Below are 134,783 nucleotides of genomic sequence, written 5' to 3' on the forward strand. Positions count from 1 at the left end.
TTATGTTCTTCCACATCTTTGCCAGTGAATTTGGCACCAGGCACATCATTTTCGGACAGAATTGGTAGGTTTAGCTCTGTAAACATCTCCTTCGTATACGATTTCCATTCATTTCCTATTACGGACAAACGGTGGCTTGTCCCTACTTAGCAACAGTAGCTAATGTCATGAATATTAATGAGCGGAAGTGACGTGTTGCTTGCGGTACGCCATTGGGGGGGCGCAATTTAGCGGTTTTTCACTTATCACGGTGGGTTCTGGTCCCCATAAAGCGCGAAAAACGAGGGATCACTGTACTAATATCTGACGTCATTGTGTGTCACCTCAATTGCCGCTCTAAAATCCCACTGGTGTTCTAGGCGCCTTGCTACAATATAATTGGCTACAAGGCAGGCTACTGCTTCAGTATTATTTGCTGCTGCATCCGAATAAGACACGCCCTATTGAAAGGTACTGCGCAGCAGCCAATCATGTAGCAGCAAAGAGAGTCTCGCGTAGAATACGAGTGGGATTCGTAATAACGCTAGGCTAGCTAGTGTACCGTATTATTCCCTTGCAGTATTAGTTTTCTGTATTTTCTCTTGTGATAGTTTTGTTTGGATGGGGGCTCACGGCCTTTTAGGAAACGAGCCCGAGTCTATCGACTACACCGTTCACGAAGCTTGGAATGAGGCGACCAATGTTTACCTGCTGGTTATCCTGGTTAGCTTCGGCCTGCTTATGTACGCCAGGAAGTGAGTGGCACAGTATTTCTATATCTTTTTATTTATTTATTTTTTATTTTTTAAAGCTTTTTATTTTCTCAATTGTATGCAAAACTCGAAATGAAAACATGTAAGATAAAACGTCACACATTGCATTCATTGCCACTGTCTGCTGCCATGTAAATTACATTTTAGTTTTTTTTAAAAAAAAAAAATCAGTAATTTAGGGGTTGAAAAAGACAACCCAGATAGCAGAGCGACATTGAATAAACGTTGATTTTCCATCAAAATCATCAGTATGGTTTCGACGTCAAGTGACGTTGAAACAGCGTTGTTCTATGGTATGCCAGGCGATGGTTGGGTTAACATTGTTTCATAGTTGATGAACTAATGTTGACAAATAGTTTATGATTGACCGGGAAATATGATTGAAAAGTCATTTAATTATGGATAAGCCCGAAATGACGTTTAGGTTTTGTAAGGATTTCAACGCTGAAACAACATTGAGGGTGCAAAAGTGACGTTGATTCAAGGACAGTGGTGTTACCAGGATGCCAGATATGGGTGGGCATTAGTCTTACCTACAATGCTCAAGTAGGTAAAATCCAGCGTAGGGCAACTGCACCTTAAAAATGGTTTTGTTTTCTCCATGAGATAACTGTTGTTGTGATTTGGTCTAAACAAATAAAAGTTGATTTGATTTTATTTGACCTAGAACGCATCCATAATTGAACAGTATGGACATGCAGGTGACAATGTGTTTTTTAGGTAACCCATTGTGGTTCCTCGGTTTTATTATTATTAGTCATTCTTTGTTCCGCAGCCCCTTAGAACTCAATTTGAGCCCTAGAATGCTTCAAAATCCACCAAAATCGGCAAGCAGGTCCAGACAGGTCAATCTTTGATACCTTGTTAAAACAAATTCCAAATACACTATGTAGCGCCCCCTAGCAGTCATTCTTTGTCCCGCCGACGCTTTGAGCCCTACTTGAACCCCCTCAGAATGCGTCAAAACTCACCAAACTCAACAGCCAGGTAAACAATGGTGAAAACTTTTGGATTTTTTATTTTACATTTTATCAAAGTATGCATAAATGTGTGTAGCGCCCCCTAGGAACAAAACAAACAGTTCATTAAGGTGAAAGAGGAGGTATCAATGCAAAGGCATACATCAGTACTATATGAATGGGATACCATACGCGGTGCCCATACTGCCGTTAGTACTACATCCAGTTTTCTTTGGGTGGGCAGAGCGTGTCCGTGCCCCCCCCCCCGGGTAATGCCACTGTTCAATGATATAAGATCGACAGCAGAATGTTGATCCAACATGTTTTCAATGTCAGTCTGCTATCTGGGCAGTGTCATATGAAATAAAAACAGAGACAAAATATAAAGGACGGGCAGGACACGCATCTAGATGAACAACTTTTTGCACAACGTGTACCAGTCTGTACTTTATGGATGGACTAGCTAAATTTCACGGGGTTAGGGGGCAGAAAAATGTGTAGTTACTGACAGATTTTCCCTGTAAATGCAAATCTACTTATAAATGTACTTATATTGTGAAATAATTGATTCTAAATTACAATACTGAAGTGTGATGCCCTGTTAAACTGAGGATTTTCAGCTCTTAATGAAAAAAAAATGACAATTTTTTTCCAATGCTGCAACCAAATGTTGTTTTGTTATGTAGAAATAAGCGGAAGATCATGCGGATCTTCTCCCTGCCTCCTACCGTTGGGAGCAGCCCGGAGCCAAACTTCTACGACAGCCTGCAGAAAGTCCGCCTGAGACAACAGCTGGAAATGTACTCTCTAGGTTGGTAGGAGTTGAAATTTCAGGTAGAGGTTCCTCTTTATATTGCAACCTAAGTCCTGGTCCTGTTATGTTCTAGCTAGGAAATATGATCAGCAACAGCATCAGAGCCAAGCAGACAGTGTCCAGCTTTCCATGGAATGAGGGGTCTTCTCTGGACAGAACCCAACAGATGAATTCCTTTATAATGGCCAGCTTTTTTCTGCATGAAGATGATCCACCCTGATGGAGATGTTTAGGTGTAGAAGAAGCATCTAAAGATGAGTAACACGGACTTGAGAGGATATAGTTGTCTCTTCTCGGACTTTGTCATGCAGAGTACAAAATTGAAGAAATTTCCCGTCAACTTATTAAATGTGCTTTATGTTGTAGAATGAAATGTTTTCAATTGAAATAAACGTGTTTTATTTAGTAAAACATCCATTATAAATTTTTTTTTTTTTTTTTTTTTTACAAATCCAGGTCCCTTATTTTTTACATCTTAATGACTAGATTTGTTCTGCGATCACATTGTTTTGATCACTCAAGTGAGATGAGTCTTTTAGGACATGATGATATTTGGTTTCGAAACATCTTTGAACGATTGTTTGTCAAATGACCAACAGCAACAACAACTGAGCTCGTCAAAGTGGTCTGCGAGGGCAGGCCCGAACGTCAGCAGCCGAGAGCGAGCTCGAGTAATGGGACCTCCAATCTCGGAGGAAGAGTTCTTCTGCTTGGCTCTGCAGAGTCCGTTGGCCTGGTTTGACCTCAGAGTCGGTCTGGTTCACCACCAAACTCACTCCCGCGGTCTGGGTGAAGTAGTTCTCGGACCAGTTGGATGTGCCTATCCGCAGAAAAACATTTCATTAGTGTAATCCACAGGAATGGCTGTGTTAAAAGTAGGAGTAACACTGACCAATATAAAGAACTCTCTCTGTGACCATGTACTTGGCGTGGTTGACCCGCGCAAAGGGGATCTTCATCTGCTCCTCTGTTGAAGGCACTGTGAAAATTTTCTGCATATACAAAAAAAAAAACAGCTTCAACTTTGATTGCGATATTCAATGGACGTCTGCTTCTGGTAAAGAATCTGTGTTCAATTCCTACGAGACTACAGAATTAATTTCGATTACACACCACTTCAATGTCACATTTAATGGAAGGCCTGTTAAGAACCAGCAGCGATTGCAGGAAGGTGAACATGGCGGCAGGCGAGTTGTCCCAACAGCTAACCAGGAGACGGACTTTCACGCCTCGGGTGCAGGCTGCTGCACGCAGGGCATTGTCGATGGTGGGCCAGAACCTGAGAACGGGACACAGAATTTAAATGTGGGACACACTGGTGCACTAATTGTCTGGTATCGAAATCTTAAGGCGCAGTGGTGTCAAACTGGTTGTGGCGGGCCACATCTTCGTTTTGGTTTCCTTCAGCCAACTACGGCTGATGCGATGATTGAACTCATCAACTAATCGGTAATCAAATTAAACTATTCTGAAAGCTGCTGAATCTTTTAGAGAAATTGTTGACCTCACAATTGTCTAAATCCTCTTTTTTAAGCCTCTTAACCCTTCACAAGGCATGTGACTATTTGTAGTAATCTAAGAAAATACAGTTTACAACCCATTAAGTTCTCATACACATTTTGGGACAAAAACATTTGATCTACTAATGTGGCCAACATGACCCATGTGATGTCCACATATGTGGACGCCACGTCCTAGTTAAAATGTTACAACAACAAAAAAAAGACATGGCGGAAAACACAGACAAGGCTGAAAAAGCAGTTTCTGCTCCTGCACCCATCTTTTAAATTGCTGTATTTTAAGCCGAAAGAGCTGCTATGTATGATAGAACAATATGTCTATATGCTGCCATAGCAGTTTCTTGGCGAATTAAGCCCCTAAACTATTTTTAATTTGTCTGTTTTACCCTCGAGACCCCCCGTTTACAGACACAGTGCAACCGCTTTTGTTTCAACCCAGCCATAAAAAGAAGGTTGGGAATTATATTTATTAATCAAAATGTATCATTTTTTAGCTTAGAATCATTAATTGATGTCTAATATTTAGGTAAAAAAAAAAAAAAAAAAAACGACTCAAATTACGTCACAAACAAAATAGCATCAGTAAATAGGTCACAGATTTTTGTGACTGTCGCATTTTCCTCGATATTTTAGATAATAATCGATCCAAACAAAGAAAAATTGAAGAAAAAAAAAAAAAAAAGTTTAGAATGCTAAATATTTGGGGGAAAAAAAAAAAAAAATCGACCACTCTTTGATGTCTACGATTTTTGCATCGCGCCCCTTTTTATTTAAAAAAAAAAAAACAGCTGTGGCCATTCACAGCTGTGTCTTGACACTCTGTGATACATGCTACACGGAGTTTTTGGATCAAATAAGGTAGTACACGATAATAATTCGTTAAAATCATGGTGTCTTTAATAATGCTCTCTCATGTTCTCACCTCGAGTTAGGTTTTAGGGGTTGAAAAAAATTTTTTTTCTTTAAATGTCCTCCTGTTCCAAAGTTTTATTCCCCCAGAAAATGGAGATTTTAAACTTTCCAATGATGTACCACACATGCATATAGGACAATTTTGAAATTTGGCCAAATTGAGTGTCTCAGAGTGGAACTGTACATCACCTGAGTGTTTTCCGCCACATATACACAGTGATCCCTCATTTTTCACGGTTAATGGGGACCAGAACCAGAATAAATGAAAAACCGCTAAGTTGCCCCCCCATTTTTTTGTGTGTGTGTGTGTGTTCAATGTATTCTGATTTTGCATTGGAAAGAGATACATATAAGACATGCTTTGTTCCCACCTTTTTCCCCGCAAAAAAAAAAAAAAAAAAAAAATTATGTATAAATATTTGACGGAAAACACTCAGGTGACTTGAAGTTCCTCTCTGAGACCCCCAATTTAGCCAAATTTCAAAATTGTCCGATATGCATGTGTGATACATCATTGGAAAGCTTAAAATCTCAATTTTCTGGGGGGAAAAAAAAGTTTGAACAGGACGGCATTTAAAAAAAAAAAAAAAAACGGTTTTGCTGTTTAAAAAACATCTGGAAGTGAGAGCATCGACATCAAAGAGTGGTCGAGATTTTCTTTTTCATATATTTACCCTTTTAAACGTTTTTTCTTTCTTTCAATTTTTCTTTGTTTGGATCAATTTATTGTCTAACATATCGGAGAAAATGCAACAGTAACAAAAAAAAAAAAGAACAATTAAGCGATAATTATGAGGTAGATATCTGTGACTTTTTTTACAGACCCCATTTTTTTTCCATTTGTGACGTATTTTGTTAAAAAGTTTAAAATATGTGAGTGAATAATTTTTTAGTTATTTTTTTAAACGAAATATTAGACATCAATGATTCTAAGCTAACAATGACAGACATTTTGAATAAAATATAAATAATTACCTTCATTTTATGGCAACTTTGAAACAAAAGCGGTTGCGCGACATCTGTAAACGGGGGTTTCCAAAGTAACACGGACAAATTTAAAGTAGTTCGGGGGCTTCATGCGCCATGAATCTGCTATGGCAGCATATAGACATATTGTTCTATCAAACACAACAGTTGTTTTGGCTTAAAATACAGAAGTTTCTTTTAAAGAGTGCAAGAGCAGTAACTGCTTTTTCAGTCTTGTCTGTGTTTTCCGCCTTATATTTTTAAATAGTTTTTAAGCAATTCAAATATAACAATAGGTTTAAAATATGTTACTCTCCCACCAAATTATACTTAAACAAGAATAACGTAGAGAAATGCTTGTCTTTATTAAATGCTTAATTGAGTGAGTTAAATCTGCTCACAACATAATGAGTTGCCACAGCAAGTGTTTAGCAAGCTAAACGATGATTGACACATGCGGCGCTTTGAAGTTTGGGCTTCCAAACTTCTTTTGCAAGATCAAATCTTAACATCTGACAATCATTGTTAACTTTACCAAGCAACTCCAGTACACTGCCTGAGAATGTAGAAGAAAAGCACCAGGAGGGAGAGTGAGATTACGTGATCGGATCAGGACAGCTCATCTGTATTTATTTTTTTTTAATTGAAAAGCCGCAAAGTTTGAAGCGCGAAGTAGCGAGGGATCACTGTATATACATTTTTTTCTTAAATTTCACAGCATTGAACTCATCACCAGTCATTGACAGTGATAATCGTCATATTAATTCGAACTGGTAGGACTAGCTGTGATTGCAGTCAATGAAATGAATGAGTGCCCTATATATAGGTTTAATAGCAAATATTTTCTGATAGATTTCTTTTTAATGTCATTCATATTTTTTCAATTAAAATGGAGAAAACTTTTTTTCCCATATAAATTATTTTAAAAAAGTTTTTTTTTGTATTGACAAAACATGAGGAAAATTATGCTTATTTTTTAGAGGAACAGTATGTTTTTATTATTTACAATAAAAATAAATAAATACAAAGGGAAAAAAAACATCAGAAATTCTGTAGTCCTCAATCTTTTATTGGGGACTACAAGAATTGTATTTCAATTTTATTTTAGCTTGAAACACGAAGTCATATCACATGATTTACTTTCGCGTGAGACATCAAATGATATGGCCCTATATGCCCAGTAGGCCTCAAGTTTGACACCTGTGTCATAGGGTAACCTGAGTGGTTCGGTGAACTCTGACAGCGGAAGGTAGTCCATGACGGAGATGAAAACAAAGTCTCGAGCGTCGTCGATGACGGACAATATGGTGGCCAGATCGTCCGAGCGCCCGCGGGCCGAGATCTGCGGAGGGGCACTCTACACAAGACACAACCCGAGAATAGAAGGATCTCTCAGGATATGTCGCTCCAATTGTTTTAAAGTTATGTTTCAACTCACGGAGAAATAAACTTTGGCGGCGACTCCATTGAAGTTGACCAGCAGAGGCTTCTGGGAGCTAGATAAGGCAGTGAAACGGGCAGGCCAATACAGTGGCAGGGACCCATTGAGGCTCCAGTACACCTCAAAAATACGAGCAGCGTCTTGAGCCAGGCAGCTGCAGTCCTCAACGACGAGACCCACCTCCTTGACCTGGGAACAAAAAACCACAAACATTATTACATGTGAGCCTAGTATTAGAGGAAAACCCATGCATAATTCATCCATCAACCATCAATTTAAAGTCTTCCTCCTCTTGTCCGTTTTACCTGAGTCAAAGAGCGCCAGTCCATGTTGGCACTACCTAGGTAGAAATGCTTCTGATCAATAACCAACAGCTTGGTGTGCAGGATGCCTCCCGTTAAAGTCGTCATATCCACCTCCCTGATTTTAGCGCCTGAAAAATTCAGACTATGATGTGGGTGAACAGCGAACACACATAGCGGCAACAACCAAATTCTGAAATAATCAGACACTAAGAAAAGCAATACAAAACCAAATTATAAACTCATTCACTGCCATTGACAGTGATTTGACAAACCACAGTTCCTTTGAAAATGAACTGTATTTATTAGGGCTGTCAAATTTATCGCGTTCACGGGCGGTTATTAATTTTTTTGATTAAACACGTTAAAATATTTGACGCAATTAACCTATGCACGGAATGACCCGTTAATTTGTTGCCTCATAGTTTACAATGACGCCGTTTTAGCACATTGAGAGCGAAAAGGCAGAGAAATGCGAGTGGGCACAGGCGTTCATTGGACCGTGCCTTTTATTAGCTTAAGCTTTGGCAGCCTCTACTAACAGTCATGGTTGCCAAACTTCCCATCATGCATTTGGGCCGAGCAAGAGACAATCTTTTTCTTAACACGCCTAATTGAACACAACGGAGAACATACTGTATACCATTTGCAGCCACCACTGACAGTCATGGTTGCCCAACTTCCCATCATGCATTTGGGCAGTGCAGGAGATGTTATTTTTCTTAACACGCCTAATTGAACACAACACAGGACATACTGTATACCATTTGCAGCCATCACTGACAGTTATGGTTGCCCAACTTCCCATCATGTATTGGGGCGGAACAGTTAAGGGTTAGGGTTAGGCACAATGTGCAGGAGATGTTATTTTTCTTAACAAGCCTAATTGAACACAACACAGGACATATTCTATACCATTTGCAGCCACCACTGACAGTTATGGTTGCCCAACTTCCCATCATGCATTGGGGCGGAACAGTTAAGGGTTAGGCACAACAAAATAATATTCCTATCTCTCAAAAAAAATGTTCACAAAAAGAAAAGCGACGTGGCTGAAAACGAAAATATTATGAGGGGTTTTAATATAAAATTACTATAACTTGTACTCAAATTATCTTTTAAGAACTCCAAGTCTTTCTATCCGTGGATCCCTTTAACAGAAAGAATGTTAATAATGTTAATGCCATCTTGTGGATTTATTGTTATAATAAACAAATACAGTACTTATGTACAGTATGTTGAATGTTTATGTCCGTCTTGTGTCTTATCTTTCCATTCCAACAATTTACAGAAAATTATGGCATATTTTAGAGATGGTTTGAATTGCGATTAATTATGATTAATTAATTTTTAAGCTGTGATTAACTCGATTAAAATTTTAATCGTTTGACAGCCCTCGTATTAATATTGACCATAAAGTAACTTTGGATCATTACTACTTACAACCCTCAAACTAAATTAACAAAACACATCAACAATCTCCCAACTGTGCCAATGACTTTAATTATTATGATCGTTATGCACAAGCACTCCTGGTTGTGGCTTACAGGAAATATACGCAGCGCCAAAGGCTCACGTGTCAATCATCGTTAAACCTGCGCAAAAGTTGCAACTTGTACAAGTGAGAGGGTGTTCTCAGCGGCGTGAGCGTCAAAGCTTGAGTGGATTTGAGTGGACCCACTCAATGACGTATTTAAGAAAGACAAGCATTTTTCTACGTTATTCTCGTTTGAAAATAATTCACATTATGAAGGCAGCACATAGGAACAATAACATGTAAAAGTCACTTCTGTGATCCACCACACAGTGGTGCCTCTTTATGTTGTATATTGAATTTGTTCTTCATTTGCTACCTACTTTTTGGGGAGTCAAGTGTGATCATGTGTGCGTGGTCCGTTGTACTCCCAAGTGGCGAGTGGTTGAGCTGGATTTATTTATTTTTGTCTATTAAAAGTGAATAAGTGGATGTCTGCTCCCTTTTTTACCTGTTATGCATTCATCCTGCCCTGCCGCGCGTTACACATGTTTGGAACATTTTTTTCCCTCTTTTTTAAACAAAAAACTTTTTTTTTGGTATCGGATCGGAACTCAGATTATCAAAATCAGGTGACTCGGGCTCAGGTGCAAAAATATGTGATCGGGACATCCCTCGTTGCGAGTATGATTGGAAAAACAATCTCTCTATATATACCTGCCAAAGCCAATTCGCTTGTGTCTTGAATCCTATTTTGAGGTCCGTTCACGGCAATCTTGAGTTTGACATTTTTGGACGGGAGCTGCTTCAGTTGCTCAAAGACCTTCCTGCCCTAAAAACATTCATAAAAGTAGAGATGTAGACCGGGCTGACTGTCATGTCAAGCCGAACCACTCTTCTTACCTGAGCGTCGTCAGTTTCGGCGAACTCCGAAAGGTTGCTCCGCAGCGACATGTAGAAAGCAGCGATGCTGACCGAGCTGTTGGCCTTGTCCAGCAGCTGGAGCCAGCTGACCGCTGTACTCTGCTGCGGTGAAGGGCTGGACGGGTAGAGACCCTGGGGGATACTCTCCACCAGATGAACTCTAAACACAGAAAAGTAAATCATTGGTTATGTTATGATTTTTAACTCATTCACTGCCCAGGCATAAGTGTTGTATTCACAGAGTATGTGTTATGGTAGTTAGTAAAAGAAAAAAAAATGTTATGTGAAAAACTCAATTTGACGGCAACAGGTGTCCAGTCCATTTTGACTGGGAGGACTGTCGCCAACTACGGTAGCCAATTAGTTAAACGTCACTAACAACCTTCTCAGTTCGAATGGATTGGACGTCAATCGCCCCCAATGTCAGTCAATGAGTTAAGATAATAAGCATCCTGTTCCTGTTTTTCATCATTTTGACAAGATAAAAATACAAATTCCTTACCTACAATCTTTGCTACATTTCTCTGTAATGGGGCCCATGCCCTCCAGCCAGTGCAGCTCCATATGAGCAGCGAGCTGGCTGACCGACATGGGAATGCCAAAGCGCCATGCGTGCATCGCAACAAGCAACAAAGTCGCCGGCAGCAAGAGGCGGAGGATGAGGCTGCCACATCCGGATCGCTGCCAACAGAGAACATTTTTCAACCTGAAGTGAAGGGTGCGGTGAAAATCGACAACAGCTTGACTATAAGAATGAAAAACATGTTGGGAATGTTTTAGCCTTCCAAAGCTATTTTTGAGGGGGTGTAGGAAAACTCTTAAACGACTATAGGGCAATGGCACCACTATGGGGTGGCCAGGGGTGGCCACGGTCCCCCGTGAAAAATTAACTAGCCACCCCCCTGGCTACATTCTGTAGACCTTTTCAAATTAGTAACAATAAATACAACTAGGGCTGTCAAATTTATCGCGTTTATGCGCGGTAATTAATTTTTTAAATTAATCACGTTAAAATATTTGATGCAATTAACTAGGGCTGCAGCTATCGAATATTTTAGTAATTGAGTAATCGACTGAAAATTCTATCGATCAATCGAGTAATCGGATAAAACAATTTTTTTAGGTAGAGAGCAATTATAAATATAGATGAGAAAACAAAAGACATTTCATCTAATATTGAACCATTTTCAGTCAATCAATGTCTTTATTTTCGATGTACATTGTTGAAAACGGCCAACAATTGCATCTCAAATGTGACCTAAAAAAAAAAAAAACTTTTAGATCTTATAAAAAATATATACAGTGCCTTGCAAAAGTATTCGGCCCCCTTGAATCTTGCAACCTTTCGCCACATTTCAGGCTTCAAACATAAAGATATGAAATTTAATTTTTTTGTCAAGAATCAACAACAAGTGGGACACAATCGTGAAGTGGAACAACATTTATTGGATCATTTAAACTTTTTTTAACAAATAAAAAACTGAAAAGTGGGGCGTGCAATATTATTCGGCCCCTTTACTTTCAGTGCAGCAAACTCACTCCAGAAGTTCAGTGAGGATCTCTGAATGATCCAATGTTGTCCTAAATGACCGATGATGATAAACAGAATCCACCTCTGTGTAATCAAGTCGCCGTATAAATGCACCTGCTCTGTGATAGTCTCAGGGTTCTGTTTAAAGTGCAGAGAGCATTATGAAAACCAAGGAACACACGAGGCAGGTCCGAGATACTGTTGTGGAGAAGTTTAAAGCCGGATTTGGATACAAAAAGATTTCCCAAGCTTTAAACATCTCAAGGAGCACTGTGCAAGCCATCATATTGAAATGGAAGGAGCATCAGACCACTGCAAATCTACCAAGACCCGGCTGTCCATCCAAACTTTCTTCTCAAACAAGGAGAAAACTGATCAGAGATGCAGCCAAGAGGCCCATGCTCACTCTGGATGAACTGCAGAGATCTACAGCTGAGGTGGGAGAGTCTGTGCATAGGACAACAATCAGTCGTACACTGCACAAATCTGGCCGTTATGGAAGAGTGGCAAGAAGAAAGCCATTTTTCAAAGATATCCATAAAAAGTCTCGTTTAAAGTTTGCCACAAGCCACCTGGGAGACACACCAAACATGTGGAAGAAGGTGCTCTGGTCAGATGAAACCAAAATTGAACTTTTTGGCCACAATGCAAAACGATATGTTTGGTGTAAAAGCAACACAGCTCATCACCCTGAACACACCATCCCCACTGTCAAACATGGTGATGGCAGCATCATGGTTTGGGCCTGGTTTTCTTCAGCAGGGACGGGGAAGATGGTTAAAATTGACAGGAAGATGGATGCAGCCAAATACAGGAACATTCTGGAAGAAAACCTGTTGGTATGTGCACAAGACCTGAGACTGGGACGGAGATTTATCTTCCAACAGGACAATGATCCAAAACATAAAGCCAAATCTACAATGGAATGGTTCAAAAATAAACGTATCCAGGTGTTAGAATGGCCAAGTCAAAGTCCAGACCTGAATCCAATCGAGAATCTGTGGAAAGAGCTGAAGACTGCTGTTCACAAACACTCTCCATCCAACCTCGCTGAGCTCGAGCTGTTTTGCAAGGAAGAATGGGCAAGAATGTCAGTCTCTCGATGTGCAAAACTGATAGATACATACCCCAAGTGACTTGCAGCTGTAATTGGAGCAAAAGGTGGCGCTACAAAGTATTAACGCAAGGGGGCCGAATAATATTGCACGCCCCACTTTTCAGTTTTTTATTTGTTAAAAAAGTTTAAATTATCCAATGAATTTTGTTCCACTTCACGATTGTGTCCCACTTGTTGTTGATTCTTGACAAAAAATTAAAATTTTATATCTTTATGTTTGAAGCCTGAAATGTGGCGAAAGGTTGCAAGGTTCAAGGGGGCCGAATACTTTTGCAAGGCACTGTATATTTCTTACCTAAAAATGTCATTACGCTTGATAACACACATCACTTAAAAGTCAGGTGTTTTTCCCACGTGTTTCAATTGAATTTCCACTTGTGTCAAGCTATAAGTTCTAGTTAAGTTTTAAGTTAGTCTAAACTGTAAGTCCTGATAGGATTTTGAGTTTTTGCAGTGTTCAAAATAAATGTTGTGCTGTATTGGAGCACATTAGGCACCAGTGCAACATGGTGTTTTATCTAGCAATGACTACTGAGCTAAAATTGACAGTTAGCATTATTAAGTTTTTATTTTACACCCTAATCACTCTACAGCACCGTTTTCACAGATTTAATAAAGCCTGTATGTAAGAGTTAGTTATGCATCTACAGTGGTCATAATGAATAGAAACCTAGCCCTCCGCAGGGATAACGTTACATGAGAGAGTGACAGTAACGTTAATCTTATTTATGAGCGCTGAGAAGTGTACTGCTTTAAGATGGCGGCTGTTTTATCTACGCTGCCGAGTCGATAATTTCGCATCTAGTTCTACGGACATGTGATATCTATGACACGCATCAGACGCTACCTGCTACCACCGTAGCAATATGCGGGCGTAGTTTTTAGCAACGTCGACGCAGGTTTTTCAGTTTTTAAACTCGAGTTACTCGAGTATTCGTTTCAGCTCTACAATTAACGCATGCACGGAATGACCCGTTCATGCGTTGCCTCAAACAGTTCAGAATGACGCCGTTTTAGCACATTGAGAGCGAAAAGGCAGAGAAATGCGGGTGGACACACTTTTTCTTGACACGCTTAATTGAACACAACGCAGAACATACTGTATAGCATTTGCAGCCACTACTAACAGTCATGGTTGCCCAACTTCCCATCATGCATTTGGGCAGAGCAGGAGACTTTTTTTTTTTTAACACGCTTATTTGAACACACCGCAGAAGATATTGTACACTATTTGTAGCCACCACTGACAGTCGTGGTTGCCCAACTTCCTATCATGCATTTCGGCAGATCAGTTGAGTCGCTACAGTATTATTTAGTGAAAGCACAACAAAAATAATATTCCTGTCGCTCAAAAAAAAAAAAAAAAAAAAAAAAAGATGTTCACAAAAAGAAAAGCGCTCAATGCACAGAGAACTGGCATTCCCAATCAAAATAGCTATGTGAAATACACATAAAACTTGACTCGACTTTGCCTTGGCAAGATCTCCAATTTAAAACTCGCCATTGACACCTTGTGGTGTATTTCAATCACTACCTTACGTAGTTAAAGACACTGTGGAAGAACGGCAGGGAGCCCATGTGCCAATGGCGAGCTACTAGTTTTTTTTTTTTTGATAGAAAATTTTACAAATTTTATTAAAACGAAACCGTTAAGAGGGGGTTTAATATACAATTGCTATACTTGTACTCAATTTTATCTTTTAAGAACTACAAGTCTTTCTATCCGTGGATCCCTATAACAGAAAGAATGTAAATAATGTTAATGCCATCTTGTGGATTTATTGTTAGAATGAACAAATACAGTTCAGTCTTGTGTCTTATCTTTCCATTCCAACGATAATTTACACAAAAATGTGGCATATTTTAGAGATGGTTTGAATTGTGATTAATTACGATTAATTAATTTTTAAGCAGTGATTAACTCGATTAAAAATTTTAATCGTTTGACAGCCCTAAATATAACACAATAAAGCAAAGTATATCGGGAGGAATTTTTAAAGTATGCAACTCACAAATTCCTTGGACCGGAAATAATTGAAAAAAAAATGTTTAAAACTAAAAAAATAACTGCTTACAAACGCCACCATTCCGTGACATCCATTTAGTGCTACAACGATTAATCGATAAACTCGAGTAATCAATTAGCAAAAAAGATTCGAATTAAACTTTGCTGCATCGAGTATTCGTTTCATTAAAGTGGCGTTGTAGTAGTGGTTTATTTTCAAAGTGTTTGCATTTAGTTTTATTGATTTGGGTGGATACACTGCCCTCTTGTCTGCCTTATTTCACATGGGTGAATCCAGCTGCTCCCTGTTAAGACCAACATTAGCTTTTGTTTGAGCTAACGTTTTTTTAGTGCATTCGTAAGTTCGTTCATATGTATATTTAGCTGTTTTTTTGCGGAAATATGTGTCTGAACCATTTGTTAAGAGCATTGTAAAAAAAAAAAAAACAGCATTTTATAGCATTTCATCTAGCAGACTTTTGCTACACAAGTTAGCCAATTGTTCTTTTGTTGTACATAGATTGGCGGCTGAGCTCAGGTACTTTAATTTTTAATGTTCCTTATCAGATTACTCGATTATTCGAACTAACTAGTTCATCGATTAATCGACTGCCAAAATAATCGATAGCTGCAGCCCTACATCCATTATACCCACGGACATATTTTCAAGCACAGGTGTATGCTTTTATGGTGTGGACCGATACCGGTAACTCACGATTACTGTGGCGATAATGATAATTATACGATTGTATGCTCGCGATAGACAGTAACTATGATATTCCATATTTCATAAAAAATTTCTTCAACGATATATCACAATATACAGTGGGGCAAATAAGTATTTAGTCAACCACCAATTGTGCAAGTTCTCCTACTTGAAAAGATCAGAGAGGCCTGTAACTGTCAACATGGGTAAACCTCAACCATGAGAGACAGAATGTGAAAAAAAAAACAGAAAATCACATTGTTTCATTTTTAAAGTATTTCCTAATTAGAGTGGAAAATAAGTATTTGGTCACCTACAAACAAGCAAGATTTCTGGCTGTCAAAGAGGTCTAACGAGGCTCCACTCCACTCGTTACCTGTATTAATGGAACCTGTTTTAACTCATTATCAGTATAAAAGACAGCTGTCCACAACCTCAGTCAGTCACACTCCACACTCCACTATGGCCAAGACCAAAGAGCTGTTGAAGGACACCAGAGACAAAATTGTAGACCTGCATCAGGCTGGGAAGACTGAATCTGCAATAGGTAAAATGCTTGGTGTAAATAAATCAACTGCGGGAGCAATTATTAGAAAACGGAAGACATACAAGACCACTTATAATCTCCCACGATTTGGGGCTCCATGCAAGATCTCACCCCATGGCGTCAAAATGATAAGAACTGTGAGCAAACATCCCAGAACCACACAAGAAGAGGAGAAATACTGAATTGCATCTGAAGAACACCATACCCACTGAGAAGCATGGGGGTGGAAACATCATGCTTTGGGGCTGTTTTTCTGCAAAAAGACCAGGATGACTGATCTGTGTAAAGCATGGCTGTCCAAACCTGTCCTCAATGGCCGCTGTGGGTCCTGGTTTTTGTTCCTACCAATCGAGCACAGACAGTTTAACCAATTAGGTTTGTGCTAAAACAAGCAGCACCTGACTGCAATCAACTGATTACACTTGTGAAACACCAGATTGGTGAAAAGATGTCGTCTTGTTGTGTAGGAATGAAATCCAGCACCCACTGCGGCCCTATGTGGAATAGTTTGGACACCACTGGTGTAAAGGAAAGAATGAATAGAGAGATTTTGAGTAAAAATCTCCTATCAGCAAGGGCATTGAAGATGAGACGAGGCTGGGTCTTTCAGCATGACAATGATCCCATACACACAGCCAGGGCAACAAAGGAGTGGCTTCGTAAGAAGCATTTCAAGGTCCTGGAGTGGCCTAGCCAGTCTCCAGATCGCAGCCCCATAGAAAATCTGTGGAGGGAGTTGAAAGTCCGTGTTGCCCAACGACAGCCCCAAAACATCACTGCTCTAGAGGAGATCTGCATGGAGGAATGGGCCAAAATACGAGCAACAGTGTGCGAAAAGCTTGTGAAGAGTGACAGAAAACGTTTGGCCTCCGTTATTGCCAACAAAGGGTACATAAAAAAAGTATTGAGATGAATTTTGGTATTGACCAAATCCTTATTTTCCACCATGATTTGCAAATAAATTCTTTAAAAATCAAACATTGTGATTTTATAGGTTTTTCTTCCCCACATTCCGTCTCTCATGGGTGAGGTTTACCCATGTTGACAATTACAGGCCTCTCTAATATTTTCAAGTGGGAGAACTTGCACAATTAGTGGTTGACTAAATACTTATTTGCCCCACTGTATGTGACTGGAAAAATACCCATAAATATTATAAAGTAGGAGTGGGAACCTCTTGGTACCTCACGATACGATACACGATACAAAGCTTACGATAACGATCTCACGATATGGCGATACAACGATTATCAATACATTGGTCAGTAAATCAACCTAAGATATTCTACAAAACGACTAATAAACAGAAAAACTAGCTTCTGTTGTGAATGACTTTACCACTAGTAGACATCCAATGAATGTCCATGGCCATCAGTGGCAGCCAATGCTAGGCAACGAGGTAATTTTGGGGCATTTCAGATCATTACTTTATTGATTTTGAAACACTTCCTGTTCATTTCGGGGCATTTTATGAGTCACTTCCTGTTGATTTTGGGTTACGGAACAGGAAGTGGCCCAGGAATCTCCCAAATGAATCGGCAGCGACTCAACCTCAACAGGAAGCGACCTGTAAATGCACTAAAATGAACAAAGATTCGACTTGTAAATGGACTGAAAATCAGAAAGAGTGACTGTGAATGTTTTGGTTTCGAATGAATGAACGTTCGTTCGACCCTCCCAGTCTAAATGGATTGGGCGTCGAGCGCCATCAATGGCAGCCATAGAGTTAACTGAGACACTATTATAGTTTAAAATTTTGATAGCCAACTTGTTGGTTCCTTTTTCGTTTTTTAACATCGACAGCTTTTTAAAGCGATATCTTGATTCCTGGCAGGTGCATATCGATAACCTTTTGGAATACAAAATATCACGATATATCACCATTTCGATATTTTGTCACACCCCTATTATAGTAATTATGCATTTATTCAATGCCAAAACTTAAACAATGTACAAAGAAATGTGCATTTTCCTAGTGCCTCACTGCACTAGTTGTGTAAAATCTAAACACTGCATAGCTGGGCAATTAATGTGCATGAACATTAAAAGCATTTTTTAAGTAAACCAGGACAGTGCACTTTTGCTGGTACTGAAAAGTCATTATCAACTTTATTTTGCATGGTACCTCAATGCCTCTTAGTTTTGTTAAAGTTATCACTGCACAGCTGGACAAGTTAAAGTGCGTGAACATTAATAACATGTTTTGATTTACTCATCCGTTTTATTTGTTGTAATGACTTTTAGCGTGATGCATTGTTTTCTTTCTCAATTTTATTGTACTTCCCTGCCTTTTATCTATTATCTACTTTATTTTGCTTTGTTCTAAAGCACTTTGAGGACCTCTCAGGTTTTTGTAAAGGGCTATAAAAATACATTTGAATTTATGTAAACCAGGACAGAGCACTGCTTTCTAAAACTGAAATGTCAGTAGCAACTTTGTTTTTCTGTGTTTGCATTTGCCACAATTGCTCCATCGGTTCTTCTGATATTGCTTTATCGTCTTCCTCTTTTATTAACTCCTCACCAGCAGCTTAATTTCACTCACAAGATTAGCGCTCCCCAAACAGGACTGGAGAAATTAGGTAGACGATGACAATGGGGTAAATCCATCATGTATGTTGCAATAAAATATCAACATCGATTAGAGATTGACCGATATGGGTTTTTCAGGAGCAATACGATTATTAATAGTTTGAGGGGCCGATAACAGATTTTTGTAGGCGATATTCATTTGCAGTAAAAGAGTAAAACTTGAATAATGGAAACCATAGACTTCATAGTATAATATGTAATTTATGAAGTCTATGTGCAAACATTGATCTTCCTTGAAATGCCTAAAGCATGCTTTCTGAATCACACAAATCGAAAATAATAGCTCCAGAAGTGCCTATATTTAATAGACTTAAAACCCAGAGGGTGTGGGTTCGATTCTCTGCCCTGATGACCTTGTCTAAGTATCCTTGAGCAAGATACTAAACCCTGCGTTGCTCCTGGTGCTGCGTCACCACTAGGTAGATGAGGATATACAGGGTGTCCATAAAGTCTCTTTACCATTTCAAAAATGTATTAAGAATGCAATTGATTAGATATTTCATTCAGATTTGTTCTATTGTACTCAGTGTTTATTAAAGTTTTTTTATTACACTGCATTTGTGAGTTTTTCTTCATCGAGACATCAATTTCTGCAAATGTTTACCTTGACCTTTTAACTGAATATGTGGCACCACAACTGAATGACCTTCAACCAACCATCATTTTTCAGCAAGATGGTGCACGACCACATTGGAGGCTGCATGTTCGTGGGTTCCTCAATCAAACATTTCCAGACCGAAATCCGATGGATTGGAAGGGATGGGCCAATTCCTCGGCCGCCACGTTCACCAGATATCTCTCCCCTGGACTTCTTTCTATGGGGCTATGTTAAAGATATCGTGTATCGAACAAAGATAAGGGACATTACTGACCTTTAAGCAAAGAATTAATGATGCCATTGCCACAATTGATGAGGCTAAGCTACAGCGAATATGGCAAGAAATCGAGTACCGTCTTGATGTGCTTCGTGCAACTAATTGTGCCCATGTAGAAGTGTATTAAAAGAGGTCAAAAAAAAAAAAAAAAACCTTCAATAAACGCTGAATACAATACAACAAATCTGAATAAAATATCTAATCAATTGCATTTTTAATACATTTTTGAAATGGTAAAGAGACTTTATGGACACCCTGTGGTGTGAAGCGCATTGAGGGCCTTAAAAAGGTTTCCATTTACCATTAACATTTAACCAATCAAAGGACGGGGTGAACACTAGCTCATGAGACAGCAGGCAGGAGAGGGAGGGGCTGCTGGATCCAAGTCAAAATAAACCAGTTTTAATTTTTGATTTTTCTGATTTTTTTCATATCAGAAACAGTTTGATTGCACTGCTTTGCAGGAAAGAGAGTGAGAGGCTGTGGGGACGTACGATCATGAAGCAGAAAAACAAATACAGTGGTACCTCCACATATGAAGTTATGTTGTTCCAGGACTTTGTAAGTCGAAATGGTCATATGTCGAGCAGGATTTTAGAATACATTATAATTCCATTGATTCGTTCAGCAGCACAAAACCTACACTAAATCCTTAACAAATACTGCTGTTACTATTGCAGATAGCAATTACAAAGATTAAAACGAATACATTATGCATAAAAATCCGAATAATAATATAATAATAGTAATACCTGTAATAATGTAACGAATCGGGTTCTAATGTGGCGGACACTTTTTTTTTTGTACCTGAAAACACCACGGGGCTGACGTGACGGTGAGATAGAGTGCGGTTCTATTTTACTTCCTATTTTAATGTTTTGATGCTAGCATTATGTTGATGGAATAAATGATTAGAAACTTGACGAAGCTGGCAGTTTGGCGATGTTACCACAATGATAATTCCCATCTTAACTTAAAAAGACTGGCGAACAGAGGAGGACCGTCATAGACAGTCTACAGCTGTATTGTTGAGCGAGCCATATCACGGATGTGCACCTCACGCTCATATTTTTCCATCATATCTATCTCCATGTCAATGGTAACAGTAAGCATCACCTTTTTCCCTTTTTTTCACCACTTTCACTAACATTGTTGGTTTCCATGTTGATTTCTCTCACAAGAAAATCTGCCATGCGTCTGTCTTGCGTTAAAAAGTACTAAAGTAAAAAGTAAGAAAAACTGCGGTGCTGTCGTAGATTGTCATACTTCGAGCACGTCGTTGGATGTACAGTAGAAACAAATGGCGAGTCAAATTTTACGTCAGATGTCGAAAAGAACGCATGTCGAAGCGATCGTATGTCGAGGTACAACTTTATATAATTTTTAAATTAAAAACCTGATCGTTTTCGCCGGATTCCAAAGCTCTTAAAAATTGTGTGATAAGCCCGATTTCCGATGTGATCCCTAGCCACTACTGTTAATAAAAAACTAGAATTTTCAACTCCATATCGATACTCAAAAAAATACTTGATAGATCCAAAACCGAAAAAAAAAACAATGTTAATTTTTTAAATTAAGTGTATCAGCACCACGTACGATGACAGCCTTATCTATTCTATTCCATCATGTTGCTATTCAAAACTAACTTGTAACTCTTTAAATGAGTTTATTACTCATAGATGTCCAATCTGTTTGAACGTGTCTTCCACTTGAAACGGATTGAACGTCTAGCACCGTCAAAGAAAACCAATGAGTCAACAAGCAAATTGCATAATTATCCTCTATTAGCGTTACTATTGAGATTAATGCAAAATCAAATTTACCCTATGGCAATAAATGCTGGTGACATGTCGTAGTGCAAAAACGAATAACCGGGTATCAATACTATTTCTGCAATTAAATATCGTATCAGGACATGACATTTCACTATCAATACTAGGCCTGTCGCGATAACAAATTTTAGTGTGCGATAATATATCTCTTAAATTATTGCGATATTATTGCGCCCCCCAATTTTTTTTTTTAAACCAATTTACAATAACACAGTGAGAATACAGTATATATTAATAGATCAAGTACACCCGTTTAAACGCAATAAATATTTACTCTTAAATTCAAAAATACTTTTTAAGAATTCACAACTAAAAGCAATAGACCACGCCTCTTAAGTAAAAGACAACAATATTAATATCGCACAGAAACACAGAATAAAATGTGTTTTTCAAGAAAAAAAGATAAAATTGCACTTAACAACTTAAGCATTTAGGCAAATGAAAACTTTTCCCGTCATAGCTTCTGATATGGTGTTCCATAGGGATGCAACGATACAGTTAATTCACAGTTCGGTACGATTTTCGATACGGGGGACAAGATTTTCGATCCGATTCAATACATTTAATGCTCTGGAAAAATAAAAATAACAATTGTATTTTTTGTTTCGTTTTTTTTTTTTTTTGTTGCTAACGAGCAAAAATTGCCATCATATAAACATCAATTTTAGTGCATAATATTTATGTGCTTACTTCTTACTGATCTGAAGAAATTTTGTATAAAACAATCTTTACTGTTTGTAAAGTGAGGCGGGGCACACTGTTGATTGCTACAGCTCTCTTAGCAGCTAGGTTTACTACATGAGCAAGACCTCCTATTTGTGGTCCGAATCCATCTGTGTCACGTACTGAATTAACAATATTTGCAGCATTATCTATAGTCACTGGTATGGATTGATTTGGCCTTCTTAACTTCCATTCAGTCATGGTGGTTTATAATTCATCGATGGACTACGTGTCCCATAATCACTCTGGGCTCATGTAGCCAATGGCACGGGATGTAGCACATCTAGTTTGCTATTTCATGATATCTAGTGTGTGCGCTCATAAAAAAGTTGGCAAACGCCACAGTCGCGTCTGCTCATTACTGCACAACACCAGCACATGACAATTGACTTTCATAAACAGGACGAGTTTGAAGCATAGCGCTCTTAATTTGCCACTCAATGTTCATCATGTCAGCTGTCCGTTGTCAAAGCGAGGTTGCTCGTAGCAGCCAAGTCAGTAACAATGTTTTGGCGGACTTCGTTGTAAATATCCAGTGTTGTACCGAAAAATAGCCGCCCCGCGTGAAAGGCCACCCCTGACGGGAGCGCCCACAGTCAACAACACCGGTACGCCGGAGATGGTCCGCAGTCAATCCGGAGCACTGATGCAGCCGGTATACGTTGAACAAAAGGATATAATAGGACGATTGGCTCCGGCGCCATTTTTTGCCGGACCTGAAACGAAGATGCATTTTGCGTAGTTGGTAACAAGGAATCCGAACTTTTAACAGCACGTCTGCCGCACGCACGTGCATGCGAGGTGATAAATCGCAGCGGAAAAATTACCGCCTTCATTTTTATTTATTGTGCGATAAATGGAATTATTGCATATTGCGACAGGCTTAATCAATACTTTTGACAAGCCTAATGGCCACCCCTGTAAACAATTTTTGAAGGAGCCACAGCTACACGATTAAAGCTAGGCAGCTAGTAAACTCACTTTTGTTGACTTGGTAGACCGGGTTTTGACAGGCTGCTCTGCCGTCACTGGCCAGGCCGACTTGTCATGAATTCCAGCATTTTCCTTAATATCAACATCTTCATTGACTATTTTGCTCGCTTGCCTCTCCATTTTTTTCTTTATATCCCCGCAGTCACCCATCGCCAGGTCATCCTCGCTGTCGAAGTCTGATGAAGATTTTAAGCTCTTTGACTCCGCCGCATTCGGGTCTTCGTTCTCCCATGGTGGTTTTTCGTTCACAATAGCCTCTGCTTGGCTCACATCGGGTATGCAAGGGAGCGCTTTGGATATCTTTAGAGGAATATTGCTCTCTATTGCAATACGAGGCCTCTGTGGGTCTTCTTCTTGAAGTGGATTACGGCTGAGTAGTTCCACACAAGGAAGGTGACTTGAGGAACTCTCAAATTTGGGGTAATGACTGTTGTCTTCCTCTTTAATGAAATTCTCTTCTGCTCTCAGGGCAGGCCTGGGGCTAACTATGAGACTGGGCTGCAGTCCTTCAGACAAAACAGAGTGTTTGGGTGCAGTTCCTGTCGCAGTTTCTAAGCTCCTCAAGATGGCAGGGACCTCAGAACCAACTCTGGGTATGCGAACTGTTGGAAAGGGGTGTGTTTTTTCACGAGCCTCAGGCAATTTGGACTTTGATGTGTCAGCACTTGCAGGCTGAACAACAGCAGGAGGATCTTTTTTGGAGACAGGCAGTTCTGGGCTGGCAATGACAGGCCGTTTCAGCATAGTAGGGATGCGGGAGGCAGGCTTTGCACTTTTGCGGCTCAGGTCATCTTTATCCTCAAATTCTCTTTTGGCGGCCTTATTACCGAGACGTTCCAGCATAATGCTGCAGTTCCTCAGATCCTGAAGAGGACACAACAAATGTGGTGAAAAACTATAAGAATGCTGCATTTCGTCACTTGGAAATCAATTTATTCAGCGTCAACCATTTTTACAATGAAGGTCAATTCTGCTTGGAAAACTGTTGTTTTAAGGGTTAAGGTTGTTTCGTAGAGGAGGAATGCCAGGGTTCTTTCAATTATGATGTGGAGGAATCCCAAACCTCAACCTCATCTTTGAAATATTTTTGTTTCGATGCCATTTTGGTGTAACCTGTCACTTCCAAAATTTTATCCGTGTTTGAACCTTCAAAATTCTATACTTAAGAGTTCAGGATACATCGAACTGTAGGTAGGCCATTAGAATATATTGAATAATACGCGGAAATGTGTCATTTAAACCATCCGAGAATTTTGAAGTAGTAAAAATCAGTTCAAAAGGTGTTTATCTATATTACTCAAAAGAGATTTTAAAGGGAACCTCGGACTTAAAGAATTATTGGCAATCCACAATTGTTGTCCTTTACTAAAATATTTTACTAGAAACACATAAAATATTGTCATTGATCTAAAAATCTGTGGACAAAATGCATTAATGTAGTAGACACATTTCATTAGCTGATATATTTATCTCATGTGAAATGTAGCAAGTTGTAAAACTAATATAATTACACCAATGCATGTTTGCAATCAAACTTTAACATTAAATATCTTGAATATTTTAGCCAACCAGCACAAAAATCTTTTTCTTTTCCAATTCATGTGATCACAGCAAATATGATTTAGCCATTTGGATCTCTGAAGCAGATCTTTTCCAAAAATTTTGTAGAGCAGTGGAATCAATACCATCAATATTTTTATGTATAATATACTGTACAATGCCTTAAAAATGGAGTCGTGACAATATGTTAAGTGACGATAAAATCAAATCAATTATTTAAAAAACATTTTTTATTTATTTATTAATATGCTGTTTTGTTAAAGGGAACCTCAGACTTAAAGACTTGTAGGCTCCAATAAGCCACAATTGTTCATTTTTACTAAAATATGTTATTGATTAGAAACACATAAAATATTTCCATTGTTTTAAAAATCTGAATGTATAATATTTAGTACATGTTTTGACCTACGGAGGGCGCCATGTTTTATAGACGCTAGGGTGATGACGTAGAATCGTAGATTGTCACTGTCACTTAAATATTACTGGGTTACCGCCATTCCTTCAACGTGGCGAGACCTCCAACACATGCGCTCATTGGCAAAAAGCGGCGAGTACTTACTATTTGCGTTTTTATTGAGTCTATTATTACCTTTCATTGCCTCAAAATACTTTTTGCATGTCACGCAAAGTGTTTTCTTGTTTGCACGTGTTTCCCTCTCATACTTTTAATCATTGTGTTGTGGTAACTTTAAAGCAGATTGTTGATCTGTTGACCACATTACTCACGTAGCATATTTAAACCACCCTTATTTGATATTATTATGTTTAAGTATTTTCTTAAGGCATCTTTACTATGTTCTGTCTGAATGCATCTAAACAAAACAAGCTGAAAGCACATGGTAGCACTTTGGGTGTCGAACTCGCCTCTTGCAGCACGTTTTGCCGGTGTAGCACATTTTGGCAGAACACTTTTTTTCCTCTCGTCACGTTTTAGCCTGTCTTTCCTGTTCATTTTGCTTTTGCTGCTCGTTTTGTTTAATATTGACAGTGCTGTCATGCTCATTAATATTCCTCTCTGGTTCAAATTGAAAGGGTTGAACAGATGACGTTTATGTTGCAAGAGTCATACTCTGGAGGCCCGGCAGCGTAACCACGTGACGTCACCGCCCTGCGATGTTAACAACAATGGAGACCTACTAGTTGAACTAATTTTACAAATTGTATGAAAACGAAAACATCAAGAGGGGGTTCAATATCAAATTATTTTAACTCATAATAAGGTTTATCTTTTAAGAAGTACATGTCTTTCTATCTATAGATTCCTTTACCCCACTAAAATAACACTGAACTGACGTGGATTCATCAATTTTTGCAAGGTGAATGATTACTGCAAACCCTGCACAATTACAGTGGGGCAAATAAGTATTTAGTCAACCACCAATTGTGCAAGTTCTTCTACTTGAAAAGATTAGAGAGGCCTGTAATTGTCAACATGGGTAAACCTCAACCATGAGAGACAGAATGTGGAAAAAAAAAAATCACATTATTTGATTTTAAAGAATTTATTTCCGAATTAGAGTGGAAAATAAGTATTTGGTCACCTACAAACAAGCAAGATGTCTGGCTGTCAAAGAGGTCTAACTTCTTCTAACGAGGTCTAACGAGGCTCCACTCATTACCTGTATTAATGCCACCTGTTTTAACTCATTATCGGTATAAAAAACACCTGTCCACAACTTCAATCATTCACACTCCAAACTCCACTATGGCCGAGATCAAAGAGCTGTCGAAGGACACCAGAGACAAAATTGTACACCTGCACCAGGCTGGGAAGACTGAATCTGCAATAGGTAAAACGCTTGGTGTAAAGAAATCAGCTGCGGGAGCAATTATTAGAAAATTGAAGACATACAAGACCACTGATAATCTCCCTCAATCTGGGGTTACATGCAAGATCTCACCCCGTGGCGTATAAATGATAACAAGAACGGTGAGCAAAAATCCCAGAACCACACGGGGGGACCTCGTGAATGACCTACAGAGAGCTGGGACCACAGTAACAAAGGCAACTATCAGTAACACAATGCGTCGCCAGGCACTCAAATCCTGCACTGCCAGACGTGTCCCCCTGCTGAAGAAAGTACACATCCAGGCACGTCTGCGGTTCGCTAGAGAGCATTTGGATGGTCCAGAAGAGGACTGGGAGAATGTGTTATGGTCAGATGAAACCAAAATAGAACTTTTTGGTAGAAACACAGAGACCAAAGGGACCAGGACGACTGATCTGTGTAAAGGAAAGAATAAATGGGGCCATGTATTGAGAGATTTTGAGTGAAAATCTCCATCCATCAGCAAGGGCATTGAAGATGAGATGCGGCTGGGTCTTTCAGCATGACAATGATCCCAAACACACAGCCAGGGCAACAAAGGTAAGAAGCATGGTAAGAAGCATTTCAAGGTCCTGGAGTGGCCACGCCAGTCTCCAGATCTCAACCCCATAGAAAATCTGTGGAGGAAGTTGAAAGTCCGTGTTGCCCAATGACAGCCCCAAAACATCACTGCTCTAGAGGAGATCTGCATGGAGGAATGGGCCAAAATACCAGCAACAGTGTGTGAAAAGCTTTTGAAGAGTTACAGAAAACGTTTGGCCTCCGTTTTTGCCAACAAAGGGTAAATAACAAAGTATTGAGATGAACTTTTGGTATTGACCATATACTTATTCTCCACCATGATTTGCAAATAAATTCTTTAAGAATCAAACAATTTGATTTTCTGCCCCCCCCCACACACACACACATTCTGTCTCTCATGGTTGAGGTTTACCCATGTTGACAATTACAAGCCTCTCTAATATTTTCAAGTGGGAGAACTTGCACAATTAGAGGTAGACTAAATACTTATTTGCCCCACAGTATTTCTGTGCGTGTTTGTTTGTTCTAGTCATCAGGCAATCAAACGTGCGTTTGAGGGGAAAAAATGGACCGGCACATTCAGCAAGTGAAAAGGGGTGAATGTAAGTGTAAACATAATGAAAATACAGTAACTCACTAAATAACGGAAGAGTCAATTCTATTCTTACAACATGTGGGAAGACATAAATTATTATCATTAATAATCATCATCAATTATAATCATTATATAATTCAAATAAGGTTGCTTAAAAGTTGGTGTGGACAATTCGAACATCCTTAAAGGTTGGTAGTGTTATGTCCCTACCGTCCCTAATCCCCATCCAAACCTACGCCCTTGTATTGCAGTATATCACATAATTCAATGAAGTTTCTATATTTGAAGCAATGTGAAGACAGATAGAAAGGTTTTGTTGCTGTTACTGTAGTTAGGTTCAACTTGTTTTAATCTTCAGTTTGGCTCAACTAGTTGACCTGAGTTAATCTGAGTCCCATTCGTCTTAAATTATTCATTGAATACTTTTAAATTATAAATAGACAAGGTAGGTAGACAAGATACACTGATTACATTTGCATTATAGACAAGTCGTGTAAAACTGGATTGTCAGAGAAAGATACAGTACATCGTAATTCTCTATATGCAAACTAGGAGTGGGAACCTCTTGGAAATAGCTACAACGCTCAAGTAGGTCGAAAATCGAAATCCAGCGTAGAGCTGCTGCACCTTAAAACATGTTTTGTTTTCTCCTTGAGATAACTGTTGTTGTGAATTGGTCTAAACAAATAAAAATTGATTTGATTTTATTTGATGTAGAACACATCCATAACTGAACAGTATGGACATGCAGGTGACGAATTGACAATGTTTTTTTTTTTTTTAGGTAACCTATTGTGGTTCCTCGGTTTTATTATTATTATTATTATAGTTATTCTTTGTTCCGCAGCCACTTTGAGCTCAATTTTACCTCCTTAGAATGCTTCAAAATGCACCAAAATCGGCAAGCAGGTCAAGACAGGTGTTATCTTTGATACGGTGTAAAGACAAATTCCAAATTCACTATGTAGTAGGCCTGAACGACATTGGAAAAAACTATTGCTGCGATTTTTTTGGGGTTTGCGATATATTGCGATATTAAAAAAAATGTACATATATTTTTTTCAAGAAATTATCACAAGATGACTTAAATAGCTGTTTGGAAAGACTTTAGATGACTCACCATCACCACAGTGTAGTCATCCCTTGTTTTTCGCGGTTAATGGGGACCAGAACCCGCCGCGATAAGTGAAAAACCGTAAAGTAGCGCACCTCCCCCATTTTTTTTTTTTTTTTTTGTGTGTGTGTTTTTTGTGCCCAATGTATTTATTCAGATTTAGCATTGGAAAGAGATACATATAAGACATGTTTTTTTCTCACTTTTCCCCCCAAAGTGATTTTAAAAATGTATATAAATAAATGGTTTTTAAGCACTTCAAATGTCATAATTATGATAAGTTTTAAACATAACTGTCCAACCAAATCATTTTTGAACAAGAATAAAGTACTGTAGCAGATAAATGCTTGGCTTTATTAAATGCTTCTGTTTATCTACTTTAGCTGTGACCGTTGAAGTGACATGTAGAAATTTCAAACTCCTCATGATCACTTCTGGCATTTAAATGTCTCCAACGTCCCCATAGTACACACATTCATTCCAGCGCGGCTTCCTTGCAACTGTTTAACAAGTTAAACGATGATTGACAGATGCCCGTGTGAAGTCTGCTTCTTTGGCCAGATCAAAGCCATCGTTGTGCCGCACTGACTGAGAGGATCAAAAGGCTGGGAGAGGGAGGGTAGGAGGCTGTGCGCAGACCAGAAAGTGAGGTGTATGTGGATCAAAAAAAAAAGAAAAACTATCGCACGTGCTTGCGATGGGACTATTGCGCACACGCACATCGCGATGGCGATGTTTAAACGATATATCGTTCAGGCTTACTATGTAGCGCCCCCTAGCAGCCATTCTTTGTCCCGCCAACGCGTTGAGCCCTACTTTGACCCCCTCAGAATGCTTCAAAACTCACCAAACTCAACAGCCAGGTGAACACTGGTGAAAACCTTGATAAAATGTAAAAATCAAAATATGTGTAAATGTGTGTAGCGCCCCCTAGGAACAAAACAAACATTTCATTTTTTTTTAAGGTGAAAGAGGAGGTAACAACGCAAAGGTTAAAAGTTAGAACACATTAGTACTAAATGAATGGGACACCATACGCGGTGCCCAGACTGCCGTTAATACTACTGTACATCCAGTTTTCTTTGGGTGGGCAGAGCGTGTCCGTGGATGGGCACTGCCCACCCCTGCCCCCCGGTAACGCCCCTGATTGACACCTTTTTAAACGATATCTCGATTCTTAACAGGAGCATATCGATAACCTTTTAGGATACAAAGTATCACGATATATCTCCATTTCGATATTTTGTCACACCCCTAATGCAAACAGTGTGTGTTCTAGTAATAAGTGTAATACTACCATGTCATCGGGCTCTTCCTCTTCCCCATCAGTCTGGGGTCTCTCCATCTCTACACTTTGTACAACGTCAGAGTCCGAGTCCGATGACTCCTGGGGCAAAAACAAAACAAAAAAGCAAAACAAACAAGTGGGTCAGTGAATAAGACCAAAACACGACAAATAATGAATGCAACGACCGGTAAGGTAAAGTACCTAAAGAAATGAGTCATCTTAGTCACGTAAAAAAAACGTGCAGAGAATGAAAAGACCTACCATGACGCGGTGGTTTGCGCGTTTGAACGCACAATGCTTCACAATCAACAACACAAAGCTCGTGACGATTAGTAAATGCAACTCGTAGATGAATATTGTATAAACCGTTTGTTTCTCCTGCTTCTTTTTCTTGTTTTTCCTTCCTTTTTAATTTCCGGTTTAATCAGCTAGCGATGCTACCGTGGACCTCAACGAGGAACTACGTGGCTCGCTGCGAAGTAGAGGTTTGTTCGGCTGAGGAGGGTAGGGAGGCGGAAAACTTGAGTAACGCTACTCACCGCGTAAGTTGGTCTCTTCTGTAGGCGGCTCGGAGACTTCCTCCTCACTATGGGTGTTTCTTCTGTTTCACTCACCTCTTCGTCTGCTGCCTCACCGACGTGCACTGATTTTCTGGACCGCAGAACCATCGGCATTGTTAAAATTTGACACAGCAACTTTTAAAGATGAAAATAAGAAGAACACACTGCAGCTAACAAACCGACACGTGGACTTAATATGCTGCAGTTTGACACGATGGTTTGGGGTTCAATCAATCTATCTTTCGTAGAGCACGTAAACAAGAATCTGAAGAAACCGCGAATTCCTGTTATTTCTGATTGGTGGTTGGAATCAAAAACGCAAACTCCACCTATCACAGGTGACGCACGCGACGTAACCCGGAAATACCAACGTGAATTTCGTCTTACGGAAAGAGAACCATATAAAACGAGATGTCCGTTGGGCGCTGCGAACCAACGGGGCCAAGCGTTATCAAATGTCGGCCATTTTGGAACAAGCTGTTCTTTAAATATAACATTTTTAGCGCTGCGACGATTAATCAATTAACAAGTATTTGATTAAAAAAAGATTCAAATTATATGTTGCTCCCCTGAGTATTCGTTTAAGTGGCGTTGTAATGGTTTATTTTAAAAGTGTTTGCATTTAGTTTTATTGATTTGGGTGGATACACTGCCTTATAGTCTCCCTCATTTCACATGGGTGAATCCAGGTGCTCCCTGTTAAGACCAACATAAGCTAAGTTTTTGTTAGAGTTAATGTTTTTTTTTTTTTTTTTAAATGCATTCGTAATTTAGTTTATATGGTAAATTTAGCCTATTTTTGTGGGAATATGTGTTTGAATAATTTGTTAAGAGTATTGTACAAAACGTTAGCATTTTATAACATTTAAACTAGCGGACTTTTGCTATGTAAGTTAGCCAATTCTTCTTTTGTTGTACATAGATCCTCATTTATTTATTTATTATACCGTTTGAGGCTCAGCTTAGGTAATTTTCATGTTCCTTATCCGATTACTCGATTATTCGAACTAATGGTTCACCGATTAATCGACTGCTAAAATAATCGATCGCTGCAGCCCTAAACATTATAGTTAATTGATCATGGATTTTGAAATAACTGTGGCGGAAAACACTCAGGTGACTTGAAGTTCCGCTCTCAGACCCCCAATTTGGCCAAATTTCAAAATTTTCCCATATGCATGTGTGATACATCATTGGAAAGCTTAAAATCTCAATTTTCTGGGGGAAGAAAAATTTTGACCAGGAGGGCATTTTTATTTCATTTATTTATTTTCAAACAGCAAAACACTAACTGGAGGCGAGAGCATGAGAGAGCAGAATTAAAGACGCCATGATTTTAACGAGATATTATCGCGTACTTACCTCTTTTCGATCCCAAAACTCCGTGTAGGACGTATCACCGAGTGTCAAGACACAGCTGTGAATGGCCACAGCCGGATATTTGGGGGGATTTTATGGATGAAACATGGTAATATAACAAGGGTCGTGATGCAGAAATCGTAGACATCAAGGAGTGCTCGAGATTTTCATTTTCATATATTTACCCATTTAAATGCCCCCCCCCCCCATTTTTCTGTTTGGATCGATTATTTATCATCAGAAATATATATTTTTTTTTTACTAAATATTAGACATCAATGAATGATTCTAAGCTAAAAATGACAGACATTTCAAATAATAAAACAAAACAAAAAACAAAAGCGGTTGCGTGACGTCTGTAAACGGGGGTTTCCAGGGTAAAACGGACAAATTAAAAATACTTCGGGGGTTTAATGCGCCATAATTCTGCTATGGCAGCATAAAGACATATTGTTTTATCAAACATAACAGTTCTTTTGGCTTTAAAGATTTATTTAAAGATGGGTGCAAGAGCAGAAACCTCTAAATTCAGAAATTTCTAAATTTTCAAACGGTTGTTAAACAGCTTGGTTTTTCATAAGTTTGAGATGCAGTACATTAACTGTATAGTTAACAAATATTTTTTTCAAAATCTAGTCTCAATCATAGCCACGTTGTCATAGTTTACTAAATTGGGCGAATTGTAGTGGTGTAAACTGTATATCACTTTACACTTTATGTTAGCTATTGTAGAGCCCACATGGAAATCTTCTGATGAAAGATGGCCGCCAGTTACATACGCCGCCGACTACGCCTTTCCACATATAGCCTTATATATGTGATATCTGAAGTTTGACATCTGTCGTCGGTACCGCTGCTTCCCTTAAAAATAATAAGGTCTGGCTTTGATTTACTTCAATTATGATTTTATATATGACAAGATATGACAGTGAAAGACATGTTTCTCGAGTTTTTGCGCTAAAACAAAAACCAAATAACTTTGTAACGAATGGCTTAGCTCTTTTAAGTTAGCATGTTGTTTATGACAAATATCTAATGTGGTTGTCAAAACAGCAATCTTTTTGAAGTCAAGGTTGTTGTGTCATCGTACTACTACATTATAGTGATTAAAATATCATACAAATAATTTGAATGCCTAACATGGTCATTATCTTGTAAAGGGGGTTAATTAAATGAAACAGCAAAGCTAAAGGGGAAGAAATGGTCACCTTCCCAAAAACTGCTGTGAAGATAAGTGTTTTAATTTGTCCTCTATAAACGCGCACCTATTGGTTTTTACGTCTGACTTTTCTGTTTTTGGAAATGACATCTTGCTTCTGAAATGTTAGTGCTTTTCGGTGTTGATGTCTTCTAAAGGTGTGTTAAAGCACAGGTGGCAAAAGTATTTTCAGGGTTTCCCCCAGAAAACTGCCTGGTAGTAGAGATTCCCACCAGTGTCCCACTATGTTTTTGGAAATATTATTAATTCATTTTCCGAAATCAATAAAAATAAAAATGTTAAGTTGAAATTTTCGAATTATGACTGCTATGTGATATTATAAGCATTTATTAACAATACTTAAATGCAGAGTCTTACAAAAAGGCACAGTCTTTAAATAAAGTTTTAACCAACATAACATAAAAATAATTTCAATTTAGTGCAATAGCAGAGAGCTAGGACAGGTTTTTTACTCCATTAAATATTCAGTTCTTTATTAAGAAATGTTCACATATCAATGTCTGATCTTGCTTTTCTTTATCTCTAAAGAAGAAAATGATTTAATTGCAGGCAAACAAAAAAAAATAACATTGTTTTACGCATTCAACCAAATTTATCAGCAAAAATGCATATTCTAACTGAGGAAAAAGGACACCCTACCACCTAATAGCTAATGTTACCTCCTTTGGCTGAAATAGCTTCAGTGACACGCTTTTTGTAGCCATCTACCAGTCTTTGATGTCGGTCTGAAGAAAGTTTACCCCACTACTCAACACAGAATACTTCAACAGTGACTGACTGTTGAAGTGAGTTAAAACACCATGGTGAGATCAAAGGAGCTGTCTGAGACCTTCAGAAAGAAGATTGTTGACGCTTATGAGTCTGGTAACGGATTTCAAAAGATCTCAAAAGAACGTAAAATCAGCCATTCCACTGTCCGGAAAATAGTCTACAAGTGGAGGACATTCAAAACAACTGCCAACATGCCCAGGCCTGGCCATCCAAGCAAGTTCACCCCAAGAGCAGACCGCAAGATGCTAGGAGAAGTCTCCAAAAACCCTAAAATGTCACCACGGGACCTATAGCAGGCTCTTGCTACTGTTGATGTGAAAGTACATGCTTGTACAATCAGAAAAAGTCTTCAGAAGTTTAACCTTCATGGGAGGTGTGCAAGGAGTAAACCTTTGCTCTCTAAGAAGAACAAAAAGGCCAGACTGAAGTTTGCCAGAATGAATGTAGACAAAGACCAGGACTTCTGGAATAATCTTCTTTGGACTGATGAATCTAAAATTGAATTATTTGGAGACCAGAAGAGAGGACATGTTTGGCGTAAACCCAATACAGCATTCCAGGAAAATAACCTTATACCAACTGTGAAACATGGGAGTGGAAGTGTCATGGTTTGGGGATGCTTTGCTGCAGCAGGACCTGGCCAGCTCACCATCATAGAATCCACCATGAATTCTATCGAGTATCAGAGGGCGCTTGAGGAACATGTGAGATCATCTGTGAAAAAATAAAGCTTGAAGCGAAACTGGACCCTGCATCATGACAATGACCCAAAACATACCAGTAAATCCACCAAAGACTGGCTGAAAAGGAAGAGAGTCCTGCAATGTCCGAGTCAAAGCCCAGATCTTAATCCCATTGAGATGCTGCGGGGTGACTTGAAACGGCTGTACATGCAAGAACCCCTCAAACATCTCACAACTGGAAGTATTTTGCGATGAGGAGTGGGGCAAACTGTCTTCAGACCGATGTCAAAGACTGGTAGATGGCTACAAAAAGCGTCACACTGAAGTTATTTCAGCCAAAGGGGGTAACAGTAGCTATAAGATGGTATGGTGTCCTAACCTTTTCCTCAGTTAGAATATGCATTTTTGTTGATATATTTGGTGTGATCAGTAAAACAATGTTATTTTTTGCTGTTTACCTGCTATTAAATCACTTTCTTTTCCAGAGATAAAGAAAAACACGATCAGACGTGTGAACATTTCTTAATAAAGAATTGAATATTTAATGGGGTGTCCTAATTTTTTCACATGCCTGTATATCAACTTCAAGAGTCGCCATTGCACTTCCAAATGAATCACCAGACATCTATAATAATTTGTGATTGTATATAGAATGTATTAATAATCTATTTACATTTTATTTATAATTGATTCTGCATGTTCTCCTCAAGTATTAAGTTTCGGATGTTAAATTGAGTGATTTATTTGCTGTTTAAAACTTGCAGTAAAAAAAAAAAATTAAGTTGCTATTTTGGTCAAAAACTTAAATAATATGTTAAATATTGCTATTGATCCTGAAAATATAGGTGATTATCTCTGCATTTGGTGATTTTTGTGCATCTAGTGTAAAATCTGAGACTTTAACAGCCATTTTAAGTTACTTACATAAAAAAATAATCAGGATTTTATAAGGGAACGACTTTGAATTTTTGATGCCGCTGCTCATGGAGACTCATATATGGCTAAGATAGGTGCCTGTTTTGGTTTTAGGTCGGTAGCAGCTTTGGTTTTGAAAATATTCCTTCTAAAAATCGGCCCCGTTTCCTGTGTCATGTCAATAGGTTATGAAGTCTATGCTTGAATAAAATAAAAGCATCTGATCAATTTATTAGAACACACTTGAATACAGAATTGCACTTGAGTAGAAAAGTAAAAATGAATTGTCAGTCCTCCTACCACAATATTCGCGGAGAAAATCAACCAAGCCACCAGTTCATAATTTTATATTTTGTATTTTTATTTCAGTTACTCTGCATTTCGAGGTTTTTAATTGTGAACTGTCTAATTTACAGCACAGTAGAAGAGTCAGCGTGTCCTCCATCAGTTATCCAATGCTAATTTGCAGTTGAGAGTAAAGTCATCATGGACCTGTAAAAGTGTCCGGACTGCCATGGAAGCTCCAGTCACAGCAGCCCCTCCTCTCAACTCGTCAACCCTGCCCACCCCTCTACCCCTACGTCCGGCTCTGCCTCCCTCGGTCAGGCTCGGCTTCACCATCCTGTACACGGTGCTGTACGGTGGCGTTTTCCTGGTTGTGTACGCCCAGCTCTGGCTTCTCCTTCGCTACAGACACAAACGTTGGAGCTATCAGAGCATCTTTCTTTTCCTCTCCCTGCTGTGGGCCGCCCTGCGCACAACCTTGTTTTCTTTTTACTTTCGGAACACTCTGGAGGCCAACCGCCTCCCTGTGGCGGTCTACTGGCTCTTCTACTGCTTCCCTGTCTGCTTACAGTTTTTCACACTGAGCCTTATCAACTTGTATTTCACTCAGGTGAGACAAATGTGGTTTCCTACTTGGAGATGTTTTGCAACAATGTCAGGGATTAACATTTCTATGTTTTTACAGGTGCTACTCAAAGCCAGAGAAACTTACAGCGCTGATGTGGAAAAACGATTGTGAGTAAATATCTGACGATGTTTAACCCTTTCATGGACAGTGGTCACAGACACGATTAATTCTTTTTGGTTTAGGTGTGCGGCCCGCTGCACGTACGGGACGCTAAACGCTATCTTCCTTTGCGTCAACGTGGCCTGTGCGGCACTCGCAGACCACGGGGAAAGCAAAGGAATGCTGCACACCTGGAATTTAGTCCTGGTCCGTGTACTTGTCAATGACTTGCTGTTCATCTTGGATGCGGTGTTGCTAGCTGCCTTGCTGCTGCTGCTGCTGCTGACCCGACACTCTCGTTCGACTGGATCGCAACTGACTAGAAAGGTGAGAGTTTTTAAAAGACAACACTGACAAGGACTTAACGTTATTATCATAACAGGGGACCATAGTGTGTCGCACAGCAACACTGGGCGCAGCAGTCATCTTCCTGTTTACCAGCAGAGCTTGCTACAACCTCAGCGTCTTGTTTCTGTCTCAGAACCACCATATTGAGTCTTTTGGCTTCGACTGGTACAATGTCTCTGATCAGGTATGTGTCCAGTGGCTTGTATCGACTTTTCCATTAGTTTTTTTTTTTTAGATTTTTGCATCCGCCAGTGAGTGAAACGTACGGAAGGCAGACATTTTGTATTCTGTTCTGTATATCTGTTTATATCTTTGTATTCAAGATAACCCAAGAACGAATATAGGGATTATTATCAAATGTGGCGGATATTTTTGGAATATAAAATTGAAAATAAATATTTGGTGGTAGTGAGATCAAAGGTCACAGAGGTCAGAAATGTTTTTGTTGATCATTCAAGAACAAATAAAGGGATTATTATCGAATGTGGCGACTATTTTTGGAACATAAAATGGAAAACAATATTTGGTGGTAGTGAGGTCAAAGGTCACAGAGGTCAGAAATGTTTTTGTTGAAGATCATTCAAGAAAGAATAAAGGGATTACTATTAAATGTGGCGGATATTTTTGGAACATGAACTGGAAAAAAAGAATATTTGGTGGTAGTGAGGTCAAAGGTCACAGAGGTCAGAAATGTTTTTGTTGAAGATCAGTCAAGAAAGAATAAAGGGATTATTATCAAATGTGGCGGATATTTTCGGAACATGAAATGGAAAAGAATATTAGGTTGTAGTGAGGTCAAAGAGGTTAGAAGAGTTTTTGTTAAATATTATTCAAGGACGAATAAAGGTTGTTATCAAATGTGGCGGATATTTTTGGAACATGAAATGGAAAAGAATATTAGGTTGTAGTGAGGTCAAAGAGGTCAGAAGTGTTTTTGTTAAAGATTATTCAAGGACGAATAAAGGGATTATTATCAAATGTGGCGGATATTTTTAGAACATGAAATGGAAAAAAAGAATATTTGGTGGTAGTGAGGTCAAAGGTCACAGAGGTCAGAAATTTTTTTGTTGAAGATCATTTAAGAATGAATAAAGGGTTTATTATCAAACGTGGCGTATATTTTTGGAACATGAAAAAAAAAATTGGTCGTAGTGATGTCAAAGGTAACAGAGGTCAGAAATTTTCTTGTTGACGATCATTCAAGAACGAATAAAGGGATTATTATCGAATGTGGCGGCTATTTTTGGAACATGAAATGGAAAAGAATATTTGGTGGTAGAGAGGTCAAAGGTCACAGAGCTCAGAATGTTTTTGAAGATCATTCAAGAACAAATGAAGGGATTATCAAATGTGGCGCATATTTTTGGAACATAAAATGGAAAAAAATATTTAGCGGTAGTGAGGTCAAGGTCACAGAGGTCAGAAATATTTTTGTTGAAGATCATTCAAGAAAGAATAAAGGGATCATTATCAAATGTGGCAGATATTTTGGAAGCTGAATTGGAAAAAAAGAATATTAGGTTGTAGTGAGGTCAAAGAGGTCAGAAGTGTTTTTGTTAAAGATCATTCAAGAACGAATAAAGGGATTATTATCAAATGTTGTGGATATTTTTGAAACATGAAATGGAAAAGAATATTTGGTGGTAGGGAGGTCAAAGGTCACAGAGGTCAGAAATGTTTTTGTTGAAGATCATTCAAGAAAGAATAAAGGGATTATTATTATTAAATGTGGCGGATATTTTTGGAACATGAACTGGAAAAAAAGAATATTTGGTGATAGTGAGGTTAAAGGTCACAGAAGTCATAAATGTTTTTGTTGAAGATCATTCAAGAACGAATAAAGGGATTATTATCAAATGTGATGTATATTTTTCGAACATAAAATGGAAAAAAATAGTTGGCGGTAGTGAGGTCAAGGTCACAGAGGTCAGAAATGTTTTTGTTGAAGATCAATCAAGAAAGAATAAAGGGATGATTATCAAATGTGGCGGATATTTTGGAACATGAATTGGAAAAAAAGAATATTAGGTTGTAGTGAGGTCAAAGAGGTCAGAAGTGTTTTTGTTAAAGATTATTCAAGAACGAATAAAGGGATTATTATCAAATGTGGCGGATATTTTGGGAACATGAAATGGAAAAAAAGAATATTTGGTGGTAGTGAGGTCAAAGGTCACAGAGGTCAGAAATGTTTTTGTTGAAGATCATTTAAGAACGAATAAAGGGTTTATTATCAAACGTGGCGTATATTTTTGGAACATGAAAAAAAAAATTGGTCGTAGTGAGGTCAAAGGTAACAGAGGTCAGAAATTTTTTTGTGCCATTTTTTCCCCGTGCCATTGATGATGATAGACTGCTTTTCTCATCCATCTGTAAATTTAAATCCGTTAGTCACTAATATTCATTTGATTGCCGTCAGTGGAAGCCAGTGAGTTAAATTTTGAGGTAATGAGGTCAAAAGACACAGAGATCAGAAATGTTTGTGTTCAGGAATCAAGATAACTTAAGAATAATGGAATTATCAAACTTGCACGACGTGTGTGTAATATAAAAGACGTGTTGAAATTTTGGAGTAATGAGGTCACAGGTCATAACTACGTGTTCAAGATAGCAAGAATGAAGAAAGGTATTACAGGGATTCCTCGTTTTTCTTGGTTAATGGGGACCAGAATCTGCCGTGATAAGTGAAAAACCGCGAGGTACCCCGCCAAAAAAAAAAAAAAATTTGTGTGTTCAATTAAAGATGTCCGATCGGGTCCGATCACGTCATTTTCAAAGTATCGGAATCGGCAAAAAAATATCGGACATGCCTTTTTTTAATATATATATTTTTTAATTAAATCGTTTTGTAATTGTATTTAACATTACAGACAAAATGTCTTACACTCATCCAGAGTCTTTAGTTTTGGCTTAAAGTAGGGCTATCAAATTTATCGCGTTAACGGCAGTAATTAATTTTTTTTTAATTAATCACGTTTAACGCAATTAACGCATGCGTTGCACGACCCACTCACGCATTGTCGCATTCAATCTATAAAGGCGCCGTTTTACCCGTATATAGAGCTAAAAGGCAGCGTAAAATGAGTAGAGTGAATTTTGGCAGTCTTTGGAGCCTTTTTTTAATTGGCTAAAGCCTTACAATTTATCTCTCAACAATTAGAAATATCGTGAGAAGCAATGTGGGGAAGAAAGGTAGTAATTGATCTTTTTCTTAACACCCTATGTTATTTCCCAACGCAGAGAAGATATATCAATTGATGCCACTACGCACAGTCATAGTTGCACTTCCCATCATGCATTTGGGCAGAACAGTTAAATGGCTACAGTATCATTTACTGAAAGCTCAACAAATACACTAGATGGCAATATTTAGTCACAATATACAAAGTAACATTTATCCTTTAAGAATTACAAGTCTTTCTATCCGTGGATCCCTCTCACAGAAAGAATGTTAATAATATAAATGCCATCTTGAGGATTTATTGTCATAATAAACTAATATAGTACTGTATGTTGAATGTATATATTCGTCCGAGTTTTATTCATTTTTTTCTTAATGCATTGCCAAAATGTATATGATCGGGAAAAATTATCGGGAATGATTGGAATTGAATTGGGAGCAAAAAAAAAAGCAATCGGATCGGGAAATATCGGGATCGGCAGATACTCAAACTAAAACGATCAGGATCGGATCGGGAGCAAAAAAACATGATCGGAACAACCCTATGTTCAATATATTTATTCAGATTTAGCATTGGAAAGAAGTACGCTATTTGACCTTTTTTCCCCTCAAAGTATAACAAAAAAACTTATGTATACAAATATATTTTAATGTTTTTAAAACACTTCAAATGAAATAATCATGATAAGCTTTAAACATGGTACTGTCCCACTGAATTATTTTTAAACAAGAATAAAGTACAAAAATTCTTGGCTTTATTAAATGCTTCATTGAGTGGGTTCACTCAAATCCGCTCAAGTTGCTCACTTACAATAAGTTGCCACAGCCACTGTTTAACAAGTTAAACGATGATTGACACACGCGGCGCGAAGGGAGCGCAGGGTCACTGTATAGTAAAATTTACAGGATATGTTTGTAATTTGAAATGGGAGTGATAAATAGTTCAAATTGAATATGTGTGTTTGTGTTCTAGATCAAGAATGAATAAAGGGGTCATGTTCATATTTGCCGCATGTTTTGTAATATATAATGGAAGAGGATTAAATTTTGGGGTATTTAGGACAAAGGTCACTGGGCAAAATTGAATTTGGATGCTTTGGCGCGGTTTCACAGGCTGACCTGCGTAATGACCTTGGCGACAGGGGCTACCTGGCTTTCGGTGCCATTCTCTTCATCTGGGAGCTGCTACCGACCACTCTTCTCATTGTCATCTTCAGAGTTCGCCGTCCTACTCAAGAGGTAGTTAGGAATAACACAATTAGTCGACATTAGAATTTTTACATTTCTGTGTTGTCCTGACAGGTCAACAACTTGACCGTCAACAACAGGGTTCTACCTCGTCATTTTTTCTTCGACGATCCTCAAGGTAGTAGTGAGGAAGTAGCTGCTCCATGGACTTCTACGTACAGCCCACAATCAAGGTTAGCTAAGCAACTGTACCCACAATAATGTCAACGGATTTCATCTTTGTCCTTTCTTTTCGTTAGCTGGTACGTAGCAGAGACCACTCCTCTACTGTTTGCCAACAACCCCCCAAACCAGAATCACCAACACCACTCTTTTTACTCTACCCCGCAAAACTGACAGCAAATATAAGCGTGGACTGTGGCGCTCAAGGAAAAACAAAACCAGCTTAACAGCCAGTACATTTTGCACTGAAAAGCCTCAGGAACTGTCAACAAAAATGCTATGTGCACCTTCTAGTTGTTGTAACAATTACATTGAAAAATAGATTGTTGTTCAAAGGGAATGAATTTGACATAGATTGCCAAAAAATGAGTCTCAGCTAAACGTGAACTTTGGTTGCGTGCATTTTATCACCTGGACCATCAATTTATTGTTAAAATTGACAAATAGGTAGCTCTTACAATTCCTCGAAAAGCTTCATTTGCATTCCTTTATTAGAATGTATTTACTAGTGGGAAGGGACAATGAAAACCTACCACTGCTACAGATGAACTGGAAGCTTTTCATTCCACTTTGTTTTACTTCGTGATCATTCGTATTTGAAAGTTTTAAGTTATTGTATTAACAGTTTGGTTGACAACTGTAGAAAGCAATTCTGACAATCACATTTACTTTGTAAAAAAAATAAAGTGTTGCTTATGCTACCAGTTTAGTGTGATTTCTTATTTTATTGAAAACCTAGAATGAATTTCAAACCCAGCCTGCAAGAAAATGTCACACAGTTTATTCTCCTTTATGTACAGATCACCCTAATAAACCCTTTATACATTATGTACATATTCAAACGTTACAGCACCTGCAATATTGCGAAAACCAGAAGTGCTGATTTGTAAAGGGAAAAAATGTTACTCAACCTTTTTTTTTTTTTTTTTTTAAATCTGAGAACTTCACTGTGCAGTGCGAGAACCTTTCTAATGAAGCCAACAGATTAAAGAACCCCAAAAATTAACGTGTAAGCACCGCCAATGACAGCCAAACTATAAAGTCCAAATCTAAACAGGGACTCTCCCTCACTAAACATTTGAATTCCTTTTGACTTTCAGCCAGCAGTCCTCTAGTCCACTAATGTTTTGTGAAAAATAAGGAGAAGAACATGCTGTATTTTGACACAGGAGTGAAAAAGATCCCCCCAGTTTTGAGTCCAATTTGAATTTAAGGATAAATGCATGACCAACAGATGAAGGTCCACAACCATTGGCTTCCACGTGGCCTCAATCTTCTGCAGGCGGAAGCGGCGCCGTTTCAAGCTTCCGAAGCCGCCGACGCCTCAGTTCGGCGGTGTTGGGCTCGCCGTCCTCGTCCTCTGATCCTCCGTCTGTCTTGTCTCTGCTCTCGCTCTCCCAAGCGCTGGAAGTGGAAGCAGTGCAGTCGTCCGTCTGGACTGGAGCTTTGTTCACTTGGTGATAAAGAAACAAACTTAATGGAAATGTACACTTGAGAAGTTTGAAGAGTTGGAAGTTCTTACAGCTGAGGTAGGACGAGGCTTTTTCCTGACTCGGTTCGTCCGTGCTGACGCTAGCAGTGGGGACTGAAGCCAAAGGGTTTGTTCCACTGGCTTCACCTGTGCTGCTGTCAGACCTTGGAGGGCTACAGAAGAAAACATGTTTAACCCCTTGATGCTTGAATTTATATTTAACAAATATGCCGTACTGGCCCGAATATAAGACGGTGTTTTTTGCATTGAAATGACACTGAAAAAGAGGGGGTCGTCTTATATTCGCGGTATAGACATTATACCCATTCATGACGCTAGATGGCGCCAGATATCATTGAAGCGACTTTATTGCGATGTTTTTCTTTATTCAGATTTGTTTCAAGACTACAATAAGTTAGACTTCGCTTTGATGGTTAATGCAGTTATCGAAATTTTGTTGTTTTATCACAATAGATTGGTTTATTTACATTTCAAAAACCAGAAGCCATTCATTTACGAATGTGATGGCACTTTAGTTTACATATTTAAATGTTCAGATATTAAAATTTGAATCAGGCAAAATAACATGCTTTTTCTCTCAAATATATTGTTATAATCATTTGTTTCGGATGTACCGTAATTATCTTCTGTATAAAAATTAATTTGGTGTTCAAAAAGTCTTTTTTCAAACTTGAGTCTTGAAAAAGAGGGGGTCGACTTATAATCAGGGCCGTCTTATATTCGGGCCAATACGGTACATTGAAACACATTGGAGAAATAAGTATATACAGTGAGGACCAGAAGTATTTGCATCCCTTGTGATTTTGCAAGTTCACCCTCTTAGAAAATAGGTAGAGGTCTGAAGTTTCAATCATAGATGCATTTCGACTTATAGCAGTGCTTCTCAATTATTTTCTGTTACGCCCCCCCAAACTCTGCCACCACTGTAAATAGTATACTTTGTCTATAATATTACTATTATAAGTACACCTCTGCCTCACACTGTGTCCTTTTTTTCGATTAGAGAAAATAACAGAGATCAACTTATAAAGTATAACTTTATTAACATTGTTTTGTTTGTAACAGAAAAGACTTAACGCGCATCAATTTGCCTGAATTATAAAAAAAAAAGTCACATTCAAACTGTAAAACACTGAAGGTACATTTTTGACCATTTGATACTAAAAAATAAAATCACTAAATAATAACAAATTCAAATTGATTAGAAACATTAACTCATGAGGACAATATGCCAAAAAACTATCGAAAAAACAAAACTGAATAGGGAAAAAAAAAAAAAAGTGTCTTGGACAGAAGGACAGTTTTTATTTTCGCTGCTCACAGTATCACCTCCAGTTTGCAATGGTGTGGGGTTATTTTGCACTGAGCATGCTAACAGTCTCACTTGTTTACTGATATAACACTGACAAAGCGGGACGATTGTTGGCAATATTCGGCACGTTTTCGCTGAAAAACAACCAAGCGGCTTATCAATTAGATTGGGGTCTAATGTCTTTAAGTGGCGTCTTAATTGATTTGGCTTCCGGCTGTCCGCTATAATCATTTTTAGACACAGTAAACAGTGCTCTTTCCTCATCTACCACTGTATTAAATGTCAAAGCCAAAAGGCAAACGGCCCGAAAAAAGCGCATTCTCGGCAGCCGAGGGAGAACCGTTGGTGAGGGCGGTCGTCGTGACAATCCCAAGCCGAAAATGGCACTAATCTGGTGGACACGTGAGAACCGGAGAATACAGTGGGTCGCTGCGTGAGTCCAGCCGAAAAACGGCTTTTGAAAACGGCGCACAGCTCTTCATGTCTCGCTTCTGTGTGCTCTTGCTTACTTCAAAAATACTGCGCACACTTTGAAAATGAGAGCACCACTGCCACTAGCTGAGTGGATGTGCAAGTACACTTTATTCTAGTACTGCAATAAAAAAAATAAAATAAAAAAAAGCATGTTCCCCGAGGTCACATGCGCCACCCCTGGCATCGCTCTGCGTGGGGCGTGCCCCACTATTTGAGAAGTACTGACTTATAGAGACATAATCTATAATTTTTTTTTTTTGAAATCATTGTATGATTTTTCAGTAATTCATTTGTTACTGGGGTTTATAAGTATTTGTGCCCCTGAGAAAATCATTTCTAATATTTAATGCAGAAACCTTTGTTTGCAATTACAGAGGTCAGATGCTTTCTGAAGTTCTTCACCAGGTTTTCACATATGGAAACAGATTTTGGCCCATTCATCCACACAAATCTTCTCTCGATCTGTCAGGTTTCGGGGCTGTCATTAAACACAAAGTTTCAGCTCCATCTGAAGATTTTCTATTGGATTGAGGTCTGGAGACTGGCTAGGCCACTCCAGAACCTTGATATACTTTTTACGTAGTCACTCCTTGGTCAGCTTGGCTGTGTGCCAAGATAGTCATTGTCATTCTCTGACTGAGGGAAGGAGGTTGTGGCTCAAAATCTGATGATAAGTTTCACCATTCATCCTCTACAGTACAGTCGCCCTGTCCCCTTTGCCGAAAAGCAGCCCCAAAGCACAAAGTTTCCACCTCTAAACTTCACAGTGGGGATGGTGTTCTTGGGATTGTACTTATCCTTCTTTTTCCTCCACACACGACGTTAAAGTTTTGCACCAAAAAGTTCTACTTTGGTCCCATGACTTTCTCCAATGACCCCTCTGCATCATTCAGATGGTCCCTGGCAAACTTCAGACGGGCCTTTACATGTACTGGTTACAACAGGGGAACCTTCTGAGATTTTAAACCATTGCACCGTAGTGTTCTACTGATAGTTGAAACTGTGCATCCAGCACTCTTCAGGTCATTGACCAGCTCCTGCCGTGCAGTTCTAGCCTTTTCTCATCATAAGTGATGCCCCACTAAGAGAAATTTTTACATAGAGCCTCAGACCGAGGTAGATTATCAGTCATGTTTAGCCTTTTCCATTTTCTAACAATTGCTGCAACTGTTGATTTATTCTCACCAAGCTGCTTTCCAATTGCTCCATAGTTTTTTTTCCAGCTTTGTGGAGCTCAACAAATGTCTCTCTTGTCTTGCCCATGGTAGCAGTTGCATTATGACTGACTGTAGGGTACAAGGGTGACAATAATGAGCTCAAACGGGTGGTGGGTAGGTGGTTACTCTGGGGTAACGGTGGAATTTTTTTTTTTAAGGTAGACTGACAACACTTTTAGTGTCATAATTACTGCTGATTCTCAGCGGTACAAATACTTATGAAACCCAGTAAATTACAAATAAATTATTGAAAATCATACAATAGGAGTTCGATTTTTTTTAGATTATGTCTCTATAAGTGGAAATGCATCTATGATTTGAATTTCAGACCTCTACCTATTTTCTAAGTGGGTGAACTTGCAAAACCACAGGGTGTGCATCTGGTCCTCACTGTATATGAAAACCTTTGTCCACAACAACAGAACAAAAGGATGCAATTTGATCTGTTTCAACAGATGAGATGATTGGAAATTTAACAGCGATATTAAAAAGGTCTCCTCACGTGAGCGTGGCAACTGTGCTGAGATAATGGTGGATGTTAAGCATGGCGGCATCCAGCAGGGTGTGGATGTTCTGGAGACACTGCAGCCTGGCTTCCAGACCCCGACGGCCTTCGGCCTCCAGCTCCCTCAGCTCGTCTTCAGACAACTGGGACAGAGAAGGAGGAGGCGGGGGCATTGACGACACTAAAGGAAAGACAGGAAAAGTCAGTTTGCAAAGCAACATGGCGTATATCAGTGATGCAAGGTGCTGATTATCAATATAAGTGAAAATCCTGCTAGATCTTACTGAAGGGAGGAGGAGGTGGCGGCATTGGAAGCCACGGTGCAGTTGGGAAGGGAGGTGGAGGAATGGAGAAGGGGAATCCCGGAATTGTCGAGCCCGGAGTGGCGGCTGTTGCAGTGTCTGCACCAGGTGAAGTGGATTGGCTTGTACCTGATGGAGACATGAGTTTTAGTTTAACAACTCTGAACACTCTTCACTTCAAGGGTAAATACGGCTGGACTTACCGGCCGCTTGCACTGCCTCAGTGTTGCCCTGCGGTACGTTGGTGGCACCAGGAGCAGCCGCGGCCGGGGGAGGCACAGGTGGAAAGGGACCCCAAAAGGGAAACAGGCCTGGTGGGAAGCCAGGTAACATACCGGGTGGCACTAGAAACCAAATGGAAGCTCATGAAAAACCAACAGTAAGTAGTCCCAAATTTGTTTCTAGACTCCACTCACCATTGGCTGGCTGGGCAGCAGGAGCAGGGGCTGCCTGAGCAGGGGGCGGAGCCTGGGCAGGGGTAGGAGTCTGATTGTTGTTTGACGCCCGCAAGACGTCCATGCGGCAGGTGGGACAGGTCTGCTGTCTCTGGAACCAGGAGCGCAAGCAACTGCGTGTGGGGAGAAAGAAGCTTTGAGCTTCTATTTTTCACCCAAAATTTGATTTGTGATTTTTTTTTTCAGGTGATTTTTTTCTCCCTTATACTTTTGGGTCAGGGTTTAAAAGCTTTTAAAGGAAAACTCTAGTTATTATTTAAAATTTTGACTTGAACCCTTTCTTCATAGGGCATGTATTAAAACTCATTGGCTACCATTGACGGTGCCAGATGTCCAATCCATTTTGCCTGGGAGAGGTTGGCAGTGAATGATCGCTGCCAACCCTCCTAGTTTAAATGAATTGGATGCCTATCATTGTCAATTGCAGGCAATGAGTTAATAATATGAAATAAAATTTTAAAAAATCAAACTTTTGAGTGTTTTTGGAGGCCATCATCAGAATATATGTTTTTATTGATTTTAGTTTTTCTTGAAAATTCTTAATTTATAATTTTATTTATTCATTAAAACTGTATAACACTTAATCATAAAAAAAATTATATAACTATGACTTAGAACTGACGTCCATATATCTGGACCCTGGGGTCATGTAGGTCACACTTATATGGCAACATCCAAGTATATGGAAGCCAGGTCTGATGGGGGTGAATATTTGTTTTAATTACTAAAAATATTAAGTTGAGATGAATATTCAACAAATGTAATGTTAAAAAAGTGCAAAACATCTTAATTTCTCACCCCCTATTTGTGCTGTCAGCCCCCTAATACAAAGTAACAGCTACAAAAAAACTTGCACAAATTGTTTTTTAATCATCCGCACTAAAAAAACCCAAATTGATATATTGCCCAGGTCAACTTTGAACGTTTTAAAATTTGTATTAAATTTTACTCTGACAATGCATGTTTTGCATTTCAATGTACTTTGATTGTCTCGTTCAGCTCTAACGTTTATTTGAATTCTACAAAAGGACTCACCTGGAATGGAAAATATGATTGCAAGGTAGTTTCTTTGCCCCAGTGACCATCTCCTCTCGGCAGATGATACAAACATTGTCAGAAGCCTGCAGGTCCTCAGGGGTAGCGTCGGGGTATCTGATGACCAAACAGAAAACCAAAAATGAAACTGAATTTAACTGAATTTGTATTTTGGCTGGTGCTCTTATGAAAGTTAGAGGTAAATATGAAAGCTGTCATGGGCTCTTACACGGGGTTTTTGCACCATTTTAAGTCAACATTAATGCTTTTAAGACCTTAAAAGTATAATTTAAGACCAAACCATGTGAAAAAAAAATCTGATGAAGAAAAAAGCTGATTATATTTCACTGTAAACACAGAGCTGCTGCCACAGACTGCTGGTAGTCTCCCCACACATTAATGTATGACTCAAAGGCTTTGACCCCCATTGTCTCCAATGGAGTTTTTTTTTTTTTTGCAAGACTTCGCAACAAGCACTGTTGTTATTTTCATCAGGGGCCTACCACCTCTGAAATAAACCATCTTCCATCCATTTCCACTTCCCCATCGCTGCGAGAAATCAGGAAATGGCATCATGGTGATAACTCAAGTCGCTGATGTACGCTAAAGTTTCGGGTAACGTACCGAAAACATATATTAATGCCAAACTCTCATATTTAATGCATAGCCATGAATAAAACCAATATACATCATAAGAAGTTTTACGGCAGATTACAGTGATTTCCCTGGTATTAAACGCATTGTCTGTAAATTTAATACAGCAATTTTCCATTAATTATAAGACCTTGATTATCAGAATTTTGAATTGAAGATATTTTAGGACTTTTTAAGACCAAGTGACTTAATGCAAGCGTCACGAGTCATGAGAGTCTGTTATTAAAAAAAGCCATCCATTTTGAAAACAATATTGTCGAGAAATACTCATACTCACAGTGTATTCATGTTGCGAATGGCTCTCCGAGACATTATAGCATCAGTTACAGCTTTCTTAAATTGTCTGAAAAGGCAAAGGAACACACACACATACTGAGTGAAAAGCAGTACAAAGCATCTGTGGTGAAGAAAAAAAAACAACATTATACTGAAGGTGTTGTTTTTTTTTTTAAGTACTTTGGTTACTTTTTTTTTTTTACTTTGTTCAGCTAAAAGAATGTAAGGAATGTGAAGATTTACTTAAAACGAATATGTAAGTGGTTTTACATTGTCAGTCTGTATGGGTTACTGCACCGTTGAGGGTTTGCCCTACATATAGCCAAATCTGAGTAGAGATTTGTGGCTGCTATTACTGGGGTGTTAACACACCTCAGTAGTAGCCCAGCATCAGTCAATGTAAACCTTAACGTTAGCTGTTGCTAGGGTTTTCAACTCCCTAAAAATGCAAATAAGGGATACTTCATTGGTAGAGCCGCCCGGCCTGGTAACCATCACCTTTTGTTTTTTTTATTATTTTTTCTATGTGAAAAGTGATTTTTTTAATTTTTTAATTAAGAGTTATTGTAATATAATAATTTTACTAAAACCTGAATTAGGTGCAAATTTAAGTGATATAAGCACATCGAAAAATTAATTATTGGCAATGTATTTCCATACTTTTTTAAAAGTGCAAGGATAAACTGAGGTGCGTTCAAAGTCCCCTCAGCAATAACAGTTTCGCTAATGATCACTCCAAATATAATGTGAAAATGCAAAAAAAAAATTGACAGAGCACAAAAATACAATACAAATAGTGAACATAAAGTACACAGAGATAACAAGAAAACAAATGATCATCATTTTGAACATGCTTTTTACTGAAGCTTCACTGAAATTTCATATCTCCAATATTCTATGTTGTCTTCCAGTATCATGACAACCCACAGTACCTCGACCAATGAGATGAGCGGGATTGTCATTGTTCTGTCATCTCATTGGTCAGAAAACAGGAGAGGCGGGGGAATGCGTTCCCCTATATATTCTTGAAAAGCACCATACCAGCATTTGTTCATTCTAAAAAAATATAACACCATTTTTGATTTTCATGACAATACAGGACAGAGCGTGTCCCTTATAAGCTTAATCAGGGACCCGTACTTTTGTTTCTGAATACGGGACTATCCCGTATTTCAGTGGGCAGTTGGCAACTTTAGCATCTGCTGGAACACCCCAGCAATAGGGGACGGGGTACTTCCTGTCGTTTTGCTCGGATTACTATATTTTGCCATATTCCTTATTAGAGGTGTGCAAAATTTCCGATTCTTAGATTATTCGCGATTCGGCCGTGGAAGATTCGAGAACGATTCACAAACATCCAAATTCCGATTATTGAAATATGCCAAGTAAAGCGGAAGTACAACACACTCAGCGTGCCGCGCGGTCAATGAGGAACGGAGCGAGAGTAGCTAAACATCATCCCTCTCATTACCCGGCCCCTCGGGTAATGCCAATGTTCAACTCACGGCTCTAGCTCAACTCATGCCACGCGATAAAAAAACACAACAACATACCTGACTGCTGCCGAAAAGCTGCTACAAAGTACATCCACATAATGTTACGGTAGATATCATTTATATAGGACTAGATGCAATATACATTCGGTAGCGTTAGCAGCACACCTACAAAAAGCTAGATGCGGGCGTTAGTAAACGGCCGCCATCTTAAAGCAGTACACTTCCGTGCAAGGCTGTTGTAGCGAACCTTCCAAACAAACCTAATTAACTTTTTATTTAAAATACTCCTAAATCGGTAAAATATTGACTTGAATCTATCTTTAAAATAGTTTTAAAACTTTCACATGTCGAAAGTAGACAAAAGGGAAATTATGGAATAACGGGAGCAATTTTAACAACTTTAACGGTTGATCCACAACATTAAATTAATTGAATGTAGTTTAAAGCTGCTGATACGGAATGGGGACTGGAGTTTTTTATTTACTGTTATTTTTGTATATTTGTTTACTCCTATATGTTAACTTGATACTGAAATAGTAGTTTGGTTTAGCCTGAGAGTATTTTTGAACAATTTTGGAACTAATGTACAAAACATTAAAAAAAAAAAAAAAAAAAAAGGAGGGGGGTGCATCAATAATCGTTTTATAATTGAATCGGAGCCTCTCAATCGTAATCGTAATCGAATCGTTAGGTGCCCAAAGATTCCCAGCTCTATTCCTTATCCAAAAAAATTAAAAAACATAGGGCAAATTTGCAGTCAAATGATTATTTTTCATTTCATTGAAACAAATATATATATTTTTTTTATATCAGTTTGCACAAAGGACTCACTTTAAAACAATCAGAAAAGTAAGACAGTTTAGTTTTAACTTAAACTGAATTGACTAATAGAATCTGTGAAAACATGGGATTGAAACAGTGTAGTCCTAATGGCTAATCTGTTCAGTGTGTTTCAGAATATGGGCCAGTTCAGCATGATATCAAAGATAGCATCACAGACTGATGAATGGGTAGGGCTGTGCCCTTGCTTGAACCAACTGTCGGCCATTACGTTGACACTGCCCATCTCAACAGTCAACTGTTAGAGATTTCTCTGCAATGAAAAGAGTAGGACCTTTGGTCAACAGTACAATGTACAGAACTGTACTGTACAATGTCAGTGAGATGCTTGTGTGTCTTCATTTCTTATATCTTTTTTTTAATTTTTTTTTTTTATTGTGGAGGTGAAGACAGACCTGGGGAACGGCTGCAAGGGGACCATCTGGCAGCATGCCTCAAATTGACTATAAATGGACCATCTATTACCGATTTCCCTTATGAAAGAGCCCTGAATTCTTATTATTATTTTTAATCCAGGAAAATCAAGTGTAGACATGGTGTAAACTTTGCAAATAGAATCTTTGTTATGGTTCTTCTTGGAAAAAGTAAATGTTAAAAAAAAAAAAAAATTCATTTGTCATGATATGAAACAATTTTGCCGCAGCACGCTATTTTTTTCTCACCTCATAGCCAAATACATGGGCCGGATTGCAAACAGGGGGAAAGTGTGAACCTTCATCATAATGGTCATAAAAGCAATGTACAGGAGAACTTTTATGAAACCTGAAATGGCAAAATTCACCATTATTATTTCAACTTAGACACCAATTTCTAAGTACAAAAGAAGCACCCAATTACCAGTGAAGAGCTCAGTATAGAGCATATAGACAGCCTTGTTGTCCCAGGGATTTTCGCTTTGTAAATCGAAAGTGTGCAGGATGTACTTAATGTAAATTGTAAACACCATGGTCAACAGGATCGCATACTGAAAGAAAATATTTTAAGCATACTTAAAAAAAAAAGCAAGCACTTTATATCAACATTTAATCAAGTTCTTCTAAATGGACAAACCTCAAAGCCGAAAACAAGCTGGACGGAGGCTCCTCGGGTGATAATGCTCTGACAGGCGTGGTAAACAAACGTGAAGTCCAAGACTGCCAACAGCCCCATGAGAGCTGGAGAACATAAGAAATGATCACATTTTTAAAATAACCACACAACACCAACAAACCCTAAGAGCAAATGGACACATGCTGCATGAAGTTTTGGGAAAAAAAAAACAACAAACCCACAAATTCAAAATGCATCTCTTGGCTGCCAATGTGTGTACTTACATAACACTCTGAAGTGGAAAAGACAGGATATGTTTGGACTTCGTTCCATCTAGCAGGTTAAACAGAGAGAAAATAAAAAATAAATACAATATTTATAAAGCACTGCCAGTTTTTATATCCAGTTTGCTGTCTTCAATGTACAATAATATATATTTTTTTCCCACTTACAAAGTCCACCCGGTCCTCAGCCAACCAGTGGAAGCACTTAAGGAAGACCAGAAGTGTGAAGAGGGCAACAAAGCGTGGAGAAAAGTCATCCCTGAATACAGTGAAGGCCAGGCACGTCTCGGTCACTGCATACCAGGAACGCTCAATGAGATGCTGATGGGACAGAAAAAAGTTATCAGAAAATAGAAAACCATTAATTCACTGTCGTCAACAATACGGACTTCACAAACGTTTATGCGCACTGTATATTCAAACTTACCTCCATTTCTGCAGCCCTTAGCTGTCCAAAAAACACCTTCCTCATGAATTTTCCCACAAGAAACACCAATACAAAAGCCTGAATGTATAACACCTACAAAGAAATACAAAAAGTGTTAGTTTTTGATAAATTTACCATTCAAGTTTAACAAATAATTGTGCATTTTACTTGAATGCCACCTTACCGCCATGCTGGGGCTGCTCTTGGTGAGATAAACTACAGTTGGGTAAAACTGGTGTTTGAGGAGGTAAGCGTGTGCCACCACAGCACCAGTCAACACCAGACTGGTGCCGGTCACCAAGGCTGCTCGCACCATGTTGGACTGAACTATACAGCGTCTGTAGAGGGAATGGTGATCTTTTCATTTATGCATGTGCATAATGTTAGAGCAACAAAGCCACTCTTGTAACATACAAAATTTTTAATACTTAACACTAGATATCGACCAATTATCAGCGCAGATATTTTGAAATTTCACGTATATCGGTATCAGCCTTTTTTTTTTTTTTTTTTTTTTTTTTTAACCCACCGGCCGATACGAAAAAAAATTAATAACTAGGTTAAATATTTGTTATTCCGATGAATAGTTTGTCCATCAGTGTAAACCCGTTTTCATATATTTTCTGTGAAAACATTTTAGAGCTATTTACCGTAATTTCCCGAATATAACGCGCACTTTTTTTCCCCAAAATCAACTTGTAAACTCATGGTGCGCATTATAAATGGGTACATGGATGGAGACAGAAATATATATGTATTACATATATATATATATATATAAACCGATTTTTTTTCATTGACACGGCCACGTTGTGTTGAAGAAACATATGCGGCGATCCGTTGCCGACCATTACGGTACGTGACGTCACCGTTTTGTTTCGGTAATACTTCACTCTAATCGGCCGAATGATTTCGTCTGTGTTAGATTCTGCTTTTTTCACTCTTCATAAAGCACAGAATTTAGTTTCTTGAACTCATTTGAGTCGACGTTTATTGCAGCTCCGCAATTCGGACCATAACAAATGTAAGGACACACACTTCCTGTGTCCGTCAACTATATCGGTCCCTCGGGAAACTCAAACCCAAATAACAATAGTTCCTTTTGTTACTGTCGTGTTGACAGCTATGAGCTCTCACGGATTTCCGACTTATGTTCTCACTTTCATTTTACCGTATCAATCCATGGAAGAAACATTTATTCATCATGAGGAAACGAGCAAGTTATACAGCAGCCGTTAAAAGAAAAGTCACATCTGTTTTGTTTTCTCCTAGATTCTGGTAAGTTGGAGAAGTTGTCAAATCATATTATTACCGTAAATATTGTCAGTTTACGGTAATGTTTTGAACTACCAATGTGCTATGCTTGTGCTGTGTTTCACCAGTCAGTAAAATGACATCTCTGTATCTGTACACAAGCTCTGTTTTCTTCTAAAATTAGGGTGCGCGTTATAAACGGGTACAATAATTTTCCCTAGATTTTACAAGTAAATTTGGGGTGCGCATTATACACGGGTGCGCCTTATATTCGGGAAATTACGGTATTTAACCTTTTATCCAACTTTATAAGAGATGTTTCTGAGTCTGAGAAATTCAGGCACTTTTGGAGCTATTATTTTCTATTTGTGTGATTCAACAAACATGCTTTAGGCATTTCAATGCAGTGTTTGCTTTATTCAATTTTTTCCGCCAATTTTTACACTTTTAATGCAAATGAATATCGGCTCCAAAATTTGGTTATCTAATTTCTAATAACTAGTCCTGAAAAACCCATATCGATTGATCTCCACCAGAGCTGAAACAAATACTCGAGCAACTCGAGTAACTCGAGTTTAAAAACGGATCCGAGTAATGTTATTCACCTCGAGGAATCGTTTAATTTTGCCAGCTCTACGCATCACGTTTTGCCCGGACTACTTTTAATGCGGGACAACGCGCTGACGTCACGTGCGTAGAGGAAGAAGCAATTAAAAAAAGAAAAAAAAAAAGAAAAAAAAAAAAGAAAAAAAACCTCACTGCAGCCAACAGCCGCTACAAACTACGCCCGCATGATGCTAGTGTGGTAGCAGGTAGTGTCCGATGCGTCTCATAGATATTGCATGCATTTAGGACTAGATGCGAAATGACAGACTCGGCCGCGTCTGGGCAGCGTTAGTAAACAGCCGCCATCTTTATGCAGTACACTTCTCAGCGCTAATAAATATAACATTACTGTCACTCGCTCACGTACACGTTAGCCCTTCGGAGGGCTAGGTTTCTATTGATTATGACCACTGTCGATGCGTGGCTAACGTGTCTTACATACAGGCTTTATTTAATCTGTAAAAACACAGCGCTGTACAGTGATGAGGATGTAAAATTAAAACACAATAAAGCTAACTGTCAGTTTTAGCTCAATAGTCATTGCTGAATAAAACACCAAGTAGCACTGGTCTCTAATGTGCTCCAATACAGCAGGTATCATACATTAATTTTGAACACTGCAAAAACTCAAAATCCTACCAGTACTTACAGTTTAGACTAACTTCAAACTTAACTCGAACTTAAAATTAGCTTGACACAAATGGAAATTTAATTGAAACACGTGGGGAAAAACAAGTAGCTTTCAAGTGATGTGTGTGATCAAGCGTAATTACATTTTTAGGTAAGAAATATATATATATATTTTTTATAAGATCTAGAAGTTTTTTGAGTGAAAGCAGTGATTTTTTTTTTCTAGTCACATCTGAGATGCAATTGTTGGCTGTTTTCAACAATGTACATCAAAAATAAAGACATTGATTGACTGAAAATGGTTCAATATTGGATTAAATGTCTTTTTTCTCATGTATATTTATAATTGCTCATTACCTAAAAAAAAAAAAAAAAATGTTTTATCCAAATACTCGATTAATCGATAGAATTTTCAGTCGATTACTCGATTACTAAAATATTCTATAGCTGCAGCCCTAATATCCACTTAACACATGATGAAGAGACTTTAGAAATGCTTCAAAGAGCCACTACAGCATGTTCTAATACTTGGCCATTACTTCCATATTTTTAAACCCTCCAATTGCCAAGTCCCTTGTGATGTAAACTCTGACCTGCAATGACATGTGGTACTCTATAAGTCATTGTGTTTCAAAGAGTTGTAATACATGATGACAATGTTACACTGCTGGCCGAAAGTATTGGCACCCCTGCAATTCTGTCAGATAATTCTCTCAATTTCTCCCAGAAAATAATTGAAATTACAAATGCTTTGGTAGTAATATCTTCATTTATTTTGCCTGCAATGAAAAAACACAAGAGATTATTATTATTTTTTTTAATCAATATCATTTTACACAAAACTCATCATGCGATGCTTCTCTAATTTGTGTAATTTACAGCACCTGTTACTTACCTGTGGTATATAACAGGTGGTGGCAGTAACTAAATCACACTTGAAGCCAGTTAAAATGGATTAAAGTTGACTCAACCTCTGTCCCGTTTCCTTGTGTGTACCACATTGAGCATGGAGAAAAGAAAGAAGACCAAAGAATCGTCTGAGGACTTGAGAAGCAAAATTGTGAGCAAGCATGGGCAATCTCAAGGCTATAAGTCCATCTCCAAAGACCTGAATGTTCCTGTGTCTACCGTGTGCAGTGTCATCAACAAGTGTAAAGCCCATGGCACTGTGGCTAATCTCCCTAGATGTGGACGGAAAAGAAAAATTGACGAGAGATTTCAACTAAAGATTGTGGAGATGGTGGATAAAGAACCCCGACTAAAATCCACATCAGCTCAAGCCGTTCTGCAGTCCGAGGGTACAACAGTGCCAACCTGTACTATCCGTGGGCGTCTGAATGAAATGAGACTCTATGGTAGGATACCCAGGAAAACCCCACTTCTGACCCGGAGACATAAAAAAAGCCAGGCTGGAGTTTGCCAAAACTTACCTGTGAAAGCCAAAAACGTTTTGGAAAAATGTTCTCTGGTCAGATGAGGCAAAAGTGGAGCTTTTTGGGAAAAGGCATCAACATAGAGTTTACAGGGGGAAAAAACTAGGCCTTCAAAGAAAAAACACGGTCCCCACAGAAAATGGCGGAGGTTCCCTGATGTTTTGGGGTTGCTTTGCTGGCTCTGGCATTGGACTGCTTGACCGTGTGCATGGCATTATGAAGTCTGAAGACTACCAAAAAAATTTGCAGCATAATGTAGGGCCCAGTGTGAGAAAGCTGGGTCTCCCTCAGAGGTCATGGGTCTTCCAGCAGGACAATGACCCAAAACACACTTCAAAAAGCACTAGAAAAAGGTTTGAGAGAAAGCACTGGAGACTTCTAAAGTGGCCAGCAATGAGTCCAGACCTGAATCCCATAGAACACCTGTGGAGAGATCTGAAAATGGCAGTTTGGAGAAGGCACCCTTCAAATCTCAAGAGACCTGGAACAGTTGGCCAAAGAACAATGGTCTAAAATTCCAGCAGAGCATTGTAAGAATCTCAATGATGGATACTGGAAGCGGTTGTTCGCAGTTATTTTGTCTAAAGGTTGTGCTACCAAGTATTAGGGTGAGGGTGCCAGTACTTTTGTCCGCCCATTTTTGGAGTTTTGTGTAAAATGATAATGATTGATTTTTTTTTTTTTTTCATTCTCTTTTGTGTTTATTAATTGCAAGCAAAATAAATGAAGATATTACTACCAAAGCACTTGTAATTGCAATCATTTTCTGGGAGAAATTGAGCATTATCTGACAGAATTGCGGGGGTGCCAATACTTATGGCAAGCAGTGTACATACTCACAGTGTGCATGTAAAAGTAGTGATTGTAAAGCATATTATTCATTCATTCATCATCTAAACCGTTTACCCTTATGAAAGTCGTAAGGGCTAACCCAGCTAACAATGGGCAGGAGGCAGGGAACACCCTGAACTGATTGGTTGCCAGGCATTAACAGGGTACATAGAGACAACCATTCACGCACACTCACACCTACGGACAATTTGGAGTGCATGCATGTTTGTGGGATGAAACCGGTGTACCTGGAGAAAACCCACGCAAGCAAAGGGAGAACATTCAAAGGCTGGAGACGGGATTGAACCAACAATCTCAGAACTGTGAGGCAGACGTGCTAACCACTCTGTCACTCACACCTATGGACAATTTAGAGTGCCTGCATGTGTGTGGGACGAAACCGGTGTACACGAGGAAAACCCACGCAAGCACGGGGAGAACATGCAGAGGCCGGAGCCGGAATTGAACCAACAATCTCAGAACTGTGAGGCAGACTTGCTAACCACTCTGTCACTGTGCCACCTTAGTATATGTTTTATACATATAACTCAATTTTTCGTAGTTACTACATTTGTATAAAATGGAGGCAATGGACTCAAGACAAGTTTGTCAAACATTTAAAAATATTTTCAATTTGCTTGCGTAAGCCTGGGCGATATGACAAAAACTGTTATCACAATAAAAATGTTCTTATCAGCCAATATCCATAATTATCACAATCATTTTTGTCTTTCAAATTGGAAGTCTGATTTTTGCCACTTAGTGTAAGTTGACAAACCCAGATGCTGCTTTATAAGACCAATCTTTAATGTCAGAAAGATGCATGCAAGGTGACAAACTGCTACACAGCAGTTCACAAATATGAGAAACATTGCGCAAAATTAAAAGTTAACAAAATGCAGAACACTGCGCATAAAGTAATCAAAATGCACAACATTGCACAACATCTGCAGTAGACATGCAATCCCAAAAATGTAATACCCACAAATAGACTAATTTTAAATTAACATTCGGCAACATGTTAAAGCCTTTTGTGCATGAAGTCTTAAGGTGTCTGACAATGTCAACTAAATAGATAAAATATTCAGCTTCCAAAATGTGACAAACAAAAAAAAAGACAGCCCTTGCTCTAATGGTTTCCTTTATTGGCAAGGAAATTGTGATCGGTGCACCCCCATTTGCTCTGTATTGGTTCCTTTTAGTGTACAGTCCCTGACAAGTCTTGTCGCTTATCCATTATGTAGAAACAAGTTGCGAAAAACCTGACTTTTTTTATTCAATTGGTTTCAGAAATGGCTCATATGAACGCTAAGACCCTCCCAAATGATGTTGAATGGGAGGCATGCGAGACTGCTTTCTTTAATGTTCCTGATGACTTCATCAATAAATTGTATGAATCCTTGCCGAAGCCCATGGAAGTCATACAATATATCAAATTTGGATCTCACAGCAACATTTCTTAATTCGCTAATGTTATGTAACATATTTTTGTATTTGAAGTACATTTTTTGTTAAATTTTCACAATACTTTCTGTAGGCGACAAAACTTTTGTCTTGCCAAAATTTGCCCTTTATGTCTTCATAAAATGATTTTTTTTTTTTTTCAGTTAAACAAGACTGCTTTCTTTAATGTTCCTGATGACTTCATCAATAAATTGTATGAATCCTTGCCGAAGCCCATGGAAGTCATACAATATATCAAATTTGGATCTCACAGCACCACTTCTTAATTCGCTAATGTTATGTAACATATTTTTGTATTTGAAGTACATTTTTTGTTAAATTTTCACAATACTTTCTGTAGGCGACAAAACTTTTGTCTTGCCAAAATTTGCCCTTTATGTCTTCATAAAATGATTTTTTTTTTTTTTTTCTTCAGTTAAACAAATATATTTTTGTACATTCAACATCATTTGGGAGGGTCGTAGCTTTCATATGAGCCATTTCTGAAACCAATTGAATAATTTAAAGTCAGGTTATTAGCAATTGTTTCTACAAAATGGATAAGCGACCAGACTTTTGTCAGGGACTGTATTTGAACAATGTGTTGTGTTTGTTAATTCTTGACAGTTGCGAATGATGTAATATTCCCTTTCACTAGTTAAACTCATTATATCTCATTATTCAAAAATACAAAAATAACAATGCACAGAAACCCATGTACAAGCCAAGCATATAGTTGCAAGGATCGGTATGATGACCTAAAGCTGCCGTCAGAGAATCACACTATTTGTGGTTTGGCAACGTATCTGGAATGCATAAATATGACCTAAATTGCAGGTAATTAAAAGGTTAGCTAATGTTGGCTAACCTCAGCTAGCTTAGCTGGTAGCATTCCAGCTGTCAACGCGTTTCTGAACTCACCAAAGCGATGTAAACGGAAGGCTTGCTCCTTGCTGGAAGAAGAGTTTCTTCGTTTTCTAAAATATACTCAGCCACCGTATTCACTTCATTTCGAGAACGAGAAGCAACCTCCCAATGATATCTGTAATTTCTCACTCGTCTCTTTCGGGCTACGTGTTTATCTTTGGCTTGCTGTCTGGCAGCCACATCACATCCGGTTTTACGGTAACAAAACGCAACAGATAAAATAATATATTTAGCTTTTTTTTTTTTTTAACCCCACTTACAATTATACAACAGTTGTCTTCTGCGCGCTTTTAAAACCAGTATTAACTGCGAGACAAACGTGTGTTCGAGTTGAAAAGGTTGGACGGGTGCCCCCGCGGTTGAAAATGTTAACACGTCAATGACGTTTTAGGAGTATTACGGTACTACTCAACGTGGACCAATAAGAAAGTTGTCTGTCTGCTTTTAGTGTTACGTCACTTTCAACCAACAAATTGGATGTTTTCTTTTTCAAATACAGGTTTTGCCTCAAATGTATTCTGGATTTTGGACTTGAACGAATGTGAACAAATTTAGCTATTATCTCTAAGAATAGGAACGCAGCTCGCTATCCCATTTAGAGATGCAGTGACATTTCACCAAATGGTTACTCCATCTGGAATAGACATAAAAGAACAAATCGACATTAGCGTGGATTAATCTCAAATTTCAATATATGAGTAGATCTATTCAACAGCAGAGGTGCTTAATCTAAAATTTCTTTTACATTATCTGACACCTGTGACTTAAATAGTTTGCTATCCAATGTTATTCCTTATGGTGTAACCGTACTGTTGAGGAATTTCACTGTTTCCTAGTACAACTACCCTTCACCAGCGACTATTTTTCATACAGCACATCAAAATTATTAATAACATCAAAAACAAAAGTGTTCCAAAACATTTGAATATACCTAGAAAAAAACTTTTTGTATATCCTGAATTTGTTGAACCATTAGCATTGCATCTTGAGCAAGTCATTTTCAACACTTTAGATTGATCTTTAGTATTCGTCCGTCCTACGAAGAAATAATGTCTCAAAAACACACCATAACCAAATAACTGGTTTATTTAATTGAACTAATGAAGTAATTCATCATAACCCATGCTAACATTGAACATAAACCTCCACATAATCCGAGTGCACATTAAAGAGTGAATGTGGAAATTGTGGTCACTTTTAAAATGTTAACCATCCTTAGAAGTGACTTTACATGACTACTTGTAGTGCAACAGATGTAACATTGACAATTGTGTTAGCTTATGGCATGAAGAACATAATTCATTGATCCATCTCCCACATCAAAAATTATCAGATTAAAAAGCAGTAGCTCAGTGTTCTTTCTACAATTAGAGACTAAAAGATTGAAGATTGTGATATCGGAGTCTAACGGTCATCTGTATTTCTTTACATTGACATAAAAAAAAAAAAAAAAAAAAAGTTCCATAAAACTGAATTAATAGTCAAACATAAAAGGAAATTCAGAACTAAACATACAGTAAAATAAAATAAATTGGGAGTAACCACTAGAGACAAAATGATTAACATTGGATGTGTCCAAGGTGACAAATGCGTCAAATGATGCAGATTTGGCAATCCATGCCAGCACTGACAGCTGGAGATTTCATGTCCTCCATGTAACATTTCATCAATTCATTCTGGCTGCTGCCATTCCAGTCCAACACCTCTTCCCAAATAAGTGTAAACAGTTCAGCCATTAAGACCACCTTAAATTAAACATCGCCGATGGATGGAGGGGAGTGGGAAAAAAATAAAGAACAAAAATATCTAAATTCAAATCCTCTGATATTAGGACACAGAGGATATTGGGTTTAGGGGAGAGCCCATCTGAGTCAGGACCTTGTCCAGCCACTGGAGTGGCCCATGCAGGTGCACCTCAATCCAGCAGGGTGTGCTGGTGACATCCTGTCGGTGGTACTCGGCTCCCCAGCCCTGGAGTGGAGACAAGGCGTAACACTTGCAGTCATTCAAATAGGGACTAACAGTAACAAGTTGTTGTAATGCATATTTTGACTCGCAAATTGTAATGTGAATCCACTCATTTCGAGAGTTGCTGGACGATATGGAAATAACGTTTACTAAACATTGACCATTTGACTGACAACACTGCACACAACGGTGACAAGACTTCTGTCACAGTAGTACTCCCGAATGGCCTCTAGATGTCCCTTTTCAAACAAAACAGGTATACGGTATTAATCATTTATTATTTATTATTACCACCACCTACTCTGACAGAGCTGTGTAGCTCGGAGTCTCCCCGCTGTCAACACAGTGCAATGAGAAAAACAACGATCTGAATGAATGTCCGGTAAGCCACTGGACACCAGCATTAGATGGGAACTGACCCTACTCTGGTTTCTGCAAAAGCCAACACCCACAATACATTAACTTGTAGAACGGAATGAAAACAGTGACTGACATTTATCATGGCACATCGCCATCGTGATACAATCTGAAATCTGCAGAAATGAAGCTTGGTGATGTCTGGGTTGGGATTGGGAACATTTCAACCATTTTCTTGTTATCTGCCAGTGACAGCACTCCAAAGCAAATTTGGATATTAACCGGATTCATTAATAAATCACGGTAAAAATAATCAAATAATACCTTTACAGAGAAACATGTTTCACTCTCCCTACAAGTTATTCAGGGTCTAAAAACGAATTTAAATCAACTTGCATCATATTGATAACGTAGATCACGTTCCCACTTTTCAACACAATGTGTTAAATTTTCTATTCTGTAACAATCTTACCTTAACAAAACTCATCCGGATGGTACACATTTTGGTAAGCTCATAAACGGCCTCAAAGCCATGATTGACAGACTGGGCCAGAAGCTGGGCAAACTCCTGGTTGTTGAAAATCTTCAGGCTGCAGCCACTTGGGATCTTGCAGACAGTGGTGGGATGGAATCCATGGTGATAGTTACAGTTACGGCTCTGGACGAAAATGCTGGTGTCGCTGAGGCACTCAGCATACACCTCCCCTCCTACATAGTACAGGTGAACACCTGATGGAACACACAATTGACTTAGCATTTAATTGAATGTTTTGGACCTGTGACACATTGAAAACTGTTGGTCACACCTTTGCCAATGTGCCGACGGGTGTTCTCAATTGTGGAGTTGCGATTGACATTGGACAAGAGCCCCAGGCAGAAACGGTTCTTGTTATTTGATGGATCAGTGAAGCCGTCCACTAGCACGCTGGTTGATGAAGCGTGGTAAGCCTCACCCACACGGTTATTGAGTTCATAGTAGACGATAGAGCACCAGTGGCTGGGCTCTTCATACTCCACTGGCTGCACATCTAAAAGAAAAACAACTGGCTTAAACACACGTTCGGACATCTTGTGACATATCCCTAGAGATGACAAGACAGGAAACCTGGAAGTGGAGCCATTTGAATTTCAGTCGTAAACAAAAAGAATACTAAAACATCATTGAGCAGACCCTCTACAAATGAATAAAAAGATACAATTTGTTTGAAAAGCACACTTCTCTGAAGTCACAAAATCCCAGAGACATAAGACAAAACTTCAAAAGCCCTGAAAGTTGGGGTTAAACACACAGTAGTCTTAGATACAGTTGTGGTCAAAAGTTTACGTACACTTGTGAAGAACAATGTCATGGCTCTCTTGAGTTTCCAGTTATTTCTACAACTCTGATTTTTCTCCGATAGAGTGATTGGAACAGATACTTCTTTGTCACAAAAACCATTCATGAAGTTTGGTTCTTTTATGACTTTATTATGGGTTAACAGAAAAAGTGATCAAATCTGCTGGGTCAAAAATATACATACATGGATCTGAAAAGTGAATCATTGACTTGAACAAGTCAGGAAAGTCAGTTGGAGCCATTTCAAAGCAGCTGCAGGTCCCGAGAGCAACAGTGCAAACAATTGTTTGTAAGTATAAAGTGCATGGCACAGTTTTGTCACTGCCACGATCAGGAAGAAAACGCAAGCTATCACCTGCTGCTGAGAGAAAATTGGTCAGGAAGGTGAAGATTCAACCGAGAATCACCAAAAAGCAGATCTGCCAAGAATTAGAAGCTGCTGGAACACAGGTGTCAGTGTCCACAGTCAAGCGTGTTTTGCATCTCCATGGACTGAGAGGCTGCCGTGCAAGAAGGAAGCCCTTGCTCCAAAAGCGGCACCTTAAGGCTCGACTGAAGTTTGCTGCTGATCACATGGATAAAGATAAGACCTTCTGGAGGAAAGTTCTGTGGTCAGACGGAACAAAAATCGAGCTGTTTGGCCACAATGCCCAGCAATATGTTTGGAGGAGAAAAGGTGAGGCCTTTAACCCCAAGTACACCATGCCTACCGTCAAGCACAGTGGTGGTAGTATTATGCTGTGGGGCTGTTTTGCTACCAGTGGAACTGGTGCTTTACAGAGAAAGTAAATGGGATAATGAAGAAGGAGGATTACCTTCAAATTCTTCAAGATAACCTAACGTCATCAGCCCGAAGATTGGGTCTTGGGCGCAGTTGGGTGTTCCAACAGGACAGTGACCCCAAACACACATCAAAAGTGGTAATGGAATAGCTATATCAGGCTAGAATTAAGGTTTTCGAATGGCCTTCCCAAAGTCCTGACTTAAACCCCATTGAGAACTTGTGGACAATGCTGAAGAAACAAGTCCATGTCAGAAAGCCATCAAATTTAACTGAACTGCACCAATTCTGTCCAGAGGAGTGGTCAAAGATTCAACCAGAAGCTTGCCAGAAGCTTGTGGATGTCTACCAAAAGTGCCTAATTGAAGTGAAAATGGCCAAGGGACAGGTTACCAAATATTAGCGCTGCTGTATGTATATTTTTGACCCAGCAGATTTGATCACTTTTTTCTGTTCACCCATAATAAAGTCATAAAAGAACCAAACTTCATGAATGTTTTTTGTGACAAAGAAGTATCTGTTCCAATCACTATCAGAGAAAAATCAGAGTTGCAGAAATATTTTGAAAGTCAAGAGAGCCATGACATTATGTTCTTCACAAGTGTATGTAAACTTTTGACCACAACTGTACGTATGTACAATGACCCTTTTTTTGAAACACTGATGAGGTCCTGTTATATTCTGGGGCTACCTTGTTTCATCTGGCACAGAGGGCCGTACAAAAGGTTAAAGGGAACCTAGGACTTAGACTTGTAGGCTATAATAATCCACAATTGTTCTCTTTTTCTAAAATATGTGATTAGAAACACATAAAATATTGCCATCGATTTAAAAAGCTGTAATATTTAGTACATGTTTTGACCTACAGAGGGCGCCATGTTTTTAGCGCGCAATTGACGCTACAGGTGATGATGTAGATTGTCAGTCACTCGACGAATATTACCGGGTTACTGCAATTCCTTTTACGCGCAGAGACGTCCAACACATGCGCTCATTGGTTTAAAGCGGCGAGTACCTAATATTTGTGTTTTTGTTAGGGGTGTAACGGTACACAAAAGTCTCGGTTCGGTACGTACCTCAGTTTTGAGGTCACGGTTCGGTTCATTTTCGGTACAGTAAAAAAAGAAAACAAAATGCAAAATATAAATGTGCTAGTTGTTTATTACACACTTTTGTGCTTTCAACAATAGGAACATTAGCCCATAAAAAGCTAGAATTCTGCTCAAAAAGTAGCGGGTATTTAAAGATAATCCAACAACAATTTGCCTTTCAGACCCCGCGTATTGGTCAGCTTTCTTTCTGAAAGAAAAAAGTCCTGTGCTAAAGAGAAAAGCAATCCCAATGACTAAAGATTTTAACATGTATTTTGCAAATGAAATGCCTCAAAGAATCATTTTTTTTCTTATGAACGGTTTTCAAAAGCTTTATTGGTGGATTTTCTCAAGTCAAAGCGCCACACAGTAATTAATTTAATTGTGTAAGCAGGATCTGTGTATTATTATTTAATTACGGGTGTTTTAGCTCATTTCATTTTATTTAAATGGGCTATTATTTATTTTATAATGTGTTTATATTTTACAAATGTGATGTAGTATTCATTTATATTGAATATTTTATGTTGTATATCTTTGGTTCCTATGTGAATATTAGTTCCTACTTGTTTTGTTGTGGTAGGAGTGTTCAACACGTTATTATATTATTAGTTATTATAGTTGTTATTATAGCAGAGAAGACAGCAGTAAATCAACAAAGACAAGTTAACTGTGCCCCGTCTACCACTCAAGAGATCTGATGGACTCAAAAAGTAGGTTACGATTGCATATTAGTTTGAAAATCGACCGGATCCACCGTATTATTACACGAGTGACTTCCGGCCCAATCCTAGCTAGTAGTATTGACGCAGGAGGGCCGCGTCTCGCGTCAAATAATAAACTCTGCCGTTCTTTTCGCGTGCGTTGCGTTAAGCCGCTTCTGGGACGCATCGAACACGCGGCCTTGACTACGCCACGTTTCACTGCGTTCTCGCGGCGGCCACGTTGTCGCGCCATTGACGTTTCTGGACTGTCCTACCGTGTTGGTCCTCATTATAGGAGAAAAGACTGAGTAAATATAATCTACACAAAGAACTGGTAACCCGATCGACTCACAGCCTCGAAAAATAAGGGTTATATTACGTCAGAAACTCGTTCGGTACGCGTCCGTTCAGAACCGACTACCACGTACCGAAACGGTTCAATACTATTAAATGTACTGTTACACCCTTAATTTTTATAGAGTCTTTTATTACCTTTTCATTGGCTTAAAATACTTTTTGCATGTGTTTCCCTCTCATACTTTTAATCATTGTGTTGTGGTAACTTTAAAGCAGATTGTTAATCTGTTGACCACATTAGTCACGTAGCATATCTAAACCACCCTTATTTGATATTACTACGTTTAAGTACTTCTTTGAAGCATCTGTAGTATGTTCTGTCTGTATGCATCTAAACAAAAGAAGCTGAAAGTGCACGGTAGCACTTGGGTGTGAAATTCACCTCTTGTAGCACGTTTCGCCAGTGTAGCACATTTTGGCAGAACAGTCCCCCCCCCCCCCCCCCCCCCACATCTCGTCTTTCCTGTTCATTTTTTTTTTTTTGCTGCTCGTTTTGTGAAATATAGACAGTGCTTTCATGCTCACTAATGTTCCTCCCGGGTTGAAATTGAAAGGGTTGAACTAGACATGTGCCGATTACTGGTTTCAAGGTATACCGTGGTATGAAAACTCATACCACATATCAAACAGTCATACCATCCCTACGGTATTAGCTATTTTTTGTGTCCTAAAAATGCAGGAAGAAATCCCTTGCTCGCAGCTGCAAGCCTCAACCCTTCCCTACTGGTTGTTGCTCAGTGTCTGTGAGTCAGCTGTGCAACACGATGGCTGGAGGAGGTGAACCTCCTTAACGTTTTCCCCCCATCGAAGAAAACAAAATCGTTGATATAGGATTACTTCGGCTACAGAAAAGTTACCGACGGCGGCGGCTTAGAGGAGGAGGGCCAACTGACATGTAAAACATGTTTGCGGAGGGTGACTGCCGAGAAGGCAATACCTCCGATATGATTTCGCATTTATACAAAATTAAAGGTTAGTAAACACTGTCATGAATGTTCCCCACCACCTACGAGAGTATAATTAATAAAAATCCTGTTCAATGTAATTTTTTAACCCAGATATCTCAAAGTAACACATTTTAGAGCTGTAATTGCTATAGACCCTACTCACATGACGTCACAACCACGCCTCCGCGCCATATTGTCAGTCTACTCGTCGTGTTGATGCATTACCGCTACGTAAATTCCTCCTATTATGGCGTGTTTTTCTGCTCGTTAACATTAATAATCAAAATGGTGAAGGCGTGTGTGGCGGTTGGTTGCAATAACAGAGTAGATAGACCGAGAGACTTGAAGTTCTACCGTAATCCGAGAGACCCGGAGAGGAGAGCGAGATGGACTGCTGCAATTTGACGAGAAAACTGGGCTCCAAACGATTACCACTGATTATGTAGTGGTCATTTTATATTTTGTAAGGTGCATTTAATATATATTTAGAGGGTTTTGGGCTGACAACCACAATTAAGATCATTGCGAGGCTAATCGCCGACAACATACAGTTTCAAATTCAAGATGCTTATTTCTTCCACCATCATTACATTTTGAATAATATTTAGCTGGTACCAAGTGAAAGAAGCTGGCCTCGTCTACGGATCATCAGTTAAACAGGTGTGTCCAAACCTTTTGCAAATGGGGCCAGATTTGGTGTGGTAAAAATGCAGGGGGCTACCTTGGCTGATTTACATTAAACAATATATTTAAACAAATTTTAGCAAGCCCTTCTGTGTGTCACATTTGCTTTATTATTTTTTCTAATTCATAATTTCAACAGTCTCGTCTTTGTGGCTTTCTCTTTCGACACTCGGACTCTTGCGAAATACTGCTGCTGTGAAAAAATAAACTAGCTTCAAGTTGCTATAATTTCTCGCTGCGTATCTTCCCTGTAATGTCGTCGTACATGTCAGCGTGTCTTGTTTAGTAATATTGCGTCACATCGAACTCTTTGAAAACAGCGACTGTCTCTTTGAAAATGAGGCAGACACAGTTGTTGCGTGTTTTATTGAAGAAATAGTCCAATATTCACCTATCCTTGAAGCGTCGGCCATCGCAGTCAACTTTTTTTTTTTGATTGTCGCCATTTTAGAAATCACACAGGGTAATGTTGCTTAGAGTGCTGCTCTTAAAGTTTTTCAAACTTTCGTGAGAATAGGCTGATTTTGTGTGGACAAGATAGTTGTAGATATCAGGGTAGCAGATGTCAGGCAGAGAGGGCGAAGACAGCGGGTCGAAAAATATCGATTTAGGCATCAAATATGGATCTGGCGAATGGATAGACTGAAGCTTTTCCACATAACGCCTTTTATGCAACGCATCCAATGAGTTTACAGCGTCTGAAAGCACCGGGGCTTCCATGAATTGCTCTATAAACTGAACGACTAATTGAAACCATTGAGAATAGGGCTAAACAGAGACTGACAATATGGCGGCCGGATACAGCGACACGTCATTCTGTGACGTTGGTGAGTAGGGTCTATACCGTGTTACTGTGAAATGTTTGCTTAAGGTCATCATACCGTCATCATATTATATCAGCACATGCCGAGGTTGAACGGATGACATGTTTATGTCGCTAGTCATTCTGGAAGCCCGGCAGCGTAACCATGTGACGTCACTGCCCTGTGACGTCAACAACAATAGCGACCTACTAGTCAAACTAATTTTACAAATTGTATAAAAACGAAAACATCAACTCATAATAACGTTTACCTTTTAAGAACTACAAGCCTTTCTATCCGTGGATCCATTTAAGAGATTAATGTGCTGCTGTGTACGAGCACCAGCCAAAATGTAGTGTTCTGCTTACCTCCTCTAGCCATATTCTGTGGAACTAGGCTGCTGCTGCTCGTCTCCATGGATTGACTCTCCTGGCCCAGTTGCTCATCAGGAGGCATGTATGCTGGAGGTGGGGTGTCAGCTGGGACAAGTGAGGGACAGTGAAAAAGCGGTTAGAAAGGATGAGCCAGGAGCTAACGATAGATGTTTGCAAGACACACACACGTACGCCAGATCCCAACAATCATCACACTATCAGTCCCGCAGAAAGGTGTCAGATTTCACAAGTGCCAGGATTGCCGAGCAGCCACATGCCAACTATTCCCGACAGAAATGTAATATGAGCTGTTTGAGACTGGACCGAGAGACAGACCCATCCTCTTCAAGCTGGACTGAGAAAATGTGAACGACCACAAAATACCAACTTTGATGAATTCATAAACCCTCATTCAGAACAAAATTGCCAACAAACATTGAATTTGTTTTACCAAATATACTTGTTTGTGAATGATCATCATCTTAATTCTCATTAAAAAAAGACCAATTTTAGTAACAGAGCCACTGTATGTATTTTAAGGATGCATGATATAAACTAGGACAGATCTCTTTTTTTTGCCTTGTAATTCAGACAATATTTTATACCTGTTCGCACTACGTTTAAGGTGCATTTATAAATGCCACGCACCTGCAAGGGTACGCCTGCATTTGCGCAGACTACCTCAGCGCAAAAAGGAGCAGCCTCATGTGTGACGTCATCGTCCGCGCGGGTCACCCCTGAACCGGAAGCTTATAATTTTTGGGCGTTGTTCGATGTCTTCTCCGGACATATTCATGCGTAAAATTTCCAAGCTCTTTCAGTTGTAAAAAGAGGAGCAGGAAAGTCGTGTCTGTACCATTCGCCTCCATTGTTTATGATGCCGTTATGCACCACAAAAAATGGCGATGGCGCGCTTCATGACGTTACTTCCGTTGATTCCGATTTTTATACGAGTAGCCGGCGGCTATACTAGACCAAGTATCTGCCATTTAAGAAATTAGCTGGCTCTCTTGCCCGTGTAATAAAATATCCAGACAATAGGTACATTAGTGTAGCCGACATGCTGTATAATAAATTGGACTTTTAAGGCCATTATCTGTTTTAGTGTAGACGTAGCTTAAAGCCAAGACAATTCAGCCAATATTCACCTGGTAGCTGGAATGGACTAGAGGGCCCTGAGCTGGCAGGAGAGTTGGGATAAGTACCACTGCTGGCTGGAGAAGGGGGATATGGAGAAATGGGAGAGATGGGAAAGGAGCCTCCACCTCCACCACCGCTGCTGCTGCCCCCACTGTGTGGCTGCTGGAAGGACTCAGGAAAGGTGGCATTCAGGGGCATGTGCGGCTCATTGTGGGTTAGGTTGCGGAACTGTACAAGCAAGCTGTGCTGTGGGTTGAACTCGCTGTGGCGTGGTACCAAGACAGGAGGGAGAACTGTATGACAGATCAAGCAAAGAATGGGAAGACTGTTTACTGTGATAGACATAATTTGCACCCGCTCAAAGTCTGATTCGGGAGCACTGTGTGGCAGGTCTAAGATGTCACAAGGTAACCTCATTGGAAATGTGAAATATGAAATGAAATTCCGCGTTATTAATAGGGGGATTATGTAACATAATATCGACTTGCTGCATCAATCTGCTGGCTTTTGCCTCATGGTGTCCAGTAGGAAAAACAGCATCTACAACAACAGTTTTAGTCAGTAAAAGCAGCCTTTGAAGCTGTGATTTGTATAATTTCTGAAAAGGTATATATTAGGGTACCTCGGATAGAATGACGTAGTTCTTAAAAAATAAATGTTAGTATGAGTTACAATATTTTTGGTATCAAAACCCCTCTTAATCTTTTCGTTTTAATAAAATTTTAAATCCAAAAATAAACTAGTGGCTCGCCATAGTTGTTGACGTCGCACCGCGGTGACCTCACATGGCCACGCTGCCTTACTTCACAGTGTCACTCTTTAACTATGTAAGGTAGGGATTTAAATACACCACAAAGTGTCACTGGCGACTTTTAAATTAATAAGAGCTCAAGCCAATGAGTGCGTTTTGTCCCTCGACTGACGACGTAGTAGAGTGTTTTCTTCACAACAAGACTCTTGATAATGGCTCCCAACATCATAGTTTGTATGTTGTGACTAAATATTGCTATCCAGTGTATTTTTGAGCTAAACGAGTTGATAAAACGTTTAAACAGAATTTGACCAAAGTACAAGTTTTATGTGTATTTTGCATACACATTTTGATTGTGAATTTGTTAATGGCAATTCTCTTTGCACCGTTGTTTAACTGTGAGAATTGGGCCTCATTAAAACAGATTGAAGCACTTTTCTTTTGTGTATATTTTTTGAGAGATATGAATATAATTTTTGTTGTATTTTCACTATATGATACTTACGTTTGTTGTGAAGGAGTTGCTGAAGCTTAGGCCAATAAACGGGGCGGTTCGAGCTACGAATCTGAACGCCTATGTCCACTCTTTCTCTGACTTATACCCCATTAAGGATTAAAGGAATACTACGGCGTCAGTCAAGAGACAAAACACTCTCATTGGCTTGATCACTAATTAATTTAAAACTCGCCATTGACACCTTGTGGTGTATTTAAATCCCTACCTTACATAATTAAAGAGTGACACGTTTTTTTTTTTTTTTTTTTTTTTTTAAAAGAGTGACTCGTGGAATTCCGGCAGCGTGGCCATGTGACATCACCAACAATGGTGACCTACTAGTTAAAATAATTTTACAAATATTATTGAAATGAAAACATTGAGAGGAGTTTTAATATCAAATTATTATAACATTATTATTATAACATTTATCTTTTAAGAACTACTGTACATGTTTTTCCTTTTCGTGGTACCCTTTAAAATAAATGTTAGCAGCATATATCCAGCAAAGTGCAATTCGTCCAGCAAAATACAACTGGAATTGACAAAAATTGGAAAAATATCGAGGCTAATGAAAAGGTATGCAATTGATTATTGATCATACAGTTTATATAAGGATCCTGATTACTGAATTGAGCAAGATAATATGCCATACACTTAGTCCAACATGTTCATACATTTCCAAAGACATTCTGTCAAGCCACACCCTTGTACAGCCTCTGAGGCACATCATCTAATAAAGAGCTTGCCATATCGATTTTCTGTGTAATGGAGGGAGCAGCTGAGCAGGCCAGATTACTTCTTGCAGTCCGCTCATTTAGAGATCAACGGGAATGTGAATGTTTTCAATTTGTCAAGAATTTGTCACTGTATCAATAATTTGTTCAGCAATTCTGGATTTTTTTCAGTGAAAATAGGAAGATGAAATTATGCTTACCCGGACTCTCCACTCTCTTGTAGTGATATGGGTTAATGCACACCTCTTTCTGTTTGGAGCCAAACGGATACTCGCACACCTCCAGGGGCTTGAGCTCATGATGAGACTGGAGGTCTGGCCAACGCCACACCCGACAGTATATTACATGTGGCAGACCTTTACGGTGGGAAACCTGTAGCCTGCCATCCAGTGATCTTGGAATGGTAACACATTTGCTGGGTTGTCCAGGGCAACTCAGGGCTTTTTCCAAGTCCTCCATTGCCCCTTTCTTCTTTTTCAGCTTTTTCACAAGTGCATCCACTGCCTTTTCGGCCCACTTCTCCTCCTCATCTCCTTGCTTCCAGCCAAGCAGGCGCTTGACTGCTGGACTCGTGAAGGAAAAGAGACTGGACATGGAAGTCATGCTTGAGATGAGGGTTAGTCAACAGGGAGGAAGTCTGCAGAGGGATCAAAAGGTTTTCAAGGCCGCCGTTGATTACTTCCAATAAGTGTTTGGGAGTGAGCGTTGACCAAGAAACAAGTTATTTGGCGGGTGGGATGGGGAAGCAAGGAGGCTCCGGCCTTGTCTGACCAGGCACAGGAAGGAGGGGAGGGAGAGGAGTCAGCGAGCAGGACGCAGCTGCTGCTGCTCAGGAAGGGCCCTGCAGCAAGCTGCCTGGGGTAGGGTCACAACCACCGATGCAAGGGGTGTGGTCAGGCGGCGAAAAGAACAGCACTGCTGTCCGAGAGACAGGCTGAAGCAGCTTTCACCTCTTCCAGTCTGCATCCAGCGCCTTTTCACAGCTGCAACCCTTTTGATCCAACAGAAGTCTGCAAATGAAGCAACATTTAGCAAATGAATATGGAATATATCCTAAGCTAGCGGGCATTCGAAAAATTAAATGTATTTTAGTACAGACTGTGTGTTTTGCTAGAAGTCAATTTGCATCTGCAATAGGATATGGTCCATTCAATATAATTTGGTCAAAGAAATAATTATTATTTATTTATTTTTTTTTTTAAAGATAATGGTTGACATAACTTGTTTTGGGTAGTGTACAAGGAGGGATGTCAACATTCACGTGATGGGATATCAGACATATGTATAAAAAATTTTTAGGCTATAAAGAAAAAAAAAAAAAGCGGTACAAGGAGATTGCCAAACATACTACCCAGATGGAATTTTTGGGTACCTAACGATTCGAATACGATTGAGAGGCTCCGATTCGATTATAAATCGATTACTGACATCACTCAAACCCCCCCTTTTAATGTTTTGTACATTAGTTCCAAAATAGTTTAAAAATCCTATTAGGCAAGGCAAATTTATTTATATAGCACAATTCAACACAAGGCAATTCAAAGTGCTTTACATCACATGAAGATCATAAAAATCACATTTAAATCAATACAACATAAAAACCAAAACAAGAGATCGCATTTAATCACAAATAGAATAAAAATATAAAAAATAAAAATAAAACAAAAATATAACAAAAACTACTACTACAAATAATAATTGAAATCAGCAATGGAGATAAGCACAAGAGGAATAGAAAGCAGGTAGATTGAAATATATAGCCAGTTATGGATATGCAGTGCTAAACAAAAGCGTTTTTAGCCCTGATATACAGTGCCTTGCAAAAGTATTCGGCCCCCTTGAACCTTGCAACCTTTCGCCACATTTCAGGCTTCAAACATAAAGATATAAAATTTTAATTTTTTGTCAAGAATCAACAACAAGTGGGACACAATCGTGAAGTGGAACAAAATTTATTGGATAATTTAAACTTTTTTAACAAATAAAAAACTGAAAAGTGGGGCGTGCAATATTATTCGGCCCCCTTGCGTTAATACTTTGTAGCGCCACCTTTTGCTCCAATTACAGCTGCAAGTCGCTTGGGGTATGTTTCTATCAGTTTTGCACATCGAGAGACTGACATTCTTGCCCATTCTTCCTTGCAAAACAGCTCGAGCTCAGTGAGGTTGGATGGAGAGTGTTTGTGAACAGCAGTCTTCAGCTCTTTCCACAGATTCTCGATTGGATTCAGGTCTGGACATTCTAACACCTGGATATGTTTATTTTTGAACCATTCCAATGTAGATTTGGCTTTATGTTTTGGATCATTGTCCTGTTGGAAGATAAATCTCCGTCCCAGTCTCAGGTCTTGTGCAGATACCAACAGGTTTTCTTCCAGAATGTTCCTGTATTTGGCTGCATCCATCTTCCCGTCAATTTTAACCATCTTCCCTGTCCCTGCTGAAGAAAAGCAGGCCCAAACCATGATGCTGCCACCACCATGTTTGACAGTGGGGATGGTGTGTTCAGGAGGATGAGCTGTGTTGCTTTTACGCCAAACATATTGTTTTGCATTGTGGCCAAAAAGTTCAATTTTGGTTTCATCTGACCAGAGCACCTTCTTCCACATGTTTGGTGCGTCTCCCAGGTGGCTTGTGGCAAACTTTAAACGAGACTTTTTATGGATATCTTTCAGAAATGGCTTTCTTCTTGCCACTCTTCCATAAAGGCCAGATTTGTGCAGCGTAAGACTGATTGTTGTCCTATGGACAGACTCTCCCACCTCAGCTGTAGATCTCTGCAGTTCATCCAGAATGATCATGGGCCTCTTGTCTGCATCTCTCATCAGTTTTCTCCTTGTTTGAGAAGAAAGGTTGGAAGGACGGCCGGGTCTTGGTAGATTTGCAGTGGTCTGATGCTCCTTCCATTTCAATATGATGGCTTGCACAGTGCTCCTTGAGATGTTTAAAGCTTGGGAAATCTTTTTGTATCCAAATCCGGCTTTAAACTTCTCCACAACAGTATCTCGGACCTGCCTGGTGTGTTCCTTGGTTTTCATAATGCTCTCTGCACTTTAAACAGAACCCTGAGACTATCACAGAGCAGGTGCATTTATACGGAGACTTGATTACACACAGGTGGATTCTATTTATCATCATCGGTCATTTAGGACAACATTGGATCATTCAGAGATCCTCACTGAACTTCTGGAGTGAGTTTGCTGCACTGAAAGTAAAGGGGCCGAATAATATTGCATGCCCCACTTTTCAGTTTTTTATTTGTTAAAAAAGTTTAAATTATCCAATAAATGTTGTTCCAATTCACGATTGTGTCCCACTTGTTGTTGATTCTTGACAAAAAAATTAAATTTCATATCTTTATGTTTGAAGCCTGAAATGTGGCGAAAGGTTGCAAGATTCAAGGGGGCCGAATACTTTTGCAAGGCACTGTAAAAGAGCTAACAGTTTGAGCATACTTCAGACGTTCAGGTAACTTGTTCCAGAGGTGAGGAGCATAATAACTAAATGCTGCCTCACCCTGCTTGGTTCTTGTTCTTGGAATATGCAGAAGACCCGTTCCAGACGACCTTAGGAGTCTAGATGTCTCATAGATATTAGGCTAAACCTAATTAATATTTAAGTATCAAGTTAACAGTTAAAAACATTCAAATACGTTGTAATTGTCAATGATTGTCAATGATACCGATGATGATAATAAAATTATTCAAAAAAAAAAAAAAATTCTCAAGTCCCCATTCTGTATCAGCAGCTTTAAACTACATTCAGTTAATTTAATGATGTGAATCAACCATTAAAGTTGATAAAATTGCTCCCGTTATTCCATAATTTCCCTTCTGTCTACTTACAATATGCCAAAGTTTTAAAACGGTTTCATTATTTAAAGATAGATTCAAGTCAAGAGTTTGCCGATTTAGGAGTATTTCAGATAAAAAGTTAATTAGGTTCGCTACAACAGCGCCTTCTAAAGAAATCTACTGCTTTAAGATGGCGGCTGTTTACAACGCGGCAACTACAAAACGGCAAGGATGTCGTTTCACATCTAGTTCTTTTAATATGGTCTAACACCGCAGTCGTCTGTCATTTAACATCTAGTTCTGCATATATGTGATATCTACTATAACCGTATGTGGCCGTATGTTTGTAGCAACTAGCAACTGGGCGTTGTTTGAACCAGCTGTCGGCCGCAGTCAGGTATTTTTTTTTTTTTTTTTTAAATCTAGCGGCATGAGTTGAACATGATATTTGCTCTCAGTCCGTTCCTCATTGGGTCCTGAAGACCGCGCTGACTGTGTCTGCTTTACCTGGTATAATTCAATAATCGGAATTTGGATGTTTGTGAATCGTTCTCGAATCTTCCACGGCCGAATCGCGAATAATCTAAGAATCGGAAATTTCGCACGCCTCTAGTACACACACACACATATATATATATTTATGTACACACACGCACACACAGCTGAAGCAAACTTTGCAGAACAAAGAAAATGTCCAATGACGGCGAAAAAGCCAAGAAAAAGCATTCCCAATATAGCTAACTTCATTACATTTGATGATCTTTTTTTACATTTTACTTATGAATGAGAGAATATTCAAATGCATCATGTTTGCAAATAATAAAAAATCACTTTGTTTAAACTACTGCAACACTAAAGCATTTAAAAGGCTAACAATTTGGTTTTTGATAATTTTGTTCAAATTTAGAAAGGAAAACATGCATGTGCTTCCCCCCCTCCTAAATTAATACGTTGCCAAGTTAGCAGATTGGGACTGTGTCGGAAGACATAAAAAATGAGGACTCGCCTGCAAAAATATGTGCTCGAGACCAGAGGTGGGTAGTAACACGTTACATTTACTTGAGTAACTTTTTGAGAAAAATGTTCTTCTATGAGTAGTTTTATAAAGCCATACTTTTGAGATTTGTGAAGAAGAAACGCTACTCTTACTCCGCTACACTAGTCGTGACATTTTTCCTCTTTATTGTACATATTAGATTTGACCTTTTTTTCGCCAGAGATGCCAACTGTGGCTCTACCAGTTTTACCAATGACACATCACCACAATAATCATGACTTTATTATACCTATCAGGCTCAAGTTTGCCGTTCTATGATCACGCCGGCCTGTTCAATCACATGGCCCATTTAAACCACGGTAAAAAAAATTAAGCATTTGACCTAGAGCCAACATGACTCGAAAGCGCAGATTTTAACCTCGCTCCCAGTTTTTATTTAGTACCGATTGACCACGGAAAACCAGAGATATCATCCTTTTATTGAAATAAATATAAAGAAATATAAATACAAAAGGAAATATATTTTCTTCACTAAACAGCACCCATGCTTTTTGGACAATTGACGCTTCAGTTCTGCAGATTTTTTTTCCCCCTCTTGTCAGAAATCATTTTATTTTGGTATTTCATAGGTAGTACAGTATAATAATAACAGTTCATATATATAACTTTGTGCTGAGAAACATAACATAAAAAAAAAAAAAAAAAAAACATAGTAAGCAGTTACTCACAATGTTACTCATTACTTGAGTATTCTTTTCACATAACGTTTTTATTTGTACTTGAGTACCGGTACATTTTTTTGGAAGGCTACTTTTACTTGAGTAATATTTTGAAGTAAACACTACTCTTGAGTATAATTTTTGGCTACTCTACCCACCTCTGCTCGAGTCATACATAGTCGTCAATAGAGCTGTCCAATATTATTTGGTAGCCGATAATATCGGCCGATAAAAGCATTTTAAAACGATATCGGCTAGAGGTGGGAATCTTTGGGCACCTAACGATTCGATTACGATTCAGAGGCTACGATTTGATTATAAATCGATTATTGATGCACCTCCCCCAGCTATTAGCTGCTTTTAATGTTTCGTACATTAGTTACAAAAGTCGTACAAAAATCCTGTAAGGGTTAAATAAACGACTATTTCAGTATCAAGTTAACAGTTCAAAACAGTAAATAAAAAAACGAGTCCCCATTCTGTATCAGCAGCTTTATACTACATCCAATTAATTATAATGTTGTGAATTAACCATTAAAGTTGTCAATATTGCGCCTGTTAATCCATAATTTCTCTTCTGTCTACTTTCGACATGTGAAAGTTTTAAAACTGTTTCATCATTTAAAGATAGATTCAAGTCAAGATTTTATCGTTTTAGGTTTATTTTCGATAAAAAGTTAATTAGGTTCGTTTGCAAGGTTCGCTACAACAGCCTTCCAGGGAAGTCTACTGCTTTAAGATGGCGGCTGTTTACCAACGCCGGCAAGTCTGTCACTTTGCAATTAGTTTTCTATAGACCCTACCCACCGACGTCACAAAATCACGTGATCGCTGTATTGTTCCGCCCCCTTGTCCGTAATTTTGTGTCTGTAGTATCAATGGTCTCAACTGATCGAGCAATTTATAATGCATTTCATGGAGGACCCGGCGCTTTCGGATGCCGTAAACTCACTTGATGCGTTGCATAAAAGGCGTTATGTGGAAAAGCTTCAGTTTATCCATTCGCCAGATCCATATTTGATGCCTAAATCGATGTTTTTCGACCCGCTGTCTCTGCTAGCTACCCTGATATGTACAACTATCTTGTCCACACAAAATCAGCCTATTCTCACGAAAGTTTGAAAAACTTTAAGAGCTTGGAGGCTTATAAATACTTCGTTGCTGGTTGGGTGAAACAGGTCCTCGTCCACAAAAATTCGGCAGGAATCTATCTTGTGCTTGGAAAGGTGAGTTACGAAATTTTCAATTTAAAATCTTTTCTTCTTGCTAACATCCACTGTCAAGTCTAATGTATTTCATGTCATTTGTCAATGGAGCTAGGGCTTTTAATGTTTATATGGTTTAGCGATAGCACTCTCACTACATACATACGTGTATGTTGTCGGCGATTAGCCTAGCAATGATCTTAATTGTGGTTGTCAGCCCAAAACCCTCTAAATATATATTAAATGCATCTTACCAGATATAAAATGACTACTACATAATCTGTGGTAATCGTTTGGAGCCCAGTTTTCTCGTCGAATTGCAGCAGCCCATCTCGCTCTCTCCTCTCCGGGTCTCTCGGAATCCGGTAGAACTTCAAGTCTCTCCGTCTATCTTCTCTGTTATTGCAACCGACCGCCACACACGCCTTCACCATTTTGATTATTAATGTTAACGAGCAGAAAAACACGCCGTAAATAGGAGGAATGTACGTAGCCGTAACAGGTAAACACGATGTGTTGACGGACAATTGGGCGGCACCAGTCAGGAGGGCGGAGTTGTGACGTCACGTGGGTAGGGTCTACACATGTGCTGCTAACGCCGCCGAGTGTCATTTCGTATCTAGTTCTTTATACATGTGATATCTACCGTAGTATTATGTGGGCGTAGTTTGTAACAGCTGTTGGAAGCAGTCAGGTATTGTTTTTTTTATCTAGCGGCATGAGTTGAGCCAGAGCCGTGAGTTGAGCATTGTCATTACCTAGGTAATGACAATCAAAACCTGGGTAATGACAAGCATGATGTATACTCTCTGTCCGTTCCTCATTGCGTCCCGAAGACCGCGCCGACTGTGTTTTAGTTCCGCTTTACTTGGCATATTTCAATCGGAATTTGGATGTTCGTGAATCGTTCTCGAATCTTCCACAGCCGAATCGCAAATAATCTAAGAATCGGAAATTTTGCACACCTCTAATACCGGATAATATTGACACCGATTTTGGGCCAATATGCAATCTTGCCTTCAAAATGAATGTCTAAGCCTTCTGCCTTTGTAAGGGACTGGTCACAGCTTAGTATAGCAGTTATGCTTTTTGACAATTAGATGTCTCCAAACTAAGATGCGTGTGATTTGTTATGTGAGCAGTATCATTATTAAAGCATTAAGTGGGGCATCACAGTACAATTAGCCATAAGATGTTAAGTCCAGGACCGTATATATCGGTATCTGTTTGATCGGTATCGGATTTTTGAAGTTAGACAATATCGGGATAGCGGTTAAAAATTCATTATCGGACAACTCTTGATGTTATATTTCTTATATTTACAAGACACGTGGTGACATTTGTATGAGTTAAAATTTATTCTTTTGAGTGTTAAATAAGGTGACTCGATTCCAATTGATGTTAGCACTTGATTATGCGTATTTCATTTTATAGTAGCATTAAAATAGCAGCCGCGTTTGGAAAAATATATATTTTGTATTTCAATACTCAGTATGTCTTTTTTGTGTTCAATGTTAGTTTACATCAAATAGAGTATAATATATGTCTTGCAAAACATTAACATTCGGCTCTTTTTGAGGAACTGTTCAAAATCTGCCAAACTAGTCTGTCTCCATCACCACGATATGTTTAATGAAAACTGATCACCAAGCTCAAATTAAACTTCTCTATCTACGATCTATATCTTAAGATAGCCCACGCCTAGTGTACAGTGGTGACAGCTTGTCGAGAAAGAAATAACAGTTTTGATGATTTCTTGTGGGAACATTTATTGTGAAATTATAACAATTTGGACGTATGCCAGCACTAGACAGATGGAGTTTGACTTTCAGGGTTCCACTGTATTAAGTGTTGATAAATGAAGAGGACCGGGTCAGAGCAAACAAACATGTAGCCTTCAGCTGTTGTCTGTGGGCTCGTGAAAGCTGTCCTGCTAGAAAAGGATGTAACCACCAAAAGCTGTTTCCTGCCTCAATCCCTCCCTTATAGTACACAGCTGTTCAGCTCTTACTTCCACAGTTCATTGTTCTGCATTCACACAAAAAAAGAAATGTTGGAAAAGCTCCAATGGGGGCATGTAAGCATACACATGACATTACTGGCCCATAAAGTTGATTTTTCCTTCCACTCACCAAGCTGTTCTACCACTCACTTGTTCTACAGTACTCACGTTAAGTCACTTGTGATTCATACCCGATTCATTCATTGTAGGTGAGCTATGACGTCACACATTTCGACATAGGTGCTTTTTCAAGCTTTCTGCAACATCCTTTATGGAGATCATTGATACGACCGGTTTTAACAAAAATACAAACAGATTTACATCTAGATGAGAGATCAAGATAGAGCTCATCTAATCTGTAAACATAACACCTCGCACTGGGGTAAAACAGAAGTAAATTGTGTAATGCCAATTAGTCACGTGACATTTTCTATCCACATAAGGGTTGAAATATGTAATGATGGCACACATGTTGACTCTATACAACAATTTACTAGGTTGGAGATCAACTCATTGGCTGCCTTTGACAGTGATAGACGTCCAATCCATTTGAACTGGGAATCGCTGCCAGCCTCTCTTAGCTCTAATGGATTGGACGTATATCGCCGTCAATGGTTGCCAATGAATTAAAATATGGAAGAGCAATTTGGTGACTGCTGATGAGCACCCCCACCCTGGGGAAGAGCGAATGGATTCGGAGAAACGCAGCTCGTCTCGTACAAATCCCTAACAGCTGTGAACAGATCTTCCCAAAAGGCAAAAGTTACAGTCGCGAAATGCATTTACACTGAGAGGGAGCCAACGATGACATCGTGCGAGAAAGCTCATGCTAAATGCTAACACTACAAAACTAAGAAACTGGTTAAACGTACAACTCAAACTACCATATAACAACGTCTCATTTCAAAATATCACTATCGCTTTTATTCAACGGCACCAGAGCACACGGGAATAATAAATAAACGAGAGAATACTCCTAATCTTTCTCCATTCCGTCAACTTTGGGAAGTTCAGCAGCGAAGTTGAAGCTACTGCTAAAATGCTAACCCAGCCCTCCTAGCGAAAGTGGTGCGCTCAGCGTACCGTGCAACTCCATAAACTCTCTTTTACCACCATTCCCACTTGGCACGTCAAACTTACCCAAGTTAGATACTTTTCAACGAGCACTCTGTTCCAGTTAGTTTGTCGAGTCATTCATTTGAACATGCAACTTCTTGTGAGAAGAATTTTCAACGCTTTTCCGCCGTCTTTCCAGTCAGCCTCTCCATGCCCTCCAGATCCTGAAGACAAGTTGCATGAAGGAGGGAAGAGGCGGGGTCCATATCACTCCGCATTGAAGGCAAACTAGTTCCTGCGTTTCCACAACACTACCACTAAAACGAGGCTTTCTGAATTAATTAGTGCCACATAATTGCTCAAATAGCCTCGTTTAAAAAATATTCCTAATATACAACATTTTTATTCATAGTTTGTCCTTGTCATTAAATTAAAATCTTAGTATAGTATCATTCATTCATTCATATAAATAGAAAAAAATGTTTAATTGCTTACTAGGGTTAACCCATATGGTGCGTTTATGTAATATAGTGCAATATCATAAACCATTTAAATATCGGCGAAAGATTCCTGGAAATTCTTTTGGAAGGGTCTCCAGGGTTGCCGCGTATGATGTCTAAATTCTTCCGCAGGTCGTGCTGCGGCTCTGGGACGCCTCATAAGTTGCTGGCTCCACTCAGTCTGGAGCTCTGTGGTTTGTTGTATATTGTTGTTCTTTGTTCCAAGCGCCACTGGCGACCGTGCTGTTAATTGCATTTTAATTAATCGGGCAGCAATGCGCTGGCTATGGACACAACAGCGTTAGGAAGTTTTGGTTCTTCATTCAATATGTATATTGTAGTGGCCATAACCGAACAGTGGGGGGCAACAGTATTGGGATGCTTCAATGGTCTTTGTAATACTTGATGTACAGTATACATAAATTATTAGGGCCCGAGCACCAGCCGGCGCGAGAGCCCGATTGGAACGCAAAGGATTATTTTTTTCCCATGCCAAATGAAAATGGCCAATTTAGAGGGCTAAACATGCTCGAAAACTCACCAAAATGTGCACATTTCGCGTAGATTTGGATAATTTTGTAACTTTGCAAAAAAATGTAATAAATTGGCTCACATGCACCCCATTATATTTTTCAAAAAGGCCTATCCTACTAGGTTTTTTTTCAACGTACTGCAATGAAATTTGGGGAGTCGATACCTTGTCCAAAACTGCTCCAAAAAGTCTCTTGCAACCGTATTCCAAATCCAACAGGAAATCGGGTATTTTGGATCGAATGTTAAATTTTCATCGATTTACAGGGTGCACATTTGAGACTGTGTCGCCTAGGGAGTTAGTTGGATCCTCCTCAAAATTGGTGAGACTGTTCATGAGACATATGAGATCTTAAGTTATGAAAATGGTGAGTTTTCATTCACGTGCCTGACCTGGGCGGGGTGCCAAAGTTGGCCATTTTTTGGCAATACGCCCAATTCAGAAAATGACAAATAACTCCCTGATACAAGGTTCAATCTTTTTCATATCTGGCATGTATGTGAGTTATCCCAGTCTGAACATGACTGAATTGAAAGATTACCCATTACGCCTGGCGCCCCCTGCTGGGAACAGGAAACTGCCTTTTTTACGAGACATGCTCCTCCTGCAAGGGGAAAAAAAAAACAATTGACTTCAAACCCCTTTCAGGGGAGCCTTAAGACATGTGTTCAGGGGCCTGATGAAAAAAAAAAATCAAGGTTTCGTTGGAGGGGTCCATACAGGAAAGTGAAAATGACCGTCGCCATTTTGTCTTGCCACAAATTTTGAAGTCATAACTTGGCAGACATAGAACATATCTGCGCCAAACTTCCCGTGCCTGGTGAGAGTCGTACCCTGAAGAGTTTTGTAGGGGTTATTTGCATCAACCGTACAGCGCCAACTAGTGGCAACAGAAAGTCACTCATTTTACTTCTACATGTCCAGTTCTTTTCAGGTTGGTCATTGTAGTTTCAAGACCTTTTGTAATACATTTTCAGGCCCACGTCCACGTCTGTCGCCATGACGACCCTTTGTTTGCCATTAAAAGGAGGTATATTTTTTCATGGACTTAGGCAGCTTATAGACCCACGGAATCTGGCACACTTGGTCGAATTGGCCCAATTTGAAGATGAATTTTTGTTTTGAATAAGGGCGTGGCTGCACAGCTCAGTAGCCCCTCCTTTTTTGTAGTACTCTCCCCAATTAGGTTTTTATCTCCTAGGTGTGTGAATGTATTTCTAATCCCATAAAAGTGAGTTTCAAGCATTTTAGGTTCTCATGAGATGATTAGAGGGGGACGATCTTTCACCACCCTGACCTGCGTGGCGTCAGAGTTTGCGTGACGTCCGAGTTGCACCAAACTGCAAGGGCCCGTTCAGTCCTGCTTGCAGGCCTAGTTTTAAAAAACTACTCATCACAGAGTGTTTTGACCTTTCCAAATGGTTACTTAATTTGAGGAGGAAACAACTGTTTAGGTGTGTTTTAAGTTGTGGCTATCCATCTAATGTAAACAAAAGGGGTAAAGTATATAACACAACAATAAAAAAACAAAGCAAACTAATGTCCCAACTTTAATTGAGTGAGTCCATGCATTCTGAGACACTTCCAGTGAATACACAACATTCCTTGGTGTTCCTCCTCTTAGTCCCAGTGTGTAATTAAGTTACAGTGATTGTGACTTCAAAACCATTTCAAAACATGTTTCCAGAAAAATGAGCACACACATGTATAAAACATGAGTCTGAATTGTGATGATAGCATAACAACTATGACTTTCAGCAGTCAGACAACTTGAGTGTAAAATTTGGAGAAGTCTTGCAAAACTGATGGATGAACAATTTGGAGAGGAGCAGTCTTTGGTCCTGTTCATGAAGGCTGAGATATTGCTTCAGTGGCTGAGAAGTGAGCAGCATTACATTAAGCACAATCATGCCAACAAAATGAAAATAAGCATTTATTTTTCCAGTAATTGGGCTGTTAACTGTCGGCAACATGAGGCCATTCGTGTTTGCGTTCTCTTATAATTTTAATTCCCACCTAACACCTTTCCACAAATAAATATAATTTAATGCTATTTAATCAAAGGTTGAACGAGTGCAGATTGCCAGAAAAAGTCATATATTGCAATTGATAGTTATTATTTTAATCAGATTCCCATTCCTATCATGGAATGTTTTTTTTTTTTTAAACGGTAATACCAAAAAGTGGCATTTCATGACTTCAAATGAGATGTATCACATTTTCTGCATTGCAACGATTTTCAAAATGTCATTTCCCCCATTTATTGTTCTGTATGGTGTATACACCATATTTGTATGTAAATATACAGTACTTTTTAATCGTAGGTTCTAGACCATTTGAAAATAACTAGTTCTTTGGATTGCTTAAATTTTTTTCAATGATCTGCTGAGTAGAATCATTTCAGTAGAATGGGCAAAATATTTATTCATACATTTATATTGTTGAAATTTGGATTTGGTCATAATCAAAGAAAATATTTGCTGCTCATTTGTTATCCTTGGAATGGTTTGGCAAGTCTGGCAATAGTAGGGCTGGGCGATATAGCCTAAAAATTAAATCTACAATTTTCTCACCCAAAATGGATTAATTTTCCCCCATCCCTCTTAATTTAAGAAGACAATAAGAACAAAAGACAGCAAATGCTTAAAACAAATGTAAAACCCTAACTAAATGTTAACGAAAACGCAAATAAAGTGCAAAACATCTATCTTGAATATATTTTCTCTCCATTTGTGCTGTCAGCCACCATGTACAAAGGAATAACTAAACTTTCTCAAACCTTCTCATCAAACAATCTATTGAATAATAATATACAGTATAGTTCGATTTCCTATTTGGGCACATAAAACAAACAAACAAAAAAACAACAACAACTAATTATTCTATGAATCAATCGCCACAAAAACAAATTCATTAAATGAATTTATCGGCCAGGCCTAAATGAGGACAGTGTGAACTGAAAGATGGTAAAAGAATTGCAATTATTCAGCTACAAGATGATTAGCAATGAAGGCACTGAAAAAGGTATGTCTGTTTGAAAACAACTGCAGCATCACTTTTATCATACTCTGCAATATGAAAAGTAAGGATGTACAATTATTTGATGCGAAGGGAAGAAAGCTGGTGAACTTGTGTCATAGCAAGGAGTTTGCTCAAGTCCCATTTTGTGCAGGAGACTATCTGTCCTGGCCATGGTCCGATGCGTCTTCTGAGGGTGTGTCAAGCACTGGATTTACAAAACCCTCAAATTCCGGGTCTGCACCGTCCTCAGGGTGGGTACTCACAAAATCATTCTCCCACTCTAGCGCGTTTGAGTCCTCTGAGGTCGAGGTGGGGCCGCTGTGTGCTTGCTTCCCGCCAGGCCTCAAGGCGGCACGCAGGATGTCCTCTTCTGTCCGAGACCTCTCCCAGGCTGGAAGTGCTCGGTTAATTCCTAAAAAGAGGGATTTCGGTCAAATTCAGAGTCCTAACTCGTAACAATTTGTACCGTCAACCCAATCCAATCAAGTTTCTGTATTGTCAACCTGTTCCAATCAATTCTATTTATTTAAAAATTGTGTATTATCATCACGAAGTTGTCATTGTTCTTGTAGACGCTACAATAAATGCTTGTCCTCAACGTTCATTTGAAATTATTGGAAGCCTCTATTTATTTGTTAGTTTTTGGACTAAAACGTTTGAATTATGCAGCTAAAAAAATTTAGAGAAATCGTAGACTAAATTATGACAAAATTTGCTTGAGATTTCGTCAATTAAAACTAGACAACGACGGAACACATTTTCTAATGACTAAACTATGACTAAGACTAAGAAGTCTTTTTATCAGAAAGACTAAGATGAAAATAAAAGAGCTGCAAAAAAAAAAAAAACACAGTTGCCCAATAAAACGTTAATTCCCCAAGGTCTTTGTCAAACAAGATCTGAACCAAATTTGACTTAAAGCAACACTAGGCAACTTTTCAACCTTTATAAAATATTTTAATAACATTAGTGATGATACAGTGAATCACAAAAGTGAGTACACCCCTCGCATTTCTGCATACATTTAAGTATATCTTTTCATGGGACAACACTGACAAAATGACACTTTGACACAATGAAAAGTAGTCTGTGCGCAGCTTATATAATAGAGTTAATTTATTTTCCCCTCAATATAAAACTCAAAATATAGCCATCAATACCTAAACGCCTGGCAACAAAAGTTGGTGTGCATGACTGTCACCCCAGGAGAAAGCCTCGTCTGAAGACTGTACTCTAGAAAGCCCGTGTACCATGCACACCAATTTGATGTAGAGTGCGGGGTACAGTCTGAGCACTAACAGGCTGACTCCCCCCACCTCTTCAATCTCTGCAGCAACGCTGACAGCACTCCTGTAATGAGTGTAGGGTTGGGCATCGAGCATCGATGGGAATCGGTTCTATCACTCCGATGCTCCTGGAATTGTTCGAGTTTTTAAATTTCGATTCCATGTTTCGATGCCCTGCCCGCTGAGCAGGAAAAAATTGCTCAAATTCAAACACTGATATTTATATACAAGTTAAAATTTGCCCTGTAAGAAGTTCTTATAATTTAAAAAATCATCGAGAAGTTAAGACTTTAACATAAACCATGCTATTTTTTTTTACTCTGCTTTTTTTATTGACCCTGCCTCTTAAAAGAATCTGAATCGATAATCGTTTGGAACCAGAATCGAAATGTGGAATCGTAATCGTTCAATTTCAAACGATGCCCAACCCTCAATGAGGGACATGACATTTTGGAGGGAAAATGACAAGCAGTCCTCAATTTGGACATTTAGGGATGTACATTTTACTCACTTTTGTTGCCAGGGGTTTAAATATTAATGGCTATATTTTGAGGGGAAAATAAATGAACTATTATATAACCTGCACACAGACTACTTCATTGTGTCAAAGTGTCAGTGTTGTCCGATGAAAAGATATACTTAATTATCTGCAGAAATGCAAGGGGTGTACTCACTTTTGTGATACACTGTATGTCGACGGACAACTAGTTGAATGACACCTTTTTATATCTTTAGGGGGCCTATCTCTTTCACCGGCACAAATTAACTCTGAGGTGGGTGGCAGAAACTCCGCCACACACAAAAAAACAAAAAAAACAAAACACAAATGTGCCAACTGCTTTTCGGCATATGTCACTTTCCCCTTTCCCCATTCGTTATGGACGGAAGTCGATGCGACCGCTTTCGCGCGAATTCTGCAACAATGTCCGAGGAGGAGAAAAAAAAAAAAAAAGGATAAAAGGACACTCAAGAATAAACATTAGCCGGCTTTCACTCGCTAGCGCGACCCTCCCCTCAACCGAACTTGAGTTCAGGTGGGAGGCAGGTTGGAGGGCTGCTGGGGGAATACGGTAGGTTCAAAATCAAACGTAGGTCTTTTTTTATTGTCATCATCGTCATTAGGGATGGGAATCGAAATCCGATTCCAATTCCGAACTGGTTCCTTGTGTTTCGAGGCCTCAACATCACAATGAAAAAGCCTGAACGATCCCTTTAACGATTCCTAAAGACGCATATTGCGTCGTGACGTGTCTTGTTGTCCAGACGCATCAAACTAGCATGGCGCCAAGAACCACCCGCTCCAAAGTTTGGCTACACTTCACCAGGAAAGAGGGTGAAAATGAAAGGTTACGATGGTTTAGCACGAGCATTGCAGCCGTAAACATAACAATGACAGCACGTAGGTTCAAACGCTCGAAAGTGTGTCTTCACTTCACAAGGAAAAATTACAACAAAACGACTTGCAGTCTTGCAAGGTGGAGATAACTGCATCGGGAGGGAATACGACAACACTGTCCTCACCGAGACGCTAAGGCTTAGTCCTGGCTATACAGCTAGCTAAACTCCCAAATGAGGATACAGAAGACGTTGGTATAATTTGCTGACTTTATTCAACCATCACTTGAAGAGTGAAACTAAAAATAGAAATGAAACAAATCAATTTCGTCCCCAATAACAAACTGATTTGCATCAACGTAAATCAGCGATGATTAGCTGCTAATACCGTGATAACAAAACAGTTAGCATGTGTTCACTAGCATTAGCACATCGTTCAAACCACTACACAACTGGATTTAAGTGTCCGATCGCGAGTGGAAACACACAACAACAACACAAAAGATGATACATACAGGCGTTGCCTCTGTAGATATTTTACAAACATTAAAAAAGATCGTAGGCTTGTAGCAGTGTTTCCCCTCTCTCACTAACTCGCTCACTCGCTTGGATGCGGCATTTCTTCTTCGCGTGTAAGCGCGCTCTTCTTCACGTGAGCGCGTTCTTCTTCGCGTGAGGAAGCGCAAGGGCGCCCCCACTTGAGCGTGAAAGCGCCATAAAAACTAAACAGCATTCATTTCAATATACTGGTAAATAATACACTTTAACAGGGGTCCCCAAACTACCGCCCGCGGGCCGAATACGGCCCGTCCCCACATTTGGTCCGGCCCTTAACAATACCAGACAGCATTTTGATTTTTTTTTTTTCTCTCAATAGTGTTATTTATTTTCTGGCCTTTTTCTGTGGAGTACTCAGAGAGGGTTATTTGGTTATTATCTATTATATATTATTATTTATTAATATTATATAATTATTTTTATTTTATTTACTTTTGTTCCGTGAAGAATCCAGAAAGGGTTATTTGATTGCGGCTTTCTGAAAAACAATAATTTTTTACATTTCGGCACTCCTGCAATCGTCACACTTTTTCTGTGCTCTGTTCAAACTGACCCCGGCCCCTCATCAGTTAAAAGTTATGTGGCTCTCACAGGAAAAAGTTTGGGGACCCATGCTTTAACACATATTGCCAACGGCAGAACAATGACCTATATGCCAATATATACCAATATTTTTATTTCTATTAGAAAAATGTTTCAGTAAAATGTTACACATTCTTGTGCATTTGCCACTTATTGCCACAGTTAATATTGAGGCTTTGGGCCTCTTTTGACCTCGTTGTGAGTTTGTAAGGTTGTGACTTCTGATAAAACAAACTCGATGCCAATCAAAATGTTTGTTCTCTCCCCCCCCCGCCCCCCCCAAATTAGAATCGATAAGAGAATCGATAAAGAATCAAATCGTTAAGCGATATCGCTAATGGAATCGGAATCGTAACAATCCTATCAATTCCCATCCCTAATCGTCATATACCATTGTTTTGCCATAACTGCATTCATTACCTCATTACTATTCATCCTTCAGCGCCTCTGGAAACAGAAATGTCGTTTAATCCATTTTCAGGCGACCTGGAAATCATGATTTTACGACGCTGTGCGCTGGTCCCAAGGCAAAACACTACAGCGTTTGTTGGTCGGCTTCGCTAAAATCGACCAAAACTGAAAAGTTATCTAGTGTTGCTTTGAGCACCCCCGGTTGCCATATTTTTTACATCTTTTTTGAATTTTTTCCCCCCGTCACTCCAATGTTACTTAACCCATGACTCCCGATTGATTCCACATATTTTTCGAGGATCCTTCATTCAAGGATGCCCAAACTAAACTGTAGAACTTTACTCTCACCCTCCTCATCCTCCCACTCAAGATCCAGTGAAGTGGCGTCATCATTGGTGGAGCGCGTCTTGGTGGTGAAGTCCCAGCTGCATTCGGTGTTAGGCGTCACCGCATTTGTGTCTGAGGGAAGTCCTGTAAACACAGAGATTATAAGATTTACAGGATTGATTTTTGTTATGTACAGTTAATTCAATTAAAGTTTCTTATTAGTGTAGATGTTACGTGCTTTAATTAGATTAGGTTAGACCGGGTGGATTGGTTCACTCACTATTGCTTCTGAAAGCCTCCGACTGGGCTTTGACATTCTGGAGGGAGGGGTCGAAACCATCCCCGGGTTGCCTGAAACAGGTCAGGATGACAATCATAAAAACATTCCCTCTCAGCTTTGGAATGAAAATACACTAAACTGAGGAGAAGACATAAAATGTGATATGTTACAAAAGTACTCAGCATAAGTGAGCCATAACTTGATGCATTTTAACTCTTTGGCTGCCATTGATGAGGATAGACGTCCAATGAATTTAAACAGGGAGGACTTGCTGTGAATTAAGAGATCAACCAATATGGGTTTTTCAGGACGGATACTGACTATTAGTAGTTAGTGGGGCCGATAACCAATTTCTAGAGCCAATATTGATTAGCAGCAAAAGTGTAAAAATCGGCATTAAAAAATGGAATAATGCAAACACTTAATTGAAATGCCTAAAGCATGTTTAGTGAATAAAACAAATAGAAAATGCCTGAATTTCCTAGACTCAGAAACATCTCTGATAAAGTTGAATAAAAGGTTAAGTAAATAGCTCTCTGAAATGTTTCCACAGAAAATATATGACAACGAATATAAAAACAGGTCTAAACTAATGGGCAAACTAATCATAGAAATAAAAAATATATAACCCAGTTTTAAATTGAGCTTTTCATATCGGGCCGGTCGGATTTTTAAAAAATGGGGGGGGGGGGGGGGGGGGGGGGGGCAGATACCGATATACGTCAAATTTCCAAAAATGGGCGCCGATACTCAGTCTATCTGTACTGTGAATGCTCATCTTTTAGTGCCACTGTCGGCATTAGACGGCCAATCCATTTGGACTGGTAGGAGAGAATTACACAATGTTAATTCGCCCTCTCCTTGTCAAAAAAGATCGGATGTCTAGCGCCGTACAACATAATCACAAACATGTAAAATTAGTAAATATTTATTTGCATTACTGCAGAGTCATACAGATAGAAAAAAATGATAACGTTCCACTAAGAAAGGTCTGTAGCCCCCCCCTCCCAAAAAAAAAGGGGTTCGCTGCTGGCTCAGCAGCGAAATCATGCAGTTCTCCGATGAGTGAACGTGACTCACTTTCTCAGTTGAGGTTCACTGCCGCACCCATCTGCTTTCCCTCTCGTTCTCTGGGCCAAGTGCTACAGAATAAGAATCCCACACAAGCGGTGAGTTTGTCAGAGATATTAAAACAATATGTATAATAGTATATACATTCACTTAAGGTACAATAGCAGAACAACACAAATTAAGTGCAAACAGAAGAGTGGTTGAATGAGGCATAAATTGAATTTCAGTAGCAGTGATTTTTATGACAAAATTATAAAACTACAGTATATTTATACTTCAAGGGACAATCAACATGTAACAGGTCTGTATGTAAAAATAATATCAGCCTTAAAGTTACTCATCTAAAAAGCCAAGTAGTGATTTGAGGATTTTTTTGTGACAAGTTTTCAGCACATTTTCGGACGCCCCCACAATTTGACACATCAATCTGATGACATCAGTGCAGGGAATATCTCAGCATTTCCTATTGAGTAAGATATGTATTTTTTTTTTTTTACCGAATTGGGAACATTCAAGCAAATTTGCCTATTAGATGAATTGTGGCTGGGTGTAGCGAAACCTAAAAGAATGGCTCAAACTACAAAAATTCCAGAAGCAGGGTTTCCCCCAGAAATCCTGCAAAGGTTCACAGTTGAGAGGCCAAACTGTCAGCCCACCATGTTTTTGGAACAAAATAAATACCGTATTTTCCACACTATAAGGTGCACCTAAAAGCCTTATCTCAAAAGCCGACAGTGTGCCTTTTAATCAGCTACGCCTTCGATATGGATCAATATTGGTTAATCATGGCAGGACTTGCCCTTTTGCGCAGCTCCATCTAGTGGATGCATAACGCAACCCTAACCACTACTAATATTGTGTGGCATTTACATGAACAGTTTTAAAATATACCATTCAATTAAGGTGCGCCTTATCTTATATTCCGACGCTCTTTATTGGGCGGAAAATGAATAAACGAAAACATGTTACGTTAACAGGAATTTTGAAATTAAGACTATTAACAAACAAAAACGCAATGCAATTCAGTGCAATGGTAGAGCACCTGGACATGTAACCATAAGATGTCGCCATGACGTTGCTGGGCACAGCCAGACTGATCTCGCTGTATTTTTTAAACACTGTGAGAATAGTCTGGGACCCAGCTCCTTAATGGCCTCTGGAATCCGAACGAAATGATCCGTGCAATCAAATCTGTTTATTTGCGTGACGTGTAATCTTAACGAGCAACGTCACTCTTGCGCGTCGGAAGTCGTCTCCACAACAACACAGATGCCGAACAGGACAGCCGAGAATATGTTCCAATCCGCGGTAAACATCGACACAAGTCAGTGACAACAGTCTGTCTTGTGCTAGCCATGTTGAATAAACTTCTCGATTCTCCGCTCGTGGTAGAGTTTGTCGCTTTACCAACGTCATGTCCGCCTGTCGCTGATTGGTCCACTCCGCTGTCTGTTTGCTGTGGCTTGCTCCGCCCTGGGAATTTGATCCGCGGGACGGTCGCCAGACTATTGCTGGAACATCGGCGAGTTTGGAGTTCCAAGATAACCATTACGCTTTCAAAAATATCACCAGACGCAATTAAAATTAGGGATGTTTCGATGCGTTTTTTTTAAACCTCCGAACATTTTTTAAAGATATGTTTTGCTGATATCGATACATATATTTTTAGATCAATAAAAAGAATGCAAATTTTTTTTATTTTTTGTATTAAAACTAGTTCTACTAGTCCTTCCTCTAGATTATCACAATGCTCTGTTACTAGTATTATTTTCTAAAGAGCAGTAGTTTTACTCTTATTTGCCTAGTGGTTTGATTTACAGCAGCCGAAAAGCTGAAAACAAGCGACAACTGGATCCGACCAAATCCAATACTCCAAAAATAGAACATAATTGGAGCTCTTAGTCGAAAGTAACTCACTGATGATCAGTTGATCAGCTGATGTTACAATACCAAGAAGGGTAAGAGCATTGGGGATGAGTAATTTTTTATACATCGGTCCAAAACGGATTGATTGATCATGACAATTTAATTTTACTGAGTAAAAAATATTAAGTTAAGTTCGTTGAGGAAAAATGGAACATCTTGGCTTGATGGTAAAACAACCAAAAGTCACACTGTCACATACTTTTTCGAGACATGATGTGCTCAATCTGAACAGAAAGAGTAATCATGTACAGTACTTTCTAAACGTCCATATGTACCAAAAGACACCAGACAAATGAGGACTGGCACAATAGACTACTGACAAATATTGATAAAGACGAAAAGTAGCCACAAAGGGGGCTTGCATGCTGGTCAAGTAAAGCAAAACAGTATAGTCAATTGGCAGAAGGGAGGAGCGCTCAATGTCGCCTCACCTCCTTGACTTTTCGTTCACGTGCCAACCTGGCGGCCTCCCGCTGGGCAGCATTTCTAGCCTCCTCTTCTAGCCTCAACCTCTCCTCTTGTGCCTCTAACTGAGTGACAAAACAAAATGAAGCAAAACACAAACCCCAAAAAATTACAAACAGAAAGGAAATCAATGCTGCAAATGATAAGAAAAGCAAAGTAGATCTCAAACGTGAAACAATAATAAAGTGGACTAACTACCTGTAACACCAAATTTACAGAATATGAGGAAGAATATTACCTCCGCTTGGAGCTTTTGGTCGATTAGAACCTGCTTGTTGGAGATGTCAGCATATCGATGCTCCCGAAGGTTCTTCAGTTCATCCTCACTGATGGGCCTGAGATGAAATTAACAAAAATATACACAATTATTAAAATTTTAATAAAGCTTTTGAAATAACATGTAATTTGAGTAGATCTACCTTGGGCAAGGTTGAGGACTTTGTTCCTGCAATAAAAGAGAAAAATTATTTTCTCAAGAGCTCGAGCTCAGTCATGTTGAATGAACTTGATTGGTAACTTGGACAATAACACTTACCTCATCACTTTCTACAAGATTTTCAAACTGCAAAAGTAACATAAGTACAACAATTAGATAATGTATGGGAAAGATAAAAACAGTACAAATATAAATTGTACCTCTATTGTATAATGTTCTCCAGTGGTGCTGCTGCGAAAGTATTTGGACCTGTAAATGCATACTTTATTAGCAGTTATAGAAAAATGTTAAACCCAGAATTGCAAACTTCTTATTTGGGTGAATATTTTGATGTGGAACAGTCTGGGCTCTGTTCTGTCCATTTGTTTCCATCTCGCTTAGTTTTCTTGAAATATTTCAGCTGTGTGACCCTATATGTTATAAAACTTTAATATGAGAGCGACAGCGACACCTTTTTTTTTTTTTGTCTGTTATTTTCAACTTCAGCTCTTCAAAAAGATATCAGCAATATAGTGCTGCAGTTCGAAATTCTGGAAAATCAACATTTCTAATTCCTTATTTACTGTATTGCAAACTAGAATTTCTGTAAATTATGTTTTATTCTGGAATCAACACTATATATTTTAGGACATGTTTTCTACCAGACAACGTGATCTTCTTTTCCCCCATGGAAAAAAATTAATGTAATATTCTCGGCATACAATACCTAACTGCACTATAAATACGCTAATGAATGCTGCAATGTTAATTTAAGTGGCAAAAGCAGTGGTATGAAAAAGTAACTGAACCTTTTGAAATTTCTCACATTTCTGCATAAAAATCACCATCGAATGTGATCGGATCTTTGTCAAAATCACACTGATGAAAAAACAGTCTGCTTTAACTAAAACCACCCAAACATTTATAGGTTTTCATATTTCAATGAGGATAGTGCAAATAATGACAGAAGGGGGAAATTAAGTAATTGAACCATCACATTTAATATTTTTTTGCCCCCCGCCCCTTGGCAGCAATAACTTCAACCAGACATTTCCTGTACCTGCAAATCAGTCTGGAACATCGATCAGGACTAATCTTGGGCCATTCTTCTCTACAAAACTGCTGTAGTCCGGTCAGGTTCCTGGGATGTCTGGCATGAATCGCTGTCTTTAGGTCATGCCACAGCATCTAAATGGGGGTCAAGTCTGGACTTTGACTTAGCCACTCCAGAACGTGTATTTTGTTCTCTGAAACCATTCTGAAGTTGATTTACTACTGTGTTTTGGATCATTGTCTTGTTGCAGCATCCATCCTCTTTTTAGCTTCAACTGTCTGTCTGACAGACCGCCTCAGGTTTTCTTGAAAAACATCCTGATAAAGTTTGAATTCATTCTTCCATTAATAGTTTGCAAGTTTTCCAGGCCCCGAGACCGCAAAAAAATCCCCGAACCATGATGCTCCCTCCACCATGCTTCACAGTGGGGATGAGGTGTTGATGTTGGTGAGCTGTTCCATTTTTCGTCCACACATGACGTTGTGTGTTACTACCAAACAATTCAACTTTGGTTTTATCAGTCCACAAAATGGTTTGCCAAAACTTCTGTGTCTCTTGACTTGAGTGTCCAAGTGTTTTTTGCGAACATTAAACGAGCAACAATGTTTTTTTAGACAACAGTGGCTTACTCCATGGAGTCCTCCCATGAACACCATCCTCGGCCACAGTTTTACATATAGTTGATGTGTGCAGAGATATTGGACTGTGCCAGTGTTTTCTGTAAGTCTTTAGCAGAGACTTCAGGGTTCTTTTTTTACCTCCCTGAGTATTCTGCACTGAACTCTTGGTGTCATCCTTAATGGAAGGCCACTCCTTGGGAGAGAAGCAACAGTGCCAAACTCTCTCCATTTGTAGACAACTTCTTTGACTGTCGTATGATAAACATCCAGACTTTTAGAGATGGTTTTGTATCCCCTCCCAACCTTATACAAATCGACAATCCTTGATCGCAAGTCTTCTGACAGCTCTTTTGACTGAGCCATGATGCACATCAGTCAATGCTTCTCATCAAGACATTTCTTACCAGGTGTGTGTTTTAAAGTGGGCAGGGCAGCTTTAAACCACTCATCAGTGATTGGGCACACAAATGACCTAAAATGTCTGGTAAAAAATTGGTTTCAATTGCTCTTTTAGTCTCCTTAGGCAGAGGGTTCACTTACTTATTTGCCCCCCTTTTGTCATTGTTTGCATGCTATCCTCATCAAAATATGATAACTTTTAAATGTTTGGGTTTTAGTTAAAGCAGACGCTGTGCGATTTTGACAAAGATCGGATCAGATTTAATGGTGTTTTTATGCAGAAACGTGAGAAATTCCAAAAGGTTCAGTTACTTTTTCATACCACCGTGCACGCACAATTACTGGCCTAGAATACAGTTTTTTCTTATTTGCATTTTTAAAAATGTGCTGTGGTATGTTAATTAATTCATAATAGTCATTCCTAGATATTAAACTAATGAATCACTACAATACTAAAAAAAAATAACGAACTGACTTTTTAGTGGATAGGGACAAAAAGCTCTGGTTCCACAATTCTGGTTAGCCAATAATACTATGCACGATTCCTGGTATCAGGTGACACAATATTTTTCTCATGAAGCCAGACCCAAAAATATAGTGTTTATAATCCTATCATTGTTCAATCGTATCAAAACTTTACTGTTACAAAACCCCAATGGACTTGAGAGGCTCCATCAAAGATAATGAATTTAATGTCAAGTGTCATGGTCACAGGGGTGTGGCTTCCAGTCTGAATGCAGGTTCAGACCTCACTAACATAGAAGATCACGTTATTTTTAGAATGTTTTATTCTTAACAAACGTGAGTCCTAAAAAAAAAAAGCACACCGGAACATCACATGGTGGCTCATTCATTTTCTGTTCATTTAAACGAGAAGGGAGTTAATGCTATTTAATGATGGTTAGCCACCTAGCCAAAATTATGTCACTTACCCGCCTCCTCTTTGAATCCTGTTCGCCTCCCTTCTGAAAAGTCGTACACAAAAGGCCCAGCAGTTACCCATGGCATTTTAAAATATTACTACAGTGTAGCTGCCTCGCGTGTGCTTCGCAGTAAGGCAGGATTTAGCATCTCTAGCTGCAGACAGTTTTGCGGGCTGTAATACTTCCTCATCTTCTTTTTTCTTAAACTAACAACAACACGATTCTCATTACCGCCGCCTAGAGTTGTATTTATAGTAATGTTTTTTTCACCTGCTTTCATTCAACATCATTAAAAAGTCATTGTTGAAAACCATACAAGTATTCAACAACATTAACATTCTGACTCCCATAGACTTGTACTGCAAAAATGAAAACCATTGCAGTTACATCGTTTGAGTTTTCTTCTTCAGTCAATGTCTAGAGATGTGAAGAAGTAGTCATTAAAGTCGTCATCAATTGGAGCACTTTCCACTTTTTTGGTTTTGACCTTCTGTGCAGTTGGGAGGCATCTGGGCATTAGTTTACGTCCGTTCTGAAAGAGAGATAGCTGGAGTTTAAATTTTGAACTTTAACAAATGGAGCTTTTCTGGCGACATTTACCATCTGATATCGTCAATAAAAGATTGGAAATGCCTTACTTACTGTATTAAAATAAGGTGAGACTTTCATTTCTGTCAGCGTGGACATTTGACTTGCAAAACCACACCAGAAGTGCATGATACTAAGGTAAAGTAGTATGAAAAAGTATCTGAACATTTTGTAATTTCTCACATTTCTGCATAAAATCACCATCAATTGTGATCTTATCTTTGTCAGAACCACACAGATGAAAATACAGTGTCTGCTTTAACTAAAACCACCCAAACATTCTTTTTTTTTCATAATTTAATGAGGACAGCATGCAAACAATGACAGAAGGGGGGAAATAAGTAAGTGAACCCTCTGCCTAAGGAGACAAAAAGAGCAATTGAAACCAATTTTTACCAAACATTTTAGGTCAGGTGTGCGCCCAATCACTGATGAGTGGTGTAAAGTTGCCCCGCCCACTGTAAAACACACACCAGGTAAGAAATGTCTTGATGAGAAGCATTGTCTGATGAGCATCATGGGTTGGTCAAAAGAGCTGTCTGAAGGCCTGCGATCAAGGATCGTTAATTTGTATAAATCCGGGAAAGGATACAAAACCATCTCTAAAAGTCTGGATGTTCATCAATCGACAGTCAGAGAAGTTGTGTACAAATGAAGAGAGTTTGGCACTGTCGTTTCTCTCCCAAGGAGTGGTTGTCCATCAAAGATGACGCCAAGAATTCAGCGCGGATTACTCAAAGACGTAAAAAAAAAAAAAAAAGAACCCTAGTGTGTCTGCTTAACACTTACAGAAATCACTGGCACAGTCCAATATCTCTGTGCACACATCAACTATATCTAAAACTATGGCCAAGAATGGTGTTCATGGGAGGATTCCACAGAGGAAGCCACTGCTGTCTAAAAAAAAAAACATTATTGCTCATTTAATGTTCGCAAAGAGGCATTTGGACACTCCAAGGACGTTTTGGCAAATTACTTTGTGGACTGATGAAACCAAAGTTGAATTGTTTGGGAGTAACATACAATGTCATGTGTGGAGGAAAAATGGAAAAGCTTACCAACATCAACACCTCATCCCCACCGTGAAGCATGGTGGACGGAGCGTCATGATTTGGGGCTGTTTTGCTACCTCGGGGCCTGGACAACTTGCAATTATTAATGGAAGAATGAATTCAAAAGTTTATCAGGATGTTTTAGATTGTTAGATTGTTGTTAGATGTTTTGCAGGAAAACCTGAGGCCATCTGTCAGAAAGTTGAAGCTAAAAAGAGGATGGATGTTGCAACAAGACAATGATCCAAAACACAGAAATAAATCAACTTCAGAATGGTTTCAGAAGAACAAAATACATGTTCTCGAGTGGCCCAGTCAAAGTCGAGACATCCCAGGAATCTGACCGAACTACCAGTGGCGGCACCAGGGGGTGGCCAGGGCCACTGGCCACCCCGCTTGCCAGTATATCGTTAGATTGTTGCAGCATCAGTTATGCATTTCATCCCAAATGAATGCATTTATTTTGTTTTGTTTACTTAAATGTACACCTTATGCCTAATATACACTTAACACAATAAAACAGAATTGTTGTGGAACTCAAAATGTTGACTGGACAGTTATGGACTATGCACATTAAATCATTAGTAACATCAAATATTACACAATACACCAAAGTATATCAGAAGCCGTGTCCTTAAGTCTTTCTGATAGTTTTCCCCTGACCTTTTTACTGCAATAATATAACAAAAACCTGAAATTATGGCTTTTAGTTTTGGCCACCCCAAGATTTTAAGTAGCCCCATCTGGCCACCCCTATGAAAAATTTCTGGAGGCGCCACTGCGGACTACAGCAATTTTTGGAGAGAAGAATGGGCCAAGATTAGTCCTGATTGATATGCCAGATGATCTGCAGCTACAGGAAGCATCTGGTTGAAGTTATTTCTGACAAAGGGGGGAAGGGGGCCAAAATATTAAATGTGATGGTTCAATTACTTATTTTTTGCCCCTTCTGTCATTGTTTGCAAACTATCCTCATTAAAATATGAAAACCTATAAATGTTTGGGTGGTTTTAGTTAAAGCAGACACTTGTCTTTTTTTTTTATCTGTGTGATTTTGACACATTTTTTCTTCAGATGCTTTTTCATACCACTGTATATTTACCCTTTTCGACCCTTAAGATCACTATTCTTAATTTACTGACATACTTTGTCAATACGAACGTCAGAAAAATTCAAAGACCATGTTTTGGTTATAATGGAAGCTGTTCAATACTTGACATGATACAATGATTTGTTAATGCGGTAACATTTTATGACATAGTTTATAACTAAAGGGCGAGAAAAACAAGTATTACAAAAAAATGTAAATGACTTACTGTTTTCTTGGCGTCAGACAGGGACCTCTCCAAATACCTCTTCATCCTTTCTATCTGTTTTTCTCTTTGCAACCTCAGCTTTTCTTCACGTTGCCTAAGGTTAAAAGATTCCAAAAACAGACATTTAACGCAAACATATGACTGTGCCATGCATTCAAGTCAGCACAATAATTCCTTTACTTAAATGTCAAGTGTAAATTATGCCTCTATATTTTTCATGTGGTACACAATGTCATGGTGTGGCTGTAGGTCACACTTGGTAGGGGCTTACCTGGTCCTCCTCTCGCTGGCCTTGATCTTTTGCATCAGTTCCAAACTTTCCTTGGGTATTTCTTCAAGACAATGTAGCAGTGAAGACAACTGCTTCTCAATGCTGGCTAGTTTTTCCAAGGTGCTACATTTGCTTAATCTGTCATCAACACAGCAACTATACACCTCAGCAACCTTTTCTCCGAGCACCCTCATCATTTCATCCTGCAATCAAGCAAGGATGTCCACAAAGTTAAAGTTTCATGTGATTTCCATCCATACATCCAATAAAATGTGGTGAAACGTGCTTTTTATTTCCTTACCTCATCTTGTGTTTTCAGCTCAATATGGAGCTGAACCTTCTTTTTCAGCTCCAAAGATCTTGTCTTCTCTTCCTCAATTCTCTTGTTCACATCATTTATTTGCTTGTTCAAAAGTTCTTCATCTTTTTCACTAGATGAGTAATATTGTAGAAAGAGTACTTTTTTTTTTACACATTTCTAGATCAGTAATAGATTGTGCTTACGTTCTCTTCCTGACTTCCTCCATTGACTGTTGGAGATCCTCTAGTGTCTCTTCAGCTCTTGTAGAGTTCTTGATCAAGGACAAGTTCTGCTCAGTTAGCTCTGTCATCAGTTCAATAAGTTGCTTGGGATCTGTGAAGTACAAGTCTGGTTCATCCTGTGTGGAAACAACATTGCAAGTCAATAAACAGGAAGCCACATCATCGCAGTAGATTTCAGTCAAACTGACCTCATATTGTGAACTATCAATGTCTGGTTCATAATGTTTTGCGGGTTGGGAATCTGCAGTGTTGCTTTGCTGATCTGTAATTAAAAAATCAAATAAATAAACAAAAACAATTGTTGATCGTCTTGTAGGAATTTATTGTGATTTCTTCCTGAAGTTCAGCGTGTTTTATTAGTTCTGAGTGACCTGAAAAGAATGTTGAGTTCTCTGACTCCCTGTTTTGCTCAGCTTTTCTGTTTTTATCCACTTGGACTTTCTTGAGTAGCTTTGCTCTCTGAGTCTCCTGCCACTCAATTGGAGACAACTTGAAGAGAAGATCCCTGTATCTTTTATACTCTTGGAGTATTTCTTCATAATTGGCAACTTCACTAATAACAATAAGGATTTGGTTTAGAACTTGATTGGTTAAAGTAATTTATATCCTATGTAAAATGAAATCGGCACCTTCTTACTGAGGATATTTCAGAAGACAACTTCTTGATCTCAGCAGTTTTCTCTTGTTTGGACTTCGCCTCTTGTTCAAAACTGACAATTTAGAGGGAGATGAATGAAAGATAAAGGGCAAAACTAATGAGACATTTCGAAAGAACTATATGTTTAAATTGCTTTTACAATGTTTGGGCCTCTGAAGACTTCTTCTCATTCTCTCTCAGGAACGCAACAAAGCTCTGATTGTCCTGTTCAATGGTCTTCTCCAATTCCTTCAGCCGTCTCTCCTCTTTTGCGATAGACTTATCCATCTTACAAATCTCGGATCGCTTTGTCATTAGTGTTATCTGAGGGAGAATGGAAGTGGAGGGATTGTATGAGGATGGAGAGCATGTAAAGGCAAAGTCGTGATTGCAAGATACATTTTTACACATCTTGATTTAAAATGTACAATGTGCCAGTGCAGATATGTCACATGAGAATAAACTTCTAAAGTGAGAACATTCACAATGCTATCCCAAATGAAGGTGATTCCTGCAGTTTTCTACCTCTAACACGGCCTTCTGACGCTCCATAGAGATTAAGTCATGTTTACTTTCTCTCAATATGTTCCCTAGAAACAAACAAACCACATGTTTGAAATGCAAGTTTTGAAGTTCTAGAAAAATCCACATTTTTAAAAAATCACTTTCAACTTACTCTGCTTCAACAAAGCTGTCTTTAGCTCACGCCTTGCTGGTGTTTGTATTTGGAGTGTTGGCTTACTCTTGGCTTGCTTCAGAATCTTCACCCTTTCTTTTACCTGCTCTTCTTCCTCCTCCTCCTTTAGCTGCTTGAGAATCTCTTTCCTTTGCTCTGCCATCATTCGAGCAGTGTAATTTGTCTTCTTATGAATTGGAAGAGACAGGAAGCTGTGCATCTCCTGAGCACGGAGGACAAGATAATTACAGAATGGACAGATTGTAATACTTGCACACATGCACAGACACACACCATTTGTCGGTCATCTTTTTCAATTAAACTTTGCGATAGAACTTTCTTACTGTTTGGTGAGTTTAAATGACTCTGAAGTGTCGGCCTTCTGATCCTTCTCTTCTTAACATCTACAGACATATATTGGAGAAAAAGGGTCAAAACAATAAACATTTTCATTTTTACCCCCATTTACCAAATGACGGAGGTTGAAAGGTATACCTGCCATATTGGATTTAGTGTCTGATGTGTCTGAAGACATCGCTGTTACTTCTGTTGGTAGAGTTAAACATTATATGTTATATTCAAATGTACATCTCCAAATTCCAATGTTGGAATATGGTGACATCATGTCTAATTGGGTTAGCTAAATATTATGTCATTATGATGCACACAAATAATAATGTTGTACTTGAAAACAATTTAATGAAACCTAAAGTCAGAAATCTAATGACTGCTTTCTTGTTCTCGTTATAATTGATAGCTAAAAGTTAGCACGACATCATACCATACAACACTAGCACAACAATGTTAAACACTACAACACAACGTTGCTTCAAAATATTGTCAAACTGTATCCGACCTACTATACATGGACGCCGAATACATTTCTTAACAGCAGTATCGAGACAAACATAACGAAAAAATGTAAACAGAAAAACAACCAAGGATTCGAGCTTCTTCTGTGTACGGTTGTCATGGTAACTATCTCCTGGCATTTCCTTGGTACTAGGTGGGAATGCGCCAATCTTCTCGAGAAACTAGGGTATAATTATCAAAAATGTGTTTTGCTTTATACATGAACATTATAGTCATTCTCGACGGGAATGAAAAAAAAAAAAAGATGAAATACTAGAAAATTCATTGTAGCAATTAAATTATCAAAACGCTAGATGGCGTTAATCAATCAGACACGCGGATTCAGCTGGCCCTTGATGAAAGGCAGTTCCCTCGAGTTTTAGTTTTCCATGTGAATTGATTACAGATATAGATGATGAATTGTACTGAAACGTTTTAAAAATTATATACATATATATATTTACTGTATTCCCTATCTGGTGTGGTTACAATCTTCTGATTTGCAATAGGGCTACTTGATACTGTTCCTGTTCCTCCCACGTATCCACACATGACCCTGCACTTCATAGCTAAAAAAAAAAAAAAAATTGCCCACACAACATACTCGTAGGAAATCCCAGGTTAAAATAGCACAAACTCACGGGGGAGTGAGTTTTGGCCTTCTAAAGGTCACGTTGCGTAAGGAGACGAGAATTGTGATTTGTTCACATTTGAAGGAAGACATCTTGTATTGAAAATTGAGTGCAAATGATTGGCTGTTATTGGCACTGAAAATCTTTCACTGCCTATTAAATAATTGGTGAGCTTATTTACTGTTAGCAATTTATAAAGTTTGAAGTCAGATTTTCCTGCTCCCTTAGGTGTAATGTATGCTTTTTGTTGGTTTCTCTCAAAACTGCTGCAAGAGGTTTTCCCATCGGATTGACAGTTCCATTTGCTGAGCGTTTGCCAGTTTAGCTATTAGCGAACCATGAGGCTTTTTGAATTCATTTTTTCTTCCAATAATGTGACAGCAATTTAAAATAAATGTGTTTCTCCCCTTGTTCAGCATATTTGAGCCTCAAATGTAGAGCGGCATTCATTCAGTCACTTGGCCTGATTGCACTGAGGACTGTGTGACCTCACAGTGAGGAGGAGGAGGAATAAGGTGATTTGCCATGCTATATGAATTTTAGCTTTGTTGATATATCCTACTGTTTACTCTGGTAACCTGCCATTTCCTAAGTGGGAGAGAATTTGTTACGAACACCACCACCACGACTTTAGTTTTTTGGGGAGAGGGTTGGGTGCAGTCCATAATACTGCATAAAATGGTTTCTAGCAAAGCCTTGAAATGTAATGACTATGCACAATTGATTATAACTGGTAGCTCAAATGCATATGTTGCTTAATTGAATTAAACATTGTACTTTGAATTGGGAATTGGAATGACTGCTAAATATAGGGTGCTTAAAAGCTAATGCCTGGTAACAGTGAATAACAATTTCCTGGGAACAAATTGAATCGTCCGTTCAACATTTAACAAGGAAACTGAGATGCCATTTAAATCCAAACAATGTAATAACACAATTCGTTAAAGTGTTAGAACTGTTAGAACATAAAAGTCTAACTTCAATGTTATGTAACAACTGTCCATTAAGGGACATACAGCATGCTTAGGTCAGAAAAGGCATGCAGATATACACTTTTCTTGCTGTGCAGATCCTCCCATCTACTTAAACCTGTCACGTACACACCCTAATTAAAGAGTGGAGTAAACCTGAAATATGGGAAAGAAAATTTTAACAATTTTAAAATCTAATCAATTTGACTAGACAAAATGCTAAGTGTCTAGTAGGCCTGCACAATATATCGTTTGAACATTGTATGTGCAATAGTCCCGTCGCAGGATGTGCAGTTGTTTTTTTTGTTGTTTTTTTTGCTTCATAAAAGCAGCAAGTGTGCAGAAACATGGCCTCCTGGATTCCTTTCATACGCAGGAATCTTTATCATTCACAGATGAACTCCTTAAGGTCAAATTATTCCGGACGCGTCTTCGGTACGAATCCGCGTATCTCCGTGTTGACTACGTGCTCCACAGTACGTTTAAAAAGGGGACAAAACATATCGGCTATGCAAAACTGCGGTCCGGCAGCTTTATGCCTTCGTGAGCTCTTGTGTGATTACACGCGATAATGTGGCATTAAAAAAAACGACAAACACACAGAGTCTGTACTGAACAGAGAAGGAGAGAGAGAGGTAGACCTGATTTGAATGAACATTTTATCCCAATTTTTTTGCCTTTACAATGGGTTTGTGACACTATTTGAGTACTGTTTGAAATTACATCACTTGCATAAAAACTCACCATCCATCCTCATGGCTTCTGCTATGGCGTTCCATGCAGCTTCCTTTTTAATATTGTCCTTATAAAAAGGATCTGCTGCGTCATAAATCAATTTTGTGACTTTCCACCTCCATGATGAGGCGTTCTTCGTCCATGTTTGCTGGTGTTTAAACCGTGAATAAGTACCTTGCCTGTTGACTCCAGGCCTGGCGCCGCCCATTTTCACGGATGCATCTTTGGCAAAAATACAAAATAGCCCAAACCATCCGGCGGGCTCCGGCACGTCGGAGATGATCCGCAATCAATTCATAGCGCTGACGCTACGAATTGACTTGAATTGAATTGAACAATAGGATAGAATTGACACGGATTGGCTCCGGCGCTATATTCTGCCGGACCCGGACTGCAAACGCGTCCAGTATAATTTGGTCCTTTAGCCTGGAATAAATGGTATTATATGAATACAATGTGGTCATGGTGAGTCAAACAAAGTCTTCCCAAACAGATCTATTCAAGACATCTAGTGAAAATTCTTCTAGCTTTAATATCGCAATATATCTCAAACCCCCAAAAAGTCGCTATGTCAGTTTTTTCCAATATCGTTCAGCCCTAGTGTCTAGTAATATTGCAGAACCAATAACTACAGTCCCTGGTGACTAAAGCAGTTGAACTGCATCACAATGTTCCACTCTAAATGTTCGGTATAGCAGTTAATAATCACATGTCAAAAAACCTTAAAATGTAGAATAACTAACTTAAAACATGTACATAAAACACACCAGAAATTACATAATTTGCAGACAAACTTCACTGTCTCTTGCAACTTAAGTTGAGCATACTTAGCTCTTGCTGCTCTGGAGTCGACAAATCCTTTAAATTCACCCCCCCCCCCCCCCTTCCCCTTGTTGACCCCCTAAAAGTCAAAGCCAAGGCAAACTTTTCTATTTAATTCTTCATTTGAAATATGAACAATGTGCCCTTCAGTCAGTGGACATACTGCTTACTGTTATGAGGTTTCCGTCTGTGCCTGATGGCTTTCATCCCATCAGAATTAATCCTCGTATAATTAAAATTATTTTGAACTGACAGATGCTTGCTTGTCTGGACGGGAAAAAAATGTTGGCAAGGGGGTGACAAAGAGACACGTTTAACTGGAACGGTGAACGTGATGGGAAATATCTTTGTTTTATTTAATGATGATTTTTTTTTAGCACTACTTGACTTGTTCAGGGTCTCAGCTGAGATGAAACATACCTACTGACAACTGGTACAGACGTGTCACCTTGGACGAAGCAGATCCATATTTTACCCCAAAAACATTAAAGTTAAAAATTTTAAATGAATGAGATAATTCCCCCCACCTTAGCAACAACGTTAATTGCCATTGAGACTGTGAGGACCAGGGATCCACATGTTAAACCTCTAATGATGAAGGATAATGAGTTCTTTCACCTTGGCCTACAAATTTATGTCGTTTAAACCCACTAATCAGCCTAAATCTGTATCCATTAAATCTGGAAGAATGATAAAAGCTGCAAGCTGTTTTGACAACACTTTGATATTTGTTTATCGTTTTAAAAAGATCGTTTGATGCTGACAATGTGCCGTTAAATTGAAGACCTCTGGGGGTACGATCATCTATGACAATTTACTGTCTTCTGAATGCAGTATTCACGTTACCATAGCAATCTATTTTCTTTGAAATGTTGACAAAACCTGTTTTGAAGGAAACTTTTTGAACGTATCAAACAACTTCATTGATTCACAAGCATCTTGCTCTCAAAGTAGTCTATTCGAACGAGGACTTTAACTGCCTCTAGATGTAAAAATAGATTAGGTTTTAATCAGATGACAATTGCAAGCAAGTCTTTATTGAAGTGCTTCACCACTCAAGGGACAAAAAAAAAGGCGATTTGGGTCAGTTTCTTTTCAGCTGCCATGTTGCTCCACTGAGAGTTGTCGCTTTTCCTTTCGCCCCTTTCTGCCAGTTAAGCAGCACATGTGACCTGGAATTTAAACAGTGACTTGAATAACTGAGGACAATACCACAACATTGTTTATTTAGCGCTCGTGTACTCAAAATGGTCAGTGGAGACTTCACTCATATAGAAAATACGGGGATAGATGTCCAATCCATTTGAACTGTGAGGGCTGGCAATCAATTCACTTGGATAACAAATAGTTAATGATATTTAATTGGCCTGCATACCTTAAGTGAAACTGGATAAAAATAGCTAAATTCATCACTCTCTGAAATAGGGCTATCAAAGCAACTGTCAACTAATTCTCGATTATTGTTGTGATTTGTCAACTAATTGGTTCATGTATAAATCATGTTAATTATTGTTTATAATAAGAAAAAAATTGAATGAAAATGCATTTTGCGTACATTTTACATAAAGAGAATACCTATAGTTTTCTCTTTTTTATTTAAACTATTATGTATGTATATTTGAAAAAATAAATAAGAGACTTTTTGCTGTTTTTTTCCCTTTTTTTGCATTCAACTTTTTTTTAAAAGAAGCTAAGAGTAAAATGTTTTAAAATAAATAAATAATGTAATAAATATTAATTATTATTTATAGACTGGGAGGACTGGCTGTGAATGCTCATACTTCAGTGCCATTGACAGCGCTAGACGTCCAATCCATTTCGACTGGGAGGGCGAAAGCCAGGCAAAATGGATTGGATGTCTCGCGCCATCAATGGCAGCTAATTAGTAAAATGAGTGTTATGCGGCTCCCAAAAAATAAATAAATAAAATAAATAAATAAATAAAAGAAGAATTTGGACAATTCTAAGGTCCATAATCTCTCGAAAGAACCGACGATCAAAATAGTTGTCAATTAATTTGATAGTTGATAAGTTGTCAATTAGTCGATTACTCCGCAATCAGTTGTGATTGGTCAACCAATTGGTTCATGTATAAATCATGTTAATTATTGTTTATAATAAGAAAAATAGTGAATGAAAATGCATTTTGCGTTCATTTTAAATAAATAAGGAGAATACCATTAGTTTTCTCTTTTTTATTTGAACTATTATGTATATTTGAAAAAATAAATAAGAGAATTTTTGCTGTTTTTCCCCTTTTTTGCAGTAAACTGTTTTTTTTTTAAGAAGCTAAGAGTAAAAATGTTTTAAAATAAATAAAAAATGTAATGAATATTAAATATTATTTATAGACCGGGAGAACTGTTTTTTTTTAAGAAGCTAAGAGTAAAATGTTTTAAAATAAATAAAAAATGTAATGAATATTAAATATTATTTATAGACTGGGAGGACTGGCTGTGAATGCTCATACTTCAGTGCCACTGACAGCGCTAGACGTCCAATCCATTTCGACTGGGAGGGCGAAAGCCAGGCAAAATGGATTGGACGTCTCGCACCATCAATGGCAGCTAATTAGTAAAATGAATGCTATGCGGCTCAAAAAATAAATAAATAAATAAAAGAAGAATTTGGACAATTCTAAGGTCCATAATCTCTCGAAAGAATCGATGATCAAAATAGTTGTCAATCAATTTGATAGTTGATAAGTTGTCAATTAGTCAATTACTCCGCAATCAGTCCTTTTAACAATACCGTATCAATAATTTGACTTCAGAGATCCCACCAAACTAGTTTTCTGAAAGGAGATATTTTTTTTAGTTGCTAAAAAAATGCTGTAAAGTACAGTATGTCTTCATATGACAAGAATTTACACTCACAAGTGTGTTTCTGAAACTGTTAGCTATCTGGAATGAGAAATGAAACCAGAACTGGTGATATAATTCACAATGGGTGCAATACTGGTTTAGTGGCTAATGATATAAGATAATAATGGCATTGCCCTCAAAATTTACCCAGGCTGAGATCATGCTGTATTCACCACCAGGGCATGTGGACAAATAGGGACATTTAGTGAAAATTTGATATTTAACACTACATAACACATAACATTTAACACATTTTTACAAATGTTTCCATAAAATCAAAAATTGAAAATGGGATGAGACAGCGACTGCTCCAAATATTACCCCAAAATGTTGCTGTATATGAGCATTGGACCCGAAGTTGTGTAGTCATGATTCATTAGCACCTTGAAAACAAAAATGTCTTTGGGGAAAACATGTCTGCTCGTGAACAACATAATTGGGACAACCCAAGAACTCAGTAAGGAAAAGCAGCTTGTAGGCTCACACACACAAAGCTATCACACACATACACTGAAAGGAAACGAGGCATGTAGGAGTAAATGGATAATAAACGAATAGAAGTTCTGACTGCAGGAGGAGTCTTATAAGCCAGGGGGAAAAAAAGTTTTCATTTCAAGAGACAAAACCATGAAGTAACACTATCATTTGAAAATGAAGGGATTCCACAAAACCTTTCAGAATCCAGTAACTCTGGCCTATATCTTGATGTTGGAAATTTGGCCATTGGACCTCTCTTGAGGAGCTCCTCAGAGATAGAAACACTATTTTAAGTGGGCCTATTTATACAATATCGCCTCAATGGTGAGGTGGAACGAAGCAAGAACTTCCTGCAATTAGGCCAGAAAACTGAGAGCTCCCATAGATCAAAATTGAATTTCCACCATGAGATGCATAAACTGATACCGACATCCCAAGAGTGCAAGTGGTAACAACACTTTGTGCAAATATCACCAGGAAGGTTATTGCTTTATGATGTCTTTGCATACTTTAGACAGCTTAACACAAATTAATATCATAGTCGAGCATCTTTATATGATGATGCAATACAATATCAGTTCTTTGGACACTGATACAGGATTTCACCCAGTGCTTTATAAGTCTGACAGGCTTTTCTTGCTTTCTGGGGTAAACCCTGCTTATACAATATATGCTGCTCCTATTTCGATTTAGGGGCCTCTGATCGATTTAATGCTGTATTCTGTAAACGTTTAACACAATGAGTTACATTTCACTTAAAGCAGGGGTCAGCAACCCCGCAGCTCGAGGGCCGCATGCGGCTCTTTAGCGCTTACCTAGTGGCTCCCTGGACCTTTTTTTAAAAATGTTTGAAAATGGAAAAAGATGGGGGATGGAAATTTATTTTTTGTTTTAATAATGTTTCTGTAGGACGACAAACATGACACAAACATTCTAATTCATTAATATTGTAATGAAGTTAAACTTGAGGCGGCATCGTACAACATAGTTGTCACAGGGTGTGTCATTCTCCATAGGATGCACTGCAGGGAAAATAAACATTTAATCATGAATGCTCATAATATATTTGTAGCCAACTTAGTCATTTTGATAGTAGGTTAATACAGCTAATATAGATGCATACAGCATGTATTGCCTTCATTATAAGGCTTATATGAGGCTTTTAATTTTAAACGGTGTTCTGCCAAAATGTCCTACACCGACGAAACGTCTACAAGAGGCGAATTTGACACCCAAAGTAATACGGTGAATTTTCATTTTGTTTTGTTTAGATGCTTACAGACAGAACATACTAAAGATACCTTGAGAAAATGCTTAAACCTAGTTATATAAAATAAGAGTGGTTTTAATATGTCCGTCACTAATGTGGTCAACAGATCAACAACCTGCTTTAAAGCTAACACAAGAGAAAAACAATGCTTTAAAGTATGAGAGGGAAACACATGCAAAAATTATTTTGAGGGAATGAAAAGGCAGTAAAGGACTCAATAAAAATACAAATAGTAAGTACTCGCCGCTTTAAACCGATGAGCGCATGTGTTGGATGTCTTGCCATGCAGAAGGAACTGCAGTAACCCTGTAGTATGCGTCGAGTGACAGTGACAATCTATGTCATCACCTCGATTGTCCATTGCAGGTATAAAACTATGCCGCCCTCCGTAGGTCAAAACATGTACTAAATATTATAGATTTTTAAATCTATGGCAATATTTCATGTGTTTCTAATCAATAACATATATGAGTAAAAGTGAACAATTGTGGCTTATTAGAGCCTAAAAGTCTTTTACCCTACAAGTCTGAGGTTCCCATTTACAAAACAGCATATTAAAAAAAAAAGAAATAAGCAAAAAAAAAAAAAAAAAAAAAAAATATATATATATATATATATATATATATACAATATATTATATATACCTGATCCACCCAGGGCTGAGACTGAACGATACTGGAAGAGTATCTGGGAAAAAGAGGCGTCTCACAACACTAACGCCACTGGCTACTGGCTTAAGAAGCTAACTGCACTCCATGAACACCTAGCAGCACAAATGAACCAGCTGCTGAAGTCGGGGACCCACCCAGAGTGGCTAACCCAAGGTCAGACAGTCCTCATTATCAAGGACCCCCAGAAGGGAGCAGTACCATCCAACTACCGGCCTATAACTTGCCTCAGCACCACATGGAAGCTCTTATCAGGCATCATAGTGGCTAAAATGAGCAGGCACATGGAGCAATACATGCACAGGGCACAGAAAGGGATTGGCAATAACACCAGGGGAGCCAAGCTCCAACTACTAGTGGACAGGGCAGTCGCAGAGACTGCAAGGCCAGGAGCACCAACCTGTGCACTGCCTGAATCGACTACAAGAAAGCCTATGACTCAATGCCACACACATGGATACTGGACTGCTTGAAGCTGTATAACATCAACAGGACACTAAGGACCTTCCTCCAGAACTCAACGGGGCTGTGGAAGACAACTCTAGAAGCCAACTCAAAGCCAGTTGCACATGTGAGCATCAAATGCAATATCTACAAAGGAGATGCTCTGCCACCCCTGCTGTTCTGCATAGGCCTAAACCCCCCCAGATCATCACCAAGAGTGGTTTTGAGTACCGGTTCCGAAGTGGAACAACCATCAGTCACCTACATGGATGATATCAAGCTGTATGCCAAGGACGAGCGTGACATTGACTCGCTGATTCACCTCACGAGAATATACAGCAATGACATCGTGATGTCATTTGGACAAGAGAAGTGTGGGCGGATGGTATCCAGAAGAGGGAAGGTGATCTCAACTGAAGGGGCTGAACTACCTGAAGGCAACATAACTCATGTGCAGGACAGCTACAAATACCTGGGGATCCCACAGGCAAATGGGAACCATGAGGAAGCAACTACGAGGTCTGCCACAACCAAATACCTGCAGAGGGTGAGGCAGGTCCTCAAGAGTCAGCTGAATGGCAAGAATAAGATCCAGGCCATTAACAGCTATGCCCTACCAGTAATTAGATACCCTGCTGGCATTGTACCCTGGCCACTAGTGTTGTATCGGTCGCGAACGATTCGTTCTTTTTGAACGAATTGTTTGGGTGAACGAGACCGAACTAATCACCATCTGCACTGATTCGTTCTATGAAGTTGGTGCTTGTTCACTGCGTGGGAGGGCGTTGAGCAAGCGGCAGCGTCTTCTGACATCGCACACGACCAATCAGACGCCAGCCTCATCGCGGGCAGGGGAGGGACCGGAAACAGAATCAGGGCGTATGTCACTCACTTCCACGTGTGGCCAATGAGCAGCCAGCGTGCAAGCAGGGGGGCAAGACTGAGTTTTGTCACTTCCCGTTCAGTGACTCGGTCCTCCGGTTCCTGACCTAGCTTGCTGCTAACTTGACTTTCCAGTAATGACTGCGGTGAACGAATCAAAAAATGAAAGGAAAGGACTTTGTCACATATTTGTTAACGTGGAGCCTATCAAATGCAGCTCAAAAAGACAAAAACACCACACAAATCTAGCGAGCATGGTTTAGTGTACTACTTTTCTCAACAGACTCGGGGCTACCTATTACGACATACTATAAAATTTACAGTAATTTAAAACACGGGTAGCTACTAGGCAAGCAAAAGCTGAGCTGTGGTTGCGTGACGGCAATGAAGGGGGCAAAGAGCTGTCACTATATGGAGGCTTCATGGCAGCGATATTTACCTCATATGTGCACAGAAAAAAAGAATATTTAGTATGATCACCATAATACTGATTTGCAATGAAACGGTATATACATGTCCATTTTTTCCAAGTGTTTTATTATTTTTTTTCGTGTCAGGTGTTGGTTGGTTTGACAAATTATGTCAATCCGTCCATCATGTGCTACTCAAGCGCCCCAAAACAACGCACATGGACACGGGAGATGTCGCAATATGTCTACATTTTTCTTAACAGACTAATGAGAGTAGAAAGGCGATATCGTAAAGAGCAAACAATTATTTCTCGTCAGCATTTGACGATCTGAGATGCGGGGACGACAGGGGAGCTGACCGGATTATTTTATTTATTTATACCAGTGCAAAAATTCAATACGATCACCATAATACTGATTTGCAATGAAACTGTATATACATGTCCATTTTTTCCGAGTGTTTTTTTTTTTTTTTTTTCGTGTCAGAGCGTGTCGGTTGGTTTGACAAATTATGTCAATCCGTCCATCATGCGCTACTCAAGCGCCCCAAAACAACGCACGAGGACACGGGAGATGTCGCAATATGTCTACATTTTTCTTAACAGACTAATGAGGGTAGAAAGGCGACATCGTAAAGAGCAAACAATCATTTCTCGTCAGCATTTGACGATCTGAGATGCGGGGACGACAGGGGAGTTGACCGGATTATTTTATTTATTAATACCAGTGCAAAAATTCAATACGATCATCTTAATACTGATTTGCAATTAAACTGTCAAATATCAAAATGTAGTATTGTCTTTATTTCAGAGCAGCACATTCGACAACTAGCTATTTACACTTATAGTTTTAACAATAGTGACTAAAAATAATAGTGATGAGCATAAAAAAAAAATACAACAAAGTGAGAGTTAATATGATGTGTTGGTCGTTCCATATTTAGAAATTAAACTTTCGATTTATTTTTATTTTCCTGACAGCAAGCATGCTGCGTTGGCTGGTAGCAGGCTAGCAGCAGCATTGTATATGTGATCGAGAACATGCTAAAGAAAGTCCGTGCGCCTCCGACCCCAACCCCCCACTCCCCCCACAAAAGGAAAATGTTTAACCGTGTCCTAAATTGAAATGCAAGCACGAGCCATGACTTTGAGCCCAAAGAACTAGGACAGACGACGCGGAAGTTCTCCCTCGCTTTTGCAGCAGCGGGAGGGAGACGAGGCTGTCTGTGAAAGCAGAATGATATTGCCTGTCACTCATTACTGAAACTACGACGAGCGGTCAATGAGGAGCCTGTGTGCAAGAGAGAGGGAGGGACCAAGAATGTCACTTCCCGTTCAGTTATACTGCGAAGCGGTCTTTGGTGATTCGTTCGGCAACGTCACTTCCCGTTCACTAACCGAACGATTCATTTGGGCGGGGAGGGAGATGAGGGGGGCGAACGATTCGGTGAACGATTTGTTTGAACGAATCTTTTTACTGAACGATCCGGAATGGATTCGTTTACTCAAGTGAACGACAGATCCCGTCACTACTGGCCACTGGAAGAGATGCAGGCTACCAACATCAAGACAAGGAAGCTCCTTACAATGCATGGAAGGTTTCACCCTAAGTCCAGCATCCTGAGGTTCTACACCAAGCGGAAAGAGGGAAGCCGAGGACTAGTAAGCATCAGAGCCACTATCCAGGAGGAAACTACATCCCTCCAAGAGTACATCATGAAGATGGCCCCCAGTGATGACCTGCTCGGTGAATGCCTCAGGCAACAGAAGCCCAGTAAGGAGGAGGACCCTGAGGAGATATCATGGAAGGACAAGCCCCTGCATGGTATGTACTGTACCACTGACAAATTGAAGGGGTAGCTGACATGGGAAAAAGCTACCAGTGGCTGGAAAAGGCCGGACTGAAAGACAGCACGGAGGCACTGATCATGGCAGCACAAGAACAGGCCCTAAACACAAGATCAATAGAGGCAGGGGTCTATCACACCAGACAGGACCCTAGGTGCAGGCTATGCAAAGAGGCCCCTGAGAAAGTCCAGCACATCACAGCAGGGTGTAAGATCCTGGCAGGCAAGGCATACATGGAACGACATAACCAGGTAGCAGGCATGGTGTACAGGAACAGCTGTGCCGAGTACGGACTGGAGACCCCGGAGTCAAGGTGGGCGACAACTCCAAAGGTGGTCGAGAACAACCGAGCCAAGATCCTGTGGGACTTCCAGATCCAGACAGAGAAACTGGTGATGGCCAACCAGCCGGACATAGTGGTGGTGGATAAACATCAGAAGACAGCAGTAGTGATAGATGTAGCAATCCCGAGCGATAGCAACATCAGGAAAAAAGAACACAAAAAGCTGGAGAAATATCAAAGGTTGAAGGAAGAGTTGGAGAAAATGTGGGGAGTGAAGGCAACAGTGGTGCCAGTAGTGATCGGGACACTAGGAGCAGTAACCCCCAAGCTGGGTGCATGGCTCCAACAGATACCAGGAACAACGGCCGACATCTCCGTTCTCCAAAAAGCTCTGCTTTTGTCTCATATGACCAGAGAACATTCTTCCAAAACGTTTTTGGCTTTTTCAAGTAAGTTTTGGCAAACTCCAGCTTGGCTTCTTTATGTCTCTGGGTCAGAAGTGGGGTGTTCCTGGGTATCCTACCATAGAGTCCCTTTTCACTGAGACACCGACGGATAGTACGGGTAGACACTGTTGTTCCCTCGGACTGCAGGGCAGCTTGAACTTGTTTGGATGTTAGTCGAGGTTCTTTATCTACCATCCGCACAATCTTTTGTGGAAATCTCTCGTCAATTTTTATTTTCCGTCCACAACAAGGGAGGTTAGCCACTGTGCCATGGGCTTTGCATTTATTGATGACACTGCACACGGTAGACAGAGGAACATTCAGGTCTTTGGTGATGGAATTGTAGCCTTGAGATTGCCCATGCTTCCTCACAATCTTGCTTCTCAAGTCCTCAGACTGTTCTTTGGTCTTCTTTCTTTTCTCCATGCTCAATGTGGTACATACAAGGACACAGGACAGAGGTTGAATAAACTTTAATCCATTTTAACAGGCTTAATTCCCCCCACCCCCCATTCTCGTTTGTGTTTTTTTTTTCTTCGTTGTAACCAAATTAATGAAGATAGTAATACCAAAACATTTGTAATTGCAATCCTTTTCTGGGAGAAATTGAGTATTATCTGACAGAATTGCAGGGGTGCCAATACTTTTGGCCAGCACAGTGTATGTATTTGATTTGATTGATTATATACTTAAATGGTACACAGTTTTTTTAGGTAGATACATCTACCCAGAAATAACCATTTCCATTTCAATTAATATCAATTCTGGCCTAAATTGCTTAGATATTAACATTTCGGCCAGATACTGTATCTCAAAAACTATAGTCAATTGACACTTTTGACCTCATTTTTCTTTTTTAGCAACCCAAATTTAGTAACGTCTCACTTCTGTTATCTGGGAAGCATTTTGCTTGTAGACAGTTGTTCTTAAGACAACTTTATGATATTTGCCCAGATTAAAAAGTGGTGTATCATTACACTTCTAGTACATTTATCATTTACGTGTGGTACTGTAGTATAACTATAAGAAAATAAAGCAACATATATTTTATAATCTTTATATGATGACTGATGTAAATTAACAGAATTTACCAAGAGCATGTTGCATACATACAGTATATTTTCCTTTCAACTCCTTCTAATCATGAAATATAATTTACATTGGAATCAAGTTATATATGAGCTAAATGATACTGTGCTTGAACAGTTTGATGATTTTAGATAAGACAAAAAACTGTGTCGTCATGTAATCAATACAAGTTTAGATTTTTTAAAAGACATAATTTCAAACACACACACATTCATTGGCGTAGTCTGAATTTTATATATATTTTGTTGTTGTTGTTGTTGTTTGCTGGACTCGCTTATGGTGAGGTAAAGTCTCCCCTCCAGGCTACTGCTGCTGGGTTGCTGCAAGCTACTCCGGCCTGTTTTCTGTTTGTATTCAAGCATCTGCTGAGGTGTAAATGGCATTTAAAAGGAAACTTTCATCGTCACGTTTGTGTTGCAACTGTCATGGCTCAGCAAAACAGATCAGCGAAGTCTTCAGGCTGCATCTGGTGCTGCTGGAGGGGGTCTACTCTAGCCTGCTGTGGAGAAGAGCGAGAAACTTGAGTAGAAGCAAAATAGGCAATGCTTTCCACGATTAACATACAATGTCTGTCGACCCTTTTTTTTTTTTTTTTTTTTTTTTTAATTTTTAATCAAGTCTTTTTACTTTTTGAAAAATAAATTCACATTAAAACTGGTACAAATATGATTCATACATTTATATTTAAAAGCACACACTTACACAGACTCGTCATGGAGAGGTACAATTTTCTCAACATCATTAGATGCATGCTTCTGCTTGCATCCCACATCCCCTACGGATTCTTCTGTAAATCACCGGAATTAACATATAAATGTGTAAATGCCTCCTTCATGTGTTGATAGGATAAAGACACTGCTGCCATATGTGCAATTCAGTAGACGAAAATGCTCATCACTCACATGTTCTTCCTCTAGCTAAATTAACAATCACTGGAACAAACTACTTTAGGTGAACTTAATAAGAAAATACAAATAAAAAAAAAAAGTTGTTTTTTTACCCCAGAGCAGTTAATTTAAATATTATTCATAACAATTGTTGTCACAGATTACTTGAAAAAGTAATTTAATTACTGATTAATGATTACGCTTCAAACAGCAATCTAGTTAACTTTAATGATTACTTAATTATCAAAGTAAGTAAATTACTTTAAAAGTAATTTATTGCTTACATTTCACCAATTTTTCTCCCTTTGCTGCCTCAACATAAGAATGACAACAGAAAAATGTCATCACATGTAATTGACTCTCCTATGATTAAATTTATAGAGGAAGATCAGAATTTTTCACATGTTTAATCATTTAGTTAGTGGGGGTTTAATTAGTCGATGGAATTGATTTCAACCACCATTGACTCGGGCTAGCTTATCAACTAATTGACTTTCCGATAATTGAATTTAAAGAGGAAGATCAGAATTTTTCACACAATGCTTAATCATTTAGTTAGCGGGGGCTTAATTAGTCGATGGAATTGATTTCAACCACTATTGACTCGGGCTAGCTTATCAACTCAGGAGCCCTGAAAATAACAAATAACTGACAAACTGCACGGAATTTGTTAAAATCAACTCCACCGACTAAATAAACCCCCCGCAAATTCGAAGATTAAGCCTAATGTCAAAAATTCTGAACTTCGAGTTATGGATTTAGGGGTTAGGGTTAACAGCATATCAGTGCCAATGTAAAACAAAGCAAATTGACTGCACAATAATCAACAGCACACAAATGATTTGTGCAATAAACAGTTCAATAAACAAAAAGGTGTGGGCGCACAACCTGGAAGTACGCCGTACACACACTTGGTCAATTTGGCCACAAAACGTAGCGGCACTTTACACTCAATTGGATTTACAACACATCCCAAAGATGCTAAATGAACACGTCACCTCACTTTTTCCATTCATTCATTCATTCATTCATTCATTCAGTCATTCATTCATTCATTCATTCATTCATTCATTCATTCATTCATTCATTCATTCATTCATTCATTTGTTTATTTCAGGCCATGATTTTCCTTGTCAAGACAACAAATATATACAGCTCATATAAACATATAACAAAAAAGAGCAAAACTAAGTAACATAGCAACTTCAACTACATGCCTGAAAAGGAGTGGGAAGAAGAAAACTTAGGAGTGGGAAGAAGAAAACTTCACTTCACAAATAGGCAACACAAATATGATGTAAACAATGCTTGCCGACTTGTAGCGATGACTACCCACTGTTGCAACCTGAAAGCTACGAAACAGCCGCGCATGTAGCGGCTTCAACCTATCGCTGGAACCCTCCAGAATGAAGAAAAAAATACTCATGTTCATTCATGGACGCACACATATCAACATTCCCTTGCACATCTCAACAGTTGACTGCACTCGGCTCAAATGTGCACCCGCGTTCTTTCTCAATCCAAAAACACTTAAAGGGAAGTAACTATGAGCGGTTACCATGGTTTAGATTGCTTGTTACTGAAAGAAAGTAATCAGATTACAGTAACCCGTTACTGACAACACTGTTCATAATAGTTATAATTAGAGACACAGGGAAAAGTGATGACTAACATGGATCCCTGAAAGTAATAGATCTTCAATTTACATTCATTTAAGGCACTTGGTTTGGAATTTAATATTTATTTTAAGCACTGCATATGCCTTAACCTTGATTTTCACCTTCCACATGTTTGCCTCAGTTCAGTTAGGTGGAAAATTGCTTCCCAAACTAAACTATCCCTTTAAATGAGGCCAAGTTCTAAACTTGGAAGTTGGGACAGGAGAAATCCAGGGCTGTTGGACTTTAGGGTAATTGAGAGAGCATATTATTATTTTATTGCAGATAGATGCCATATCTATTCCGATGACACCTCTGTAACCAATTAATTTCTACACATTTCTTTTGGAGTGACAATGTCTTGATTTGGTAGGAAATTACCTCTTCACTCAAGCAGCAGACTACCCCACCGAAGCCACATGATTTAGTATATGCCTAAACTCTGCTTCAATTGATACAGACAGAAAGGTTTAAGACAGAAAGGTATAAGTTTGGGTTAGGTTGAGTGTATTTTACAAAATTAATACAAACAGCCATTTGAACTCACATTTGTGAAAACATTGCAAGCCTCTAGTCTCGTGTGATTGATTTAGACACCGATTAAACAGATAACATCAACGCCCAAAGGCAATAACCTACACCTCACAAGTGTCACAGAACGAGACGTGTGCCATATTTCAGCTCAGAGCCATTGAGTATTGTCAAGTGCTTGAGTGTAATGGCCGGCCAGGCTTAACGGAATAGATGAGTCGGTATTAGGCCAATCAATCACAAGTGGTTAATGGTTCAGGGTGATGCTTTCTTTCCTTCCCTTGGATGCCTTCATTTTCCATTATCATCAAGTGGAATAAAGAAAATGTGCGCAACACTATGTTAAATTTAAACTACTGTTTTTGGATAATATATATGTTTTTTTTAAATTTTTTTATTTGAAATGAAACTTTTTTATTTAGAAAAGAAATCATTTACTATTTGTCTTTTAAATTAAAACATATAACCAGTACAATTAAATAAAAAAGAGAATATTCACAGATTTTTTTAATTGTAGATATTTTTATGTAAATAAATATTATTACAAATATTTAGGTTTTCCTATTTTAATCAAAAAACAAAATATTGAATAATTTCAAATAAAAATTATTTAAAATAATTGAAATTAATGGAACGAAAAATAATATTTACTGTTTTCCTCCTCTCTTTGTATTTAATTTAAAAAAAAAACTAATTTATAAATGGAAAAACGAAATTATTTGCTATTAAGATGCTAACGAAATAAGATTGGGACAATTTTTAGGGCGGCAAAGTTGATTAATTGGCAAAAAAATAGCTGTTGTAGATATAGTTCCTTTTATACACATAAATATATATCTGTTCATTCCACATCGTCACACATAATCACTTATTGTCTCATAGCACTGTCTTCTGTCTACTTTGTACTACAGACGGATATTGTTTTGATTACCAGGAGTGTCGTGGCCAAGGTCACTGAGTAGGCAACATTCTTCTCCCAGTGTTCTCCACTATTTGTAGAATGACAAAGATAAAGTGTAACATCTCGAAGGTTCGGGGCAGATCTTCTTGGGAGCACCTCGTGGTGCTTTCGGGGACATGTGTCCTGGCCGGCCAGCTTTTAATTACTTATTCCTTAATAAATGTATATATCTTAGGTGATTATTGTTTTCTTTTTGTTCCTGAATTGTGTGTCATCATCTCCTGTTTGTTAAATGGAAAAAATAACCTGTAAAGAGAGAAAATCAACATTTCTCTTCTTCATTGTCTATTCATTAGCTGTTAATTAGTCGACTAATCGTGGAAACACAACTTAGCTGGAAACTATAAGTGCGATGTCTTTTAAATATTGCATTTCTGCGGAATGGAAAAAGCTTCAAATTTGCTTTGAGTATTTTTAATGGGTTAGATTCACTATTTTGCTAAATCACCCAATCATCATCAATCATGGCACAAGCCATGGTTCAGATGAAAACAATATTGTGATGAGAAGAATCCAAATGCTGAGAAAACACAATTTTAAACAGAAGACAAAGACAGTACACGTGATAAGAAAAAAAATGGATTAGTAATCTCACAGTGTGTAATGTAGTTGGCATGACCAACATGGACCACCATGCACATAGCAATATGTCCATAATTGCAATTCTCCCCCTCCATTGCATATGTCTTTATTCTAAGCACCGAGACTGACCTGTGAGATATTACAGGCATTCAGACTGGCGGAAAATGCAAATAAGAACTCATAGAAAGAGAAGAAACCAGGCGAACTGTAAGTAAGCAATCATAGATTGTTGTTGCACATTCAACAAAAATAATAAACATAAATTGTACCTGTTATGTGACACAGTGTCACACATTTGTGCCATCAAGCACACCCAGAAATCAGACTTTTCTGATCTGTTGTGCACTCCTCAGGTCATTCAGAGGATAACATATTGAATTTGTAATTTTGTTTTACAACAGATCACATTGTTAACATGCTTAGTTGTTTGTCAGCATGCAAAGAGTGACTTTGAAATGTATTGATCAGCTTGTAATCAAAACAATAGCCTGTGTGTCACCACCATAGCAACTAATGTTACTGTTCAGTTGATGTCAGTTGTGACTTCACCTTGATCTCTGCTATTGGTTTTACCTGTTGCACCAGATAGTTTGATACCGAGGACCAACATAAAGGTGTCCTTGCTTACTAGATAAAAGGGTAATTTATATTCATACTCAAAATATACTCACCGGCCACTTTATTAGGTACACCTGTCCAACTGCTCGTTAACACTTAATTTCTAATCAGCCAATCACATGGTGGCAACTCTGTGCATTTAGGCATGTAGACATGGTTTAAGACAATCTCCTGCAGTTCAAACCAGGCATCAGTATGGGGAAGAAAGGTGATTTGAGTGACTTTGAACGCGGCATGGTTGTTGGTACCAGAAGGGCTGGTCTGAGTATTTCAGAAACTGCTGATCTACTGGGATTTTCACGCACAACCATCTCTAGGGTTTACAGAAAATGGTCTGAAAAGAAAAAATATCCAGTGAGCGGCAGTTCTGTGGGCGGAAATGCCCCATTGTTGATGCCAGAGGTCAGAGGAGAATGGCCAGATTGGTTCGAGCTGATAGAAAGGCAACAGTGACTCAAATAACCACCCATTACAACCAAGGTAGGCAGAAGAGCATCTCTGAATGCACAGTACGTCGAACTTTGAGGCAGATGGGCTAGAGCAGCAGAAGACCACGCCGGGTGCCACTCCTTTCAGCTAAGAACAAGAAACTGAGGCTACAATTTGCACAAGCTCATCGAAATTGGACAATACAAGATTGGAAAAACGTTGCCTGGTCTAATGAGTCTCGATTTCTGCTGCGACATTTGGATGGTAGGGTCAGAATTTGGCGTCAACAACATGAAAGCATGGATCCATCCTGTCTTGTATCAACGGTTCAGGCTAGTGGTGGTGGTGTAATGGTGTGGGGAATATTTTCTTGGCACTCTTTGGGCCCCTTGGTATCATTTGAGCATCGTTGGAACGCCACAGCCTACCTAAGTATTGTTGCTGACCATGTCCATCCCTTTATGACCACATTGTGCCCAACTTCTGATGGCTACTTTCCGCAGGATAATGCACCATGTCATAAAGCTGGAATCATCTCAGACTGGTTTCTTGAACATGACAATTAGTTCACTGTACTCAAATGGCCTCTACAGTCACCAGATCTCAATCCAATAGAGCATCTTTGGGACGTGGTGGAACAGGAGATTCGCATCATGGATGTGCAGCCGACAAATCTGCACCAACTGTGTGATGCCATCATGTCAATATGGACCAAACTCTCTGAGGAATGCTTACAGCACCTTGTTGAATCTATGCCACGAAGAATTGAGGCAGTTTTGAAGGCAAAAGGGGGTCCAACCCGCTACTAGCATGGTGTACCTAATAAAGTGGCCGGTGAGTGTATATTCGATGCCATTTTAGAGTCTACAAAAAATTAAAACCCAATCTAAATTTTTTTTTAATTGGAAGGAACGTTCATTTGTTGCCAACACTCCCATTTCAAATTGATTGAACATCAAGCGCAGTTAATGGCAAAAAATGAGTTAACAATGAAAATACAAAAAATATCTTCCATTACCGTTACTATTAGTAGTAGTGCAAAATCAAATTTACCCCATGACAACACATTTCTGATGATCTGTGATAGTGAAAAAAAAAAAAAAAAAAAAAACTTTGTATCGATACTTTTGCAATTAAATATCGTATACAGATACATTTCAGAGTCGATACTTCAATAGAATCGATTCTTTTTTATAATTTTGACAACCCTACTGACAGGTGATTACATGAACTATCTGCCCATCAATAACTGTTATGGCTCATAGACAGCCCGAGAAATAATTAAAATCTGTTCTTCTTCAAGAAAAACTGGAATTACTCTCTATGCTCTCCTCATTTGCCCATAAAGTAAAGAGAGAGTTTCAAATTGGGCTTAATTTAACAGAGATGACCCCGTTTCAAAACCTTTGTACAAAAACAGCATGCATCTGACTTCAGCAAGTCCACTGTGTTTGTGAAAACAACTTGCTTGCCAACTTGGATCATTCAACTGTACCAGACTTACTGCTTTTTAATGAGACCTTGGGAAGCGCTATAGAACCAGTTTGATACTATGGCAGTAGTACTAGTAGTAGTCATATGTTTGTGTATGTCCATTAGATCCAACAGCGAATGATGACCTTTTATAGCTATGCCCTCTGTATTATGACGAATTGCCTTTGCCACTATCTATGTCCCTCTTCCCTCAAAAACACACATGAACACACACAGACAAAAACTGGGTTATCATAGCACTTATTTCTACTACAGAGAGTAAATTTTATAAAGCAGTAACTTCTAGTTTCAAGGAATCTATCTATATCCACCCATCCATCTCGCCATTCACACTGCAATAACAACCTCTTCTTGTGGTAAAATGAATTAAACCTAATTTTTCACTGTTCTCCAAATCATTTTCTAATAAAAGTTTTTGTAATCAAATGTTAAAAAAAAAAGAATGAAGAAAAAATAAACAACCTTGGATGAAAGCCTGCTCCCACAAAGCACATGCGTATTACTCATCCCCCACAGTGCCGCCTTGTTCTCGTGCCTTGTGGGTGGACTGGGGTGGGTGGCTGTGCAGGGAATTGGGAGATGTGTGTTCTTTGCATGTAAGAAATCTCTAAGATGTTTCCTCAACTCACCGTTTCAGCACAATTACTTCAGTGTACATACATACACACATTTTACCTCTGCTACCGTCACCCATTACACAATCAGAGAAAAGATCTTATCCCAATATGTATATCAGCATGTGGCTGCTTGTCCCACTTCCGATACCTGTGTTTGTGTATGCATACGTATATGTGTGTATTGCGACAAGACTGACCCATTTGTATCTCACTCTGTGCTGGACGATACAACTTGGAATGAGTTCAACTTTGGAGGTGAAGCCACACTGAACAGTCACCAGGCACTCTGACGGGTTGTAATCATTTAGGTACATATAATTTTCAGTACATATACAGTAAAACCTCTAAATGACAGATTTTAATCTTTACATCAATGTAAATCTTGTCCAGTCTCTTAGGCTAGGTTCATACTGCAGGCCTTAATGCAGGTATCCGATTTTTTTTTCACGTGTTTTTCCGACTCAAGTGAGGAATTAACTAAAGTTGCATAGAAGTGGACCATTTCAAATCCGATCTGGGTCACTTTCACATTTGGTTTAAATCCGATCTGGGCCACATTTTTCCAGAATGTGGTGGCAGTCTGAACTGTCAAGTGCCCCTAAATTTGCCTGGCACGGCCAGACTGTTCTCCCTGTATTTTTCAAACACTGAGAGAATAGTCTGGGACCCAGCCCATTAACGGCCTCTAGAGCAAGTACAAAATCAATCGTCAAATCAGATTCGTTTATTTGCGTGACGTGTTCTTAACGAGCAACGTCATTCTTCCGCGTCGGAAGTCATCTCCACAACAACACAGATGGCGAACAGGAGAGCCGAGAATATGTTCCAATCCACGGTAAAATCAGTTTTAAATTACAAAAAACACATCGACACAAGTCATTGACAACTGTCTGTCTCGCGCTAGCCATGTTGAATAAACTCCGCTCTCCTCGTATGTTTACTTCCACGTGCAAGTCCCTCGTCGCGTTTCTAACGTCACATCCGCCCGTCGCTGATTGGTCCACTCCGCTGTCTGTTTGCTGTGGCTTGCTCCGCCCTGGAAATTTTATCCGCTGAATGGTGGCAAGACTCAATAGCTGGAACAGCGGTGAGTCTTGAGTACCAGGCTACCCCTAAATCGGAATTCATGCAGCAATTATGTCAGCAAAGAGCGAGAGCGGCACTCAAGATGGCAGCGATGTAGTTGTTCATTAGTGTTTAAGTGCCTAGATTTTACTACGCAGGAGGTGGGCTTGACCACAGTCATAAAAAAATACAATGAAGAAAAGGATATGCCTGATAATGCTCGGTTTCGTACTGTGCGCCAAATGAGCAATATTTCAGTATTGCTTACATGGCCGAGTCGGGACAAACTGACGCACACACATAAGGCCTATGTGTGCGACATGCAAGCACAGTGCGTAGTTATGTGTTTTGATGCTCCTGCGCATACGGGTCAGTTTTCTCAGTGCGTGTCGAACTGCGAATTAGTGTGCATGCGTAATACTTGAATGGGCTCAATGGACAAAGGAAATTTGAACTGGCACGCCCAAAAAAAATAAAAATAAAATATGACAAAAAATTTGAATTGTACTTTAAAACCTGCAGTATGAACCTAGGTTTAGAAACCAGCCATTTTAGCTGTAGATTACATTAGAAGATCCTATTTCAAAGTCATGGTGTTTGAGTGATAAAACGTTAAAATTTAGAAAAGACTGTGTTAAATACCAGCTTACCAATTATCCAGTGACAATGTAGTTTAAATGAGATAGGCTATTTCGCAACGATCCTGTGCTATTATATAAAATTAATTAATTCACTCATTTTCCGAGCTGCTTATCCTCACGAGGAGCCAATACCAGCTAACTATGGGCAGCAGGGTACACACCTAATCATTTAATCCGGAAAGAAATGTCAAATAATACCTTAGCCCGTTTCAGGCATGTCCTGAAGTCCAGTATTGTGACTAGGGTGACCAAACGTCCTCTTTTGCCCGGACAAGTCCTACTTTCACGCAGTATCCTCGTTGTCCGGGCGGGTTTTATAAATTCATAAAAATGTCCGGTTTTAATGATTTTTTTTTTACGGGACCAACTTGAAGAGAATTCCTCCGGCCGCTAGGGGGCAGCGCTTGCCTGCGTTGACGTTGCTCCTACTAGTAGGGGCGGGAGAAGGAATAGATCTTCTTCTTTTTTGTTGGCAGTTCACCCTTTGTTTCATGGGGAATTACCACCATCTACTGACGGTTTGGCGAGAGCTCAGACTACAGTAAGGAGTTCAATGAGAAGTTCTAAAGGCGTGGCTCCATACACCTTTCTGTAAGTTTCTCCTGTTAATGTCGATCACGTGTCTTCTGTTGTACATAGGGTTATATGTGTACACAGAGATGCAGTATATTGTATGAGTCTTGTAATTGTTCTGCGTTAGTGGTTGAATGCTAGTATAGCTAAATAGCTGTGTTGCTTATGAGTTTTTTATATGATAAATACTTATATAATGGCAACTGTTGACTTCTGTCGGAGATTTGTACTGGTGTAATCTGTAAAATCTCGTTTGTTGTCGCATCTTTGCGCTACCGATGGTAGTAAACTTTTATAGCAAAGTCTGACTTTGCCTCGTCTCCCGTATTCGCTAATAGGGTAGCAATCAGTGACCTCAGCTGCGCTACGCATTATGGGCAATGTAGTTTTGAATTTGAACTGCTGCGTTTGGAAACATGCTGGTTGAATCGCTTGTCAGTTTATTTCAGTTATCGTTTGCGTACAATTTAGAACATTGTATGAGAATAAAAATTGAGTGGGAATAACATTTTGTCAACGACAATTGTCGTGATCGTAATTTTAAAAAATGTTGAGTTGGCACATAGCCAACTGTGTGTGTGTATTAACTGGACTACATTTCCATGAGTCTGCATTATATTCAGGGGTGCACATAAGTGGTCCGCATGCGTGCATGCGGACTGGACATTGACAAACGCGCTGGCCCTCAACAGCTTCCATATGCTTTTGCGTACCAATGGCTGACCACTGTATTTGCGGCTGACACGAGAAAATAACTTCTCAAAATGTCGAAGAGGCAGGCCACACTGAGTAATTACTTCCGTGTTCTCCCACCTCCGTCAAAAGACAGACAGACGACAGAGACGTCACCGGAGCTACCGAAAAAAAGGACTTTTGCTGAAAAGTGGCTACAAGCAAATGATGCTCGCACGGAAATGCGGTACAAAATGTGCTGTGAGAATCCCAATGTCGCCGATAAGAGCAGCGCATTTTATGTAGGGTCAAAGAATTTCAGCCATCCAAACTTTGAAAAGCACGAAAAAAACAGAGCATGCGGCAATTAAGCAAACTATCGATGTCAAACAGGACCCCACTCGCCCTGTGGACAAGTGGCGGCGGAATAGGGCGGAATAAAGGCGACATGCACTGACAAACGTGTTTTTGCTCGCATTTTACAAAGCTAAACATGCACGTTCAATGAGGTCTTATTAGGAGGACAGCCCACTTTTAAAAAGGCTTGGAGTTAATGTGGGAGCCGCATAATGCCCTTTATTTTGAATTGGTGCTTTTTATTTCTTTACATTTCACTTCAAAGTAATGGCAATTTTGTTGTGCCAGTTGATGTTAATCAAGCATTAATTGTTAATATAATTAATTAAAGTTAATTGGCTCTAAGTAAAGCTTGTCATAAATTTATTGCATCAGGCGGGTCGGCTTTCAAGCTCAATGAGGACCAAGTCACATCTCCAGGTCCTCCTCTGAGAACCTGGGCAAAAAAATTATGTGCACCCCTGATTATATTATTTTTTTAATAATTCTTTTTTTTTTTTTTTTTTTTTTTTTTTAAGGAAGAATAAAGCCTGTTGAGTAAAAAAAAGTGGGAGATATACGCATCTTTGAGTGATCTTCGAGTAAAATTCAAGTATCTCGAGGCCGGGTCGAGTGTCCTCTTTTTTGGAAATCAAAATATGGGCACCCTAATTGTGACACTATTTAAAAGCAACACCTGGTAGGTTTATGTTTTGTTCGATTTTAGCGATGTTGGTGGACAAAAGCGGTAGTGTTTTGCCTTAAAGAGCATACGACACGAGAAAAAAAGGCTTAAATGGCATTATTATGTGAATTAGAATCATATTTTGAGACGATTCGACTATATACAACAATTTAGCAAAGCACAGATGACGAGAAATTAGCCTTTTAATCTGCCAGTTAGCCACGCCTACCATTATAGGGCTTTAGCGTCCCCAACAGGTGGATGACGTCAGCGGTAGACTGGGCTCATCGATTTTACTATTCAGCCCATTGAGGGGGAATTATTCAGAACGAGGAAAACGCGACGAAGAAAGCCGCCAAATGTCATTGTTTCTGTCTCTTTACTTCAATATTTTTACAGGATATTATTTTTATCCAAGTATTTTTCCCCAATAGCTATATAAATGGCTTGAGAAGGACCAGTCAGCCTGTCGAGGGGGAACTATTCACAATGAGGAAAACGCGACGAAGAGAGCGGCAAAATGTCATTGTTTCTGTCTCTTTACTTCAATATTTTTACAGGATATTCTTTTTATCCAAGTATTTTCCCCAATTGCTAAATAAATGGCATGGTCATGACAAATAACAGTCTTGTGCTGAATTGAATATGAAATAATAAAAATGCATTTATTCAGGACGACATGGCAAAATTACTCCATAATGGTCAAAACTGTCGACTTCACCTTTACTGTCGCACCTCCCGAACTATATTTTATGACACCTAAATCGGACATATGTCATTTCCCTTCCCCGGCTTCGGAGAATGTAAACAAACCAGAAGGCGTGACAGCTAGCCGACATGCTAACCCGAACCGAGTGATGTTTCATAGTCTTCAAAGCGGAAAATCACATATAACTATCCTGGATTATTTGACATGAAGACCCAGTGTTGTGCCGAAAAATAGCCGCCCCGCACAACACCGGCGGAGAGCAATTTACAGTTCGTTCCCCCGGAGGAGGGTGGCTGGAGTTGTTGTGCAGCTAACGGGCTGCTGCTAATGACCATTAGGACAGCTTTTTACATGCCTATCAATGATCAGACGTAAGTAGTCCTTCATTTAAAGGAAGTTTGTAGTGTTGACTTTGTAATCGCTGTATTCGTATTTGACATAATACAAAACAAGATGTTTACTCACTTCCTCGTAAGTCCAATGGTCCCACAGTAAATATCCACGGTGAATGGGAACCTTTTGAAACTCCAAAAAGGCGCATACGCCTCTCCCTCATACAGAATGATTTTTCTGCAGCCGTTTGGCTGGCGTGATGCGAAAAATAAACGTATTAATCCGCAAAATCAGCTGAATCATTCGTCCCCATACACAACAGTACGCTGTATAGTGAAGAGGACGTCTTCTACCGTACACGTCACAGCGCCCTCCTCCTCAATGCAAGACCGAAGCCGGAAGTCACTCATTTTCCTGGCGCGGGATTCAAAAAACTAAATAAATATAGCGATCGCTTCCACACACATCCAAGTGGTCCATATCATTCAGGAGCATAAAATACCGCGTGTATTATGAAATAAACATGCATTTTCGTGTCACAGGCACTTTAAGGAAGACTGTGTTTCCCATGAGGACCAGACACACCCACATAGTGTCGTAAAATCATGATGGTCACCTGCAGATGGATTAAACAAAATTTCTGTGTCCAGCGGCTGTATGAAGGATGAAAAGTAATAATGAATCCAATTGTGGCTAAAAAATAGCATATGATGGTTAGCCACCGTGTGGCTGAGTGTGGCTAATCCTCCACCCCACCTGAACTCATCAGCACTAACGACTTCGGTTGAGGGGGTGGGGGAGGGGTTTCACCCTAGCAAGTGAAAGCCGGCCGATGTTTATTCTTTATATCCTAGTAGCCTTCGTTCCCCCCCCTTCTTAGACAAAACTATTTGTCTCTTTTGTTGCTCTGCCATCTTTACAGAATTTGTGCGAAAGCGTTTGCATCGACTTCCGTCTTTATAATGAATGGCGAAAGGAGGAAGTGCCGTATGTCGTAACGCAGTCAGCACATTTGTATTTTTTTATTTATTTTTTGTGCGGAAAGGTTCCTGCCACCCTCCTCATAATTAATTAGTGTCGGTGAAAGCGATACAGACCCCTCAAGATATAAAAGAGGTGCCTTGTCAGTCCGACCCCCAGCTACTGGCGGTGTTCCGGGCAGGTCGCACCGGCGGGAGGCCCCAGGGACGAGCCAGGACACGCTCGAGAGACTATGTCTCTCGGATGACCTGGGAATGCCTTGGGATCCCGCCAGAGGAGCTGGTTGAAGTGGCCGGGGAAAAGAAGTCTGGGCTTCCCTACTAAAGCTGCTGCCCCCGCCACCTGACCCCAGATTAAGTGGTAGATAATGGATGGATGGATGGATGGACGGACTGTCCACTATGATGCAGGATGTAGGGCCACACTAACCAACTCCTGTTACAGCTGATTTTCTTGCTTGAAAATTGTGAAAATGAATACATACATTGGTATGAAAAAATATCTGAACCTTTTGGAATTTTGTCACATTTCTGCATGAAATCCCCATCAAATATGATCTGATCTTTGTCAAAATTTCACAGATGAAAATGTCAAAATTTCACAGATGAAAAATCAGTGTCTGCTTCAACTAAAACCACCCACACATTTATAGGTTTTCATATTTTAATGAGGATAGTAAGCAAACAATGACAGAATGGGGGAAATAAGTAAGTGAACCATCACATTCAATATTTTGTGGACCCCCTTTGGCAGCAATAACTTCAACCAGACGCTTCCTGTAGCTGCAGATCAGTTTGGCACATCGATCAGGACTAATCTTGGCCAATTCTTCTCTACAAAACTGCTGTTGTTCAGTCAGATTCCTCGGATGTCTGGCATGAATCGCTGTCTTTAGGATGCCACAGCATCTCAATGGGGTTCAAGTCTGGACTTTGACTTTGCCATTCCAGAACGTGTGTTTTGTTCTTCTGAAACCATTCTGAAGTTGATTTACTTCTGTGTTTAGATCATTGTCTTGTTGCAGCATCCATCCTCTTTTTAGCTTCAACTGTCTGACAGACGGCCTCAGGTTTTCCTGCAAAATATCCTGATAAAGTTTTGAATTCATTCTTCCATTAATTATTGCAAGTTGTCCAGTCCCTGAGGTAGCAAACAGCTCCAAATCATGATGCTCCCTCCACACTGCTTCACGGTGGGGATAAGGTGTTAATGTTGGTGAGCTGTTTCCCTTTTTGTATCCTTTCCCAGCTTTATACAAATTAACGATCCTTGATCGCAGGTCTTCAGACAGCTCTTTTGACTGAGCCATGACGCACATCAGACAATGTTTCCCATCAAGAAATTTCTTACCTGGTGTGTGTTTTACAGTGGGCGGGGCAACTTTACACCACTCATCAGTGATTGGGCGCACACCTGACCTAAAATGTTTGGTAAAAATAGGTTTCAATTGCTCTTTTTGTCTCCTTAGGCAGAGGGTTCACTTACTAGTTTCCCCCCTCCTGTCATTGTTTGCATGCTAACCTCATTAAAATATGAAAACCTATAAATGCTTGGGTGGTTTTAGTTAAAGCAGACACTTTATTTTCATCTGTGTGATTTTGACAAAGATATCATAATTGATGTTAATGCAGAAATGTGTGAAATTCCGAAAGGTTCAGATACTTTTTCATACCACTTTACTTTAGTATCATGCGCTTCTGGTGTGGTCTTGCAAGTCAAATCGGTCAACTTCTTTGACTGTCGATTGATGAACATCCAGACTTGGACTTGGAGGGGTGTCCTTTGCCAGCTTTATAAAAATCAACAGTCCTTGATCGCAGGTCTTCAGACAGCTCTTTTGACTGAGCCATTATGCACTTCAGACAATGCTTCTCATCAAGACAATTGTTACCAGGTGTGTGTTTTACAGTGGGCAGAGCAGCTTTAAACGAATCATGAATGACTGGGCACACACCGTACTTAATTTGTTTGGTAAAAATTGGTTTCAATGGCGTACCGCACGCAGGCTATTTTTAGACCGTGACGTCGCATCGTAAAGCGGAAGTAAAGCCGAAGTGGGACATTATAGACCCGCCCTCGCATAGACCCAACGTAATTAGTGCTACTTTTCTCCGGCAATCTTTCAAAAACGAACATGCCGATCACGCATAGCTTTTTTGGAACTTGTAGAAACGACTCTAGACATTACGACACATGAAGGATGTTTTCTTCATACGTTTCCGGAAACCAAAAACTTGGGAGGAAAAAATGTGAAGACCGAATCAACTTGCGCGGACTTTAACACCAGCTCGGCGAATCCATTCACGTTTCATATGCAGTAAACATTATGTTGGGTTGGCATGGTCTTTCAGAGGACAAAGAGGTAAGCCATTTTTATATTTTTAACTTATTTTTTTAGCGTAACGTTGTGCCGTACTGCCTCTGTCTGACAATGAATGAATTGAAAAGAATTACAATGGTATCTGACTGCCACTGTTACCGTTTCTGTTATATATATATATATACTGTATGTATATATAATATATGTATATATGTATATATATATATATATATATATATATATATATATATATATATATATATATATATATATATATATGTATATATATATAAAAAACAACTTTATTAAGGGGGAAGTGTAAATAAATTATAGGATTAAGATGTGTTATCAATGAAAAAATTAAAAGTGTTCGTTGGCTGTCACTGAGTAGCATTTGCGATCGCTACACAAAGCTAACTAAATTACCCCCAAGAACGGTAAGAGACGTAGGACAACCAGAGGATATATATATATATAAGAAAGACAGGGCTGATGGTAAAGGATAGCTTGTTGAAACAGGAGAATGTCCTTGTCATTCGCGTCGATAAAAAAGCTAAAGCTATGCTTAGGTCGGCTCGTTTTTTTCGTCTTTTTCAGCCTTCGACACTAAAGCCATCTCTTTAACTGAACATTTTTATGTTTT

At 39.1% G+C, this 134,783-nt stretch overlaps 7 protein-coding genes across 11 annotated transcripts; 2 read left to right on the top strand and 5 right to left on the bottom strand.

Annotated features, from left to right (window-relative positions):
• Window positions 1-444: 444 nt before the first annotated feature.
• On the top strand, window positions 445-4,530 carry smim19 (small integral membrane protein 19). Its single transcript, XM_057849814.1, has 3 exons — window positions 445-734; window positions 2,398-2,522; window positions 2,599-4,530. Exons 1-3 carry the CDS (start codon window positions 601-603, stop codon window positions 2,661-2,663), a joined length of 324 nt encoding a protein of 107 aa, XP_057705797.1. The 5' UTR covers window positions 445-600; the 3' UTR covers window positions 2,664-4,530.
• pld7 (phospholipase D family, member 7) lies at window positions 2,606-30,672 on the bottom strand. The gene is made up of 13 exons (XM_057849809.1): window positions 30,633-30,672; window positions 30,433-30,544; window positions 29,903-29,992; window positions 22,974-23,849; window positions 10,567-10,745; window positions 10,044-10,224; window positions 9,858-9,972; window positions 7,670-7,797; window positions 7,362-7,553; window positions 7,141-7,280; window positions 3,639-3,804; window positions 3,418-3,517; window positions 2,606-3,345 (listed from the first exon to the last, which is right to left on the bottom strand). The coding sequence occupies exons 3-13, from the start codon at window positions 29,948-29,950 to the stop codon at window positions 3,143-3,145; spliced, it is 2,328 nt and encodes a 775-aa protein (XP_057705792.1). The 5' UTR covers window positions 29,951-29,992; window positions 30,433-30,544; window positions 30,633-30,672; the 3' UTR covers window positions 2,606-3,142.
• Window positions 30,673-32,545: 1,873 nt separating this feature from the next.
• On the top strand, window positions 32,546-42,029 carry gpr137 (G protein-coupled receptor 137). Its single transcript, XM_057849813.1, has 8 exons — window positions 32,546-32,688; window positions 35,817-36,295; window positions 36,371-36,420; window positions 36,496-36,739; window positions 36,795-36,944; window positions 41,052-41,177; window positions 41,241-41,359; window positions 41,426-42,029. The coding sequence occupies exons 2-8, from the start codon at window positions 35,915-35,917 to the stop codon at window positions 41,520-41,522; spliced, it is 1,167 nt and encodes a 388-aa protein (XP_057705796.1). The 5' UTR covers window positions 32,546-32,688; window positions 35,817-35,914; the 3' UTR covers window positions 41,523-42,029.
• An 84-nt stretch (window positions 42,030-42,113) lies between these two features.
• syvn1 (synovial apoptosis inhibitor 1, synoviolin) lies at window positions 42,114-60,696 on the bottom strand. The gene is made up of 16 exons (XM_057849810.1): window positions 60,265-60,696; window positions 53,331-53,484; window positions 53,147-53,239; window positions 52,888-53,040; window positions 52,720-52,768; window positions 52,457-52,560; window positions 52,244-52,370; window positions 52,069-52,168; window positions 49,072-49,137; window positions 48,141-48,257; window positions 47,067-47,218; window positions 46,854-46,994; window positions 46,633-46,779; window positions 46,346-46,529; window positions 42,871-42,992; window positions 42,114-42,801 (listed from the first exon to the last, which is right to left on the bottom strand). Exons 2-16 carry the CDS (start codon window positions 53,460-53,462, stop codon window positions 42,617-42,619), a joined length of 1,872 nt encoding a protein of 623 aa, XP_057705793.1. The 5' UTR covers window positions 53,463-53,484; window positions 60,265-60,696; the 3' UTR covers window positions 42,114-42,616.
• Window positions 60,697-61,338: 642 nt separating this feature from the next.
• On the bottom strand, window positions 61,339-82,819 carry smad5 (SMAD family member 5). The gene is made up of 7 exons (XM_057849812.1): window positions 82,653-82,819; window positions 72,997-73,806; window positions 70,821-71,105; window positions 69,667-69,777; window positions 63,402-63,623; window positions 63,068-63,324; window positions 61,339-62,241 (listed from the first exon to the last, which is right to left on the bottom strand). The coding sequence occupies exons 2-7, from the start codon at window positions 73,397-73,399 to the stop codon at window positions 62,098-62,100; spliced, it is 1,422 nt and encodes a 473-aa protein (XP_057705795.1). The 5' UTR covers window positions 73,400-73,806; window positions 82,653-82,819; the 3' UTR covers window positions 61,339-62,097.
• Window positions 82,820-85,147: 2,328 nt separating this feature from the next.
• ap1ar (adaptor related protein complex 1 associated regulatory protein) lies at window positions 85,148-98,501 on the bottom strand. Of its 2 annotated transcripts, XM_057851211.1 has the most exons (11): window positions 98,283-98,501; window positions 95,499-95,547; window positions 95,398-95,424; window positions 95,282-95,307; window positions 95,101-95,197; window positions 94,829-94,927; window positions 92,481-92,542; window positions 91,401-91,471; window positions 91,142-91,264; window positions 86,885-87,033; window positions 85,148-85,474 (listed from the first exon to the last, which is right to left on the bottom strand). In XM_057851211.1, the coding sequence occupies exons 1-11, from the start codon at window positions 98,351-98,353 to the stop codon at window positions 85,355-85,357; spliced, it is 894 nt and encodes a 297-aa protein (XP_057707194.1). In that variant the 5' UTR covers window positions 98,354-98,501; the 3' UTR covers window positions 85,148-85,354. The 2 variants fall into 2 exon arrangements, with proteins under 2 accessions (XP_057707194.1, XP_057707195.1); XM_057851212.1 differs by having other exon boundaries at window positions 85,148-87,033.
• Window positions 98,502-98,660: 159 nt separating this feature from the next.
• On the bottom strand, window positions 98,661-104,713 carry cfap100 (cilia and flagella associated protein 100). Of its 4 annotated transcripts, none has more exons than XM_057851208.1 (14): window positions 104,673-104,713; window positions 103,852-103,902; window positions 103,651-103,760; window positions 103,357-103,579; window positions 103,206-103,270; window positions 102,841-103,004; window positions 102,673-102,753; window positions 102,415-102,596; window positions 102,232-102,305; window positions 102,005-102,159; window positions 101,802-101,931; window positions 101,501-101,703; window positions 101,230-101,323; window positions 98,661-98,805 (listed from the first exon to the last, which is right to left on the bottom strand). In XM_057851208.1, exons 2-14 carry the CDS (start codon window positions 103,889-103,891, stop codon window positions 98,680-98,682), a joined length of 1,647 nt encoding a protein of 548 aa, XP_057707191.1. In that variant the 5' UTR covers window positions 103,892-103,902; window positions 104,673-104,713; the 3' UTR covers window positions 98,661-98,679. The 4 variants fall into 4 exon arrangements, with proteins under 4 accessions (XP_057707191.1, XP_057707192.1, XP_057707190.1 ...); XM_057851209.1 differs by lacking the exon at window positions 104,673-104,713 and adding an exon at window positions 104,295-104,353 and having other exon boundaries at window positions 103,701-103,760; XM_057851207.1 differs by lacking the exon at window positions 104,673-104,713 and adding an exon at window positions 104,295-104,353.
• Between the last annotated feature and the right edge of the window lie 30,070 nt (window positions 104,714-134,783).

This window comes from Corythoichthys intestinalis, chromosome 11, assembly GCF_030265065.1.
Source record: "Corythoichthys intestinalis isolate RoL2023-P3 chromosome 11, ASM3026506v1, whole genome shotgun sequence".
Taxonomy (NCBI): Eukaryota; Metazoa; Chordata; class Actinopteri; order Syngnathiformes; family Syngnathidae; genus Corythoichthys; species Corythoichthys intestinalis.

Bases quoted from the DNA above. Each gene is read 5' to 3' on its own strand.
- syvn1 (XM_057849810.1), bottom strand. From the start codon at position 53,462: ATGGTGCGAGCAGCCTTGGTGACCGGCACCAGTCTGGTGTTGACTGGT. The intron at 52,561-52,719 runs GTAAGTACACAC...TATGTTCTCCAG, and splicing joins TTTCCACTTCAGAGTGTTAT to CTCTCATGGGGCTGTTGGCA. The intron at 52,371-52,456 runs GTTTGTCCATTT...ATTTTCTTTCAG, and splicing joins AGCTTGTTTTCGGCTTTGAG to TATGCGATCCTGTTGACCAT.
- pld7 (XM_057849809.1), bottom strand. From the start codon at position 29,950: ATGGAGAGACCCCAGACTGATGGGGAAGAGGAAGAGCCCGATGACATG. The intron at 3,805-7,140 runs GTTACCCTATGA...TCCCGTTCTCAG, and splicing joins GAGTTCACCGAACCACTCAG to GTTCTGGCCCACCATCGACA. The intron at 3,346-3,417 runs GTCAGTGTTACT...TTCTGCGGATAG, and splicing joins AGAGAGAGTTCTTTATATTG to GCACATCCAACTGGTCCGAG.
- smim19 (XM_057849814.1), top strand. From the start codon at position 601: ATGGGGGCTCACGGCCTTTTAGGAAACGAGCCCGAGTCTATCGACTAC. The intron at 735-2,397 runs GTGAGTGGCACA...TTTGTTATGTAG, and splicing joins CTGCTTATGTACGCCAGGAA to AAATAAGCGGAAGATCATGC. The intron at 2,523-2,598 runs GTTGGTAGGAGT...GTTATGTTCTAG, and splicing joins GCTGGAAATGTACTCTCTAG to CTAGGAAATATGATCAGCAA.
- gpr137 (XM_057849813.1), top strand. From the start codon at position 35,915: ATGGAAGCTCCAGTCACAGCAGCCCCTCCTCTCAACTCGTCAACCCTG. The intron at 41,178-41,240 runs GTAGTTAGGAAT...TTGTCCTGACAG, and splicing joins TTCGCCGTCCTACTCAAGAG to GTCAACAACTTGACCGTCAA. The intron at 41,360-41,425 runs GTTAGCTAAGCA...TCTTTTCGTTAG, and splicing joins ACGTACAGCCCACAATCAAG to CTGGTACGTAGCAGAGACCA.
- ap1ar (XM_057851211.1), bottom strand. From the start codon at position 98,353: ATGGGTAACTGCTGGGCCTTTTGTGTACGACTTTTCAGAAGGGAGGCG. The intron at 91,472-92,480 runs GTGAGTCACGTT...GACCTGTTTCAG, and splicing joins AGTGAACCTCAACTGAGAAA to GCAACCCGGGGATGGTTTCG. The intron at 87,034-91,141 runs GTGAGAGTAAAG...CCCTCTTTTTAG, and splicing joins TGAGTGGGAGGATGAGGAGG to GAATTAACCGAGCACTTCCA.
- cfap100 (XM_057851208.1), bottom strand. From the start codon at position 103,891: ATGTCTTCAGACACATCAGACACTAAATCCAATATGGCAG. The intron at 103,005-103,205 runs GTAGAAAACTGC...ATTCTCCCTCAG, and splicing joins GTCAGAAGGCCGTGTTAGAG to ATAACACTAATGACAAAGCG. The intron at 98,806-101,229 runs GTAAGTCATTTA...TCTCTCTTTCAG, and splicing joins TGTCTGACGCCAAGAAAACA to AACGGACGTAAACTAATGCC.
- smad5 (XM_057849812.1), bottom strand. From the start codon at position 73,399: ATGACTTCCATGTCCAGTCTCTTTTCCTTCACGAGTCCAGCAGTCAAG. The intron at 69,778-70,820 runs GTGAATATTGGC...CACTTGTCCCAG, and splicing joins TAGTCCATTCCAGCTACCAG to CTGACACCCCACCTCCAGCA. The intron at 62,242-63,067 runs GTAAGATTGTTA...TCTCCACTCCAG, and splicing joins TCCGGATGAGTTTTGTTAAG to GGCTGGGGAGCCGAGTACCA.